The 144179-nt window shown below is 48.3% G+C and overlaps 2 protein-coding genes across 2 annotated transcripts; both read right to left on the bottom strand.

Moving 5' to 3' along the window:
* Positions 1-870: 870 nt before the first annotated feature.
* Positions 871-36688, bottom strand: MEGF8 (multiple EGF like domains 8). The gene is made up of 43 exons (XM_073655852.1): positions 36607-36688; positions 32051-32264; positions 31684-31847; positions 31227-31436; positions 30906-31086; positions 29405-29493; positions 28784-28997; positions 27634-27814; positions 27295-27443; positions 26958-27083; positions 25842-25996; positions 25656-25763; positions 25433-25583; positions 25187-25350; positions 24540-24734; positions 23231-23431; positions 22579-22806; positions 22382-22500; positions 17307-17438; positions 16578-16691; positions 16262-16504; positions 15988-16172; positions 15700-15910; positions 15191-15389; positions 14964-15099; positions 14645-14859; positions 13244-13354; positions 12708-12826; positions 12426-12630; positions 12144-12315; positions 11894-12057; positions 10799-10943; positions 10424-10655; positions 10145-10274; positions 9510-9720; positions 9214-9428; positions 8460-8667; positions 8209-8374; positions 7323-7515; positions 5865-6035; positions 5650-5780; positions 5295-5421; positions 871-3987 (listed from the first exon to the last, which is right to left on the bottom strand). The coding sequence occupies exons 2-43, from the start codon at positions 32235-32237 to the stop codon at positions 2752-2754; spliced, it is 8193 nt and encodes a 2730-aa protein (XP_073511953.1). The 5' UTR covers positions 32238-32264; positions 36607-36688; the 3' UTR covers positions 871-2751.
* Positions 36689-55070: 18382 nt separating this feature from the next.
* TMEM145 (transmembrane protein 145) lies at positions 55071-114808 on the bottom strand. The gene is made up of 15 exons (XM_073655853.1): positions 114480-114808; positions 71265-71339; positions 69410-69487; positions 69244-69330; positions 67377-67478; positions 67175-67259; positions 66726-66797; positions 65879-65947; positions 65608-65688; positions 63113-63191; positions 62804-62897; positions 61084-61256; positions 60241-60361; positions 59520-59711; positions 55071-59340 (listed from the first exon to the last, which is right to left on the bottom strand). Exons 1-15 carry the CDS (start codon positions 114576-114578, stop codon positions 59104-59106), a joined length of 1644 nt encoding a protein of 547 aa, XP_073511954.1. The 5' UTR covers positions 114579-114808; the 3' UTR covers positions 55071-59103.
* Positions 114809-144179: the final 29371 nt, after the last annotated feature.

The following is a 144179-nucleotide window of genomic DNA, read 5'->3' on the forward strand; positions in this document are numbered from 1 at the left end:
TACTTGAAATACATATCGGGTTCGCCTTACTTTAGAAAGCCACTGAACGGAAACTCTTTGAAAATTCCTCAAAATCTTAAAACTCCTCAAAAACTTGAGTTTCTGCTCCGGAAACTCTGCAAAAAGATTCCAAGTGCACATACCCTTTGGAGGAGTTTTTGGTTTCCTGGAGCAATTTTTAAGACTTTTTCCAACATTTTTGAAGATTTTTTTTTTCATCTGAAGTGTTTTTTTTTTTTGCAGTCTTCTAATTAGACAGAGCCTAATTTAGAGCAGTTTCCCATCAGGAGCTGCATCAGAGTCAAGTGCATTTTTTTTCCATACCAGATGTTTTTCAAAACCTGAACCAGAAGAAAAACGGTCAAAATACTGAACATCTGAAGACTTTTAGGTTCTTTCGCATGTGTCCCGACGTCTTGTAAGTCACAGGTCAGTCGAGTGCAGCCCTTCTCAAGTCCACAATTTACAGATCTGTTGAAAACCTATTGGTTTATGTTTAATGGATCCCTTGTGAGCTCATTAAATTAGGTTTGTTAAGTGATGCTGTGCCTCATGAACTCAGCGGTCCCACATCTGCTGCTGATCGCTCCCGACCTGGATCATAGGAGACTGGCTCCCACTAGTGGACATTTGTGAACAGTGCAATTAAACACAACTTGCATGCTGACAATGAATGGAAACATCCTTATTTACCCAGGGGTTGCAAAAACTTGTCCTGATCTATGTGCAAATGTCTGATCACCGTATGAATTATGTGTCATGGGGGGCACAGGAGAGACTGAGATCAGCACTGGCACCATTTTGCTGCCCCGGCAGCAGAAGTCAAATATACACATTTATTATTTTTTTTTTAATCGAGACAAGTTATGAAATCATTTTTCCTTTATTGTGGTGAATCACAGAGATAATCAGTTTATGAGCCAAACATTTAGTATTCTGTCAAAACCTACAGGACTTAAAGAGGTATTCAAGTGTCCAAAAATTGTCATCAAGTGTCCAAAAATTATCACCCATCCACTGGATTAGAGAATTTCTGGTGGTAGATAGCAGTTTCTTAAAATAGCTAGCCCACATATGAATCTGCCACTGAGTGAAGATCCCAGTGCACTGAGTCCCTCATAGCCCTGAAAGCTGAGATTTGTAATAAACACTGATATTACTCGGCACCCCGAGTGTGTGATATGGGTGGAGAGAGTATCACAGTTGTATGTCGTTTTAATGCGAACCTGCAAAAAAGCTGCCCTCATCCCCTACAACAAGGTGAACCTGCTTCTGATGCACATACCAGTCTATTATGCCCAGGAACTGTCTCGATTTTCATGCTCTGTAACTTGTCGTCCACTCTTTTTGAGTGGTCTGTTCCTCTTCATTAGCATTCGGCATGTTCTATAGGTGCAGGGTCTTCCCTTCACTGCTCCCACCATTGTCCAGTGGCTTACCAACCCTGAACTGAAAGATTGACATTTTTACGCCTGTGTGTAGTTTTTCAGACAGAGAAGCAGAGGCAAAGACAGTCCCCCTACTTCCTGTAGAGAGTCAAAGACACACTAACTTCCGGTAGAGTCAAAGCCCCGCCCACTTCCTGTAGAGAGACAATGACATCGCCACTTCCGGTAGAGACAAAGACACACCTCCAGTTCCGGTAGAGAGTTAAAGAACTGCCCCCACTTCCTGTAGAGAAAGACCTGCCCCAATTCCTGTAGAGCGACGAAGCCCAACCCCTACTTCCTGTACAGATGAAGACCTGCCTACACTTTCTGTAGAAATATAACGCTCCGCCCACTTGCTGTAGACTGACAAAGCCCTGCCCCATTTCCTGTAGAGTGGCAAAGCCCCACCACACTTCCTGTAGAGAGGCCTGACCCACTTCCTGCAGAGCAACAAAGCCCAGTCACCACCTCCTGTCCAGACATAGCTCCGCCCCACTTCCTATAAAATGTCAAAGCCCCACCCCACTTCATGTAGAGAATCAAAGCCCCGCCCCACTTCCTGTAGAGAATCAACACCCCACCCCACTTCCTGGAGACAAAGCCCAGCCCCACTTCCTGGAGAGACAAAGCCCAGCCCCACTTCCTGTATTCAGTCTCGGTCTTTCTGCTGTCTGATACAGATCACACATGGCAATAAGCAGTGGACAGCCATTCACACGGAATAGAGACACTTAGCGGCTGGCAGGATCCTCAGAGGCGGGACGACATATACGTTAGTCACCCCCCCCCCCGTATACAGAGCCCAACGTACCCGTGTATGGGGGAGATCGGGTTGAAGTGTGTTTCCTATCGAGTGTGGCCAGCCCTTGACTTTATGCACTTGTCGATAACATCCCAACCAACAAATGTTTGCTCTTTTGCTTCGACCCTCCTGACATGACGGCGAGGCGCGAGACTGATTATGGACACACTTATTGTTCTTTGCTCTGTAGTTCTTGCTGAGATTAATACTTTCCCATGCACAGCTGCCTATGTACAGGCCGTGTACTTGCATGAGCGCTGGAATTAGTGTATTGCTGTGCAACCCTCGGATTAGACCGCGAGAGCCGGAAAGCCGTGGAACACTGCCCGTCATAGTAGTGTAGGAAAAAATTAAATAATTGCACTAAACCCATCGTAAGTATCGTCCCACATATGGTGACACTAGCCAACGTCACCTTAGTGTTGTACCCGGATGAGAACATCCAGTACTGGCCAAAGTCTGCATTTTATACCAGTTTTGGGTTTTGCCCCGTTGTCTCTTTGGGTTGACCCCATTCCTTTAAAGTGACATGCTTGTAAGGTTCTCGTGGCTGAGAAGTCCCTTCCTGGAGCTGCTGACAACATGGCTGGGCCCGCAGTACTCCTGGAGGTTATGGCGTAAAGTCACAAGGGCAGAACCTAGACAGGCTCTATTGGGGGCTTGGGCGCCACCAGGTAGCTGCAAAAGTAAAGTGACCACACCGGCCATGCCATCATCTGTTGGCTCCAGGGTGATGGGCCCAACCCGGAAGTTGGAGTACGTGTACCCCAAAAGTTGGGACAAGAAAGGGTCCGAATGCCGCAACAAGGGCGGCTGCGGTGCGGACGGATCGTAGGACTTTAACCTGGGCTTGGAGCGGTGGTGATGATGATGGTGGTGGTGGTGATGATGAGGAGGAGGAAGTGACGGTAATACCGGTCCTCCGGGATGGCACCCAACGATCTCTACGTCGGGGTGGAAATAGACCGTCAGTTTAGCGAACGGTCTGCTGGCCATTTTACTCATTTCTTGAAGGTGGCGCCGCTGTTCCCTGCGCACATCCAGCCATTGCTTCACTTTCCAGAGCAGCACGCAGGCCGAGAGGAAGAGGAAGAAGCAGCTGAAGAAAACGGAAAAAAAGACAAAGAGGTCGATGTGCGCCTGGTCCTGACGGAAGAAGAGCAAGCCTTGAGACTCGGCAGATCCGCCGCTCGCATTGCCCAGAAGCAGCAGATAAAAGCGGCTGTTTTTCAGGGTGTGCAGCTCGTGGGGGTAAGTGATGACCACCCGGTCTCGGACCCCCCGAACAATCAGGACTGTCTGTTGGTTGCGGACTGTAATGTAGGTGATCAGACCTTTGGGACGTTCCTCGCGAAGCCAAGAGGATTTACTGACGGCAATCCACGCGCTGTCGTTAGCCAGGCCTGCAGTGAGGGGCTCAGGGCCTCCTGATGCTTCGCCGTCAGCTATTCGGACGGAGTGGACCCCTGTTATTAGGTTGACGTTGACGGCAAAGGTCTCCGGGGAGGTGGAGACGAAGACGTCCACACAGCCAAACGTCACATCCACGGTGACTCTGATGTCCACGTTGGTAAACTTGGGCTGCACCCCGAAAAAGACGCTGCGGCCGTAGGGCAGGTTCTGGATGTTGGGCTCGTGGAAGCAGTTACTCTGGGAAGTTGGATCAAAGCAGTATTCCTGCTCTACAGTCATGAGGCGGTAACACTGCCGGCCGTTCACCGGATTCCCATGGAAGGAGTCCTTACACTTGGCACACTGCAAGACACATAACAAGAAGAACCAGATATATATCGGAGAAAGTGTAAAGGACACCGCTAAGGAAACCTTCTGTATGTAAATTATGAGGCTCCGCAGCAGCTGATATGTATCATGAGGTTCTGCAGCAGCTGAGGTGTATTATGAGATTCTGCAGAAGCTGAGGTGTACTATGAGGCTCTGCAGCAGCTGAGGTGTATCATGAGATTTCCGCAGCAGCTGAGGTGTATCATGAGGCTCTGCAGCAGCTGAGGTGTATTATGAGGTTCTGCAGCAGCTGTGGTGTATTATGAGGTTCTGCAGCAGCTGATATGTATCATGAGGTTCTGCAGCAGCTGAGGTGTATTGAGATTCTGCAGAAGCTGAGGTGTATTATGAGGCTCAGCAGCAGCTGAGGTGTATCATGAGATTTCCGCAGCAGCTGAGGTGTATCATGAGGCTCTGCAGCAGCTGAGGTGTATCATGAGGCTCTGCAGCAGCTGAGGTGTATCATGAGGCTCTGCAGCAGCTGAGGTGTATTATGAGGTTCTGCAGCAGCTGAGGTGTACTATGATGTTCTGCAGCAGCTGTAGTGTATTATGACGTTCTACAGCAGCTGAGGTGTATTGAGGTTCTGCAGCAGCTGAGGTGTATTATGACGTTCTGCAGCAGCTGAGGTGTATTATGAGGTTCTGCAGCAGCTGAGGTGCATTATGAGGTTCTGCAGCAGCTGAGGTGCATTATGAGGTTCTGCAGCAGCTGAGGTGCATTATGAGGTTCTGCAGCAGCTGAGGTGCATTATGAGGTTCTGCAGCAGCTGAGGTGTATTATGAGGCTCTGCAGCAGCTGAGGTGTATTATGAGGCTCTGCAGCAGCTGAGGTGTATTATGAGGTTCTGCAGCAGCTGAGGTGTATTATGAGGTTCTGCAGCAGTTGAGGTGCATTATGACGTTCTGCAGCAGCTGAGGTGTATTATGAGGTTCTGCAGCAGCTGAGGTGTATTATGAGGTTCTGCAGCAGCTGGAGTGTATTATGAGGTTCTGCAGCAGCTGAGGTGTATTATGAGGTTCTGCAGCAGCTGAGGTGTATTATGAGGTTCTGCAGCAGCTGAGGTGTATTATGAGGTTCTGCAGCAGCTGGGGTGTATTATGAGGTTCTGCAGCAGCTGGGGTGTATTATGAGGTTCTGCAGCAGCTGGGGTGTATTATGAGGTTCTGCAGCAGCTGAGGTGTATTATGAGGTTCTGCAGCAGCCGAGGTGTATTATGAGGTTCTGCAGCAGCCGAGGTGTATTATGAGGTTCTGCAGCAGCCTGTAGTGTCCCAGTACCTGGTACTTGTAGCAGTCCTTCTTGTCCGCGCTGTTCTGACAGTTCTGGGTCTCGGTGTTGTTACTGCAGGGGCAGTTGGTTCCGTCCAGCTCGTTGCAGGTGTCAGCGTGACCATTACACTGACATCTGTGGAAGATATAAGGCGAGAGGGAGCCGCAGGGTGAGAAAAAGGGGTCAGAGAATGCAAAGCCATAAAGAAGACAGGAGCGGATCCCCCATTACACCACATAGGAAAGAGCTGTGATAGGAACTGGTTATACTGGAGCACAGGTCATTTCTGGAGATGTAGTGCTACCATCTAGTGGCAACAAAGTGCAATAACAGAATTGCAAACAAGGCACAGTTCACACTCACTTGGTGCAGCGCTTGTCCAGTAAGAAGTACCCAGGCAGACACCCCTCGCACTTGTCCCCCAGGCTGTTATTCTGACAGTTCACGCACAGGGCGGTGTCCTCGGTGGGGCCCTGACTCACCCAGGTCGGGATCTGCAGGCACAAGGGACACAGACATCAGTCCAGGAGATCTAACGTGAGAAACATTTACATAGGACTGCCTGTATGCACACCCACCTTGTCGGGGTCCAGGGAATACTTGTCCGGTTCCTTCAGGGTTTTCTCATACTCCTCCATGGTCATACACACCTCGCTGTTCCCACGGCAGAAGTCCAGACAGGGGCGACAGTTACCGCCATTTATAGCCGATCCCACAAAAAGCGGCTTACACTTCTCACAGTGCTCCCCCTAGAGGTCAGAGACAAGAGAAGCGCAGGGAGGACGATGAGCCAATACACAGAACAGCCCGACCATGTGCTCAGGACGGGATCCAGAGGAGACCCCCAGTGTAGCCTTTCTGACCTGCCCTCACATCACCCCCGGGGACAAGTGATCCAGTGCGCAGAGGAGACCCCCCATGATGCCCTTCAGACCTGCCTTCACATCACCCCCCATGGACAAGTGATTTAGTACAAAGAGACCCCCCCTTCCCCCGCAATGCCCTTCTGACTTAACCTCACATCACCCCCAGAGACAGGCGATCCACTGCGGCAGAGGAAACCCCCAGCGATGCCCTTCTGACCTGCCCTCACATCACCCCCAGAGACAGGCGATCCACTGTGGCAGAGGAGACCCCCAGCGATGCCCTTCAGACCTGCCCTCACATCAGCCCCAGAGACAGGCGATCCACTGCGGTAGAGGAGACCCCCAGCGATGCCCTTCAGACCTGCCCTCACATCAGCCCCAGAGACAGGCGATCCACTGCGGCAGAGGAGACCCCCAGCGATGCCCTTCAGACCTGCCCTCACATCACCCCCAGAGACAGGCGATCCACTGTGGCAGAGGAGACCCCCAGCGATGCCCTTCAGACCTGCCCTCACATCACCCCCAGAGACAGGCGATCCACTGCGGCAGAGGAGACCCCCAGCGATGCCCTTCAGACCTGCCCTCAAATCACCCCGAGACAGGCGATCCACTGCGGCAGAAGAGACCCCCAGCGATGCCCTTCTGACCTGCCCTCACATCACCCCCAGAGACAGGCGATCCACTGCGGCAGAAGAGACCCCCAGCGATGCCCTTCAGACCTGCCCTCACATCACCTCCAGGGACATGTGAGCCCTGCTTCTTCTGTACAGCTATTCTGAGACTTATGGTGCCCAAAAGTATCAGTGATGTGCACTTATTCATAGGTTATGCTGGGACTTGTAGTAGTGTTGCAGTTATTCACAGGTTATCAGACTTATAGCACCTTTTTGATGCAGCATGCATTTATATATGTTTGCATTGCTGGGACTTGTGGTACCTCAGTGCTGCAATGTGCATTGATTCATTTCTAGGCCAGTCTGGGCCTGGGCTGCCATATTTAGTGTCACAGGAGAGGTTTTGTGACATTTGGTGCTACTACTGGGTATTATTTTTGCTGCACGGTGATATTTGCCGGCAGCAGTATGGAAGCTTCACAGTAGTAAGCTGCATTAATATTAGACACCGAGTTGAAAATACAATGAAATAGTCCTGAGGGTATAATAAACTTACCATAGTGTTATTGTGGCACCGCACACACACATCCTCCGCCCCGAGTCCCTCGCAGTCACTGTGCTTGTTACAGCGGCAGGCCACGGAGCAGTTCTCCCCCACGTAACCAAAGTCACAGCGGCAGCTGTTGGGCTCCACGCAGGTTCCGTTAACACAGCCATGTTCACACACAGGGTGACACAGACCTGTAACGCTGGAGAGAGAAGAGAATGAGTATGAATACAATTGGAGTTAAATATTTTGTTAAAATCCCTGAGCTCCTGCGATTCAGCCGCTCTTTTCCATTTTGTTCTACGTAGCTCCTATGCAGAGATATTCACATTTCTTCTGGAGCGCAGTATGTGAAATCTCTGCTTATACCACAATTGGGAGTTTCTTCAGACTCTTCTCTCGGGGCGTGTGCTTTCACCCGTCCCTCCAACACACTGCCAATCACTACTCGGCAGCGCCTGAGACTGCTAAGCTGTGATTGGCAGAGTCTGGGAGAAAGGGGGCACACGCCCACAGAAAAGTTTGAAGAAACTCTCAGGTGTGCACAAGCAGAGATTTCACATGCTGCGCTTCAAAAGAAACAAATGTGAATATCTCTGCAATGGAGCGATGTACAACAAAATGGAAAAAAGTGGCAAAATGAGGAGAGCTCGGGGATTCCTACAAGGTATTTAACTCATCTTTTTGAGCAAGTGTCAGACAGGTTCTCTTACACTGCCCAACAAAAAGTTTTGACATGTCAACTTTTAATTGGTGGCGATCTGGGTGATCTCACTGAAACAAGCGCTTTCCTCCAATACTGAAGAGGGGCTCTAGTTTCTTTTAAAACAATGTTCTTGGAGGAAAAGAGTCAGTCTGGTATTTTATCCTCACACAGTATTGCCGGAGCTCTTACTTGTGCAGGGTGTATCCTTTTTTGCACGTGCACTTGAACCCGTGCAGCAGGTCACTACAGTTCTGTGTTTCGTTGCAGTCGTGATGTTGGTTCAGACATTCGTTTTCAGGGGGGCAGGACATAAAGGCCCAGTGAGACTCCAAGGAACTGCACTGCTCCCCCAAACCTGTGTCCAACAAGCAGCATTATACAATGCACCATCACAAGTCCACAGGGTCTGAAAGATTACAGCTAGCCCGGGTATTGCTTACCATGAGTGGGTCCACCGAGTCCTCCTTCAAGACATCTCCCTTCCCCGTTGCCTCCTCGCCTGGCGCACCAGCCACAGCGGGGGTGCTGGATGCAGGCGGCGCAATGAGTGTGACGGGAACAAGAGGGCGAGCAATTCTCTGCTCCACTCAGGACCCTGCCGCAGGCACCAGCAGCACATCGCATGGGCAGGAACGTGGGGCTCATGCACTACAGAGGAGGACAAAGATTAGTCACCAAATAACACATTCCTCAAAGTGTCCAATACTGACTGTACAGGATCAGTAATGTAATGTATGTACACAGTGACTGCACCAGCAGAATAGTGAGTGCAGCTCTGGAGTATAATACAGGATGTAACTCAGAATCAGTAATGTAATGTATGTACACAGTGACTGCACCAGCAGAATAGTGAGTGCAGCTCTGGAGTATAATACAGGATGTAACTCAGGATCAGTACAGGATCAGTAATGTAATGTATGTATACAGTTACTGCACCAGCAGAATAGTGAGTGCAGCTCTGGAGTATAATACAGGATGTAACTCAGGATCAGTAATGTAATGTATGTACACAGTGACTGCACCAGCAGAATAGTGAGTGCAGCTCTGGGGTATAATACAGGATGTAACTCAGGATCAGTAATGTAATGTATGTACACAGTGACTGCACCAGCAGAATAGTGAGTGCAGCTCTGACTATCAATATAACCAGTAAATTTCTGGATTTATTTTGACTATTCTGCAGCAATGACTTACCTGCTTTAATGCGATGCTCCACACACACTGCTGCCATCCACCGTCGGCCCCCTTAGAGCTGAGACACTCGTGGCAGGTGCTGTGGTTGTAACATGGAGTGGGACATGGAAGTGGCGGAGAAGACTCCACCGGCATCGGAGACACATTAAGCAGCGAGTGGCTGAAGCAAGTCCAGTCGTAGGTGGGCTGCACACTCAGGATCCGACGGGTCTCACCTAGGAGGGAGAGGAGCGAGATTAGCAGGAGAGATTGGACCGGGTGAAGGGGGCAGGAATAGACGAGCCGCTCGCTGGCACCTGTTCGTTTAAACTGTCGGGTCCACATGCACTTCCCGGAGGCGATGCACTTGTGGCAATCAGACGCCTCGCACGAGATCTCAGAGCAGTTGCTGGCCAGGAATATCTCCCGCTGGTTGATCCGACAGTCGTTTTCTGAAGTGCAGCTCCCATCACTGCCGATACAGGCGCCCTCCGGACAGTTCGTACACCACTTACAGCGCGGGGCACCCTGAGAGAGGACAAGGAGATCGGATGAATGGCCTGAAATACACTGCCGCTAAATGCACTTGGGAAAATCATCAAGATCCGCTGCTGGCAGCTCCTGTGCAATCGCCGACCAATGACGTTCCGAATATGCTCGATGGGAGCATGTTTAAACTATGCAGGCTGCTCACAGTAGTATGAGCAACATGCAACCTCCTGTTATCGTGTTGACCAGCATCTCCGGACTTGTTTCCGTAATTGGTCGAAAATTACAGAAGGAGCTGCCAGCAGAGGATTTTGATGATTAGCCCAAATGTCCCAAAAGGCTGTAAGTGCAAGGATTAAAACAAATCCTCAAAAAACAGGCAGCACTCCACCCCTGATTCCAAAACAGGAAAGTAAATGCTTTATTGGCCCATGTGAACAGGTGGCAACTATGCCGTCCTCACCATGCTCAGCTGCGCACTCATGGAGCGCGGGTGCTGTGCCAGACACTCGCTGCACGTCTTCAGTCTCCTGCACTCATCTGCAGATCTCGGCAATGGGAAGCAAGAGGAAAAAGTCTGGGAGCAACTGCGCCTGCAAAAAAAAAAAAGTCCCAGAGAGAGAAGTATTACTATAAGAAGGGCCGAAGTGGGGGGGGGGACGGGGTCAGCGGCGGCAGTCGGGGGAAGCAGCAGGCTCGTGTTGTTCATCTATTAGCTCCGGCACCGCGCTCGCCATCTTACCTTTCTGCGATGTCGGCTGACATGCAGCTGTACTGGCACCAAACGCAACTGCCGGAGCTCTGATTGCAGGAGGACGGAGAGCTGAACAGCATGCAGGGGTCCGAAGGTACAGACAACGTCACCATGCGGCCCAGGGCCACACCGTTAAACCCTCCTGAGATGTAGAGCTGTCCACCCACCACGGCCACGGCGTGTCCTATTGACTCGTTCATCGGGATGCCCAATATGAGATCTAAGGAAAGGAGAAGATATCAGGAAATGAGAGATCACAGACTTACAACGCTGGGCAATCGAGCCGTACAGAGTGATTGACAGCTGCATAATGGAAGCTACGGACCCCGACATGGTAAAGCACAACCCTCGTCCCCTCCTTACCCGTCCTGTTAGGCCTTATCCAGGCATTGCAATGAATCTGGTAGAAGAGAACCTGGTTACTGTACTCCCGGTGCTCGGTGCGACCTCCCACTACAATCATCGTGTCCTTTAACACAGCAGCGACGTGGAAGAAATGGGACAGGGGCTGACAAAAAATAAAAGGAGAAAATGCATGAGTCCTCTCGGTTTACTATATGAATCACTGACAGAAGCAGCCACAAGACGACCAGCTCCGTCGACCACGAGACCCACAGGTGAGAGCGACGTTCGGGTGTTGTCATTAAATCCACAGAAATATCTGCGAGTTGTGCATCCGATCCGCATGAGGATTAGCCGCCGCACAGTCCTGTAGTATTGTAACGTTACCACTTTCCATGGAGTAGAAAAAAAAGGCCCCAAAAAATTTTCTGATGTGCGCGATCAGGATGGCAAAATTCCTATTATATATATATATATATATATATATATATATATATATATATAGACACACACACATCTCTGATTGTCTAGAGCACTGGGGGACTTCTGCCTACATCCCTGGTGTTCAGGGCATTGGAGGACTACTGCTTATATCCCTGGTGGAATAGGGTAATGGAGGGCTGCTGCTTACATCCCAGGTGGGCTAGGGCACTGGAAGGCTACTGCCCACATCCCTGGCAATCTAAGGCACTGGAGGGCTACACCCTAACATCACTGGTGGTCTAGATCACTGGTGGGCTGCTGCTTACATCCCTGATGGTCTAGGAAACTGGAGGGCTACATAATAAATCCCTGATGGTCTAGGGCTACTGCCTACACCCCTGGTGGTCTAGGGCACTAAAGATGTTACATTGGTGCAAAAATTGGATAGCAGATCTATCTAACTGAAAAGCCACTCAGTTCTCGTTACGACGCTCTGCCTCATCATCTCAGGGGTCTCCTGGGCTTGAACTCAATTTCTCCAGTTACTCTTCGACCGGTAAGGATTTCCCTCCATTGTTGGATCACAGGGACGGTCATGTGCCGACTAGATTTTCATCAGCTTCTCTCACTGTGCGGGTGGACACAGGAGGTCGTGTGGGGGGACATAGGAGGCCGTGCGGTCTCTGGCAGTACCTTTCGTCCCTGAGAGGGGGCGAGCAAGCTCCAAGTCAGGTTGGGGTAGTAGAGGCTGTACAGCTCTGGGGAAGGGGTCACGGCCTCCACGTGGAATCGATGGCCGCCAAAGACATAAAAGGCGTCAGTGGCCTCGTGGTACACGGTTGAATGACCGTACAGACCTGCAATAGACGGATAAATAAGAGGGGTCATTTACAGTTTTCCAATAAAGTCCCATAACAATATAAAGGATGGCCACCGAACTGACCGGTGGGCGGCGTGCCGGTGTGATGCCCCACGTTCCAGATTTCCAGGTCAATGTTATATTCCAGCACCCGATTATTGAATCCGGTCTCGGGCGAATATCCACCAATCAGCATTAGCGAGGATCCGCGACGTGGGGTGAGGGTGTGGCCAGCGACGGACGGCAGGACGGGATCCTGAGGGAAAGAAACCAAGATGTCCTCATTACAGATCAACAATCACTCTACGACCTCTGGGACCTGCACTGAATGTAGGTGCCCCCATCGCCTAGACGCCGCGCTCTCACCAGCTCCTTCCTCCACTGTAGGGTAGTGAGGTTTAACACCCAGAAGTCACTGAAGGCCCCGTAGTTTGTGAGGCCGCCCATGATATACATGGCATTGCGGAGGGGATTGTAAGCAGCGGCGTGGAAGTAACGAGGACTCGGCCCGGGACCCCCGCCCTCGGTCCCCGCTAACATCTGGGTCCAGCGGCGCTCGGAGATGGAGTACCTTCAGGAAAAGAGACATCAGATGGCGTCTGCAGAACAGGTGCAGAGCAATGCGGTACACAACAACCGGAAGGTTACCTGTAGACACTACCCAGCACGCCATCTCTTAAAGACAGACCCCCGAACATCCAGAGGGTGTTATCCGGTCCCTCCACCATGGTGTGACCCAGCCGGTGTAAGAAGCGACTCGCTGTATCCTGAGAACACAATGTGTTATCAATGCAGGGTACAAAAGACTGGGGATCAGATTTTCTTAAAGGGTTTCTGGTTTTGAAGAAAACAAACAAACAAAAAAAAAAAAGAGCTTTAGCCACCCTCCCCAGGTTCAGAGCTGAGTCTCTGCCTCTGCTCCCAGTGTCTGCAGCCAATCAGTGAGCTTAGCAGCTCTGGGCGACTCGCGCAGAGTCACTGCACTGATTGTCTGCAGCACTGTAGACAATAGCAGAAAATGGAGCAGTGGTGAACACTCAGTGCCAGATCCAGGGAGGGTGAGTAAAGCACCATTTCTTTGTTAGTTGTTTTTTTTTAAACAAACTGCAGCCAGGAAAGAGGTGTTTTCTGACACGGGAAAGATACTTTCAATGTAAGATTTAAATGGGGAAAAAATGGCTTACCGCTGTGAGCTGGGGGTCCATGAGACTTTCCCACACGATCCTCCCAGAATCCAAGCGAACAGAACAGTCTTCTCCAGCATAACCGGGAGAACAAAAGCAAGCGCCGAGCGTCTGTATAAAAAGACAAAGGTGTTGTTTATGTAAAAGGTCGCTAACTCTATAAACAGGCGAGATACGGGCCTGGCGTTGGGAGCTCGCTGCCACAGACCTGGCCACGGAGCTTGCCGGCACAGACCCGGCCCAGGGCAATCGCCGCCACAGACCCGGCCCAGGGCAATCGCCGCCACAGACCCGGCCCAGGGCAATCGCCGCCACAGACCCGGCCCAGGGCAATCGCCGCCACAGACCCGGCCCAGGGAGCTCGCCGCCACAGACCCGGCCCAGGGAGCTCGCCGCCACAGACCCGGCCCAGGGAGATCGCCGCCACAGACCCGGCCCAGGGAGATCGCCGCCACAGACCCGGCCCAGGGCGATCGCCGCCACAGACCCGGCCCAGGGCGATCGCCGCTACAGACCCGGCCCAGGGCGATCGCCGCCACAGACCCGGCCCAGGGCGATCGCCGCCACAGACCCGGCCCAGGGCGATCGCCGCCACAGACCCGGCCCAGGGCGATCGCCGCCACAGACCCGGCCCAGGGCGATCGCCGCCACAGACCCGGCCCAGGGCGATCGCCGCCACAGACCCGGCCCAGGGAGCTCGCCGCCACAGACCCGGCCCAGGGAGCTCGCCGCCACAGACCCGGCCCAGGGCAATCGCCGCCACAGAACCGGCCCAGGGCAATCGCCGCCACAGAACCGGCCCAGGACAATCGCCGCCACAGAAACTGCTATACGCGCTCGCCACCACAGACACTGCTGAATGTGCTCGCTGCCACTCGGCCCAGCGCACTCGCTGCCACAGATGCGATTGAGTGTGCTCATTCACATCCTATTAATTTGCTAAGCGACAGCCAACACGTTTGTTGGTTATCCACTGTTTAATAGCCTGTTTACACAGGATGACCGATCTGTAATAATAGATGGCTGAGTGCTGATAGGCTGCCAATGTTCTTAGCAGCACAAATCCTATTTATGCAGGTCAATGCGCTGCCGAGGACGACGATCTTCTTGTGCAGATCGAAGGATCATTTTGGGAATTCTGCTCCTTCGTCCAGATCGCTCCTGACTTCACTCCGAGTACGTATAGGGTGGCACGGATTGCCATGATAAGGCTGTACCATCTCAGACATTTATACACAAGCTATACCATAGATGTTTGAGAACGGAGCAGTCTTTGGCTGTGAGCAGCTCAACATAGGTGTGGGATCCCAGCGGTTCCAAAAATGTTACGTGTACAAATAATCCCTTTAATGCTTAAATACACTGAGGGTGTCAGCATGAAGGGCCGGAGGGGGTCGTCACCTGTTTGCAGAAACCCTTCTCTTCCTCCACGGAGCAGTTTCGGGGACACACATTGCGCAGGCAGGACGGACCAGACAGAGGACTTCTACAGACGCAGCTCTGACCTCGGCACACCTTGTTGGGTCCACACGGCGGATGACATTCGTGCACTTTGTACGTGGCATTAAAACCACTTGGTTCGGTGTTGTTTGCTTCATAATATACGACGAGAACACCTAATCAAATACAGAACAGCAAAACTATTAGACGTGCTCCAGGGTGGGCATTTACCGAGGCCTTGGCTATGGGACCCCCTCTACATGGTAGTAGTCACAGTTACCCGTTGTCGCCTCCACTGTAAGTGGTGCTTCTCCCCGACCTCGTCCACAAAACGCTCCCAACAAGCTGCGATCGGACTGCAGGAGTCCGGTGTCCAGGAATGCAGGAATCCCATCGAAAACGTAGACATAACTGTGCTAAAGATGAGAAGAATGTGACCGGCAGACGATAAAGAAAGAGACATAAGTGTACCCAGCGTGATGAGGAAGAAGGAGAACCGTGGCTCACCGTGCACGGGATGTTGAAGTCCGGCTGCAGACTGAGGCTGAGCCGTGGGCAATTGGCTTCGGGGTGGCACGGCTCTGTGTGAGAAGACACGCTCAGCATCCACAGACAGTAGGAACCTCCGGGGGAGCCGAGTGCGGAGGACGTCACCTTGGAAAGCAGCTGCCGACCCTGGCACTCCAGGTAACACGTGCCGCCATTTCTAGGAAAACAAATTCGGATTAATTGGACTCGGTCCCATCTGGCAAAGAAAAGCAATAGGCTGTTGTGACCACACAGCTTATAATCTTTATCAGCCAGACGTTTAGATTTGTTAATCCAAGAAAAATACACTATTGTGTTTCTGTTGACTTGTAAATGTATATGTATTTCTGCGGCTGGGGAAGGTCAGACCAGTATTTGTATAACCCTGATTGTTGTCTTCTATTGCTCTGTGGAACAATGAATGTTTGCTAAATATGTTGATTAACCATTGTGTGGACCCTGTGGCTTGTTGACTCACAGCTGCGTACCTGGGATCCCCGTAATACCCAGGGCCACATTTGTCGCAGTGTTCTCCCTGCGTGTTGTCCGTGCAGTAGCATATGCCCGTTTCGCGGTTGCAGTAGCCCATGTCAGGCGTCCCGTGTTTGTTGCAGGCGCATTCCTGGCACCCGGGCTTCTGGGTGGCACTTCCATAGCTGCCAGGTTTGCACTCCTGGCACCGAGCGCCTTGAGTCCAATCTGGAAAAGAGAAAAAGTAAAATTCCCCTACGGAAATGTGACAGACACGGCACTGTGCCAAACGGGTCACCTCTTACCCTGGCAGGAATCGCATATGCCAGGCCCTTGGGTGCAGGTGCTGTGGAAATTGCAGGCACAGTCCACGCTGCACTCCACTCCGCTCTCTATGACGCTGGTCTGGTTGGATGTCCACCCGAGGTCACACAGGCAGGAGTAGGACGGGGGCCCACTGCACGATCCGTGGGAGCATTCATTAAAACATCTACAAGTGTGCAAAAAAAAAAAAATGCATCATTAGCTAAATTTAAAAAATAATAATCATACAGGATGATACTATGGAGTCGAGCTCACGTCTGATTGCAGTGGGTGACTCCGTCTCCTGTGTATCCGCGGTCACAGTGGCACTCGTAGGAGTCCGGCGTGTTCCTGCAGGTGGCATCTTTGTGGCAAGTGGCCATTCCCAGTCTACACTCATCGACATCCGGACAGGAGTCGTAGGACCACTCGGCAGGTTCGGCTACGAGCCCAGAGAAGGACAATTCACGAGAGCAGGTGGTATTGCCCCGGACCCCTGAATAATCACCGGAGAAGCACCTGGACAGAAACCGATCGTGTCAGGAGCTGAGCAGAAGCTGGGGGTGTTTCACATCTATGGGTGCCGACTCACCTTCCCATCGTTGGGTTGTCGATGTTTCCGCACCAGCCGCACTCGAAATTCTGCAAACACTCCCGACAGGTGTTAAACCTGGAGCAATCCATGCACTGAGGCACCGAGTGAACGCTGGATGGACAAGAGGGAAGAAAAGGGGCAATTATGAGCGGCACGAATGGCCCCTGTATATAAACCCGATTTAAAGGATACGCTAAAAAATAATTTTCAGTAAAAGTGGTCAATCTTTAAAACTACTATAGTGGACCTGTGTTATTCCAGTATTTGAGGGAATTTCCTGGTATCGGAGTCCCCATCCTGCCAGCTGCAAATATTCAACCTTTCTATCATACATATAGATCATGGCTGCAGTCCATGATTCTATGTGACAGTTTTTAAATATTCACTTCTGTTTCCTACAGGAACCACTAAAGAATGTAAGAAGCATACATATCTAGCTTCGCCTATACAGGCTTCCTCAGGGGGCCATAACTATACACCCTGAAGAAGCCTGTATAGGCGAAGCTAGTTGGGGGATCTATATGTGTGCTTTTTATGCTTTTAATGAAAATTAATAAAAGTTATTTTTTAGCATATCCCTTAAATAGGGTCTATTTACCCTCGGGGTAATATGTTGTTTAGAATTTTTCGTCCCTAAAGGGGTGCTCACACTCTGCTGTATTATTTATATAAACCCGAGCACGGATATCACATAAAGGGTGATGAGCAAATGCCTGGGCCACTCACCTGTCGTACCAGTCTCGACAGTCACCATAAGGATACTTGGCGAGGTACGCGGCAAAATAGAAGCAGCTGCCCGTAGACTGGCACCAGGCGCAGTGACTGGAGTTAGACAGGCATTCGGAGCAGGTCTTACGCCTAGAAGTAGAGCGTAAAAACACACTGTTAAATAAATCCTCCTGGCGTAGACACCTGCAAAGCTTAAAAGGGTTAAGTGGTTCCCAAATGCATTAAACGTGCCCTCCCTTTGTCCAACACCGGCACTCCGGTCTCTGTTTTGGTTGCATTGGTCAAGTCGACAGTGTGCATCACCACTGACTGTGGCAATGACTGGCTGCAGCGGTGATGTGAGCTCTCGACGTGACGTCATAGCTGCAGCCAAAACTGCTTTTTTAATTATTTTAAAGCATTTGGGGACTACTTTCCTTGAAGTTGAAAACCCCTTTAAATTAATTATGACCATTGCTCGCCGAGCTTTGCCATTTTTGTAACTTCCATTAGTTTCTATGGGAGTTATGGAATCAAGGCAGCCCGGCTTCCCCATTTGACCGTATCTGGCCACAGCAAATAGACAGGTACTCCTATTTTACCTGGTGCGGACAGACAGTATGGGGCGCCTGTGCCAGAACACAATATACGCCGTCTTTGCTACGATCCCTCTTATGCTATGTCTATAGAAAAGTAAAAATGTTCTGAATATTGGAGGAAGGTGGATGAGGAAAAGATAAAAAGGAAAAAAAAATGGCCAAGTCTCTAAGGGGTTTAACCCCTTTACAACCCAAGGTGGTTTGCACGTTAATGACCAGGCCAATTTTTACAATTCTGACCACTGTCACTTTATGAGGTAATTACTCTGGAACGCTTCAACGGATCCCCCTGATTCTGAGATTGTTTTTTCGTGACATATTGTACTTCATGATTGTGGTAAAATTTCTTCGATATCACTTGCGTTTATTTGTGAAAAAAAAGGAAATTTTGCGAAAATTTTGCAATTTTCAAACTTTGAATTTTCATGCCCTTAAATCAGAGAGATATGTCACACAAAAGAGTTAATAAATAACATTTCCCACATGTCTACTTTACATCAGCACAATTTTGGAACCAAGATTTTTTTTTTATTGGGGAGCTATAAGGGTTAAAAGTTGACCATTTTTCCAACAAAATTTACAAAACCATTTTTTTAGGGACCACAGCACATTTGAAGTGATTTTGAGGGGTCTTTATGACAGAAAATACCCAAAAGTGACACCATTCTAAAAACTGCACCCCTCAAGATGCTCAAAACCACATTCAAGAAGTTTATTAACCCTTCAGGTGCTTCACAGGAATTTTTGGAATGTGGAAGAAAAAAATTAACATTTAACTTTTTTCACAAAAATGTTATTTTAGACCCAATTTTTTTTATTTTCGCAGGGGTAACAGTAAAAAATGGACCCCAAAATTTGTTGTGCAATTTCTCCTGAGTAAGCAGATACCCCATATGTGGGGGAAAACCATAGTTTGGGCGCACGGCAGGGCTCGGAAGGGAAGGAGCGCCATTTGACTTTTTGAATGTAAAATTTGCTTGAATAATTAGCGGACGCCAGGTTGCATTTGGGGAGCCCCTGATGTGCCTAAACAGTGGAAACCCCCCACAAGTGACACCATTTTGGAAACTAGACCCCTCAGGTAACTTATCTGGATGTGTGGTGAGCACCTTGAACCTCCAAGGTGCTTCACAGAAGTTTATAACATTGAGCCATACAAATAAAATTTTCACATTTTTCCCACAAAAATGTTTTTCAGCCCCCACTTTTGCATTTTCATAAGGGTAACAGAAGAAATTGCACTATGCAGTTTGTTGTGCAATTTCTCCTGAGTTAGCAGATACCCCATATGTGGGGGAAAACAACTGTTTGGGCGCGTGGCAGGGTTCGGAAGGGAAGGAGCGCCATTTGACTTTTTGATTGTAAAATTTGCTTGAATAATTAGCGGATGTGCCCCTGATGTGCCTAAACAGTGGAAACCCCCAACAAGTTACACCATTTTGGAAACTAGACCCCTCAGGGAACTTATCTAGATGTGTGGTGAGCACCTTGAACCCCCAAGTCCTTTACAGAAGTTTGTAACATGGAGCCGTGAAAATAAAAATAATCAAACTTTTTCCACAAAAATGATGTTTTAGCCCCAATTTTTTTATTTTCACAAGGGTAAGAGGAGAAAATGGACCCCAAAAACTTTTGTGCAATTTTTCCTGAGTACGCCAATACCCCATATGTGGGGAAAATACAGTGTTTGGGCGCACGGCAGAGTTCAGAAGGGAAGGAGCACTGTGTGACTTTTTGAACGCAAAATCGGCTGGAATCGAGAGCGGACGCCATGTCGCGTTTGGAGAGCCCCTGATGTGCCTAAACAGTGGAAACCCCCCACAAGTGACCCCATTTTGGAAACTGCACCCCTCAAGGATTTTTTCAAGGGGTATAGTGAACATTTTGAACCCAGAGTTACGACACAGAATTTGATGACATTAGGTCATCATATTGAATAAGTTGTCATTACTCTTGAGCGCAAGTGCTCACTACTTGAGTTTGCATCGGGTGCTCAGGTATGCACCATGTATCACGGGTGCTCGAGTGAAATGCTCGAGTCCCCGCCCGCATGTTTCACGGTTATTAGACACCCCAAAAAACCATGAAGGGATCGCTCGTGCATGGCAGGCAATCCCTGCGAGTTTTTTTTGGCCGCGAAGCATATGGGCGGAGACTCGAGCACCCGCGATACTCAGTGCATACCCGAGCACCCAATGCAAACTCAAGTAGCGAGCACTTGCGTTCAACACTAGTTGCCATATCGTCATCATTTTTTTTTTCAAAAGTAAAAAAAAAAAAAAACCCCAACCCTAACATTAGCACAACCCCAACCCCAGCCCTAGCGTTTATTTTTTACGCCGTTCCTCGTGCGGTATAAGTGATTAGACGACTTTATTCTTCGGGTCGGTGTGATTACAGCGATACCAGAATCATATCGGGTTTTTATGACTGACAGCTGTCACACACTAAAAGACACATTTTGTAAAATCTAGTTTTAGCATCGCTATAGTTTGAGAGCTATAATTTTTCCAGATTTTGGCAGACAGTCATGTGACGGCTCGTTTTTTGGGGGATGAGTTGACGTTGTTATTGGAGCCATTTTCATGCACGTGACATTTTTTGATAGCTTTCTATTCCAGCTTTTGGGAGGCAGAATAAACAAAAACCAACAATTCAGGAATTGTTTTTTTTATTCTACTCCGCGTGTGGCAAAATTGATAAGGTAGCTTTATTCTTCGGGTCAGTACGTTTACAGCGGTACCACATTTATATCGTTTTTCTATGTTTTGCACTTTTACACAATAAAAGCTATTTTATAGAAAAAATTATTTTTTTGCATCGCTTTATTCTGAGAGCTATAACTTTTTGATTTTTCGGCTGATGGAGCTGTATGGCGGCTTGTTTTTTGCGGGACAAGATGACGTTTTCAGCGGTACCATTTTTATTTATATTCTTCTTTTTGATCGCGTGTTATTTAATTTTTTGTTTGGCGGTATGATAAAGCATTGTTTTTTGCTTCGTTTTTTTTTTTTTTTTTTTACCGTGTTCACTGAAGGGGTTAACTAGTGGAACAGTTTTATAGGTCAGGTCGTTATGGACGCGGAGATACCAAATATGTGTACTTTTATTGTTTGTTTGGTTTTTTTCATAATAATATTTATTGATGGGTACATTATATTTTTAATTTTAGTGGATTATTTTTTTTTTTTTTATATTTTTACAATTTTTTTTTTTTTCACTTTCTGAGAGTTTTTTTACTTTGTCCCACTATGGGACTTTCACTTTTTTTTATTCTGATCGCCTGCATAGCATAGGGATGGAGCACCATCCCTGTGCTATGCAGGCAGTCAGCGCTGCACAGTGATAAGATTGTTTGGTCATGCACTGCGCATGACCAAACAATCTTCCTGCTGTCTGGTGACCCGGATGTTGTCATGACGACATCGGGAAGCTGCGGCAGACCGCGCTGGAGGCCGGAAGAGGAGGCGAGTATGCCGATCACCTCCCCTTAGCCACCGCAATGCTGCGATCGACTTCGATCGCAGCATTGCGGGGGTTAATGTGCCGGGAGCGCTGCGGGACCGCTCCCTGCACATAGCTGATTGTCAGCTGTGACAATCAGCTGACACCCGGTGGCGATCGCGCCCACACAGCCTGTGTGCGCGCGCGATCGCGAAGATGTACAAATTCGGGTCAGGCTCTTAAAGCCCAGGGCACAGACGTGTATTAGTACGTCATGGGCTTTAAAGGGGTTAAAAGGAGTTGTCCCATAAAGACGAGCCCTTTTCAAATGCCCATAAACAAAACATGGACACCTTATGGGAGGGGTCTGCCCTTGGGACCTCCCCTTAGGAGCCATTGCCCAACAGAGTAATTATGTGCCTGGTGGTTGATCATATGATCGTCATAATGGTTTCATTTGAAAGAGAGGTTCTTCTAGTAAAACGATTACCTTAAAGGAGGATCTGTCACCAGGACATAAGTGACCTGTTTCTGCTCTTATTTTCTTCCCGCTGTTCCCCTGATTATTCCGTTTTTTGTAAATCCGCCATATGGTTCCAGAGATATTTATTTAGTGCTAATTTTTAGTCTTTACAAGGAGGCGTGGCTCACATGGTTATTATGCAGACTGGATAAAGACACGCCCCCGAGGATCCTATTAGCTCCACCCCCTCGTAAAGACCATGAAACGTAGCACTAAATAAAAAAAGGCCATATCTCTGGAACAGTATGTCGGATTTACACGAATTAAAAAACTGAATACTTAGGGGAAAAGCAGGAATAAAATAAGAGCAAAAACTAATCACCCATGATGGGATTTTCCATTTATAACGTGATGGTATATCTTTGTAATATACCATCACTTTATGATCCCAGCATGAAGGGGCTCCAGCGTTGTGTTCATTGTCTGCACAATGGTGCAAAAGAAAAAAGTATATGGATCTAGAGTTGGGACCTGAGCTTATCCTCTTTTAGTATGTTTTCTTGGATGAATATTTAGAGAACCCTTACTGATGACAGGCCCGAGGACAGTCCTTGGCTGAACGTATAGAGCCGTTCACGCGCCCTCTTCGGCTACACAGCGAGTCCCCCTTCTTATTGCTGTGCACTTGCCACTCGCAGTACTGGTCCTAGAAGGAAACAATATATTGGCATCACCCCGTAATTTGCCTGCTGGCTCACCCTGGCAGCACTGGGCTATCACTCACCTCGCTGCAGGCTTCGCAGTCCCGGTATTCCTCGCACAGCTGACAATTTCCCGGTGAGAGGATTAAGGGGATATCATGGCAGAACTTGGCCCATTCGCTTCCTAGTCGGTGGTGACAGCTTCGAGTCTTAGAGCACCAGCCGCAGCTCTGATCGGCAAGGCAGGCCAGACAGGACGTGTAGTAGCAATTCTCAGACCGATGGGGCTCCAAAAAAAGGAAGGAGATCTCCTGCGCAGCAAAAGGAGAAGAGGAGCACAAAGTGGAAATGTAAAGTATGGTGCATGATGTTACAGGTAACAGGCCACCGGAAAAGCTGGAGGCAAAGTAGTCAACGCTCTCCTAGTGTTTTGGGATCGCGTTGGCCAATTTTGGCATATCCCAGTCATACGGGACAGTCCCGGTTTTCCAAACTGATGCTAAGATCTACCACCACTCTGATGGAGGTCAGGAATAAAGGGGGCGCAGAAATGCTGTAGCATGTTTTTCCCCGGATCACTGCGGTCAGCCTAATTGCACACTCCAAAAAACAGGGACGTAGGTGTTAATTTTTAGGATCAGTGAGGGTCTCCGAAGAGGGACATCAGATCATGAACCTCAGTTCATGACCTGAGGTCCCTCTTAGGAGACCGTCACCACCAGCCTAATCACTTACACTGCCGCCATGTACACCGGTGCGGTCCCACGTCAGGCTGAGCTCGCTCGTATGTCCGATGCCCGTGTTGTTGAGAAACCCTTCAATCTGCACGGCGTAGCGGCTTCCCCGATCTGCGTTAGGAAATAACCGCTCCCCGCTATTCCGCTGCAGAGACCGCCGCTCCTTATCCTGGTGCACAAACCAGCGTCCCACCTCCTCCTGCCGAGAGCAAACAAGCCCAGGAGACATAAGCAAAGAACATTTTTAGTGTATGCAGCTCCTATGCAGACAGACGCTGTGTAGTCTCGATAAAGGAAGGAGACAGCGTCCAAAATCAGGTGAAAAAAAATTCAAGGCTCCATTCATATTGCTATAGATGCAACGTTTCGATCAGCCATAGGTCTTTTTCAAGTACAAGACCTATGGCTGGTTGAAACGTTGCATCTATGGCAGAATAAATGGAGCTTTTAAGTTTTTTTTCACTGATTTTCCTTTCTTTATTGAGGTTTTTCTCCAAGTGGACTCCTTGGCCAAGGACTTTTGTGGGTGTGTCAATACTTTGACCTTGGTGCCCTTCTACGAGTGTCCATAATTGGAGTGCTGCGAGCCACCTTCATTTTAATGCGACCATGTGTAGTCCACACGTTACTCCGCTCTCTGCTCGCTCTCCTTACAGGCAGATGGAGGAGATAACATGTAACCTGTGGACCGGAATACATGGAAGGTTCGACTATCATCTGTAACCGGAGGGATACATAGATCTGCATAGGAGCTGTGCACACAAAAATCACAGGATATTTTTCACCAAGAAAAGAAAGTAATTTATCAAATGCAAACTCAGTATTTCACTACTTAATAATAAATTAATATAATTATATAATATGGTAAAGATAATAAAATATATAATATTAATATAATAATTGTAAAATATAATAAAATGTTAAAGAATTAAACAATATATTAAAATTAAATATAATACAAAAAAATTACATAATTAAGATATAAAATATATTATTAAATAACAAATATATTAAATACATTTAAATTAATAATAAATCATGAAATAAATCAGTAGATAATATATAATTAAATAATAATAATATATAATAAATTAAAAAAATAAATCATTAAATAATATATTATTAAATAATAAAATAATAATAGGTTTGTGTCAGCATTTTCTGAGATCTATAACTTTTCTATTTTCTCATCGATGGAGACTTTTTATTGGTATTTTTTATTGCACTTTTTGGAGGGGAGGTGGGGAGCAGTGTCGGGAAAAAAATGGCAATTCTGTAAACTCAGTATTTCATTACTTAATTCTTACCAGAGGGTAGATGGTCCCTGGGTACCGCCCAAGTCGGGCCACGACATAAAACCGCTGGATGCGAGCCCATATAGAGACACGTTCCGGTGGAGAGTTTTGGCTCAGCATGGGGTATATGAAACCTTTATACACCAGAGACACGTCCATCTCCGTGCTGGGGCTCAGGGTGATGGTCGTACTACGCACAATGGACACCTGAGGAACAGAAGGTTGAAAAATTAGAAATTTAGAATTTGATGCAAATTTTCTGTGCATGTGTTCATTTATTTACTTTAGGAGAAATGTAAAAAAAAATGACAAAGCAAAGAGTAAAGTGATGGCATATCACTTAAAGGGTGCGTTAACCTTTTTTTTTTTTTTTTTTTTTACTTAAATGCATGTACTTTTGGCTAAAAATCATTTTTGGAATTGGGTTTCATTAAAAATTTGCCTTTGTACATCCTCTATGTTGCACTGCAAATTACTGGCTGCAGAATGAGTTAACTGAGAATCTGTCAGTGAGATCGGTATGACTGATTGACGTGTAGTTAGTAACATCTCTTATTTCTGAGCTGAATTAGGACCACAAGACAGTAAACTTCAAGCCGGTGCAACATTTTTAATTGCAAAAATGACTTTTAGCCAAAAATACTGAAATGGAAACGTACCCGGTCTGGTTGGGACTCATTTCGCGGCTGCTGATAGGTGATCAGGTGAAGACCAGGAAGAAAATTGTTGGTCCGACAGCCATCCAGAGACGTGATGAAGGTGTTCTGGCTGCCCCACCAGCCGTACGTTCCCGAGATCTGCCCGACCCGACAGGCGGAGCGATCTGGAGGCAGAGGATACAAATGAGTTAATGAAAAAAAACAGGAACAATCCAGGGATGTAAAAAGATATAAAAGACCCCGCACCAGAGACGGCCATGCAAGTCTCGTTCTGGACGCACCACCCAAAGGTGCGGGGGATGTGAGCCGAGGTGGTCAGGTTGCTGCTGAACACCAGGCAGGACTGGCAGTCGGAGAGGAGGCGCGCCAGTCCTAGGCAGCTCTTGTCGGGGCATTGCTAAAAAAAAACCAAAGCAAAATAAATAAAGATAAAGCATTTTGAGGGCGCTGGATCTGTGACCACACGTACGATTTTATTAGCCTGAGGGGTCTGGCAGCTTGTGTGACACCACGTGCACTCAGGATCCTTGGAGCAGATGGCCTCATCGGTGTACATGGAGCAGTAGTCCAAGTGGTACTGCAACAGGGGGCACAAACATGTCATATAGGCACTACGGGCGAAGACAACAAGGCTGACCCTCCTCGGGATACTCACATCCTGCACGGGGGGCTGGTACACGGACACCGGCACCTTATAGGCCAGGAGGTCTCCACGTGGCGTACCGCTGTACCCTCCGGCCACGAGCAACACTCCACCTTTCATGACAGCTGCTACATGGGAGTAGCGGCCACCGCTCACCGTCTGCGGCCCTACAAGAGAAAAAAAAAAAACACAATTCCACTATTAATTTTTGGATGTTGGACGCTGTTGAATTTGCAGTTAAAAAATTATATATATATATATATATATATATATATATATATATATATATATATATATATATATATATATATTTATTTATTTTTTTTGGTGGCTAAGAAAAAAAACTGAAATTTGTATTAACAAATATATAATAACAACAATAATAAATAATTAATAAATTTATATAATAATTATATAACAATAACAAGTATATTAATATAATAATTATATGATATATAATACACAATACCAATAAAATAATAAATATAAAATATTAATAAAATTATATTATATAAAATATATTTACTAATACAAAATATTAATACAAAGTAGTAATAATTTAGTATTAAATACAAAATATATTAAATTTAAATTAAATAAAATTAATAATACAATTTATAATATTAAATTATATATTAAATATACATAGTAATAAAAGATTAATATTAAAAAATATTAATTGATAAAATTTATTAAATATATAAAATATTATATAATATTGAATACAAATAAAATATAAAATAATAATAATAATACTATTTATATATGTAATATTTTGCGTAATACAATACTAAATAATAAAAAAATATATAATATTACATAATAACATAATATTAAATATTAATAATAGCTTGGCATCGGTATTTTCTGAGACCTGTTACTTTTCTAATGGCTACTGATTGCTCCCCCTAAATTGCGACATGAGGATGAGTGATGGGTGAGTATACAGGCAACTTAACCATATAAGTGCTACCGTCAGTGACTGACAGCAGCACATGCACAGGAGCGCAATGAGGTTTAATCCGTCTTCGGTTAGCTCCCCCTAGTGGTGGCAGCAATAAGCTCCATATCTTCGTCTCTATGGGATGTGACGGCATCGCTGTAGAAGCAATTGCCGGGTATACGCACCGTGATGAGGAGGCATAATCTGGCTCAGAGTATTGCTGGGGATCCACTGGTGACAGCCAAGATGGTAGAAGAATATTTCTTGGTCGTAGCATTTCTCTTCCTGGTAGTGAATGTGCAGGTTGCCTCCTGCAAACACAAAAAGCGATGGGATGAATAATACAGGATGCCGATAATCCCAAAATAACATTTGACCTGCACAGAGGGAGCTAAAAGGAACTTTGTCCTGTCAGTGGGGGTCCCAAAGCTCAGACCATAACCAATCCCTACATAAGACTGCAGAGAGAAATGTGCATTTTATATATCTATACAACGGAGAGAATAAACCGGGGAGGCGCACCGTATATCACCATATAGTTTCCTATGATGGCAGCGCTATGAAAGGCTCTCTCACGAGGACCCCCGCGGTTCCCCTCACGGGGCTTCAGTGTAGTCCAGTAATTTAAGTCCACATGAAACAGATCTGTAGTGTTCACACGTATACTGAACCTGGGGAGGGAAAGACATTCAGTGCTGTATGACAAAGGTAAGTAAAAAAAGCAACGCAAAGAATATTATATAGTAGATGTAATAGAAGACTGACCGCCGAGACCCCTCCTAATACGCACATCTCGGTCATAGATTTTCCCGCACAGCGGTGCTCTTGTCCGCTTTCAATTAAAAGATGAGTGGCTCTTACCGTGCTGTGGACGGCCGGTGTCCACCGTACACCAACAGAGATCGGGACGCAGCATGAAACACCATGGAATGGCCAGCGGCTGCAGGGGGCTTCCCTCCAGCGGGCAGCACTTCCTCCCATTCCCACGAGTGAAGGTTAAAACGGTACATCTTAGAGGAAAAAACATCCCGAGACGTGCGTCCTGAGAAAAAAAATATTTAATGGAAAAAAAAACTGAAACAAAACTGTAAGGTTTTGGATTTGAGACTTTGGAGCAAATATAAAGTATATTGCATGACTAATACTGTATTATACTCCAGAGCTGCACTCACTATTCTGCTGGTGGAGTCACTGTATACATACATTACATTACTGATCCTGTACTGATCCTGAGTTACATCCTGTATTATACTCCAGAGCTGCACTCACTATTCTGCTGGTGCAGTCACTGTGTACATACATTACATTACTGATCCTGCGTTACATCCTGTATTATACTCCAGAGCTGTACTCACTATTCTGCTGGTGGAGTCACTGTGTACATATATTACATTACTGATCTTGTACTGATCCTGAGTTACATCCTGTATTATACCCCAGAGCTGCACTCACTATTCTGCTGGTGCAGTCACTGTGTACATACATTACATTACTGATCCTGTACTGATCCTGAGTTACATCCTGTATTATACTCCAGAGCTGCACTCACTATTCTGCTGGTGCAGTCACTGTGTACATACATTACATTACTGATCCTGAGTTACATCCTGTATTATACTCCAGAGCTGCACTCACTATTCTGCTGGTGCAGTCACTGTGTACATACATTACATTACTGATCCTGTACTGATCCTGAGTTACATCCTGTATTATACTCCAGAGCTGCACTCACTATTCTGCTGGTGCAGTCACTGTGTACATACATTACATTACTGATCTTGAGTTACATTCTGTATTATACCCCAGAGCTGCACTCACTAATTAGTAATCCGGTCTTACACAAAAAAAACTGAATAGCTCCATATAATTCAAACTAAGCTGTTGGGCTTATCTGACAATAATAAACGGCAGAATAGCAAGTGCAGCTCTGAAGTACAAAGAAAGTAACTAAAGGAAAATGAGGCATATTGATTGTTAGTAGAACATTTATAAGTAATGGACACAGACTTACCCCCAAACACATACAACCAGTTATCCACGGTGGCAGCAGCATGATTAGCCAGTGGAGGGGGGTGCAGGGTGCTGTACGGGCTCAAGTCCACCCAGCGCTCTTCCAGGGGTAGGAAAACCCAGGTATCATTAGTCAGTCTCCCACCAGGTAGCTCCCCCCCAAATAAAACCAAGGTCCCATTCCAATCCACTGCTACGTGTGAATGCCGAGCAGCCTGCGGGAAACGGGGACTCAAGATTAGGGAAGGGGTGAAGGTCACATTATCACCGATCTGAGTAAGGCTTCTACTACTTTAGCTTGATTGATGTCCTCGAGGCCTGGACGCGTCATCAGCGACTGGAGCTAGCTCCGATTGCTGCTGTTATACGTAGGTGCTTGCTGTAGAAACACAGCCAGCACTTGATCCTACTCCCTACACCCGTACCAACAAGCAACATAAGTGTACGTCATAAATAAGGAAGGGTTTAATATCAGATAAGAATGCATTCAAATAAGCTATTCTGGCATGAATTTTCCAAGTAAGTACATCAGCCTCATCAGTCCATTTAATAATGTACGTGGTTTATATTGCTGGTGAAAGATCTATTTTAATGAACCATCACGTGGCTAATAAAGACGTACCGGACTAGGAATAAAGTTTTTTCTCTCCCATGTATTTGACGTAAAGTTGTAAATGGTCATGTCCTGAAGAGCGGAATTCAGATCCAGACCTAAGTAGAAAAAAAAGTGACGCCACTAACATTAGTACTGGTAGATGAGCGAATCCATTCACAGGACCGTGGTCCAGTGACCGCTGCATGGGACCCTGCAAACCGCCTCCTACCTGATGACCCGCCTCCTACCCACCGACCTGCCTTTTACCACCTCCTATTTGCAGACTCGCCTCCTACCAGCCGACCCGCCTACCAGCCAACCTGCTTTTACCCGCCTCCTATCAGCCGACCAGCCTTTTACCCACCTTCTACCAGTCTCCTACCAGCCGACCTGCCTCCACACGCCTCCTACCAGCTGTCCCACCTACCAACCAACTCGCCTCCTAGCAGCTGACCTGCTTTTACCGCCTCCTACCATCGGACTCGCCTCCTACCAGCCTTTTACCCACCTCCTATCAGTCTCTTATCTGCGGACCCGCCTCCTCTCTGCCGACCCAGCTCCTACCTGCCAACCAGCTTTTACCCGCCTCCTACCAGCTGACCCGCCTACCAGCCAACTCGCCTCCTACCAGCTGACCCGCTTTTGCAAGCCTCCTACCAGCCAACCCGCCTACAGCCAACTCGCCTCCAAAAAGCTGACCCGCTTTTACCCGCCGACCCATCTCCTAACTTCCGACTTGCCTCCTACCAGCCGATCCGCTTTTACCCGCCTCCTACCAGCAGAGCCGCCTACAGCCAACTCGCCTCCAAAAAGTTGACCCGCTTTTATAAGCCGACCCGTCTCCTACCTTCCAACTCGCCTCCTATCAGCCAACTTGCCTCCTAGCAGCTGACCCGCTTTTACCCGCCTCCTAACGGTCTCCTATCTGCGGACTAGCCTCCTCTCCGCCGACCCACCTCCTACCAGCTTACCCGCCTACCAGCCAACGCCAACTTGCCTCCTACCAGCCGACACGCTTTTGCACGCCTCCTATCAGAGAACCCGCCTCCTACCAGCCGACCAGCCTTTTACCCACCTCCTACCAGGTAACTCGCCTCCTAGCAGCTGACTCGCTTTTACCCGCCGACCCGCCTCCTAGCAGCTGACCCGCTTTTACCCGTCTCCTATCAGCCGACCAGCCTTTACCCACCACCTATCAGTCTCCTATCGGCGGACCTGCCTCCTCTCTGCCGACCCACTTCCTACCTGCCGACTCGCTTTTACCCTCCTCATACCAGCTGAACCATCTGGCAGCTCTTCTGAATAGCCGGTGTGGTGCAACGACGTGTGTGTGTGTTACACGGAAGCAATGACGTTGTGTCAGCCAGGCTAATCAAAAGAGGAACTGATGTTGCCGCCCACCATGGTTCAGTGGCCACGGACTGCTAAATGTGGCCACTGGGCCATGGCCCTGAGAATCGATTCCCTCATCTCTAATCAACACCCACCATCATCCCTAACAGAGAAACTTCAAAACTATTCTCCTCACCTCCAAAAATATAAAGCGCATTGGACGGGGAGAGAAAGGCTCCGGCAGCCGCGGTGCGGGGTGTAAAGGACGGATCCTGACTGCTCACGTTGTACCACATCCCGGAGCCCTGGTTGTCAGTCAGTGATAAGTCACAACGTTCCCCGATGTATCCAGGAAAACAGATGCAGCGCTGAGTTTCCTGAAAGAGAGGGAATAACACGGACACCTATATAGTAAAAACTACAATTCCCAGCATGCCCCGACAACCAGGACATCCTGGGAGAAGTAGTTTCCCAACAGCACGAGAGCTATGGTCCCATATAAATTTCTCCATGGTACCTGGTTACACGTTCCGTGGTGCACATGGCAGTACGTGCTACAATCCGGGATCTGACATCCGACTCCGCTCCACCCAGGGTCGCAGTCACACTCGCTGTTTTCCTGACATATTCCATGTCCAGAACAACCTTGCGGGCACAAGGAGAAACTATACGTGGCATTAAACCCCAGCAGGTTGTAATTGGCATCGCTGAAGAGATGAAGGAGCATCTGCAAGAAACAAGGTTGCAAGAGAAACTTTGCAAGGAAATTCACCCACAGCCGAATAAGATGTAAGACGCAAGAATTTTAGCATATAAGCAAGTGGTTGCGTGCAGGAAAAAAAGAAGAAATAATCTACAGGATTGGGCATAATGAATCTCAATATGCCTGATCCTTTATTCCTAAATTGGAGCCAGAAGTGATGACAGCAGTCAATACCCAACACATCGTATGGGAGAGATAGTCACACACATACCTTTCCAGAAGTGGCCTCCAGGGTCGGGGGCAAGCTGCTTCCACTCAGGCTGGCCAGCAGGCGGTCGCCGTACGAGTCTCCATCGTAGACGAACAGGTAGTCGTAGGTGCATTCTGTGTCCATAAAGAGGAATCGCAGCAGCACACGGTAATGGCTGTTCGGGGCTACAAGTAAGAACAAGAATAAAGGCTGAATGGTAGAAAACCCCGAACGTGCTCACCACCATGTGAGGCCCAGGTCACACCATGGAGAGCACTGCTGTGTGCCGCCAGCCGGAGACTGTGTGCCACCAGCCGGGAGGAAAGCAGCACATGAACCTCCGAGGAAGAGATGATCCGAGCTGTTATATATGGATGCCTCTTCTCACCTTCTATCAGCCATTCACAGTTGCCGTTCACAGAATAGTTTCCTGGCCCATCACTGACAAATCCCGGCAGACTGCGGAGCACTGTGCGATGCCCCTTACAATCGCCGGATGTAGCAATGCCTGCCTGACATAATATCAGGAGGAAGAGGTGCCAGTCGTATGCCCAGAAGCCGGCAGGGGCGCCCATTACTGCCCAACATTCCTGGGAGGGAACCTGTAATCAAGAAAAGAATAATAAAATGATGAAAACGCACATAGATTATATTACTGATCATGTATTATACCCCAGAGCTGCACTCACTATTCTGCTGGCTGTGATCATTTGCATTTCCAGTCTCCTGCAGAATAGTGATTTTACCAGCAGAATAGTGAGTGCAGCTCTGGAGTATAATACAGGATGTAACTCAGGATCAGCACAGGATCAGTAATGTAATGTATGTACACAGTGACTGCACCAGCAGAATAGTGAGTGCAGCTCTGGAGTATAATACAGGATGTAACTCAGGATCAGCACAGGATCAGTAATGTAATGTATGTACACAGTGACTGCACCAGCAGAATAGTGAGTGCAGCTCTGGAGTATAATACAGGATGTAACTCAGGATCAGTAATGTAATGTATGTACACAGTGACTGCACCAGCAGAATAGTGAGTGCAGATCTGGAGTATAATACAGGATGTAACTCAGGATCAGTAATGTAATGTATGTACACATTGACTGCACCTGCAGAATAGTGAGTGCAGCTCTGGAGTATAATACAGGATGTAACTCAGGATAAGTACAGCTTTGCACATATTAATAAATATACACTTTAATAAGTATAATAATATACACAAAGTAAAATCCTTTTAACATAGTAACTAATTCACAACACAAGCCGAGTGTAATGATCTGTGTCTTAGATGGAAATTAATTATTTACAGATTCATAAGAAGTCACATCATAACAAGTCATCTCCAAGAGGAAGCGGCAATGACTGGTACATGGTGCCAGCCGCTACACCCCACAGGAGTGCAAGGAACAACACAGCAACTCAATGCTTCATCAAGGCCTCACAGAACCGGGGCTACGGGTACAAACCTCACCAGAGGCGACAGAGTTAAAGGGGTATTCGCATCATCACTAGGATATACAGTACAGACCAAAAGTTTGGACACACCTTCTCATTTAAAGATTTTTCTGTATTTTCATGACTTTGAAAATTGTACATTCACACTGAAGGCATCAAAACTATGAATTAACACATGTGGAATTATATACTTACCAAAAAAGTGTGAAACAACTGAAAATATGTCTTATATTCTAGGTTCTTCAAAGTAGCCACCTTTTGCTTTGATGACTACTTTGTACACTCTTTGGCATTCTCTTGATGAGCTTCAAGAGGTAGTCACCGGAAATGGTTTTCACTTCACAGGTGTGCCCTGTCAGGTTTAATAAGTGGGATTTCTTGCCTTATAAATGGGGTTGGGACCATCAGTTGTGTTGTGCAGAAGTCTGGTGGATACACAGCTGATAGTCCTACTGAATAGATTGTTAGAATTTGTATTATGGCAAGAAAAAAGCAGCTAAGTAAAGAAAAACGAGTGGCCATCATTACTTTAAGAAATGAAGGTCAGTCAGTGCGAAAAAGTGGGAAAACTTTGAAAGTGTCCCCAAGTGCATTTGCAAAAACCATCAAGCGCTACAAAGAAACTGGCTCACATGAGGACCGCCCCAGGAAAGGAAGACCAAGAGTCACCTCTGCTTCTGAGGATAAGTTTATCCGAGTCACCAGCAGCTCAGATTAGAGACCAGGTCAATGCCACACAGAGTTCTAGCAGCAGACACATCTCTACAACAACTGTTAAGAGGAGACTTTGTGCAGCAGGCCTTCATGGTAAAATAGCTGCTAGGAAACCACTGCTAAGGACAGGCAACAAGCAGAAGAGACTTGTTTGGGCTAAAGAACACAAGGAATGGACATTAGACCAGTGGAAATCTGTGCTTTGGTCTGATGAGTCCAAACAGGAGATCTTTGGTTCCAACCATCGTGTCTTTGTGCGACGCAGAAAAGGTGAACGGATGGACTCTACATGCCTGGTTCCCACCGTGAAGCATGGAGGAGGAGGAGTGATGGTGCTTTGCTGGTGACACTGTTGGGGATTTATTCAAAATTGAAGGCATAGTGAACCAGCATGGCTACCACAGCATCTTGCAGCGGCATGCTATTCCATCCGGTTTGCGTTTAGTTGAACCATCATTTATTTTTCAACAGGACAATGACCCCAAACACACCTCCAGGCTGTGTAAGGGCTATTTGACCAAGAAGAAGAGTGATGATGGGGTGCTACGCCAGATGACCTGGCCTCCACAGTCACCAGACCTCAACCCAATCTAGATGGTTTGGGGTGAGCTGGACCGCAGAGTGAAGGCAAAAGGGCCAACAAGTGCTAAGCATCTCTGGGAACTCCTTCAAGATTGTTGGAAGACCATTTCCGGTGACTAACTCTTGAAGCTCATCAAGAGAATGCCAAGAGTATGCAAAGCAGTCATCAAAGCAAAAGGTGGCTACTTTGAAGAATCTAGAATATTAGATATAATTTCAGTTGTTTCACACTTTTGTGTTAAGTATATAATTCCACATGTGTTAATTCATAGTTTTGATGCCTTCAGTGTGAATGTACAATTTTCATAGTCATGAAAATACAGAAAAATCTTTAAATGAGAAGGTGTGTCCAAACTTTAGGTCTGTTCTGTACATGCCAGCTATTGCTTTACAGGGATCTCCATCGATACTAGAGAATGAAGGGTGAATGTAATGTTCTTCTCCTGCAGGGCGGCCCCCTGTCCAAGCACCAGTAGCGCCGCCATTCAAAGAATTGTAGTTTTTGCTGCAGATTTCATCCTCCATAGCCGACATAAAATCTGCACCAGGGGTTAATTTCCAAGTGGATTTTTTCACATGAGTGATTTTTAAGCCTGGTGATGACATGGAGAAGAATCAGATCCACCTTTTCTGGTACTGTTATGGGTTGTGGATTTTTGGACAGAAAATCTGCTGTGCATCTGCACCTGTGTGAACATGGTCTAAAAGTCCTAAAACTACCCTCGCTATGGAGGGGACGTAGAGCGTGCTGACGTGACAGCCTGGTCCCGGCATTGATCCGTAGATATATATTTCACCGGCACTGCAGATACAAGCTCATCAATAATCTAACAGCTTAACCGAGTGAGTCTGCCCTGTAGGGTCTGTCATCACTGTTGGAGAGCAGCACTTGCCAGAGATCTTCAGCGTTTTTTTTGTTTTATCGACAGGTTGGGGGGTCTCAGGTCCCAGATCCCCATTAATCAAAAACTTCTGACTCGCCAGTATGACATATTAAAAGTTTTCTGAAAGTACAGTTACTCTTTAACTTATTAGGTTTAAAGTGCGGCCGAACAAGCTGATTTTGGCAACCATCTAATGGCGGCGTCACGTGTCTGCTCCAATGGTAGATTTTAGGGGGGACAAGTAAGAACAGGAAGTTTCAAGGTGAAAGGTACTTAAGGTGTTTGGTCACCTTCAGCTTCATAGTTTCACATTTAATAGAAACATCAGTCACCAGGGCCACGGATACTTTATAAGGGGCCTTTGGAGCTATCATCCCTTTATAAGGGGGCTGCAGGACTATTCTTATTTTATAAGGAGGCACCGGAGCTATCATTACTTTATAAGGGGGCATCGGGTCTATTATTATTTTATAAGGGCACACCGGGAATATTATTTCTTTATAAGGGGGCACCGGGTCTATTACTATTTTATAAGTGCACACGGGGAATATTATTATTTTATAAGGGGGCTCCGGGAATATTATTATTTTATAAGGGGGCACCGGGTCTATTATTATTTTATAAGGGGGCACCGGGTCTATTATTATTTTATAAGGGGGCACCGGGAATATTATTTCTTTATAAGGGCACACCGGGAATATTATTTCTTTATAAGGGCACACCGGGAATATTATTTCTTTATAAGGCGGCATCAGGACTATTATTATTTTATAGGGGGAACCAGGTCTATTATTTTATAAGGGTGCACAGGGAATATTATGATTTTATTAAGGGGGTACACAGAGAATTTAGCCTTCAAACTGGAACAGGGGGCTGGAGTGAGAAAGGTTGTGGACCCCAGCTGGAGATCCTTGCCCCGCTTTAGTAAATTCCACACTGCCGGGGGAGGGGTGTAAATTAGTGCAAATACCAATGGACGGCGTTGTCCATGGCAACCAAAAAGGTAACGATGAGAAAAGCACAAAATGCAAATTATGCCTTATACACTACAAATTCCAGCATGCCCAGCCAGCCTGAGCATGCAATAAAATTAAGATCAACAACAAAGAATATACAGTGCCATAGGGTGCAGTGTTCTGCAAGGCTTGCTGGTATTTATGGTCCTTCCACATCTGGAGAGTCACTGACCAAGCCTGCTGTACAAATGCACGGGGATAATCCTAAATGCACTAAATCTGACTGCACAAAAATCCCTGAAAAATGACGAAAAGCATCATGAAAACAACAGCCAGCAGCGTGCACTCACCTCCTGCGCCTCAGTCCGCTATCTGCAGCTGTGCTCACCTGTGAACCGGAAGCAAAACTCGCTGGGGAAAGGAGGAGGTCAGGGAGACAGGAAGCTGGAGCAGCGGACACGCCCACTCCATGGAAACCGTGACGTCACGCAATATATACAGAGTGCGCGCTTCGTGAAAGAGCGTTCAGTCGCCTCAGGAGGAGTCCCGCAGGTCGCTATTCTCTGTATCACCGCTCTAATCCGTCTTCCTCGATTCGTATCTGTGTACCCATTATAATATTGCCACAAACTGTCTTTTAAAACCAGTTTTACCAGTAATGACCTGCCTGATATGCTCGGTTGCTATGGAGAGTATAAGAGTTTTTGCCTTTTGCGAGTCTTCACCCTATTACGTGAGTCTTCACACTAGGTCACAAGTCTACGCCCTATTATGCGGGTCTTCCCCATATTATGCGGGTCTTCCCCATATTATGTGGGTCTTCGCCCTATTACGCAGGTCTTCACCTTATTTCACGAGTCTTCACCCTATTATGCGGGTCTTCACTTCACCCTATTACGCGGGTCTTCACTTCACCCTATTACGCAGGTCTTCTCCCTATTACTCGGGTCTTCACCCTGGTACGCGGGTCTTCACCCTGGTACTCGAGTCTTCACCCTGTTACGCGGGTCTTCACCCCGTTAGGGTATGTGCCCACGTAGCGTTTTACAAGCGTATATGCTGCGGAATTTCCGCAGCATAAACGCTTCAAAAACGCATGGTAATCCGCCCCCCATAGTCCTCAATGACAAGCCGCACTGTCAATGCCCATGCTGCGGATTTTTCCGCAGCGTTTATGCTGCGCTCAAAAATCCGCAGCATGTCCATTAATTTTGCAGACACGCAGCGTAATCGCCGCCATTGACTTGCATTGAGACGCATATAATCTGTGTCAGTACATTTGTACTCACGGATTATATGCGTTTCAATGTGCGGATGGTACACAAGTCTGGAGGAGAGGAGACTCTCCTCCAGACCTGGGTACCATAGAAACTGTAAAAAAAAAGAATTTAAAATCAAAAATAAAGTTTATACTCACCTTCCAATGTCCTCCCGGTGTTATCTCTGCCGCGTCCGCTCTCTTGCATTGCTCCCGCTGTTGTGAAGGACCTGCCATGACGTCACAGAGTCATGTGACCCATCACATGGCTCAATGACGTCACCGCAGGTCCTTCACACCACCGCGAGCCGCCCAACACACCGGACGTGGCGGAGAGAACACCGGGAGGACACCGGAATGTGAGTATAAACTTTTTTATTTTATTCTTTTTTTTTTAACTAACTTGGTCACACTACTATAAATCCATGCCGGTTGCATGGATTTATATACACTGTGTTCCAAATTATTATGCAAATAATATTTTCTCAGATTTTCCCAAATTACCTATATGAATTGCAGTCATTGTAATTTTCCAATCAAATAACTATTAGAGTAGAATTGAAAGTTTTTTGTACAAACTGCCTATGATAACAGTATATTTTTAAAAAAATAAAAAACTCAAACTGCACTCAAAATGCATGTTCCAAATTATTATGCACAGCAGAGTTTTCAACCTTTTCATTTTAATAAAGAACAAAAAAATGGTCATTTTTGAAATTATAAGCATTAGCAGGTTATTACAAACTGAAATCAAATAGTTTTCAACTCAAAACTTTATTCTAGGTGATGTTACATTTGCACATAGGACCGCTTGTTCGAAAGGAGCTTCTGAACTCTCTCGTCCATTGAATTTGTCAGGTTTTGGATGGTTTCTGCTTCAATTGTTTTGCATGAGGACAGAATACCCTCCCAGAGCAGTTGCTTAGATGTGAACTGCCTCCCGCCATCATAGACACTCCTTTTGATGATGCTCCAGAGGTTCTCAAGGGGGTTGAGGTCAGGGGAGCATGGGTGCCACACCATAAGTTTGTTCCCTTTTATGCCCATAGCAGCCAGAGATGCAGATGTGTTATGTGCAGCATGAGACGGGGCATTATCATGCATGAAAATGATCTTTCTGTGGAATGCACGGTTCTTCTTCTTGAACCATGGAAGGAAGTGCTGTTTGAGAAACTCAACATACATTATGGAGTTCATCTTTACCCCTTCAGGGATCCTAAAAGGGCCGACAATCTCTCTCCCCATGATTCCAGCCCAAAACATTACTCCACCTCCTCCTTGTTAGCGCCGTAGCCGTGTTTGCATGGGGTGTCCATCAACCAGCCATCCTCCACTCCATCCATCTGGACCATCGAGATCATTTTCATGCATGATAATGCACCGTCTCATGCTGCACATAACACATCTGCATCTCTGGCTGCTATGGGCATAACAGGGGACAAACTTATGGTGTGGCACCCATGCTCCCCTGACCTCAACCCCATTGAGAACCTCTGGAGCATCATCAAAAGGAGTGTCTATGATGGCGGGAGGCAGTTCACATCTAAGCAACAGCTCTGGGAGGGTATTCTGTCCTCATGCAAAACAATTAAAGCAGAAACCATCCAAAACCTGACAAATTCAATGGACGAGAGAGTTCAGAAGCTCCTTTCGAACAAGGGGTCCTATGTGCAAATGTTACATCACCTAGAATAAAGTTTTGAGTTGAAAACTGTTTGATTTCAGTTTGTAATAACCTGCTAATGCTTATAATTTCAAAAATGACCATTTTTTTGTTCTTTATTAAAATGAAAAGGTTGAAAACTCTGCTGTGCATAATAATTTGGAACATGCATTTTGAGTGCAGTTTGAGTTTTTTATTTTTTTAAAAATATAGTTATCATAGGCAGTTTGTACAAAAACCTTTCAATTGTACTCTAATAGTTATTTGACTGGAAAATTACAATGACTGCAATTCATATAGGTAATTTGGGAAAATCTGAGAAAATATTATTTGCATAATAATTTGGAACACAGTGTAGTGTGAACAAGTTGTCAAGCACTTTTCCAAGTGATGCTAAAATTGCTTGGAAAAGCGCTTGATAACCCGCATGCAGAAATGCATGCAAAGACGCTTTACAAACGCTTCTACCTGGCGGGAAAAACGCATGTAGAATCCGCATGCGTTTTTCCTGCCAGGGAGAAGCGTAAAAAATATGCAGCATTTCTGCATCGTGGGCACATAGCCTTACGCGGGTCTTCACCCTGTTACGCGGGTCTTCACCCTGTTACGCGGGTCTTCACCCTGGTACGCGAGTCTTCACCCTGTTACGCGGGTCTTCACCCTGTTACGCGGGTCTTCACCCTGTTACGCGAGTCTTCACCCTGTTTTGTGAGTCTTTTTTTCCCTATTTCGCAAGTCTTAAGACGGCAGTAGGCTTGAGATTCTTCGTCAGCAAATCAAATTTACCATCGTATTATATGACTTGGAGAATTTTCTGGAACGGGTTGTGGAAAATTACAGGGTTATTTAAACTCTTCCCATAATAGGACGTTAATTAACATCCCGAAAGGTGGTCTGCAAGGGTGGAGGGGTCAAATACCGGCAATATTATGGAGCTGTTAACTTTTTAAACACCAATATCAATCTGCCGGGTGCATTTTAATAGGCCTCACACCAGTTCCCATCACCCACCCTTCCTCTCGTGATGTGATCACGGGGGACTCATGAGTTGGTATGACAGCTGCGGGTCTATCGATCCCTGTTGCTGACATCTCAGGCCTCCATTGAAGGTTTTCTCTATGTACTGTGGTATATAGCACAAGTGATCAAATGATCAGAAATGCTACTAAAAAACAATGTAAATATTCAAATCACCCCTCTTTTCCCTTATGAACCCCTTCACCACCTTGCAATTTTCCATTTTCGTTTTTTGCTCTCCTTCCCAGAGCCATAACTTTTTTATTTTTCTGTCAATATAGCCGTATCAGGGCTTGTTTGTTTGTGGGATGTCTGGTACTTTTGAATGACACCATTGATTTTGCCATATAGTGTACTGGAAAACGGGAAAAAATGCAAAAAAAAGTGCAATTCCACAATATATATATTTTTTTACCATGTTCACCAAATGCTAAAACTGACCAGACATTTTGATTCTCCAGGTCAATACAAGTGCACAGATACCAAACATGTACAGGTTCTTTTTTTGAAGCTGTGACCGTGTGATCGCCTGTGCTACATATAGCAGGGCTGCAGCATAAATCACGATCTATGAATGCTGGCCTCAGGCTGGCGTTCATAGGAGATTTACAATGACAGGCACGGGGATCTTCTGCGCTGCAGACCCCCAGCTGCCATGGCTACCCATCGGTGCCCCACGATCACATAGCCCGCATCAAATGCAGGGAGATGACCTTGGACGCACCTATACTTCTAAGGTCATAAAGGGTGTTAAGTATAAAGGAAAGAATAAACATATTTGGTATCGCCGTGTTCGTAAAAGTCCGCTCTATTAAAATCTAGATTTTATTAACCTGATCGGTAAATGCTGTAAAAAGAAAGACAATTACAGGTTTTTTTAGTCACTCACCTCTCTGAGAAAAAAATGCAAAAATAGTCAATCAAAGCATCTTATCTACATGAAATTTGTTTCAATAAAAACTTCAGCTCAGTGCACAAAAAATAAAAAATCCTCACTCAGCCCCATCAACAGAAACATAAAAACATTACGGGTCTCGAAAAATGGTAACACAAAGCACAAATCGGACATGGTGCATTGTAAACTCCCTTGACAACTGGAGGAGGAATTGGGAGGCCCCCATACACATTAATAATAATCTTTATTTATATAGCGCCAACATATTCCGCAGCACTTTACAATTCAGAAGTTCGTATACAACAGTCATAAGTAAGAAAGTTAAATACATTAAAGCAAAAATAATGACAACCCTGCTCGTAAAAGCTTACAATCTACAATGAGATGGGGGTGACACAAAGTACAGGTGCTTATTTATAGTGATGGTCCAGCCATCTTGAGGGAATGGGGAATAGATAAAGGTTGCATGAGCTCATCACCAGCCAATATTTGTAGTTGTTTTAGTTGCGGTGGAGAATTATGTTCAGAGAAATAGTGAATGGGCTATATATAAAAATGACCAGTTAGGGAAAGTGATAAAGCCCTAAACAGATGTGTTTTTCGGGAGCGCCTTAAACTGTGTAAGTTGTGGTTCATCCTAATTTCTTGGGGTAGAGCATTCCAAAGAATAGGTGCAGCTCGGGAGAAGTCTTGGAGCCGGGAGTGGGAGGTACAGATTAGTGCAGATGTTAGTCAAAAGTTGCTTACGGCGCGTAGAGAACGGGTAGGCCGATAAGCAGAAATGAGGGAGGAGATGTAGGAGGGTGCCGCACCGTGGAGAGCTTTGTGGGTAAGAACAAGCAACTTAAATTGAATCCTTTAATGTATGGGCAGTCAGTGCAATAACTGGCACAGAGCGGACGCGTCCGAGTAATAATTAGCCAGATAGATGACCCTGGCTGCTGCATTAAGGATGGACTGGAGAGGTGAAAGTCGAGTGAGGGGGAGGCCAATTAATAGAGAATTACAGTAGTCATAGCGGTAATGGATCAGGGCAACAGTGAGGGTTTTTGTTGTTTCCAAGGTGAGAAATGGGTGGATTCTAGAGATATTCTTTAGGTGCAAGCAACAAGAGCGAGCAAGAGATTGTATATAGGAGGTGAAGGAAAGATTGGTGTCAAACACAACACCCGAAAGCGCACATGCTGGCTCGGTGTTATTGTAGTGCCACACACGGAGAGGGAAATGTCAGATTTAGGGAGGTAAGTAGACGGTGGGAGCAGAAGAAGTTCAGTTTTGGAAAGGTTGAGTTTCAGATAGAGAGCTGACATTATGTTGGAAACTGCGGACAGACAGTCACTGGTGTTCTGTAGTACAGCGGGGGTAAGGTCAGGGGATGAAGTGTAAAGTTGTGTGTCATCAGCATAAAGATGGTATTGAAAGCCAAATTTGCTGATGGTCTGTCCAATTAAGGCCGTGTAGAGACAGAAGAGAAGAGGGCCAAGGGTTGACCCCTGAGGATCCAAATAGTGAGAGGAAGAGGGGAAGGAGTGGAGCCAACAAACGATACACTGAAGAAGCGGTCAGAAAGATAGGAGGAGAACCAGGAGAGAGCAGTGACCTTTATGCCAATTGAGTGGAGCATAGAGAGAAGGAGATGGTGGTCAACAGTGTCGAAAGCTGCAGAAAGGTGAAGAAGAATGGGCAGAGAGTAGTCACAGTTACGTTTTGCTGTCAAAAGGTCAATGGTCACTTTGATGAGTGCAGTTTCTGTAGAATGTAGGGAGCAGAAGCCAGACTGTGATGGGTCTAGAAGAGAGTGAGTGGAGAGGTAACAGTTAAGGTGGGAGTAGACCATACTCTCCAAGAGTTTAGAGATGAAGGGGAGATTGGAGACAGGTCTGTAGTTATTTGTGGACCATGGGTCAAGAGAGGGTCATTTAATAATGGAATAATAATAGCGTGTTTGAAAGAGGAGGGGAAGATACCAGAAGAGAGGGACAGATTGAAGATTGAGTAGTGATGACTGGAGAGAGAGACTGAAGTAGGTGTGAGGGAATGGGGTCAATAGTGCATGTAGTAGGAAAAGAGGAGCCTAGAGATTTCTTCTGTGACTGGGTCAAATGTGGAGAGTGTGCCAGAGGAGATGTGGGGAGGGATGGGAGTCACGGCACTTGGTGACTGAGAGCTGATTTCCTGACTGATATTTTCTATTTTCTCTGTGAAGTAGGAGGCCAAATCATCAGCCCAAATGTCCATTATAGGGTCCTGCGCTTTAGGACGCAGGAGGGAGTGAAAGGTGTCGAAGATTTTTTTGGGGGTTGTTGGATAGTGAGGAGATCAGGGTGGTGAAATAGGTCTGTTTGGCTAGGTGAAGGGCAGAGTTATAGGTTCTTAACATAAATTTATAGTGGATAAAGTTTTCTGGTGTGCGAGTTTTCCTCCATAGGCATTCGGCACTCCTAGAACATCGCTGGAGAAATCGAGTTTGTGGTGTGAGCCAGGGCTGTTTTACTCTGTGTTTGGAGATTCTGAGGGTGAGGGGCTCTACTTGGTCCAGGGTGCTTCTGAGAGTGTCATTGTGATATACAGCCAGATCACAACAGGAGAAAGAGGAAATTGGGGACAGTGATTAGTGTAGGGAGTCTGTAAGTGTATGAGGGTTGATGGCTTGCAGATCTCTGAATGTGTGATAGGTAGGAGTGTGCTGGGGTGAGGATTTGTGAACATGAAGGAGAGAATGTTGTGGTCAGAGAGGGGAAGAGGTGAGTTATCTAGACTGTTGGACGATGTTAGACCAATAAGAATGGGGCCTTTAGCAATTGATCCCCCCCCCAAAAAAAAAACCCCACAGTTTTCTATGTATTATACAGATGTCAGTCCGTGGAATACAAAATATATTGTAGGACCATTATGCACAAGATGTATAAATCTTAGGCTGGATTTATGCCACACTTATTCCCGGGTGATTTTCCATTTTTGCACTTTCGTTTTTCCTCCCCTTCTTCCAAGAGCCATAATTTTTTAATTTGTTCATTGACATAGCCGTATGAGGGCTTTTTTTTGCAGGACAAGTTGTAGCTTTGAGTGAAATCATTCATTTTACCATTCAATGTACTGAAATACTGGAAATATTCCAATTTGGATGAAATGGTGAAAGGAAATGCAATTCCTTCATTGTTTTTTCGGTTTTGTTTTTACGCCGTTCATTGCATGGTAAAAAAAAGACCCGTCAGTATGATTCTCCAGGTTAGTCCAATTGTGGTGACACCAAACTTTTTTTATTATTTCAATAATGAACAAAATTCAGAAGTATTATCCCCTTGACGACATATTAGGTACATTTACGTCATATGTCGTGTCCCTGACTTTGATGCGGGCTCGCAAGTTCGAGTTTGCATATTTCCCGAGGGATGATGGCTGTATTATTCAGCCATCATGTGCTTTTAAGAGCTGCTAGTGGAGCAGAGCTCAATCTCTGACAAGGACAGTTAACACGCTCCGGCAGGGGTATGTGTCATTCTAGGCGCTCATCGGTACGCCTGTGCCGTGATCGTGGGGTGCCAGTGGGTTGCCTTGACAGCCTGGGGTCTGCTGAAGACCTTCGTGCTTGTCACGATGATTCTCCTGTGAAAGCCGGCTTGTAACTAGCATTCATAGAAGATAATCATGAGATTTCACTATACATAGTAGTGCTGATGTACTGCTATATACAGCACCAGCGCTCACACGATCGCAGCTTCAGGTACCCTAAGCCAGGGTTCCCCAACTCCAGTCCTCAAGGGCCAGCAACAGATCATGTTTTCAGGATTTCCTTAGTATTGCACAGGTGATGGAATTATTGCCTGTGCAGGTGATGGAATTATCACCTGTAAAATACTAAGGAAATCCTGAAAACATGACCTGTTGGTGGGCCTTGAGGACTGGAGTTGGGGAACCCTGCCCTAAACTATTAAAACAGTAAAAAGCGGAATAAAAAGTTTTTAAAAATAAGAAAAAAACACAAAAGTTCAAATCACCCCCCTTTTGCCTCATTAAAAATAAAATAAAAAAATACACATATTTGGTATCACTGCATTCATAAAATTCCGATCTATCAAAGTATAAAGTAAATCAATCCAATCAATAAATGGCATAGCGAGAAAAAAAGTAAAAACGCCAGAATTATGTTTTTTGATCGCCGCAACATTGCAATAAAATGTAATATGAGGCGATTAAAACATTGTATCTAATAAGCCCTCACACAGTCTCATATTCCGAAAAATGAAAACGTTACGGGTCTTTGAAAAATGGCAACACAAGCAAAGCTTTTTTTTTTGTTTTGTTTTTTACAAATATCTGAATTTTTTTACACCACTTAAATAAAAAAAAGTATACGTTTGCCATGTGCATAATCATACTGAAACATATTGCCGGGTCAGTTTTACCGTATAGTGAACATGGTAAATAAAAACGAAAAAAAACAATTATGGAATTGCACTTTTATTGCAATCTCAACACACTTGGAATTCTTTGCTTGCTTTCTAGCGCATCACATGATAAAATGAATGGTGTCGTTCAAAAGTACAACTCAGCCCGCCAAAAAAAAAGCCCTCATACGGCCATATTGACGGAAAAATAAAAAAGTTATGGCTCTTGGAAGAAGGGGAGGAAAAAAATGGAAAATCACCCGGGGATGAAGGGGTTAAAAAAAACCTCCCAAGACTTGTCACATTTTTATTTTTCCATCGATTGAGATGCGTGAGGGATTTTTTTTTGTGGCGCAAGCTGATGGTTTTATTGATGCTAAATACCAAATGTTTATTTTTATAATTATTCTTAAGGATGAAAACAGTGATTTAAATTTTTTTTATGTATTTTTTAAAAAAAATGTAACTTATTTTTTTTAGTTCCCTTAGTTATGGATTATTGTTCTATATACTGCAAAACCGCATCACTGGAGTATTTAAAGAGGTTGTCCACTACTTTAGCATTGATAGCCTATCCTTAGGATGGGTCATCAATGTCTGATCAGTCGGTGTTTGATACCCGGCACCCCCGCTGATCAGCTATTATCGGTGTCGGCGGCGTTGGCTGGAACTACTCACTTGCAGAGCTGCTCCTTCTTCTGGTAGTAGCCGTGGCTGGGTACTGCACATCCGCCTCCTATTCAAATCAATGCTAAAGTAGTGGACAACCTCTTTAGCCCCTTTACCCCCGAGGGTGGTTTGCACATTAATGACCGGGCCAATTTTTATAGTTCTGACCACTGTCACTTTATGGGGTAATTACTCTGGAAAGCTTCAACGGATCCCACTGATTCTGAGATTTTTTTTTCGTGACATATTGTACTTCATGATTGTGGTAAAATTTATTAGATATCACTTGCGTTTATTTGTGAAAAAATTGGAAATTTGGCGAAAACTTCGCAATTTTAAAAATTTGAACATGCTCTTAAATCAGAGACATATTTCACACAAAATAGTTAATAAATAACATTTCTCACATGTCTACTTTACATCAGCACAATTTTGGAACCACATTTTTTTTTTGTTAGGAAGTTATAAGCGTTAACAGTTGACCAGCGATTTCTCATTTTTCCAACAAAATTTACAAAACCATTTTTTTAGGGACCACATCACATTTGAAGTGATTTTGAGGGGCCTTTATGACAGAAAATACCCAAAAGTGACACCAATCTAAAAACTGCACCCCTCAAGATGCTCAAAATCACATTCAAGAAGTTTATTAACCCTTCAGGTGCTTCTCAGGAATTTTTGGAATGTGGAAAAAAAAAATGAACATTTTACTTTTTTCATAAAAAATGTTAATTTAGACCCCAATTTTTTTATTTTCGCAAGGGTGTCAGGAAAAAATGGACTACAAAATTTGTTGTGCAATTCCTTCTGAGCACACCGATACCCCATATGTGGGGGAAAACCACTGTTTGGGCGCACGGCAGGGTTCGGAAGGGAAGGAGCGCCATTTGACTTTTTGAATGTAAAATTTGCTTGAATAATTAGTGAACGCCATGTTGCGTTTGGAGAGCCCCTGATGTGCCTAAACAGTGGAAACCCCCCACAAGTGACACCATTTTGGAAACTAGACCCCTCAGGGAACTTATCTAGCTCGACTTCGATCGACTTTGATCGCAGCATTTCGGAGGTTAATGTGCTGGGAGCGGTGCAGGGCTGCTCCTGGCACATAGCATCGGGTGTCAGCTGTGACAATCAGCAGACACACAGCGGCAATCACTCCGCACCGCTTGTGTGCGGGCGCGATCACATTGTGCTTAATAGTATGCATCTGGTGCAATTGGCCCAGGTCAGTAAGACTCACTATTACTGACAATGTCGGAAAGGAGTTAATGAAAATGGAGGTTTCCTATGAAGCCCAGCCCATATCTGAGCTTTACAGGAGTACCAAGATGGCAGCCATGGGAGTCTTCACGACTGGCGCTGCCATGGTAACCCGTTAGAACACAGCAATTGCAGTGTAGAGTCTGATGGAAGCTGGTGTACACACGCATCGGCATCCGCTGTATTACATGATGCTGTCAGAAATTGGCAGCAGCATCTAAATGGGTAACAGCAGCAATTGGAGCTTTACTTATCAGCCGCTACTGTTAGAGACAGGTACTGGGGATGTAACACAGCTAGCATTTGCCGCATGTGTAGGAGCCTCGGCTATTGTGCCCTCTCTACATATGCGGATAAACAGAAAAATAAAACTTTTGTAGCCCCCTTTTAAAAATGGATGGAGCAGAAGTGCTCAATCAGACAGAACTTTTCAGAGCCCTATTTTCGGAATCGATGGGTGTCCCATTAGTGAGATTCCCAGTGATCTGGAAGTTACAATATCTTATCTTGGTGCAAACACTTTAAAAGTAATTCCCCAAATAGAAAGTTATACCCTATCCAACAGAATAGGGTATAAGTTACTGATTGCTGGAGGTCTGACTGTGATCAACAAACGACAATGAACCCGAGACCGGGAGCTCTAGGGTAGCTGTTGGCTGAAAGCTTATCTCATGTGTATGGTCACCTACAATTTTCAATGTCTAAAAATGTGAGTTTTAGTCCATTTGCCACAATGTGTTTAGAGGGCTCCCAGATGTTCACTGCCCAAGTAGAGCCCAAAATCTGAGTGCCACTTGATATAGGATGGCTGGGTATATTCTAGTATAAGGTATAAACTAAATCTGAGTACATTTCTAGCTCTATCTTCTGGCTCAGACGGAATGTGACCACTGCAAAGCATCATTGGCCACTGATTAGGAGCAGTGGTCACCTGATGCCCTCTATCAGAAGAAAAAGTAACACAGAGGTCCAGTAGGTGTTTTCTTTTATATTAGGAACACAATGGGCCAATTTTTAAGTTAATCAAAAGGTGTTGACAACTTTTTTAAGAACTTTTAGAATGAAGGCTGTAATACACACGCCCGGGCTGAGCGGCGTGTGCGTGTGATTCCACTGGACCGTGCCGGAGAGTGAATGCCTGGAGGGGCGTAACTAGGTATTCACCCGATCCGACCAGGGTCGCACGACGGCATACGACGCCAGTGCACCCAGGAGGAACCGAGCAGAGGGACCAGGTGCTACTCCAGGACAGACCCCGGACACGGCTGTTGACCCACACAGGGGAATACAGGAACAGACTGGTTAGGCTGGCGCACAGACTGGTGGGTATAGGCAGGCACGACAGGTATGCAGGCAGGCGGGTATGCAGGCAGGGGGGTACAGGCAAGCACAGCTAGAGTGCAGACAGGGAGGCACTAGCAGGTAGGAACACAGGCGGGATAGGACCCAGTACACACTGGGACTCAGGAACAATACAGGCAGAGGGGTACAGGCAAGCACAGCTAGAGTGCAGACAGGGAGGCACTAGCAGGTAGGGACACTGGCGGGATAGGACCCAGTACAAACTGGGACTCAGGAACAGAACCACAGATGTGGCGGACAAACACAGCAGAGTGAGGCCGCCCAGAGAGGTGAGCGAGAACAGGGCAGGACAAGACCGCCTGGAGCGGTGAGCAAGAGTAGTGCAGGACAAGGCCGCCAGGAGCTGTGAGCAAAGGGTCAGAGCTGAGCGAGACTGCCGGAGCAGTGAGCAAGAGTAAAGCAGGACGAGACCGCCTGGAGCGGTGAGCAAGAGTGGAGCAAGACTGCCGGAGCAGTGAGCAAAAGGATAAGAGCGGAGCGAGACTGCCGGAGCAGTGAGCAAAAGGGTCAGAGCGGAGCAAGGCTGCCGGAGCAGCGAGCAAAGGAGTCAGAGCAGGCTAGAACCGCCGGAGCGGTAAGCAAAGGAGTCAGAGCAGGCTAGAACCGCCGGAGCGGTGAGCAAAGGAGTCAGAGCAGGCTAGAACCGCCGGAGCGGTGAGCAAAGGAGTCAGAGCAGGCTAGAACCGCCGGAGCGGTGAGCAAAGGAGTCAGAGCAGGCTAGAACCGCCGGAGCGGTGAGCAAAGGAGTCAGAGCAGGCTAGAGCCGCCGGAGCGGTGAGCAAAGGAGTCAGAGCAGGCTAGAACCGCCGGAGCGGTGAGCAAAGGAGTCAGAGCAGGCTAGAACCGCCGGAGCGGTGAGCAAAGGAGTCAGAGCAGGCTAGAACCGCCGGAGCGGTGAGCAAAGGAGTCAGAGCAGGCTAGAACCGCCGGAGCGGTGAGCAAAGGAGTCAGAGCAGGCTAGAACCGCCGGAGCGGTGAGCAAAGGAGTCAGAGCAGGCTAGAACCGCCGGAGCGGTGAGCAAAGGAGTAAAGCAGGCAAGGCTGAGCAGGGGGGACAGGGCTCTGTTCACACGGAACAGAGAGGAAGGGAAAGGCAGAGCCAGATACCCACAGGGTACTTGCAGTGAAGTAGCGAGTGGACCACAAACTCACAAACGGGAGTACAGAGACAACAAGCAGGAGTTAGGTACGAGTTCAGACTCTGCAGAAAAAGGAAGGGAACGGACATAGAGGCAAAACAGGTAAAGGATAGGAGAGAGTTCAGACTGGAACTGAGTGTACGGAGGAGACCGACACTGCAGCGGAATACAGGAGCGGGTCTGGGAATACGGCCCCCAGAGAGGCAGGACGAACAGGCAAGGAGCGTGTTCTGACAGGACAGACAAGATACAGGAGCGGGTCTAGGTAATCGGCCCCTAGAAGGCAGGAGGAACAGGCTAGGAGCGTGTTCAGACAGGCCTGGAAATACAGCCTCCAGGATAGGCAGACAAGAGAACACAGAACGGGACCTGGCACCTTCAGAGTGCAAGCACACACTGAATGAAACACTATGCTCAGGCAGGGATTGATTGGAGCAGCTGGGTTATATACCAGGTGACAGACAGCAATAGGCTGAGGACGCACAAGGGGTGTGACCCACAGCAGGTACAAAAAGCAGGAAGTGATCGGGCGCCGCCCTTAAGCAGCAGAAACAGACACAAACAGACAGCATGGAGGGAAGCCAGAGAGACATTCTGGACTGGAGATCAAGTGCGCGCTCTTGCACAGTGGGAGATGGACCACCATGCAAGGGCGCCGTCAGGTATGTTACAGTACCCCCCCCCTTACGCCCCCTCTTCTTCAGGCCTGCCAGAATCTTCCGCAGGGAATTCGAGGGCCAATCCTTCACTTCAAGGAGATCACTCCCACTGTCCACAGGAAAAACTGGTCTCATCTGGTTAGCGAGGATGCTACCTCCTATCCAGCCATCCTCAGCAACAGACGAAACGGGTGGAGTACCAGGAACAGCACACAAGGAAGTCTCTCTCCACATATTTTCAGGTGGCACCCCAGAGGGTACAGGAGACAACTGGAAGTCCTCCACCGGGTTGGAGGGGAGCAGAGACTTGGGGGGTAAACTCTGCTTCGAGGTACATCTTGTCAAGCTCACAGGAAGAAATAGACGGGTTATCAGGTACAGGATGAGGAAAAATCACTGTCTCTTTGTTATCTGGTGGTACCCCGGAGGATTCAGGAAACAACTGGAGGTCCTCCGCCGGGTCAGAAGAGTGCAGAGGCTCGGAGAAAACATCTGCTTCAGAGTACACTAGGTCGGACTCACTGGACGAAGCGAGCGAGGTATCAGGTACAGAGTATAGGAGAGTCTCTGTCCTTTCGCTACCAGGTAGCACCCCGAAGGGTTCTGGAGACAACTGGAGGTCCTCCGCCTGGTCGGAGGGGTGTAGAGACTCATGGGTAACCTCTGCTTCAGAGTACACTAGGTTGGACTCACTGGACGAAGCGAGCGAGGTATCAGGTACAGAGTATAGGAGAGTCTCTGTCCTTTCGCTACCAGGTAGCACCCCGAAGAGTTCTGGAGACAACTGGAGGTCCTCCGCCTGGTCGGAGGGGTGTAGAGACTCAGGGGTAACTACCACCTTGGGGTACCCATTGTCAGGCTCACAGGACGGAGCGGACAAAGTATCGAGTACCAGGTGTAGAGAAGTCTCCATTTGTCATCGAGTGGTATCCCGGAGGATTCAGGAGGCAACTGGGGGTCCTCCGCCAGGTAGTAGAGGTGCACAGACTCTGAGGTAATCACAGCTTCGGAGCATCCTTGGACATGCACACCGGTTAAAGTGGGTGAAGCATCTGATGCCGGGTGCAGGAAGTTCTCCTGTGTGGAGTCTGGATGGGCAGTAGTCTCTTCGGGCAGGAGAACTGGTGCGCTACCCACGCACATTACCCGTTGGGGCTTCTCCGGGATACAGGGAGATGAAGCTTCAGTCGGGACTTCAAGGTTGGGGTCAGGAGGTCTCAGGGAGGACAGACCCTAGCGTGACGGCTTGCCTCTACGTCTAGCACGTCTGGACTGCCTCTTGAGGTTGGGAGAAGTATTCCGGAGAGTGTAGTCACCCTGTGAGGATTCTGGGTGGGCAGTAGTCTCATTGGGCTGGAGGACTATTGCGCTACCCACACACATTACCCATCGGGGCTGCTCCGGGATACTGGGAAGTGAAGCTTCAGCAGGAGCCTCCGAGTTAGGATCATCGAAGACCATTAGAAAGGCCACCAGGAAGGCCATTATGTCTAGGACGATAGGATCCTGTGCGTCCCATAGGGGAATGATCCAATTCAAGGCATCACCCGCTAGGTAAGACATCATGAATCCCACCTTAACCCGATCTGTGGGAAAACATAGAGGGTAGAACTTGAAGTGTAGCATGCATTGCTCCACAAATGCACGACTCTGTCTTGGATCCCCATAGTAACGTGGCGGATCCGCAGGAACGAGAGCTGATAGATCCATCTGGACGGGTGCGTAATTCGCCTGGAACTCAGCTAAGGAAAAAAAAAATTATTTATTTTTAATGCACGTATTCGCTGGAAAACATCTCAGAGAGCGAAGGCCGTGGGGCTCAACGGGAACCATGGCCTGAGCATGCTGTAATGCACACGCCCGGGCTGAGCGGCGTGTGCGTGTGATTCCACTGGACCGTGCCGGAGAGTGAATGCCTGGAGGGGCGTAACTAGGTATTCACCTGATCCGACCAGGGTCGCACGACGGCATACGACGCCAGTGCACCCAGGAGGAACCGAGCAGAGGGACCAGGTGCTACTCCAGGACAGACCCCGGACACGGCTGTTGACCCACACAGGGGAATACAGGAACAGGCTGGTTAGGCTGGCGCACAGACTGGTGGGTATAGGCAGGCACGACAGGTATGCAGGCAGGCGGGTATGCAGGCAGGGGGGTACAGGCAAGCACAGCTAGAGTGCAGACAGGGAGGCACTAGCAGGTAGGAACACAGGCGGGATAGGACCCAGTACACACTGGGACTCAGGAACAATACAGGCAGAGGGGTACAGGCAAGCACAGCTAGAGTGCAGACAGGGAGGCACTAGCAGGTAGGGACACTGGCGGGATAGGACCCAGTACAAACTGGGACTCAGGAACAGAACCACAGATGTGGCGGACAAACACAGCAGAGTGAGGCCGCCCAGAGAGGTGAGCGAGAACAGGGCAGGACAAGACCGCCTGGAGCGGTGAGCAAGAGTAGAGCAGGACAAGGCCGCCAGGAGCGGTGAGCAAAGGGTCAGAGCTGAGCGAGACTGCCGGAGCAGTGAGCAAGAGTAAAGCAGGACGAGACCGCCTGGAGCGGTGAGCAAGAGTGGAGCAAGACTGCCGGAGCAGTGAGCAAAAGGATAAGAGCGGAGCGAGACTGCCGGAGCAGTGAGCAAAAGGGTCAGAGCGGAGCAAGGCTGCCGGAGCAGCGAGCAAAGGAGTCAAAGCAGGCTAGAACCGCCGGAGCGGTAAGCAAAGGAGTCAGAGCAGGCTAGAACCGCCGGAGCGGTGAGCAAAGGAGTCAGAGCAGGCTAGAACCGCCGGAGCGGTGAGCAAAGGAGTCAGAGCAGGCTAGAACCGCCGGAGCGGTGAGCAAAGGAGTCAGAGCAGGCTAGAACCGCCGGAGCGGTGAGCAAAGGAGTCAGAGCAGGCTAGAACCGCCGGAGCGGTGAGCAAAGGAGTCAGAGCAGGCTAGAGCCGCCGGAGCGGTGAGCAAAGGAGTCAGAGCAGGCTAAAGCCGCCGGAGCGGTGAGCAAAGGAGTCAGAGCAGGCTAGAACCGCCGGAGCGGTGAGCAAAGGAGTCAGAGCAGGCTAGAACCGCCGGAGCGGTGAGCAAAGGAGTCAGAGCAGGCTAGAACCGCCGGAGCGGTGAGCAAAGGAGTAAAGCAGGCAAGGCTGAGCAGGGGGGACAGGGCTCTGTTCACACGGAACAGAGAGGAAGGGAAAGGCAGAGCCAGATACCCACAGGGTACTTGCAGTGAAGTAGCGAGTGGACCACAAACGGGAGTACAGAGACAACAAGCAGGAGTTAGGTACGAGTTCAGACTCTGCAGAAAAAGGAAGGGAACGGACATAGAGGCAAAACAGGTAAAGGATAGGAGAGAGTTCAGACTGGAACTGAGTGTACGGAGGAGACCGACACTGCAGCGGAATACAGGAGCGTGTCTGGGAATACGGCCCCCAGAGAGGCAGGACGAACAGGCAAGGAGCGTGTTCAGACAGGACAGACAAGATACAGGAGCGGGTCTAGGTAATCGGCCCCTAGAAGGCAGGAGGAACAGGCTAGGAGCGTGTTCAGACAGGCCTGGAAATACAGCCTCCAGGATAGGCAGACAAGAGAACACAGAATGGGACCTGGCACCTTCAGAGTGCAAGCACACACTGAATGAAACACTATGCTCAGGCAGGGATTGATTGGAGCAGCTGGGTTATATACCAGGTGACAGACAGCAATAGGCTGAGGACGCACAAGGGGTGTGACCCACAGCAGGTACAAAAAGCAGGAAGTGATCGGGCGCCGCCCTTAAGCAGCAGAAACAGACACAAACAGACAGCATGGAGGGAAGCCAGAGAGACATTCTGGACTGGAGATCAAGTGCGCGCTCTTGCACAGTGGGAGATGGACCACCATGCAAGGGCGCCGCCAGGTATGTTACAAAGGCTAAGCGGAGTACGCAGGTGCCTAGCGCGTCTTTGAGATGGGTGCAATTTATGTATTTTCAAATTTAGAATAAAATTCTCCAATCAATATATATTATTTATCCTTCCAAAAATCTTGCTTTTGGCGTCCAGAAAGCATCCCCATCTCCGCTGAAGAGCCTTTCTGCTTCAGTTATATAAAAGAAAATAATAACAGACCATTTGAATATAAAAATGAAATTTATTTTGCAAGTCATTTAACACCTTTGTCATTCTGTGTGCAGTATGTATGGATAGGTTCTGCCAGAGCGAAATATAACTTTTCTTTTTAAGAATAGCATTGCAAAGACAACAAGTTACCGTTCTAGCAGCAAAATATGGGGCAAAGAAGACCTGTCACAGATACTGTAATATAAGTAATAAAGGCAGAAACCTTTTAGACTGAGCTGAATCATCCATTCAGTAAAGTCAAGTGATGTAATTTATGCATTTTTTTAAGTTATGACCAAATTCTGTATAGCTGACACCTTGAACAGGCCAAAATATGTGTATCTGTTTTTTTCTGCAGGCTAAAAGTGACAGAGAAAGACAATCTTCACTGGTAACTAAGCAGGGTCTCGTTTTAGTGTTTTTTTTGTTACCCATGCATTGGCTAGCATGCCATCTATACAGTTATCCCAAGAAATTCACTTGGTATTACTTATATATACAGATTGTGCATTGACAACTAGACCATCTGTAACACTGCAGTAAAAATGTAATACAATCTCGTTGCTTTTGGCTGTTTTGTTTCACTATAAAAATAAGCAAAAAATCAGATATTATGCATTGGAAATGGCTAGAAATCATGCCTCAGAACACTTTGTAACAGAGTATCTAATAATACCCCCAGTGCTATGCCAATACCTTACTTATATGTGCTCTATAAACTGCTATTCAGTATACGCCTGAAATTTTTACTACATCAACCCATTTGTACATCTGGAAAAAAAAACAGTCTAGCGAAAAACATTCAATATTGAAATATTCAATGAGCTAATCATAGTTGAATAAAATTGCAATAAAGAACAAAAATAAAAAAGGAATCAAGAAAAGGCAAGAAAAGTGTGAATTTAGATATGGAAACCAAAAGTAGTTTGACGTCAACATACACAAATTATCTTAACTAAAATGGGGAGGTTAAAAACACAGGATAGAAAAAGAATAGGAAAGAATGCAAAACTGGACAGAAGGAATGTAGAGATACAAAAAAGAAAAAAAAAGATACAAACATTTATAGACAGAAATGAAAGGAAAAATTACTGGACAAGAAATGACTGGGAAAGAAGGCAAAACTGAAGAGAGAACGAATGGAGAAATGCAAGAAATTAAAGTTAGAATGGAAAGATAAAGAACATTGAAGAAGAGCAGATTGAGAAAGAATACAAGAACGAAGACAGAAGGAATGAAGAGTTGCAAGAAATAACAACACACAGAATAACACAGAGAAGAGGAGTTTAAACAAACAGAATAGGACGTGATCAAAAAAATGAATGAAACAACTGCTGATGAAGGAACATAAAATGGAAAGTATACAACATAACAGAAGGAAGACAGAATAATAGTCAAGGAAAACCAGAGAATGAAGAGCTAGTGGAAATGCCACATCAAATGAAAAATGTCTCATGAAATGAAAATAAAAAAACAATATAGCAAACACATTCAATATTACAGTATACAATGAGCTAACCATAGTTGAATAAAATTGCAATAAAGAGCAAAAAAGAAAGCAGAATTAAGAAAAGGTAACAACCAAAGGTAGTTTGATGTCAAAATACACAAAGTAGCAGACCTAAAATGGCAAGGTTAAAAACACTGGATAGGAAAAGAATGGGAAAGAATACAAAACTGGACAAAAGAAATTTAAAGATACAAATAAAATACTCAAACATCTACAGACAGAATCAAGAAAAATAATACTGGACAAAAACTACCTGGTAAGGCAAAACTGAACACAGAACGAACAGAGAGGTGCAAGAAAAGAAAGTAGAAATGGAAAGATAAAGAACATTGAATTAGAGCAGATTGGGAAGAATGCAAGACTGAAGACAGAAGGAATGAAGAGTTTGTAAGAAATAGAATAGAACACGATAAGAAAATGAATGAAACAAGTGCTGATGCAGGAATATAAAATGGAAAGTATACAAGATAACAGAAGGAAGACAGAACAATAGTCACGGAAAACCAGAGAATGAAGAGATATTGGAAATGTCAGATGAAATGAAGAGAAGCGGAACTTGAACTAGAAAAAAATAGATAAGCGTTGAGGAAAAAAGAGGAAAAAAAAACAGTCTAGCAAAAACATTGAATATTGAAATATACAATGAGCTAACCATAGTTGAATAAAACTGCAATAAAGAGCAAAAATAAAAGCAGAATTAAAAGGAAACAACTCTAAAACTAATTAAGTGTGAATTCAGATATGGAAACCAAAAGTAGTTTGATGTCAACATAGACAAAGTATCTTACCTAAAATAGGAAGGTTAAAAACACTGGATAGGAACAAAATGGAAAAGAATGCAAAACTGGACAGAAGGAATGTAGAGATACAAATAAAAGATATAAACATCTATAGACAGAATGACGAAAAAAATACTGGAAAAAAAAGAATGGCAAAGAAGGTAAAATTGAAGATAGAACGAATGTAGAGATGCAAGAAACAAAACTAGGAATGGAAAGATAAAGAACATCGGAGAAGAGCAGATTGGGAAAGGATGCAAGACTGAAGATAGAAGAAATGAAGAGTTGAAAGAAATAACACAGAATGAGGACTGTGGACAAACGGAATAGGGCATGATAAAAAAATGAAATAAACTGTTGATACAGAAACAAAATGGAAAGTATAGAAGGGAACAGAAGGAAAACAAAGATAACAAGAGTCACAGAAAACCAGAGAATGAAGAGATATTGGAAATGACACATGCAATTACGAGACGTGAAACTAGAAAAAAATAGATAAGCGTTGAAGAAAAAAAACAGTCTAGCAAAAACATTCAATATTGAAATATACAATGAGCTAACCATAATGGAATAAAATTGCAATAAAGAGCAAAAATAAAACAGCATTAAGAAAAGGCAACAACTCTAAAAGGAATGAACTAAGTGTGAATTCAAAGGTAGTTTGACGTCAACATACACAGAGTAGTTAACCTTAAATGGAGGGGTTAAAAACACTGGATAGAAACAGAATGGGAAAGAATGCAAAACTGGACAGAAGAAATGTAGAGATACAAAAAAAGATACGAACATCTATAGACAGAATGATGAAAAAAGTACTGAAAAGGTAAAGAAGGCATACCTGAAGAAATAACGAATGGAGAGATGCAAGAAACAAAACTAGGAATGGAATGATAAAGAACATTGGAGAAGAGCAGACTGGGAAAGGATGCAAGACAGAAGACAGAAGAAATGAAGAGTTGAAAGAAATAACACAAAGAATAACACAGGTAAGGAGGAGTGTGGACAAACAGAATAGGACATGATCAAAGAAAATGAATGAAACAACTGCTGATACAGAAACATAAAATGGAAAGTATACCAGATATCAAAAGGAAGATAAAACAAAAAAGAGTCACAGAAAACCAGAGAATGAAGAAATATTGGAAAGGACACATGAAATGAAGAGAAGCGAAACTAGAACCAGAAAAAAACTAGATGAGCATTGAGAGATAAAAACACAGATGAAACCACCAAAACGCAGACTGAAATAGAGAAGCTTGAATAGAAAAAAGCAAAAAGAAATTTAGCACAAGGCATTGAAATGGAAATGTAGATAAGAGAGTAAATGATTATAAAAAAAAGAACTGCGATGGACAGTTTGAGGTAATTATAAGCTAATGGAATGAAGAGATGGAGCAATCCAGAAAGATGGTCTAGACAGAGAAGTGATAAATCAGTCCCGAAGTGATGGCTACGTTAGGATGGAATGAAGATGTTAATTGTACGATTTTTAGAAAGAGTAATTGGAGAATCTACCTAGAGATCCACTGATGATCTAGAAGACAACTGAACAATGGAATGTACACAGATAGAATGGAAACAACCAGGAAACCACAAACACATACTCAGAAAAGGAAAATTTCGAGACTGTAGACAATAATAAGACATGAAATAGAACTGAGAGAACCAGAAAACTGCATGCAATAACACACAGAGAATGACAGTTGGCAAACAGCTATAATGCGAGGGTATTAAATGGAAGAATATGTAAACTGAAAACTAGAAACACAAAACAAATTCGGTAAAAATTAATAAAAGACATTACAGACGGGATTCCGGAAATCTAAAACACTGTTCATGTGAGAGACGATAGCCGAGGCAGAGGCACATATCAACATACGTAGGCACATAACTATTTTTTGTCCTGTATATCTATGTACATGCACACACCAACATACATAAAGAAGTATGAAAATATATACACATGGATATGTCATTATAAACACATTTATACACACTCAGATAAACTAACAAGTTGAGCACGCACTCACACACTTTCATCCTATGGTTCCTGGCTCAGGAAATTATTCCTATGAAACTACTTTTTACGGCTCAGTAAGTTCGCTATGGCCCATCCTAACTAGGACTGCAGGTTCTCTTTCCAGTGATGGGGTCTACATTGGCTGAGGGCCCGCTGAGCGTATACTAAAGTATTCAGGGAATCCATTCTGCTGATGAATTTGAGGGGCGTGAAGTTGTTGGAGTCCCCCGAGTTGTGTCTCTCCAACTGGCACTTTCTGGTTTCCAGGAGCTCCATTTAGTGACGGAGGGGTGATAACGTGATGAGGATCGGATGTCAGCTGGGAATAGCACTGACCCAGGGTCACTGGATACTGAACTGGTTTATTGATCTGAGCGGGCAAAACAAGAAAAAGTATTTGTCAATATGTCATACTCATATCATGTCATGATTATTGTGCTTGATTTACATCAAATCGGAAAACTGATAATGTTCTGTAAAAAATATATACCAAAGCCCAGAAAATCTTCCAGAACATGGTGCAATCGAATGCAATATCCTAACACTCACCGCTCCGGTGTTGCCATTGCTGCTTGGAATAGAGAATAGCTCAGTGACATTTGGAACGGAGTCACTGATGAAAGTGACATTTCCGTACACATGATGGGGGAACTTCTCTGTGCTCTGCTCCATGATGCCAATCTGCGAGGTGCGCACGTGGTACGGGAAGTTTTTATTGGCTGCAGACGGCCTCGTGATTATCTAAATGTAAGAAACGGAACGTGATAAATTCATAGTGAACCAAGTAGGTAAAACAGTGAATATGTCACATCTTATAGTCCAATCACCAAGGACCGTCAGAGAGCAGAAGATGAGAATATTTTTAGAAAAAAAAAGTTCTCTGTGGCAAAAAGTGACAGCTCGTACCTGCAAAAAACAAGTCCTCACACAGCTCTATCGACAGAAAATAAAAGTGCCATGGATCTCGGGATGCATCGATACAAGTCAAATATTGTTGTTAAAAAAAGTGCAAAAGTACAATTACATTTGTGAGAACGACTACTCACCAGGAAAATGGCATGTGCATAAAAGTAGACTGACATCTGTGAGAACGACTACTCACCAGGAAAACGGCACGTGCATAAAAGTAGACTGACATCTGTGAGAACGACTACTCACCAGGAAAACGGCATGTGCATAAAAGTAGACTGACATCTGTGAGAACGACTACTCACCAGGAAAATGGCATGTACATAAAAGAAGACTTACATCTGTGAGAACGACTACTCACCAGGAAAACGGCATGTGCATATAGGTGTATTCCCAGCTGGATCCCATTTACGATCTTTTCACGAGCCCATTTAGGGATTCCAAAATTAGCAATCAGAGCCATGACAGGCACAGCGAAGAACCTGAGAAGAGAGGCACGGAAGGCGTTCAAACATAGATAGAAATTTTGGAACCCAGCTTGCGTAGTGCTGTTATAACTGGACCCGAAAATGAAGAATCACAAGATTTACCCTACTGCCTGGCAGGGAAATCCTAAACCACATTCCAAGACCTTCACCGGACCCATCCTATAGACTGATATCATTACCAGCCAATCAAGTTAAGCCATTTTTTTAGGCTAAAGCTGGCAATACATTTACACAGCGGGACCAGCCGACAAGCTAACTGTTGGATCCAGGAAGCAGCTAAATTACAGGAGCCATTTTTTAGCAATTTTACAGAGGCCACTTTGTCACAGTCACCCAGGCTTCATACTAACATATAACCCCCGCGCTATCCTTCCTTCTCTTTCTGAGGCTCCTCACTTTACAATGAGTTCAGTGTCTCTCCTGATTTATGTCCATTGGTAAACGCTATAAGATAATTTAATATATAAACCTGTATTTCCAATGTATTTAGTAAGTAATGCTATTTTTAGCTGTATTTTGCCCACATATGGAGTCTAAGGGGTAACGTTTCTCCTTGTGGAGAGTGACAAGCCAAGCCTGGCATGTCAGAATGAGGAGACTTATAAGTCATGTATGCTCTCCTTGGAAATTAAATATGCAAATTGACTACATATGGGTATCTCTCGCAACAGATGTATTGTACAGGTTCAACCAGTGCAGAGGCTGCCGATACCTACCAGAGTGTATAGGCTGCAAAGAAGGGGACGTAGAAAGCCTGCTTCTCAGGGAAATGCTTTAGTGTCACCAAGACGGCATAACAGAACCATATGTAGGCAAGAAACTGGAGGGCAATGTTCCCATAACCTGCCGGAGACTCGTACGTGTACAGGACCTGAGCTGGATCAAAAAACTGTGAAGACAAAAGTGGTCCAATATATTATTGCGACATTATTTAGCAATACCATGGTACAATAAACATATATACTGTAGGTTTGGAGAAATGCTGGAAAGTAAGAATGTTTCAAAAATAGAAGTGTTATCAGTTTATTTTTATCAATTAACAAAACGCAAAGTGAATGAAGAAAAGAGAAATCTAAATCAATATTTGGTGACTGCCCTTCGCCTTCATCACTTCTACTCAGTATTCGTACACAGTTTTTGAAGGAACTCGGCAGTAGGTTTTTCCAAACATCTTGGAGAACTAACCACAGACCTTCTGTGTATGAGCTTGTGCAAATCCTTCATGTGATCCCAGATAGACTGGATGATGTGAGATCAGGGCTCTATGGGGGCCAGATCATCACGTCCAAAACTCCTCATTCTTCATGACATTGACTGGATGTTTGGGGTCATTGTTCTGCTACAGAATAAATTTGTAGCCAATCAGACACCTCCCAGATGGTATTACATGATGGATAAGTATCTGCCTGTATTTCTCAGCCTTGAGGACACCACTAATCCTGACCAAACCCCCCCCAAAATTTGCTGAAATTCAATCCCATACTTGCAGGAGCCTCCACCATGCTTCACTGTTGCTGTAGATCCTCATTATTGTGCCACTTTCCAGCCCTTCAGTGACAAACTGCGTTCTGTAACAGCCAAATATTTAATCAGTCCTGAGCACCTACTGCCATTTTTCCGCACCCCAGTTCCTATGTTTTAGCGCATAGTTAAGTCGCTTGGCCTTGTTTCCATGTCGAAGGTTTGGCTTTTCACTGCAATTTTTCCATTTCTGGTCAACCTTCTCCGAACAGTAGATGGGTGTAGCTGGGTCCTACTGGTTTCTGACAGTTCTGAGCTGATGGTACTGCTGGACATCTTCCGCTATTGAAAGGAAGTAACATGATGTTTTTCATCAACTGCACAAAGTTTCCTTGGCCACCCACTTTGTCTATAGTCCTTGCTGATGCAGATTTCTTTGTGTTTTTTCAAAAGAGTTTGTGAACAGCTTGAAACTCTAATCTGCATTGAAAACTTTTCCTGGAACATACCTTGCTGATGCAGTATAACTACCTTGAGTCTTGTTGCTGTGCTCAGCCTTGCCATGGTATATGAAGTTTGACAAGAAACTGTTTTCCACATCCTCACCTTTGTAGCAGAGTTTGTCTGTTCCTCACCCAGTTTTAAGTTTCCTACACAGCTGTTTCTGTTATTTGCTGTATTTCGACCTACATATTAAATTGATGGTTATCACCTGACTATAATCCTAGAAAATCCTTGACTTTGTGCCAGTGTACCTAGAAGAATCGATGCTGTTTTGAAGCCAGTGGGTGGTCACACCAAATATTGATTTCTGTGCGTCATGCAAAAATGGTGACGTTGTGGCAGGCCGGAGGAGCAAGTAAGGAGGCAGCCACGGACTACTGATGCTCCTGTTGGACCAGGGTCCTGTTCACCTCTAATATATGCTGTATTTATTCAGTTACTATAGGACTCTTGGCTGATGACGTTTATTACCTGTGCCTCGTGTATGAACAGCACCGTGTGGGTCACCGTGTATAGCGTCATGTATACAGACAACTTGATGGAGCCCAGATGACTGATGCGTCCTCTGCAATAACAAAACAAATGTTATTTTTTTACTATTTTTTCATTAGCCGCACCTTTTTGAGTAGTTTTTGCAGCTCTGGTAGGGAGGCGCTGGCATATTCATATTTAATTTTGTATTACCCAATGTAAGGTTTGTCAATATTTTACTACATTTGCTAACTAACCACCAGGGGGCGCATGATTTGAGATTTCCCATGTTCCTGGGAGCCTCCTCACCTTGTCACTGTGAAGCCTTTCCCCAGCAGAATCAGCATTAGCAAAAAGATGAGGAAACTGGCGGAAAACAGCAGCTTGGCTGCAACAGAGAAACGCAAGTGAGTCCATCCGCGTAGACCTTACATGAGACCTTACACCACCGTGTACAACTCTGTAGTAATTAGTTATGGGGTGTGCTGATATGTAACACCCCGAGAAGTTAAAAACTCTCTTGTCATTCAATCTTAATGAGCTCACTGATAGATTCACAGTCAACTCTTTCGGCAGCCAGTGCCACTCAAAGGCCTTTAAAAGGTAAAAAGGGCAAAATTTTTAAAGAAACCCAACAGCAAAAATGATTCTTAGCCCCAAATGCATGCATTTAAGTAAAAAAACAAATGTCACCAAAGATGGACAACCCCTTTAAAGAAAAATTTAACCTAATGTTTCATAGTAGTTGGTGGGGTACACCTGCTAATACCCCTTTAAATAAAGACTATCATCAAGTTCCTTCTTTTTGTAAAAGAAAGTAAATCGAAAATGATCATGTTTCGCACTCTACCTTTACATAAAGGTATTAAAAAGGATGTCACCTTAAAATTCTGTAAAGGTCACTTACTGTTCGTTAAAAAGGTGAAGACTAGTGATGAGCGAGCACTAAGATGCTCGGGTGCTCGAAGCTCGGGTCGAGCACATTGGAATACTCGGGTGCTCGACCCGAGCAACGAGCCCGATGTAAGTCTATGGGAAACTCAAGCATTTTTCTGGCGGTCCCCCCCGGCGGTCTGCAGAAGGTCAAAAATTGCCCAAATCGATGGGAACAGTGATCAATTAAACGTCAGGCAGGCAGAATATATAGGCAGACAGGCAGGCAGGGTATATAGGAGGGTGCATGTAAAACATATCAGGGCACTTGGAACACCCTCCGATTTTCATGCACCCGTCTCTTTAAAAAAGCCGCCGGCAATTCAGCAACGGCATAAACAGTACCCGACAATTTACAACAGAAAGAATAGAGCATCACACATAGATTAGATAGATAGAAACATGTCAGTCACATATATAAGAAGTACAGTGACAGTGTTGCTTACTGTACTTGTCATTTAGTGTTAAAATAAAGGATTTATTAAAAAATAAATTGGCGTGGGGTTCCCTGTAATTTTATTCTCTAGCGGAGGTTAAGCAGACGGCAGGGGCAGATGTTTGAAGCCTGGGAAGGGGGTAATACCCACGGAGCTTCCCAGGCTACTAATATCAGCCCCCAGCTGAATACCTAGCCTTTACTAGCTATTAAAATGGGGGACCCCCCCAAAAAAAATGACGTGGGGTCCCTCCTATTTTAATAGCTAGCAATTAATAACCCAGGAAGGGTGCCATGATTATTGGGCCCCTCCCAGGCTAGAAACACCAGCCGCCAGCCGCCCCAGAAATGGCGCATCCATAGGATGCGCCAACTCTGGCACTTAGCCTCGCTCTTCCCACTGCCCTGTAGCGGTGGCAGTGGGGTAATAGGGCTGGGGTTGATGTCAGCTTATAATGCCTCCGCTAGAGACTAAAATTACGGGAAACCCCACGCCAATTTTTTTTTAATAAATCCTTTATTTTAACACTAAATGACAAGTACAGTAAGCAACACTGTCACTGTACTTATTATATATGTGACTGACATGTTTCTATCTATCTAATCTATGTGTGATTCTCTATTCTTTCTGTTCTAAATTGTCGGGTATCGGTGTATGGCGCTGATGAATTGCCGGCTTTTCATATTTCACTGTGAACACTGTTCCCATCGATTTGGGCAATCACTGTAATGCCACAACCACCATGGCTGTGGCATTACAGTGAGTGGCAGACAATCCCTGCATGATTGGTGCTCTAAATAGCGCCAGACATGCAGGACGGGGACCCGAGCTCCCGTCAGAGCATCGCGCAAGTACTCGGCGAGCTCCTAGCATCTCGAGTACCGAGCAGTGGCGAGCATACATCACTAGTGAAGACGGTATAGAGATATCTCATTCCTATGCCGAGATATAACAGTTTGAATTTACAGGCCGAGAACCTGTGGCTGCACTACTGAGACATGCTAATGTTTTTTTTGTGTCAGTGCAAATGTCTTCATATACACTCCCATAACTGATAATTTGTAAATATTGACATATTTTTCTCCATGGCAACATTGTATATTGTACACAGGTTGATATCTGATATCTCTCAGTAGTGCAGCCTCAAGCCTCAGGGCCTTTAACTTCAATCGATCATATCTCAACTTAGAAAAAAGATATTGGGAAACGTTTTTCACATTTTTGATGTACAATAACAGACCTTTTATACTGATGATATATGGTACTTTTTTGTTGTTGGCGGGATTCCCTAAAATTAGGACCATTGCTTTAATAGCATCTATAAGTTTAGGATATACCATAAAAGTGTAATTTAAAGGGATCGGTCCAGTGATTCAACCCGATTACACATCGTCTTAGGCAAAACATTAAAAGTAAAAAAATCACCATACAAACCTAGTACTTTAATACTGGGGCTCCCCACTCCATCCTGTGCATATTGCCCCCAGTATATACAGAAGAAGACTAGGCTGAGCACTAGGAGAAAAAATGATGTTAGCAATATTATTCTACTACATAACGTAGACAGACTTACCATTACATGATCTTACACTATACCATCCCTTCTATAGTCATATACAATATATAGGTACACCTATAGCGCCAAGAGGCATATAGGATACGACACAAGTGTGAAGCCCGCGTCTAAAAAAGATATGTAACTCACCTTCTACTCCAGCCGCGGCCATAAACATCTTGTATGTGGTGTGCAGAAGCTGCCGTCCTCGTAGTATATCTGGAGAGATAAAATAATCTCAATGGGTTGTCCACCTTATGGGACTTTTTTATGTAACTGTATGTAATTTGGCCTAGAAATCATTTTTGCAATTGGGTTTCATTAAAAATTTTGTACCGTTCGACTTCTACAGCCTCTGCATTGCATTGTCAATTGCTGGCTGCAGAATGAGTTAACTGAGAATCCATCAGTGAGCTAATTTTCAGGGTCCAATGAGAAAGATTGTAACTCTTTTATGTCTTTTTTTTAGCTCCTCTCAGCTGATTTATGACCACAGACCACATGAAAGTTGAAAGTTTGAATAAAACCCAATTGCAAAAGTGATTTTTAGCCCCAAATACATGCATTTAAATAAAAAAAATGGTTACAAAGAGGGGCAACCCCTTTATTACTTGTGCTTACATAATCACTAGGATGTTTAATGTCGTAAAATGCACCCAAAACTCTAATTTATGATCACATACAGCAGCTGAAATAGATGCAGTATGGCTGCTTTGTTCAACACCAGCACTTTTCGCTGCATGACACTGCACTTCTTTCAGTATAAATAAACTGCTAGTAGTACACACTCTGGCCAGCAGGTGGCGATGCTTTTGTATGTTTTAGCAGGATATAACTGGGATCACAAGTGTAAAAAAAAAAAACTTCAACAAATTCTTTTTTGGGTCTTTTCCCATAATGTTTGAGTCTTAAATTTGTAGTTATGGTAAGAATGGGGATGATTTAGCATTTAGACATCTACCCTTTAAATCCACAACGCAGCATACAATATACTTACAGCCAAAATAACAGGACAGGAAAAGGATGATGGTGAAGATCAGAAGGAAGGTGATATCAGTCTCCAAGATCCCTACATAAAATAATCAATGACAGCATTATTAGTTACAAACTGTTGCAGTAACCCCCAGCTAACAAATAACTGTCCTTACATATATACTGTGGCAAGATTGGTCGCTTTTAATTCCAAACACTAAGTTTATTCCCTTTTACTGAGAGATTCTGTACTTTTCATGGCATCCGACTGAAAAGGACATTTGTGTAGAGCACTGTGATGACACTCAGCCAATCAGATTCTGTGGGTGTGGTCTCAGTAAGAGATGATAGGCTGGGCAGAAGAATTCTCAATGCTCCACTCAGAAGTCCTTTTCAGTTGAATGCCACTGATATATAGGATCTGCACCAAATCAGCCCCATTTCGACATTACAAAAAAAAATTAGTATACTGACCGAACTCATCCGCCGAGAAGTGCCTGGTCCAAAACGATTTGCCATTTGTAAGGGTCATCTCGTATTCTAACTGCAGACCATCGCCCTACAGAAAGGGACAGCGTCAGAGACGTCATATATCATAGCCAATACCGGAAACGTAAAAAGGTAAAATCCAAAAAGTAGACCCTTTGCTTTGCCGCTAAACCCTCGCTCTTCTCACCCCACACTTGCTCAGCGCTATGTACCACCATCGCTCGCGGACCGATCGGAAGCTTCTCCCACTGTTGCAGCTCAGGTAGCTCTGTCCGGCTTCCTTTATCACCTGTGAGCAAAGGGTTCAAGATCAGAAAAAGTATCTTCGCTAACTGGAGCAGGTCAAATAAGAAGGTTATAAGGGGGAAGGAACTGATATTTGGAGGAGTCCTCTACCCAAATGTAAACCTGTCGACACAAGGAGTACAAATACAGTCCAAAGTCATAGGCTTTCTATTGAATCCATTCTGAACTCCGTACGCTTGCTCGGGCATGCTTCTGCCTCCCGAGCTGCGCACTTCTCAGCAATCAGTGGGAGTCTCAGGAGATTGAAGTGTTCTAAGAAAAAAACTTTAAAAATCCTAGTTTTAGGTAAATTTTAATCTCGTTTTTTTAATTTTCGTTTTTTTCCCCTTTTTCCAAAAGCCATAACTTTTTTTTATTTTTCCATGGATATTACATTTGTATACATTTTTAAATGATTAAAAAAATTGGATACTTGTAAAATAAAAAAAATTGGTTTGTGTTGCTTATAAGGTCGAAGGAAGCACCATCACTGGTGCCTGCATGACGAGCTTGAAGTTTATATTATTTTTCTGGAGTGCATACAACATATTTATTGCTTATTATTAGTGCATTTTTTTAAATGGCATTTCATTTTTTCTTCTTCTTTACTGTGTTTACCATTTGCTTTACTTAATTATATATCTTGATAGATTGGATTTTTACAGATGCAGCGATACCAAATATGTTTATTTTATTGTTATAATTTTTGTTTCTTTTTTTTCAGATTTTTTTATTATTATTTTAATGAAAGAAATCATGGTGTGATTTTATTTATTTTTTTTTTTCATTTTTTATTTAAACTTTTTTTTTTTTTAGTTCCATTAGGGGACTTGAAATGTAAAGCGCTGCAGAATACGTTGGCACTATAGAAATAAAAATTATTATTACGGAACCTGTGATTGTTTTATCGCTTGTTTTAAGAGTATATTGTAGTATATAGGTAGTATATAGAGAAAATTATATTCCCCTTTGAAGGTCATCCACAGATTGGGCTTCACAAAAGGACGAAGATGGTAGCCATGGGGGTCTTTAGGAGGCCCCTGGATGGCCTGACAAGCCATGGGACCCCTGCGATTGATCATGGCATTCAAATGGATAAACTGCAGCGATCGGAGCAAACTCCAGTCACTGCAGTTACATGCAGATGCCGGCTGTGTAACACAGCTCCTGAGCCCCCTCTAGACAGGAGGAACCTTTATCGGATGTACTATTATATCTTATTTCGGGAAGGCATTTATCACCATACAAATGAAAAGTTCTACAACTTTGTAATATACTTTCTGCTTCATTTCTTCACCATTTGCAAGAGATGGCTTCAGTTGTATCCAGTCTAGGCAATGCTCTGTGAGCTAAATAAACAAGTATTCCCGGTAGTTTGCTAATGGGTAATGTTTCACCTTGTGGAGAGTGACAAGCCAAGCCTAGCATGTCAGGGTGAGGAGACTTATAAGCCATGCATGCTCCTCTGTTAGTTTTCTACAATTTTTCAGCCTGGAGTCCAGTCTGTTTAGCTCACAGAGCATTGTCTAGACTGGATACTTCTCAGGACTACAAATTTACAGGTTTGTTGGCTCTGAGTGTAAATAAAAGTGTTAGTAGTCACTGGCAGCGAGCACAGATCTATAAATCTTGGAAACCCCTAGGCACAAGACAGTGGAGGGACAAGAGGTTTGGGAGAACTTACCCCAAGTCTTCCCTCTCACGTAAGAACCCTAGAGAATTTAGGTGAAGTCCAGGAGATATGGAGAAGAAAAGCGCGAAGAGCTCACCTGACAGCCGGACCAGACGTACTGTGTGGTCAGGTTAATGACTTGGTTGTTCTCCGGTCGGATAACAGACTCTTTCATCAGACAGTCCTGAGAGGGAGAAGTCCCGTCATCACTACAAAATACAACCAACAGATACACCCCGAGACACCACCCAGCTCCAACTGACCTTGTTCCCCTTCTTGTACACGGCCGGCCATTGGGATGGGTCATCAAAATACAGCAGGATGTTTTGGCAGCATTTAGCCTGTGGAGAGGAAGCAAATCCTTGTTACAGTTGTGCCGTTCCCTATCGTGAAAAATTCTATTTTGACCGTTTCCAAGAAAAGCTGTGAAACAACCCATGTAGCCATTAGTAGACTCAGTTTTCACCCCGATGTTCCACATCCATGGAATCACCAAAAACAATGTCTTGACAGCAGGACTGATGAAGAGGACTGCATGCTGCAGGAACGAGCAGAGGGAAGTAGAGTCCATTACCAAAGATTTGGCCATCAATGGTCTCTCTGATCCACTCAACAGGTCACTCTTGGTTTGGTATAGCAGTTTTTTTCTGTGTAAGCTATGTAAAAACACAATTCCCTGAGGAAACAGAGGCGAAACGTGCAATGGAATGTGGAGTGGAGGAGCCCATTACTCATCATCACTCATTAATTTACTATAGATGACTCTTAAGATTTATTATGGATGGTGGTCAAATCATTGGTAATTGTGTATAGTGGTCCTATTACTCCTCTATAGGTGCATGTATTTGTACAGTAGGTAATTCCTTCAGTTATACTGGTCGGTATTTATTTAGGGGTTCTTGTCTTAAATCTGTAATAATTTAGAGGTTCTGGTCAGGAGTCCCTAGTATTTATTTAGGGGTGCGGTCTGCAATCTGTATTTATATAGGGGGGCTGGTTCAGGGATCTGTATTTATTAAGGGGGTCTGATCTGGGGATGTGTATATTTAAGATGTTTTATCTGGGCTCTGTATTTTACTACTCTGATCTTGGTTCTGTATTTGTTTACTGGTCTGGTTTGGGGGTCTGTATTACTTTAGTTGGTCTGGTCTGTATTAGTTTAGGGTATCTGAATTGGGGTCTGCATTTATTTGCCAGTCTAGTCTGTAGTCTATAATTAATTAGAGGGGTTTCGGATTTATATTTATTTAGGAGGTCTGGTCTGAGGTCTGTGATAATTATCTACTGGAACTGATCTAGGGTCAGTGTATACTTAGGAAATCTTATCTGGGGTCTGTATTTATTTAGGGGGGCTGGTCTGGGGTCTGTAGTATCCACCTACAGATCTAGCCTGGGGTTTGTAGTTGTTTAGGGAGTCTGGTTTGGGGGTCTGTATTTATTTAGGAGGTCTGGTCTGTAATTATCTATGGGGACTGATCTTGGGTCAGTGTTTACTTAGGAAATCTGATCTGGGGTTTGTATTTATTTAGGGGGGCTGGTCTGGGGTCTGTATTTATTTAGGGGGGCTGGTCTGGGGTCTTTATTTATTTAGGAGGGCTGGACTGGAGTCTGTAGTATCCAACTATGGATCTAGTCTGGGATGTGTAGTTGTTTAGGGAGTCTGGTTTAGGGTCTGTATTTATTTAGGGGGTCTGTAATTATCTACGTAGGTCTGATATAGGATCAGTATTTATTTAGAAGATCTGATCTGGTCTGTATTTATTTAGAGGCTCTGGTCTGAGGTCTGTGGATTTAGTCTGTGGTCTGTAGTTGTTTACAGCACCCGGATTGGGGTCTGTATTTATTTTGGGGGTCTGGTCTGAGGTCTGTAGTATTTGTTTAGGGATCTACTGTGGGGACTGTATTTATTTAGGTAATCTGGTCTGAGGTTTGTATATGTGTGGGACCTGGTCTGGGGTCTTCATAGGATCTTGTCTGGGGTCTGTATTTATTTTGGGGTCATTAATGGACTGTTTTATATAAATGGGACGCTTATATGTAAACAATTTTGCTAAACATTTATTTCTTGGCATATCCGTCAATGATCCACCCCTCGTAGCCGACTTTATGGCTACTCACCTCCGGATACTTAAATCTAAACTCGAGGCGTCCGAAATCTGATAGGAAGCAGAATCGTGTGAGGAAGACCCAGTCCTGCGAGAGAAGAGAGAATATAAAACGTCAGCAAAATGCGAAAGACAGACTTAGACCGTCTTCCTTCCCAACGTCTAGCCCAAAGAATAGTAGGTAATGGGTTGCCTTGAGTTTCTGTTCCCTTTATTGTGTCTGCACCACAGGATGGAGGTTTGTAACCCACCGGTGTTATCCACAAGGGTTGTCCCCCAGCGTCCTGTAAGCCCTATGCTTGGCCATTTCATTCAATAAAGAACAATCAACATACCAAAATGGAATGACTAAAACCTACAGATCGGCACATAAAAAAAACAAGTCATCTATGGAAAATGAAAAAAGTTTTGGGTCTTGAAAAATGGTGACACGAACCAAATTTTTTTTTTTTTACAAACATCAGAATTTTTTAAGCCATTAAAATAAACCATTTTAAAAAAAAACAGGTTTCATATCGTTGTAATCGTACTGAAATAGAGAATAATTTTTTACAGCACAATGAAAACAAAACCCAAACAACAATAGTAGAATTACATTTTTTTTTCATCATCTCATCTCACTAGGAATTTTTTTCCCCGATTTTCAGTACCCTATATGGTGAGATGAATGGTGTCAATCAAAGCTACAACTCAGCCCACAAAAAAAACAAGTTGAAGGAAAAATAATACATTTATGGCTCTTGGAAGAAAAAAATGAAAGTGTAAAAACAAAAAATTGTCCTTAAAGGGGGCCCGTCATTAGGTCAAAAGTGTCCAGTTTTGTTCTTATTTTATTCTCGCTGATCCCATGATTGTTCCTTTTTTTGTTTGACTTAAATTTGCCATGTGGTTCCAGAGTTATGGGCCTTTTTATTTAGTGTTCACTTTTAGAGCCTTTCTAAGGGGGCGGTGCTCGCAGGGTAATTATGCAGAGCAGCCTGAAGACATGCCCCCGAGGATCATGTGAGCCACGCCCCCTTAGTAAAGACTAAAAAATCTGTAGTAAATAAAAAGGCCTATATCTCTGGAACCGTATGGCGGATTAAAAAAAAATAAAAAATGGAATACACAGGGGAGAAGTGGAAATAAAATATGAGGAAACACTGGCCACTTTTGACTTGGTGACAGATCCTCTTTTAAAGGGTGCACAATATATGCCATCCATGACAAGCAGCTAATGACCACCACATCAGAAGACTCTATTCGCTCCTGTAGGAAAAAAGAGAGACTTAAGATCAAGTCAACATCTATTGGGACCCCATGGTCTCTTGTGGGTGAAGGAGATGATTACTATTTCCTATTTGCTGAAATTTACTGTAATCACTTCCTAAAAGAGTGAAGGTAGCATTGTACATGGGAAAGGGGTACCAGCCAAGACCAACTCAAATAATGTTCATGGTTTTGGAGCCCTCTAGGAATCTCATCTTCAGGTGATCCCATACTTTTGGCAGTGTGGTATATGTTTTCCTTGATAAATAGAAACAAACAACCTATTTGGATTCAGATATGTTAATATTCGCTTCGCATTTCTCTAGAAAGCTCTGCAGTAAGGCAGACAAAAGAGTCATTCACCGCGCGCCTGCAGAAAATCCTCCTCCACCTCTTGCCTTTCTGTCCCTCTACGTTGTAAAGTTGTCGTCTGTAATCCTGCCCCGAGGACACCGCGTCCCTTTATTAAACCAACCGCCATAAGTATATAAGTAGTAAGGAGCCCCTTTTTTTTGATATTTGGGAGACCATGATCTAAACAACAGTTGCTAGGAAACTAGTTCTGGCTCGGTGGTTTCTATGACAACCATGATGTAAAGACTGGGAAAGATCCCAAAAAGAATGGTGAGAAAAAAAAAAAGAGAGAATGCGGAAAGCAGAACAAGTAGGACGATATACAGTACAGACCAAAAGTTTGGACACACCTTCTCATTTAAAGATTTTTCTGTATTTTCATGACTATGAAAATTGTACATTCACACTGAAGGCATCAAAACTATGAATTAACACATGTGGAATTATATACTTAACAAAAAAGTGTGAAACAACTGAAAATATGTCTTATATTCTAGGTTCTTCAAAGTAGCCACCTTTTGCTTTGATGACTGCTTTGGCATTCTCTTGATGAGCTTCAAGAGGTAGTCACCGGAAATGGTCTTCCAACAATCTTGAAGGAGTTCCCAGAGATGCTTAGCACTTGTTGGCCCTTTTGCCTTCACTCTGCGGTCCAGCTCACCCCAAACCATCTCGATTGGGTTCAGGTCTGGTGACTGTGGAGGCCAGGTCATCTGGCGTAGCACCCCATCACTCTCCTTCTTGATCAAATAGCTCTTACACAACCTGGAGGTGTGTTTGGGGTCATTGTCCTGTTGAAAAATAAATGATGGTCCAACTAAACGCAAACTGGATGGAATAGCATGCCGCTGCAAGATGCTGTGGTAGCCATGCTGGTTCAGTATGCCTTCAATTTTGAATAAATCCCCAACAGTGTCACCAGCAAAGCACCCCCACACCATCACACCTCTTCCTCCATGCTTTACGGTGGGAACCAGGCATGTAGAGTCCATCCGTTCACCTTTTCTGCGTCGCACAAAGACACGGTGGTTGGAACCAAAGATCTCAAATTTGGACTCATCAGACCCAAGCACAGATTTCCACTGGTCTAATGTCTATTCCTTGTGTTCTTTAGCCCAAACCAGTCTCTTCTGCTTGTTGCCTGTCCTTAGCAGTGGTTTCCTAGCAGCTATTTTACCATGAAGGCCTGCTGCACAAAGTATCCTCTTAACAGTTGAAGAGATGTGTCTGCTGCTAGAACTCTGTGTGGCATTGACCTGGTCTCTAATCTGAGCTGCTGTTAACCTGCGATTTCTGAGGCTGGTGACTCGGATAAACTTATCCTCAGAAGCAGAGGTGACTCTTGGTCTTCCTTTCCTGGGGCGGTCCTCATGTGAGCCAGTTTCTTTGTAGCGCTTGATGGTTTTTGCAACTGCACTTGGGGACACTTTCAAAGTTTTCCCAATTTTTCGCACTGACTGACCTTCATTTCTTAAAGTAATGATGGCCACTCGTTTTTCTTTACTTAGCTGCTTTTTTCTTGCCATAATACAAATTCTAACAGTCTATTCAGTAGGACTATCAGCTGTGTATCCACCAGACTTCTGCACAACACAACTGATGGTCCCAACCCCATTTATAAGGCAAGAAATCCTACTTATTAAACCTGACAGGGCACACCTGTGAAGTGAAAACCATTTCGGGTGATTACCTCTTGAAGCTCATCAAGAGAATGGCAAGAGTGTGCAAAGCAGTCATCAAAGCAAAAAGTGGCTACTTTGAAGAACCTAGAATATAAGACATATTTTCAGTTGTTTCACACTTTTTTGTTAAGTATATAATTCCACATGTGTTTTAGTCATAGCTTTGATGCCTTCAGTGTGAATGTACAATTTTCATAGTCATGAAAATACAGAAAAATCTTTAAATGAGAAGGTGTGTCCAAACTTTTGGTCTGTACTGTAGGTTGTGGTGGATCTACAAGTCCCAACATACTAATGCCAAAATAAAGGCCAAAGCATCATGGGGAAACATTTACACTAGATATCCCTTTTAGGACCATTTTAGTATATACATAAGGTGAACATGTTTAAAAATGGTTGTGTGGCACCAACAGGTAGAATTTGGCTCCCTCCACAACACCACAAAATGCAAAGCCTTCTACTGGTTACTTGTTTCGCTCGGGTACAGTGTCAAGTCTTCTTAGGTTGCTAGGTACTGGACAGTTCCTCTCGTCCTTCTCATGGTTTCTGCCATGGCTCAGGCAAGGGGATGTTAAGGAGAATCATCCTGGTAATTGTGGTGCATATCATTCCTATGTGTCATCATTGACTACTCTGCTGGCTCCTGATTCTGGTCTCGGCCTAGGTTCGGACCACACTCCTGCCTTGTCCTTTAGGTTGTCTCGATGGTTCTTGTTGTCTGACTCTTGGTTCTGATATTTGACTACGTCTTTGACTACGCTCTTGTCTTGTCCTCTGGACTTTCACATCCAGGCCACATTCCTTGGCGACGTTTCTGGCAATGCCGCCAATGCTTGTCTATTCTGGGGACCTCTGTAGCAACCTCTATACCTCCCAGATGGGGTTAACAGTGGGAAACAAGTAGAGGTGAGCAAATTAATTTGCAAGACCCAGGTCCAGCGGCCAAGTTGGTGACCCTTAGAACCACCTCCTATCTGCTGGCAGTGGTGGCTCTTCTTGGAATCAACATCAATTGTGTATGACATTGTGCCAGGGCGGCTAATCAAAAGAGGACCCGGGAATGTCGGAAGGTAGGAAGCGGTTCTCAGGGCTCCTGCCACAAAATACAGACCTGGCCACAGGACCAGGGTACTGCGACTTTATTTGCTTATCTCTAGTATCAAAGGAATCCTCAGGGACTCGAAACTCAGTACATGAAAATTGACCGAACTCACTGATTTCAGTCGACCAACTAATGTGTAAAGGGCCTCCCAAATGTCACCCAACAGATAACTTTCTCACTAGTGGTTCCTATTAAGTAGGGGTGCCTGCATGATTTAAGGCGTAGTCAGACGGCTGTATAAATTGGACATAGATCGTAACAGTGCTTGGACTAGCCGGCAGCTCTCCCGACCCGAGAGTGACAGCTGCATAGAAATACCTAAAGCTCTCATGCTCGGGTTGGGAGAGCTACCGGCTAGTCCAAGCATTGCGTTCCAATTCCGGTCCAATTTATGTGGCCGTCTGACTGTCCCCTTAGGCTCACCCATCATGGAATCGATGGTAGCTGTTTTTATGGTCTGGACTAAAGGTCCTCACGATTGCTTGACCCGGTTCCTCGCTCATGGACAAGGCAGGGAAAATGGATTCCAGAACAGATACATCTACGATTATAATACTCTTCATCATTATCCTCTATGGTCTTTTTCTAGTAAGTCATACTTGTGATTTTAGTCAACAAGGTCAAGAATAATGTGACTTCATGTAGTAAACTTTTTCTGACACGTCGGCAAAAAATGCCGCAACATTGTCTAATCCATACAACGCTCTCTATTCATCCTGCTAAAGCTCTCTATTCATTTATTGTATATCTGACAATATATAGGAAATAAATATCACAGCTTCTCCAGGCAAACAATGGCTTGACCACTGTGCCGCTATGAATCACGGGACATTTGTGATATGGAAAAGAGAACAAAGGTTGTAGCTTAATTGGGTGAAAAAAACATATAGGCTGTCAAGACAGAGCGGCAGACGTGTGTGGCGTCCTTTATGTAAGTTATGAAGGTACCTGTGGTTATTGATGTTGGAGGTGCACATCGTGATTGCTGCGAATTTCATCTAAGAGCCTAAGGTTTGCATTTATGATCAAATGGCAAAAATAAAGGAACCTGATGTCAAGGCACAGGGCAGACTACCTTCAGGTAAGGTTCGAGAGGACATCACTAACAAATCATATATTAGCTTGTCTCTGACCACCTTAGGAAATATTCAGGATGAAGTTTCGCAAAAGACCAAAGATTCTTAACTAGCAATGAACATGAGCAGCAAAGTAATGTTCATGCCCGGTGATGGACACAGACAGCAGGCTCATGGTTATGTTAGGTGATGGACATAAAAGCTGGGTCATGGTTAAGTTATGTGATGGACACAGACAGCTGGGTCATGATTAGGTTAGGTGATGGACATAAACAGCTGGGTCATGGTTAAGTTATGTGATGGACACAGACAGATGGGTCATGGTTATGTTAGGTGATGGACATAAAAGCTTGGTCATGGTTAAGTTAGGTGATGGACATAAACAGCTGGGCCATGGTTAGGTTAGGTGATGGACATAAACAGCTGGGCCATGGTTATGTTAGGTGATGGACATAAACAGCTGGGTCATCGTTAAGTTAGGTGATGGACATAAAAGCTTGGTCATGGTTAAGTTAGGTGATGGACACAGACAGCTGGGCCATGGTTAGGTTAGGTGATGGACATAAACAGCTGGGCCATGGTTATGTTAGGTGATGGACATAAACAGCTGGGCCATGGTTAGGTTAGGTGATGGACATAAACAGCTGGGTCATCGTTAAGTTAGGTGATGGACATAAAAGCTTGGTCATGGTTAAGTTAGGTGATGGACACAGACAGCTGGGCCATGGTTAGGTTAGGTGATGGACATAAACAGCTGGGCCATGGTTATGTTAGGTGATTGACATAAACAGCTGGGCCATGGTTAGGTTAGGTGATGGACATAAACAGCTGGGTCATGGTTAAGTTAGGTGATGGACATAAAAGCTGGGTCATGGTTATGTTAGGTGATGGATATAAAAGTTGGGTCATGGTTAGGTTAGGTGATGGACATAAACAGCTGGGTCATGGTTATGTTAGGTGATGGACATAAACAGCTGGGTCATGGTTATGTTAGGTGATGGACATAAACAGCTGGGCCATGGTTTTGTTCGGTGATGGGCATAGGCAGCTGGATCATGGTTATGTTTGGTGATGTGTATAGACAGCTGAACTATGTTTATGATAGGCAATGGACATAGACAGTTGGGCCATGGTCATATTAGGAGATGGACATAGACATCTGGATGATAATTATGTTAGGAGATGGGCATAGACAGATGGATCATGGTTATGTTAGGTGATGGGCAATACAGCTGGGCCATGGTTATTTTAGGTGATGGGCATGGACAGCTGGACAACGGTCATGTTAGGTGGTGGGCATAGACAGTTGGGCCATGGTCATATTAGAAAATGGACATAAACATGTGGATGATAGTCATATTAGGAGATGCGAAAAGAAAAGAAAGGGCGCATGTGTAGACTCACAGGGCTATTTAAATAATTTAAAAAGTGCCAGTACACTGACCTGTGATGGTTGTGTATGTCTACACAACCAAGATTAAGCGTGTGATTAATGAGGCTCCGGGTCACCTCTATTTGTAGTACCGTCCTGTCGGTGTTTGCCTCGCAACTCCGTGCTCCTCAAGTGGTCACACGATCCTGCTGGACCGGATACCACGTCACCGCAGGTCCTCAGTAGTTTAACCCGGTGGCTGGATAACCGCAGGTCCTCACACATCCAAATATGCCCAGCTGCTCCTGCCGCTTTGGCTCCGTATGGAGATATTTAACAAGTAAACAATGGGCAGCGGTCTCAGGGAGCGCCAAAGGAATACTGGAAAATTTAATAGATGGCAACCGACTTTTATTCTTCCTCCAATACCACTGCCACAACGCGTTTCAACGGTCTAAGGACCCCACCTGATGAAGACGGCTTAGACCGTTGAAACGCGTTGTGGCAGTGGTATTGGAGGAAGAATAAAAGTCGGTTGCCATCTATTAAATTTTCCAGTATTCCTTTGGCGCTCCCTGAGACCGCTGCACCATTGTTTACATATTAGGAGATGGGCATAGACAGCTGAATCATGGTTATGTTAGGTGATGGGCAATACAGCTGGGCAATGGTTATTTTAGTTTAGACCTCTGTGCACAGACCATAATGTTCGGACTGGCCGCAGGGCTCCCAACCCAACGAGGTTGTCAAGTATGAGTCACAAGACCGGTAGCCAGTCCGTACATGACAGTAGAGTGATGGACTCTAGATGGACTGTGTTTCACAGATGTCTGAATTCGATCTTAATCTGAACAATGTTGTCCAATTGTTGTTCTTTTATCATGGTGAGAGTTTTTGGTATTGGCTTTTTTTCTTTTACTAAACCTTTTGTACTATATGAATGATTCTTTTCAATTTTATTGTTCGGCATCGTGAATTTTTATTTTAGTTCTGAATTATATAGTAATGAAAGAGTGAAGTAATCTGCTGCATGATTGCTCTCAGGCATGTAGTTTGCCTCTGGAAAAGGGAATTAAAATACATTCATACTCCATACATTGTATTCGCCTGTTAAAAATTTATACAGCCCAAACTAGAGAGTGAGAGTGCTTTTCTTTTTCTCTTTTTGCATTTTTAATTTCCTATTTTTACTGTGTGCAAATCCTTTATTGCATCTGAATAGACTTTGCGAGACAATAGATAAATATTTTATACAGCACTTATGCTATTCCACTTCAATATAATATACCAATTCTAGGAAAAAAAAAACAGGTAACGTAAAGGCGCATTTACATGGACCGATTTCGAACAGTCAATAAGCACCAATATCATTGGTCTCCATATAGCCTTGTGTTGTCGGCAGCACACACCATAAACATCGATCGGATCACCCGATTAACAAGCGTTTTTAAGATTGGTTCAGGCAGCAGCCCACCGCCTGAGTATTCAGGAAGTATAGCACCCTGCTAAAATGTACTTATCCAGGAGTCAGCCTCATATTACTTTTGAGTTAGCTTCAGCTAGGTTTCTAATTATCTTCCCATCTACTCCTGTCTTCAATTCTGCATCCAGCTACTACTTCCAAGTTCAGTCCAGCCATTCCTGTTGCTATTGCACTCTCAGCTCTGCTGTGTTAATTTGTTGTTCTAACAAGCCCATCTCAGCTTATTTTGATGCTGTCCTCATTTGTTATTTTTGTTATTGCATCTGTGCAAGTTTTCCCATATTTATCTGCTATTTCTGTTTGTAACCACATCACTGCAAACAAGTTACCAGTTTGCCTATACTTTCTGCTATTCCTGTGTGTAACTGCATATCTACAGGAAAGATAGCAGTTTACCTATACATCTCTGCTATTCCTGTGTGTAACCGCTGTAAACAAGTTACCAATTTGCCTGTATATCATTATAATTATTGTGGTGTAAGGCAGCGCTAGTCATCATCCTGGGGGATACTCGCTGCGCCGGGTCAATTAACGCACACCAGCCACGTTTCTCAATATTTCACAGTTCAGCAGTTTATTAATCTTCATAAACTGCTTGTCACACAGTCCAACTTAGTGGCTCACCGGCATATTACACATATAACATCCAGGAGCCCTTTAAATAGCAGACAGGCCCTCTTGGCTCCAGTTACATCCCTCAGCAAAGGCACTTATATTAATGTCCACATCAATATCCACATCAAGCAGTGTTTTACCTTTGAGGGGTTGTAGCTGCTTCAGTCCGCTTTGTCCCGCCACCCCTGTGGCTCTAAGGCTTACCAAACGTGGTCTCCAGCCCTTATCCCGTCCAAGGCCACTGGCATCTCTCACACACACAGATCCAGGCTCTGCCTTCCAGGACGCTTATTTTAGTAAGCCTCTGGCCCTCCAAGGCTTACTGGCATCGCTTATACCCAAGGGATCCAGGCTTCACCTTCCAGGAGTCCACCAGGCCTCTCACTCTCACGGTGTCCACATGGGAACAGGCCTCATGCCTTTCACCCCGCTGTCTTAAAACTACCAGGGTTTTTATATCCATCCAGTACACACACACAGGACCTGAGCTGATGTCACAGTCATGTGACCAGTCACCTGAGGGGGAGGAAATAGCATAAACACACATACTGGATCATTACAGCAATGCCGCTGCACCACATATTCCCCCCCTCTGTTCAAACTTGTGGGGTTGAACACATAATATACACAAACAGTTTATAACCCACAGTTCACACAGAGACCATTTACTGGACAATTGCGCTGCTCAGCCCCTGGAACATTAGTCAACGACATTAGCCCATTCCTTAGGGACCTACCATCTGTCATTGTCACTGACTTCATTAGGTCACATTTCCGGGTCGTAAACTTGTCAGACCTCTCCGGCTCCCAGCGGTCAGTCGTAACCTTGTCAGAGCTCCCCCACTCCCAGCGGTCAGTCAAAACCCTGTCAGGCCTCCCCCGCTGCCAGCGGTCAATACAGCAGTGCGACTCACATGCCCTGGTATCTAAGGTCCGGTTCGACTCCGTACTGTCCCGTCCTCTATTGGGTCGTATGTATGGGTCGCTCAAACCTGAGTTACTGGAGGTCTCACTACCTCTAAACCCACGCCCACTATTCTCAGGACATCTTGAAAGGTCCCTAACTTCAGCTGTAGCTGTTCTGTTATCTAGGGGGCCCTTTCCCTGTCTGGTCTCACAATTTCTAGACGGCTGACATCTTCTGCAGCTCAGATGATGCTGTCTATCCACTCGCAGTCTAGCGAGATTCAGCTGTTCTACCTCTCGCAGGTAGGTCACTCGGTACTCCATCAGCATACGTATATATGCTAGATTTTCTTCCTTTCCTACAGCGGAGAATGACACCATGCAGTCTTCATCTGGTATCCAGTCCTGACGATCACGTGGACTGCTTACTTTCATCACGCCAGATTTCTTTACCATCATTTGCATGGCTTGGCCATTTCTCCCAAGGAGCTTTCTCACCAGAACATGAGGCACCAGGATGACCTCTTACCGCAGACTGTGAGCCTTTCTCATCAGCTCCAGTTGTCTAGCGGCTTGCTCCGTCTTCAACCGGAGAAACCGCTTTGTGCGAATACATCGCCAGTGTATGTAGCTTAGGATCGCCACCCTCTTCACTGTGACTTTGGTCGTGGACAGAACCACCAGCTGTTTAGCTTCTGAGGTCGAGTACACCTTACAGGCTCCCACGGCCTTCTTAAACTCCTCATGCACGGACTCACTGGTGCATTCTTCCCTCAAATCCTCGGGTACATCTACGAGGCACTTGTACAGAGACGTTTCGGTCTCACCAGTGGTTTCCAGACGATCAACCAGCTCACGAATTTTCGTCTTGACCGCTTCCACTTCATATTTATCTTCTGTTACCATACTCTTAGCTCTCCTCAGGTCCACCTTCTCATAGTATAAGGGAGCGAGTGCAACTTGTTTGCCCTCTTCTTTCTCCAAGGAGGCCTCGTTCACTGAGTGATACTTTGTCAGGCGAGTTTTGAGCGCTAGAACTTCTTCTTCTAGCTCAGCTACTCGCCTCTCAGCAGCCCATCTCTGAAGCTCTTCCTGCTTCAACTGCTCCTTTAATAGTAGAGTTCTCTCAGACCTCTCTGTCTCCAATGCGCCCACTCGGCTCTCAACAGCCAGTCTCTCAAGCTTCTCTTGCTTCCAACGGGCTTGTAGCGACTCCTTGAGCTCCTTGATCTCGGCTCCTACATCCACCGAATCATCCGAGCTCACATCACTCGAGGAGGTAACTGCTTCATACCTCCCATCACCAGCGGCCAACTCCTGGCCCTGGTCTGTGGCTTCTCCGATGGACTCCTCCATCTTTTCCCGCTCAGCTTCCATCTTGCTGAGCCTTTCCTTAAGGCACGTCTCTGCCCTCTGGAGATCACAGAACGTCTGCAGCTCCTTCACCTGAGCTTCCAGACCTAAGGTCTTGCTGCGGAGATCACCATTTTCACCACGGGTGTCTTGAAGAGTGGTCTCAACCACTTGGCGCATGTGCTCTGCATCCGCCTTATCCTCCTCTAGTTTTTCCTTAACCTTGAGGAGATCATCATACTCTCTCTGAATTCGTGGAGGTTCCTTACTGAGGTCACCACACTCCTTCTTGGAGTCACCCAGCTCCCGGTTGAACTGTTTGCGCAGTCGTTCTAGGTTTTGTTCACGCCCAGAAACTCCATCCTGCCGCGCCTCCTTCTCAAGCTTCAACTGCAAAACCTCCTCCTTGATTTTGCGGCGGTCCTCCTTAACATCCTGGAACATTTCCTTCCATTGGTTAACTTCCTCGTTGCTTTCTTCCAGTTTTCGCTGCAAGTTCCTTACAACCTGGTTTATTTTCTGCCGTTCAGACTCCAGGCTCAGCTGGTCAGAGGACACGTTCTCGAGGATTTCCCTTCGTTGCTGCCCGTCACTCTGATACTGCTGCCTGATAGGCTCCAGCTCTTGGTCACGACTGGCCGCCTCCTCTTCCAGGGCTGTCCGATCCTTCTGACTCGGCACTGTATCGGAGGTTGCTACAGGCAACGTCATCTCCTCTTCTGCCTCGGAAGGAGGATCCACCCTTGAAACAAGGGCACACAGCATTACATTTTGTTTATTTTCTTTTTCAGCGAAGACTACAGGAGCAACCTTTTTGTGGCCCTTGAGCCGTCTACGAGATGGGGACTTTCTCACCCCGTCTAGCCACTCCTGACTGTCCTCTCCTTCTACTTTTGTAGTGTCACCGTCAGCTACGGGGTCTGTATCACTCCCCATGGTGTTGTGGACTAACAGGTCACCTCCCACTTTGATGTCACCCCCTTCTACTGGTGCTACCCCATTATCAACGGTCACATTGTCATTTTTGGAGGTACCAACCCACCACCAGTAACAATTTTCAGTTTTCTACACTCTACGCTCTTGTGAAAATCCGCCCCTTTTTAGACTCCGCCCCCTTTTTAACAACCACCTCGGCAGGGTAATTTTTACAAGAAAAATTAACAGTAGTCTTAGGACTCAGTTCACCACAGCTCTTACCACCTCCCCGGGCACTCTGGGACAATGCTGGTGCCCCCGGAGGGTTCATAGAATGGTCCACTGCCACCATTCTATATGGTGCCCACAGCTCCTGCAGTTCCTGCACCATGTCCTGTAAAAGTTTCTCAAATACCTGCTGTGAGTCCTGTCGCTGTTTCTCAAATGCCTGCTGTGAGCCCTGTCGCTGTTTCTCAAATACCTGCTGTGAGTTCTGTCGCTGTTTCTCAAATGCCTGCTGCTGCGACTCCACCCGGCATTTCAAATGCTCAACAGCTTCAGACTCATTTGCTGCTCCTTTTTAGACTCCGCCCCCTTTTTAACAACCACCTCGGCAGGGTAATTTTTACAAGAAAAATTAACAGTAGTCTTAGGACTCAGTTCACCACAGCTCTTACCACCTCCCCGGGCACTCTGGGACAATGCTGGTGCCCCCGGAGGGTTCATAGAATGGTCCACTGCCACCATTCTATATGGTGCCCACAGCTCCTGCAGTTCCTGCACCATGTCCTGTAAAAGTTTCTCAAATACCTGCTGTGAGTCCTGTCGCTGTTTCTCAAATGCCTGCTGTGAGCCCTGTCGCTGTTTCTCAAATACCTGCTGTGAGTTCTGTCGCTGTTTCTCAAATGCCTGCTGCTGCGACTCCACCAGGCATTTCAAATGCTCAACAGCTTCAGACTCATTTGCTGCTCCTTTCACAGCCATCTTTATCAGCTCCTGCAATTCTTCAGGCCACTCCATTATGCCGAAGAGCGATTGCACACGGTCATCTAACTCCTTCTCCCTTCCGTCTGGAGATACTGCACCATTCATGGCCATTGCGGTACACACTAGACACGTTACACCGCTCTCCCCGAAAATTTTCGTGTCCCCGCCGAGCCACAGCAAAACCGGATTTGAGTGCGACGACAACCTTCGCAACCCCGCCGAGTTGCAGCCAGATGCTTTAAACTTCGTGAGCCCCGCCGAGCCACAGCAAACCAGGTTTGAGTGCGACGCCAATCTTCGCAATCCCGCCGAGTTGCAGCCAGATGCTTTACCACACTCGTCGACCTGTGCCGTTGCCCCTAGAAACGAGGCTGCAGTTGCCTCTAGCAACCGGACTGCAGTTGCCTCTAGCAACCGGACTGCAGTCGCCCCTAGCAACCGGACTGCAGTTGCCCGCATTCTCCACCACATGCAAGGCAGCGCTAGTCATCATCCTGGGGGATACTCGCTGCGCCGGGTCAATTAACGCACACCAGCCACGTTTCTCAATATTTCACAGTTCAGCAGTTTATTAATCTTCATAAACTGCTTGTCACACAGTCCAATTTAGTGGCTCACCGGCATATTACACATATAACATCCAGGAGCCCTTTAAACAGCAGACAGGCCCTCTTGGCTCCAGTTACATCCCTCAGCAAAGGCACTTATATTAATGTTCACATCAATGTCCACATCAAGCAGTGTTTTACCTTTGAGGGGTTGTAGCTGCTTCAGTCCGCTTTGTCCCACCACCCCTGTGGCTCTAAGGCTTACCAAACGTGGTCTCCAGCCCTTATCCCGTCCAAGGCCACTGGCATCTCTCACACACACAGATCCAGGCTCTGCCTTCCAGGACGCTTATTTTAGTAAGCCTCTGGCCCTCCAAGGCTTACTGGCATCGCTTATACCTAAGGGATCCAGGCTTCACCTTCCAGGAGTCCACCAGGCCTCTCACTCTCACGGTGTCCACACGGGAACAGGCCTCATGCCTTTCACCCCGCTGTCTTAAAACTACCAGGGTTTTTATATCCATCCAGTACACACACAAAGGACCTGAGCTGATCTCACAGTCATGTGACCAGTCACCTGAGGGGGAGGAAATAGCATAAACACATACTGGATCATTACAGCAATGCCGCTGCACCACAGTGGGTACATGCACTTCTGCACAGGGCCGTGGAGTCAGTTAAGCCAAACCTTCGACTCCGACTCCTCAATTTCCATGACAGTGACTCCAACTCCAACTCAGACTGCACGACTCCGACTCCCTCATACATGGCTCATGTTTAAGTGATAAATTTACACTAGGACACATTTTTCTCAGCTAAAAGTCTAGACCCTTAGATCAGGAATAGGACAGACATTTATAGGACATTTCATAACTTTCCCAAATTCTTATGAAAAAATATTCCCCACAAACTGCATTGAACTACTGTACCCAATTTATTATATATTTTAGGAGTCGGAGTCAGTCCATTTTATACTGACTCCAACTCCGACAGCACCAAAATTGGCACCGACTCCGACTTCACAGCCCTGCTTCCGCAAGTAAGATACCAATATGCCTATACATGTCTGCTGTTCATGGTCAATCCGCACATCGGGTTCAGCTGCATCTAGTGCTTCCAGCTCTGCTTGCCAATCTTCTGTCCTGGATATCCTTGCTGTACTGGTCCTCGCTGACCTCCGTGCCATCTAGCATGTCTAGCTAAGCTGCATCATTGCCTCCAGTCCGTGCTACTCAACCTGATCTACATCTTAGAGAATTGGCCTTAGCAGTTGAGCCCATAACATTTACACTTACCTATTTTTCCTGCTTCTGAAAAATCAATTTCAAGACCTGATTGCTCACTTGTATCTTTATATATCCCAACTATGGATGGGTGCCACTGGTACCAGTATGCTCTTCCCATGGATAACAGACAATTGACATTAAGTTCTTTATAATTTATCCTACATCTGTTCCCACTCATTGCAGCGTTAGAACAAAAACACGTAGAGAAATGAATTATGTATTTTATATATGTGCCGTATGAATGCATTCTGAGCCTTTCTAAAGCCATTGTGGGTGGCACAACACTTTCAGTGTTGAACAAGTGTACTAAAATCTACGATGGAAGAGTTACAAGAGCTGTGACTGACGACGCTCGATTCTAAAATTGAAATCTTTTGATCCCTGTAGTGAATCGTCACAGAAGTCACCAAAGCCTTGAGGCTTTCATTTAAAGTACTGCCAGGATCTTATATGCATGGATAATTTGTAAACGGGAGACGATCAGAAATAGATATGTAAATGTATGACTGGAAAAAGGCAAAATGCAGACACTAAGTGATACTAATGGCAATTTAAAGGGACGATAAAACAGACACCATATGATAGAATCTTTGTGCACTCGTCTCTGCTGAGTACATGAAACCAAAGTCTTTTATTGCTTTTTCTCGGTAGGATCCATTCCGGGTTTTGGAAAAATAAAAAAGCATCAAACAAGGCACCTGATTCACGCTGTGCTCTCTAGACCTAAAAATCTATAGAAAATCAAAGTACTTTTTCAATCTGACATGAAAAAAATTGGAAACGTGGAAACCACATACCCTTTTAAGCACATCAATGTGCCAAGAAAGTTGTAATGTCGTCTATATATCTGTAAAACTTGGAGCCTAAAGACACTTTGAGGAATTAGGAATATTCCTAAAATGTCCTAATTCTGAACATCAGCTCATATTTCTATCAAAAAAATCCAAAACTATCATCTAGGAATTGAAGCTCAAGGGAGACAATTTTCATATTCCTGGTGCATTCTGGAAAGAGTGAAGAGTGGCCACGAGTCTGAAGATCTTTGGGTGTAGCTGGATCGAGCTGCTTGAAGGAAATCATCAAACCAGGAATTGAAGCTAGAGGGAGCAGGGGTTGGAAACGATGACCCTGGAGGTCCCTTCCAACTCTAACATTCTATGATTATGATATAAAGTTCAGCCGGTATTTCATATGGCCCACCGGTTTCGACTTTACTTGTACTTGGCATATTGCTGGATTTGTGAGTATTTCTACTGGTCTGTGTCTCAAACAATTTTATGTAGACCATATCGTGATATCACTTGGGATTGTTTTCGAAATTCAAGCAATTTTTGTAGGAAAAGCAGCTCTGGAGCATGAAATTCTACCCTGCCAAGAATAATAGAGAGGTGCTCCTCGTTAGTTTAATGGCAGAGATAGATGAATCTATCGAATTGCAGAATTGAGGACAACTGGCTGTACTGGACAGGGGAAACTTATGATCTACCAATTCCTTTCGTAACTGTAATTGACAGAATTTGACCAGAATTTTGGGGACTGCGTACATATTGTATGACATCTCCATGTTACAAGATTCCTACAAGAGTAAAGGTTTCGGTTGTGGCCAATTTATTCCATTAAGCTTCTCTTTTACTCTTTCTTCTTGTTTTGGTGTCATTTTTGTCGTGACATTGGTGCCCTGAGAATTTCGATATAATAGTCTGCGTGAATGTAGAAACAACGGATGAATCTAACGAGAAAAGGTTATCCAATTTCAAAGACAGAGTGCAGCCATTCCAATTACATTATAAGCTCTGCCCCATTTCTCCTGGCTCTATATGTGAATTTTACTGCATTTATCACGAGTGACATTCAATTGCTGTATGCCAGGGTTTGTGAAATAGTAATATACGGCACCGCAAAGCTTAGGTGCTCCAAGTATCTATAAAAAGTAAGGGAGGATTTTATAGGGAGGAAGACAGGAGGAAGAAACTGATGGAGGGAAAAATAGGGATGAATGGATGGACAGAAAGTTCTCTACAAGGATGAATGAAAGGATCATTGCATGGTATTGGCAGTTGCATTGACGGATGGAGGTATGGCTATAGGGCCAAACAGAAACGACAGAATGCATGGACGGAAGTATGGAGAGATGCATAGAGGATTGTGGATGGATGAAGGTATCAAAAGGGGGACGCACGAGGATTGAATGCATGGACGGAGGTATGGAGAGATGCATAGAGGATTGCGGATGGATGAAGGTATCAATAGGGGGACGCACGAGGATTGAATGCATGGATGGAGGTATGGAGAGATGCATAGAGGATTGCGGATGGATGAAGGTATCAATTGGGGGACGCACGAGGATTGAATGCATGGATAGAGGTATGGAGAGATGCATAGAGGATTGTGGATGGATGAAGGTATCAATAGGGGGACGGACGAGGATTGAATGCATGGACGGAGGTATGGAGAGATACATAGAGGATTGTGGATGGATGAAGGTATCAATAGGGGGACAGACGAGGATTGAATGCATGGACGGAGGTATGGAGAGATGCATAGAGGATTGCGGATGGATGAAGGTATCAATAGGGGGACGCACGAGGATTGAATGCATGGATGGAGGTATGGAGAGATGCATAGAGGATTGTGGATGGATGAAGGTATCAATAGGGGGACGGACGAGGATTGAATGCATGGATGGAGGTATGGAGAGATGCATAGAGGATTGTGGATGGATGAAGGTATCAATAGGGGGACGGACAAGGATTAAATGCATGGACGGAGGTATAGAGAGATGCATAGAGGATTGCGGATGAATGAAGGTATCAATAGGGGGAAGCACGAGGATTGAATGCATGGATGGAGGTATGGAGAGATGCATAGAGGATTGTGGATGGATGAAGGTATCAATAGGGGAACGGTCGAGGATTGAATGCATGGACGGAGGTATGGAGAGATACATAGAGGATTGTGGATGGATGAAGGTATCAATAGGGGGACGCACGAGGATTGAATGCATGGATGGAGGTATGGAGAGATGCATAGAGGATTGTGGATGGATGAAGGTATCAATAGGGGGACGCACGAGGATTGAATGCATGGATGGAGGTATGGAGAGATGCATAGAGGATTGTGGATGGATGAAGGTATCAATAGGGGGATGGACGAGGATTGAATGCATGGATGGAGGTATGGAGAGATGCATAGAGGATTGTGGATGGATGAAGGTATCAATAGGGGGACGGACGAGGATTGAATGCATGGACGGAGGTATGGAGAGATGCATAGAGGATTGTGGATGGATGAAGGTATCAATAGGGGGACGGACGAGGATTGAATGCATGGATGGAGGTATGGAGAGATGCACAGAGGATTGCGGATGGATGAAGGTATCAATAGGGGGACGGACGAGGATTGAATGTATGGATGGAGGTATGGAGAGATGCACAGAGGATTGCAGATGGATGAAGGCATCAATAGGGGGACGGACGAGGATTGAATGCATGTATGGAAGTATGGAGAGATGCACAGAGGATTGCGGATGGATGAAGGCATCAATAGGGGGACAGACGAGGATTGAATGCATGTATGAAGGTATGGAGAGATGCAGAGGATTGCGGATGGATGAAGGCATTAATAGGGGGATGGACGGGAAGGACTGAATGCATGTATGGAGCTATGGAGAGAAGCTCACTGGATTGTGATTGGATGAAGGTATCAATAGGGGGACAGACAGGAAGGGCTGGGTATGTGGATGGAGATATAACTACAGGAATGGGCAGGAAGGATCAGTTGCAAAGATGGATGAATATATGGAAGTATTGATACAGAGAATGACCAAACAATGGAAGAATTTTTACATCGATGGAGGTCTTGGCAGTTGCATGGACGGAAGGTAGTCAGGATAAAGTGATCAACAGGAATATTGGCGGTATGGATGGAGATATTAGTAGCTGCATCAATACCTTGTTTCCCTGAATATAAGCCCTAGCATGATTTTACATGATTTTTGGCATATGCTTGAAATAAAAGCCCTACTCCAAAAATAAGCTCTAGTTACAGTCAGGGTCTGCGTTAGATGGGGGGAGGCAAACTGGGCAATTTCTCAGGGCCCCCACTCTCTTAGGGGCTACCAACGTTTTTATTCTGAGGTTAAGACTGCTGAAAGACCATTGGTGACATCATGGCTATGTGAGCATGATCTCAACAAAAGTCCTTTAACTGCAGGGGCCTAGAGGAACTGAAGATGAAACAGGATGATATGTACTGTATGTGCAGTGTGTGTGTGTACAAACAGTACAGACCAAAAGTTTGGACACACCTTCTCATTTAAAGATTTTTCTGTATTTTCATGACTATGAAAATTGTACATTCACACTGAAGGCATCAAAACTATGAATTAACACATGTGGAATTATATACTTAATAAAAAAGTGTGACACAACTGAAAATATGTCTTATATTCTAGGTTCTTCAAAGTAGCCACCTTTTGCTTTGATGATTGCTTTGCACACTCTTGGCATTCTCTTGATGAGCTTCAAGAGGTAGTCACCGGAGATGGTTTTCACTTCACAGGTGTGCCCTGTCAGGTTTAATAAGTGGGATTTCTTGCCTTATAAATGGGGTTGGGACCATCAGTTGTGTTGTGCAGAAGTCTGGTGGATACACAGCTGATAGTCCTACTGAATAGACTGTTAGAATTTGTATTATGGCAAGAAAAAAGCAGCTAAGTAAAGAAAAACGAGTGGCCTTCATTACTTTAACCCCTTCAGGACCCAGCCTATTTTGACCCTAAAGACCTTGGCATTTTTGTCAATTCTGACCAGTGTCCCTTTACGAAGTAAAAACTCTGGAACACTTCAACGGATCCTAGCGATTCTGAGATTGTTTTTTCGTGACATATTGGGCTTCATGTTAGTATTAAATTTAGGTCGATAATATTTGCGTTTATTTGTGAAAAAATCAAAAATATGGGAAAAATTTTGAAAATTTTGCAATTTTCAAATTTTGAATTTTTATTCTGCTAAACTAGAGAGTGATGTGACACAAAATAGTTAATAAATAACATTTCCCACATGTCTACTTTACATCAGCACAATTTTTGAAAAAAAAAAAATTTTTGGTAGGAAGTTAGAAGGGTTCAAAGTTCATCAGCAAATTTTCTTTTTTCCAGCAAAATTTGCAAAGCCATTTTTTTTAGTGACCACATCACATTTGAAGTCCCTTTGAGGGGTGTACATGACAGAAAACACCCAAAAGTGACACCATTCCAAAAACTGCACCCCTCAAGCTACTCAAAACTACATTCAAGAAGATTATTAACCCTTCAGGTGCATCACAGGAACTAAAGCCACATGGAAGAAAAAAATGAACATTTTTATTTTTCTAACAAAAATTTTCTTTTAGCCTAAATTTTTTAATTTTCACATGGGTAACAGGATAAAATGCATCCTAAAATTTGTTGGTCAATTTCTCCTTAGTACACTGATACCTCATATGTGGTCATAAACCACTGTTTGGGCACACGGCAGGGCTCAGAAGGGAAGGAGCGCCATTTTACTTTTTGAATGGAAAATTAGCTCCAAAAGTCAAATTGCGCTCCTTCTCTTCTGAGCCCTGTCATGTGCCCAAACAGTGGTTTACGACCACATATGAGGTATCAGTGTACTCAGGAGAAATTGACCAATACATTTTAGGATGCATTTTATCCTGTTACCCATGTGAAAATTAAAAAATTTAGGCTAAAAGAAAATTTTTGTGAAAAAAAAAGTACTTTTTTGTTTTCACAGATCATTTTGTGAAGCACCTGGGGGTTCCAAGTGCTCACTATGCATCTAGATAGGTGCCTTGGGGGGTCTAGTTTCCAAAGTGGGGTCACTTGTGGGGGAGCTCCACTGTTTAGGCACATTAGGGGCTCTCCAAACGCAACATGGTGTCCGCTAACAATTTGAGCCGATTTTCCATTCAATTTGTTAGCGGACACCATGTCGCGTTTGGAGAGCCGCTGTGTGGCCAAACATTGGAGCTCCCCCACAAGTGACCCCATTTTGGAAACTAGACCCCCCAAGGCACCTATCTAGATGCACAGTGAGCACTTGGAACCCCCAGGTCATTCACAAATTAATCCGTAAAAATAAAAAAGTGTTTTTTTTTCCACTTTTTCATTTTTATGAATCAATTTGTGAAGCACCTGGGGGTTCCAAGTGCTCACTATGCATCTAGATAGGTGCCTTGGGGGGTCTAGTTTCCAAAATGGGGTCACTTGTGGGGGAGCTCCAATGTTTGGGCACACAGCGGCTCTCCAAAAGCAACATGGTGTCCGCTAACAAATTGTCGGCTCAAATTGTTAGAAGACACCATGTTGCGTTTGGAGAGCCGCTGTGTGGCCAAACATTGGAGCTCCCCCACAAGTGACCCCATTTTGGAAACTAGACCCCCCAAGGCACCTATCTAGATGCATAGTGAGCACTTGGAACCCCCAGGTCCTTCACAAATTAATCCGTAAAAATAAAAAAGTGTTTTTTTTTCCACTTTTTCATTTTTATGAATCAATTTGTGAAGCACCTGGGGGTTCCAAGTGCTCACTATGCATCTAGATAGGTGCCTTGGGGGGTCTAGTTTCCAAAATGGGGTCACTTGTTGGGGAGCTCCAATGTTTGGGCACACAGCGGCTCTCCAAAAGCAACATGGTGTCCGCTAACAAATTGTTGGCTCAAATTGTTAGAAGACACCATGTTGCGTTTGGAGAGCCGCTGTGTGGCCAAACATTGGAGCTCCCCCACAAGTGACCCCATTTTGGAAACTAGACCCCCCAAGGCACCTATCTAGATGCATAGTGAGCACTTGGAACCCCCAGGTCCTTCACAAATTAATCCGTAAAAATAAAAAAGTGTTTTTTTTTCCACTTTTTCATTTTTATGAATCAATTTGTGAAGCACCTGGGGGTTTCAAGTGCTCACTATGCATCTAGATAGGTGCCTTGGGGGGTCTAGTTTCCAAAATGGGGTCACTTGTTGGGGAGCTCCAATGTTTGGGCACACAGGGACTCTCCAAACGCAACATGGTTCCAATTTGTTAGTGGACACCATTGTGTAGTGTATGTCAGGTTGGTGTGCGGTGTGGTATATTGTAGTGTATACACCACACACACACACACACACTACAACACACACACCAACCTGACATAGCCTACTAAGCTGAGTACGCCCTAGACTGGGATGAGTGGGACGGGCGGGACATTTTGTGTGCTGTGTGCGTGTGTAAAAAAAAAAAATCGAAACTTTATTATAGTGTGAGTGTACGTGTGTGTGTGTGTGTGCTTGGTGTAACCTTCTGCAGTCACGTGTGGGGGCTGTCAGGCGTAGGGGGCTGTCAGGCGTAGGGGGCTGTCAGGCGTAGGGGGCTGTCAGGCGTAGGGGGGCTGTCAGGCGTAGGGGGGCTGTCAGGCGTACGGGGGCTGTCAGGTGTACGGGGGCTGTCAGGCGTACGGGGCTGTCAGGCGTAGGGGGGGGGCTGAAGAGATGGAGGAGCCAGCAGCTGCAGCAAGGGGGGTGATCACTGGGGCAGGAGCCGGCAGTAGCAAGGGGGGTGATCACTGGGGCAGGAGCCGGCAGCAGCAAGGGGGGTGATCACTGGGGCAGGAGCCGGCAGCAGCAAGGGGGGTGATCACTGGGTTTGCGGGGGGGGGGGATGATCACTGGGATGGGGGGGTGCACACTGGGGATGGGGAGTGAACACTGGGGACAGGGGGGGTGAACACTGGGGGGGTGAACACTGGGGTCAGGGGGGGTGAACACTGGGGACAGGGGGGTGAACACTGGGGACAGGGGGGGTGAACACTGGGGACAGGGGGGGTGAACACTGGGGACAGGGGGGGTGAACACTGGGGACAGGGGGGGTGAACACTGGGGGAGGGGTGATTATTGGGAGGTGGGGGGTGATATCACTGGGACTGGGGGATGGTGGGTTTGATCACAGGAGCAGGGCATTTACACTGAGCCTGCTGCTGCTGTGATCACAGTCCACCGGCTGTCAGAAGGAGAGCAGCAGCCGGTGGATGAAGACGTGGGAGAGGGAGCAGAGGGAGCGGAGGTCGGGGTGCAGGTATGAAAGTGGAGGGGGGGTCGGGGGTGGAGGGGGGGGCAGGGTGGAGTGGAGGGGGGGTCGGGGGGGAGCGGGGGCAATACTACCTGATGCAGATCAGCGGCGGCAGCAGGCGATCAGCGGCGGCAGCAGGCGATCCACGGGGGGGCAGCTGCAGAGGGTCCACGGGGGGGCAGCAGCAGAGGGTCCACAGGAGGCAGCAGCAGAGGGTCCACAACGGCCGGCACCCGATCCATGGACGGGCAGTTGCGGCCATCATTAAAAACTCCCTCCACATCTGATTGTGGCTAGTATCCATGTGACGCTAGCCCCCCAATCAGATCTGGGGGGAGGGGGGGACAGAGGTGACACTCCCCCCAGCCAATGGCTGATGCTGTAAGCATCAGGCCATGCCCAGATTTAAATATTACACCAATTTTCATTGGTGAAATATTTAATTCATACCGATTGGCAGTTTCATTAAAAGTGAAAATGAAACAGCCAATCGGAGGGGTCCCAGGCACGGGGGGGTTAATCCACCCCCCGGGGGGTCGACTTCAGGATGTCCAGTTGCAGTAGCAACTGTGACACCTGAGCGACCCCGCTCGCAGGCGCTGCAGGGGGTCTTTCCCTCCATGTCACAGACGCTGTGACATGGGTCGGGAACGAACTGTTTTCCATGTCACAAACGGTGTGACACGGGTCGGGAAGGGGTTAAGAAATGAAGGTCAGTCAGTGCGAAAAATTGGGAAAACTTTGAAAGTGTCCCCAAGTGCAGTTGCAAAAACCATCAAGCGCTACAAAGAAACTGGCTCACATGAGGACCGCCCCAGGAAAGGAAGACCAAGAGTCACCTCTGCTTCTGAGGATAAGTTTATCCGAGTCACCAGCCTCAGAAATCGCAGGTTAACAGCAGCTCAGATTAGAGACCAGGTCAATGCCACACAGAGTTCTAGCAGCAGACACATCTCTTCAACTGTTAAGAGGAGACTTTGTGCAGCAGGCCTTCATGGTAAAATAGCTGCTAGGAAAGCACTGCTAAGGACAGGCAACAAGCAGAAGAGACTGGTTTGGGCTAAAGAACACAAGGAATGGACATTAGACCAGTGGAAATCTGTGCTTTGGTCTGATGAGTCCAAATTTGAGATCTTTGGTTCCAACCCCTGTGTCTTTGTGTGACGCAGAAAAGGTGAACGGATGGACTCTACATGCCTGGTTCCCACCGTAAAGCATGGAGGAAGAGGTGTGATGGTGTGGGGGTGCTTTGCTGGTGATTCTGTTGGGGATTTATTCAAAATTGAAGACATTCTGAACCAGCATGGCTACCACAGCATCTTGCAGCGGCATGCTATTCCATCCGGTTTGCGCTTAGTTGGACCATCATTTATTTTTCAACAGGACAATGACCCCAAACACACCTCCAGGCTGTGTAAGGGCTATCTGACCAAGAAGGAGAGTGATGGGGTGCTACGCCAGATGACCTGGCCTCCACAGTCACCAGACCTGAACCCAATCGAGATGGTTTGGGGTGAGCTGGACCGCAGAGTGAAGGCAAAAGGGCCAACAAGTGCTAAGCATCTCTGGGAACTCCTTCAAGATTGTTGGAAGACCATTTCCGGTGACTACCTCTTGAAGCTCATCAAGAGAATGCCAAGAGTGTGCAAAGCAGTCATCAAAGCAAAAGGTGGCTACTTTGAAGAACCTAGAATATAAGACATATTTTCAGTTGTTTCACACTTTTTTGTTAAGTATATAATTCCACATGTGTTAATTCATAGTTTTGATGCCTTCAGTGTGAATGTACAATTTTAAAAGTCATGAAAATACAGAAAAATCTTTAAATGAGAAGGTGTGTCCAAACTTTTGGTCTGTACTGTATGTATGTGCAGTGTTTGTATATACATGTGTACAGTATGTGCAATGTGTGTATATACATGTGTATGTGCAGTGTGTGTGTATATACATGTACATGTGGAGTGTGTGTGTGTATATATACATGTGTATGTGCAGTGTGTGTATATACATGTGTACACTATGTGGAGTGTGTGTATATACATGTGATACATGTATATGTGCAGTGTATATTCATGTACATGCGCAGTGTATGTGTGATGACATGATTATATTTGAATAAATGTTGATTCTTTTTGTCAAGAATAAATGTGGATTGTTGTTCATGGAAAAAAATAAGACATTCCCTGAAAATAGGCCCTAACCCATATTTCGGAACAAAATATTAATAAAAGACCCCATATTGTTATCGGGGAAACATGGCAGTTGTGGATGGATGAGTGAATGGATGGATGGAGAAGCCAACAAATAAATTGACATGAAGGATTGCATACATGGATGGAGGTATAGATAAAAAAATAAGAAGTAAAGATCAGTTGCACAGATAGATGGAATTGTACATAGACAGATAATTATAATGACTAGATGGATGGAAGCATCGAAAGATGATGACCGTGTGGATAGACATAGATAAACATTGACTACGCGGAGGCATAGAAGAATGGCGAATGATGGCTTGGAATGGTAGATTGATAGACAATAAGTAGGCCATTACTAGATCACATTACAACAGAAGGTATATTGACGATGTCTTTTTTCCATCTTGCGGAACACTGCCTTAAATTTCCCACAAAATCTAAAGCAGTTGCATATACTTAGGTTGCTCCAAACTTTCAGTTCACTATTTGCACACGCAAACGTATATATACAGATATGATGCAAGCATTCCAGTATACCCGTCAGCAGCTCCTGCTTTTGCACGTAGTCTTCACTATGCATCTCAGATTACGCGCTGTCTACCAAGCAGATGGTGTGTCCTAATTAACTGTTGATCATCAACAATCCGCCACCTCATAAATAAATAAGAGGTCTCTTAACAGCATCTGTAATCCGTCCAGCACGGCTCAGCGCAAGCTAGCTCCGAAAGCTCGAATGAAAATGTCTAAAGAGAAAAAGCAAAATGTTTCTCTGGCTGAAAATCTGCAAAAACCCAGAAACTATAAATTTATATTATGTAAAATTAGACATCTTTATTATTGGTCCTTGAGATTTTCTGATACGCGTGCGACCCAATTTTTGACCCTCTAAAGTAGACTTGAGTAATAGAATTGTGGAGGATTTTCTAATGATGGCTGTGGAGGTATGAACTACAAGTTTACGTTAAGTTATGGTGGCATGAATAAAAAGAAGTTTGGGGCAGTATGAACAAAGTATAAATTAGTATGGCGACACCGAGAAGAAATGACACATTCCCAGCTTGACTGGGACATTAGTCAGTGTGACAACCTCAAAGTGAAGCACAGCCAAGAAACCTAATTAAGAAAACCTTATCTGCAAAAAATAGAAGGCAAATTAGGATGTGCAATGTTTATCAGGGTTTAGACAATGAGCATAATATTAATTACCAATTGTCTATTTAACATGCAGTAACGAGTGCCCGGGTGCTGAGAAATGATAAGACCTGGCATCCAGACGAGTCCCTCGATAATAACGTGATAGCAGACAGCATCACATCAAACTAATAATACTACATTACAACTGTTTTACTAGCAGACATCTATGTGCGGGTGGCAGATGCCTTCGTCCAAGAAGAAAGAATTAATTTATCCTAATAGCAGAGAATTTGCCCATGTTTCTATAATTAATGGCATATCCCTTGACAAAGCCTGAGGCGAAACGCTTATTACTTTGTGTTATCTCCTGTGAACTTTTTCAATATGCTACCGGAATGTTGAAAGTTTAATAAATTACTACTGTTTATGTAACTACACAAATTTTGTCTGTTCCTGTACTTGGTTCACATAGAATATTTCATGGTGGACTATTTTGTAGGTGTATTTATTCTGCCAGGGCACATATCTGTATTACTACCTTATAGCTACAACTCAATCATTTCTATTCCAGAATCCCTGTCCTCAATCCAAGTCTGAAAAAGGGTCCAAATGAAAAAAAAACCTGTTGTATCGCAACAGACACATACAGCAATGTGGATCCTTAAGGTCTCAAAAGAGTTGGCCCTGAAATAGGCAACAGAGTCTTGGGTTACCTTCAATTCTTCATTTTCCTCGGCCTAGTACAAGGGTATGGACTTTCCCAGTCATCTGCCCAAGTTGTTGATTCATGGGGCGTAATCTTATTAGGTGGGACGGTATCTTGGTCACAGGTAATGCAATGCACTAGTCTAATATGGAAGTACAAGCTTTGGATAGTGTGGACCTCTAAATCTGGAGCTCCACATCCTTCAGGTTCTTCTTCAGAGCCTGGAACAACACTGGGCAAAGGTAGGTATGTGATACAGATCCTGTTGTCATCTATGGGTACAAACAATCGGAGATCCATCAGAGGTAAATTAATAAAGATAATCAAGACCCTGGTCCAGCGGCCAAATCGGCAGTCCATGGTCAGCAGACCTCCTCCTCCCTACTGGCATCCCCATAACTTCTTACTAGGACCAGTGTGACGGCGTGCATGTTTCGCTCTACAAATCAGATCAGATGGTAGGAGGTTTGCGTTGCTCTGAACCGGTGACCCAAGACTGTCGACATGGCCACTGGAAATCTTTTGGATAATTTCTACAAATGAAGATCTACAATCCTCATCTTGCAAACACACAGGGAACACGTTTCAATCCCGTAAAGGGGTCTTCTTCAGGCATAAAAATATGAATTCTATATAAAATGGAGATGGGGAATTCTTTGACCCCACTGTAGTAATAATAGTGGTAAGAGACAGTAGACTTCAGTAAGATCAGGGCAAGTAGAAAAGAGACAAACTGTCATCAGAAGTCTTCATCCTTACATACTAATCTAATGACTCGTCTTCCCAGACGTAGAATTGGCATTGGGCAAGTATGTAAAAATATTATCACAAGCCACAAAGTAATCTAGAACCTTTACCCCTTTGTCGTGGACAGAAGAGAGTCATTGGAGAACAAAGATGCCTCCTATCAAGACGAGTCAACCTTGGATATGGACTTCTCGAACTTTGGGGTCATCTACAATGGATGGACTCGCTAAGTTCCGGATTGATCGATAAACTCTATGTAAATGCATGGAATGGATAGAAGATGATAGGTGCTCACTATTATTGCGCGAAAGTGTTCGGATAAGGTGTCATCTGAGCATGTTCGCGCAACACTAGTGCTCACGAGTCAAGATGCAAATTTTACCTGTTGGCTGAGACTAATGGAGAGGATAGAGCGGCACTGACAAATACAATGTTATTTACCCCGATGGGACAGTTTATACATTTGGAGAACAAAGATGCCTCCTATCAAGACGAGTCAACCTTGGACATGGACTTCTCGAACCTTGGGGTCATCTACAATGAATGGACTCGCTAAGTTCCGGATTGATCGATAAACTCTATGTAAATACATGGAATGGATAGAAGATGATAGGTGGTCGCTATTGTTGCTCGAAAGTGTTCGGATAAGGTGTTATTCGAGCATGTTCGCGCAATACTAGTGCTCACGAGTCAAGATGCAACTTTTACCTGTTGGCTGAGACTAATGGAGGATAGAGCGGCACTGACTAATACAATGCTAATTACCCCGATGGGACCGTTTATACATTATCAACTGACTTGTTGCAAAACGCTTTTATGTCCTCGGAATCCTAAACTGATATTAAGCTGCGCGGAAGAAGCCGCGAGTAAAATGTCATAAACATTTGCTTTGTACTGTGTTATCGCCACCACCGACCAATGTGACATTTACTTGTTTTCTCCTCTTTTTCGTTGACTTACTTCCAAGAAAAAAAAAAAATCCTGGTAATAATATAGACTTAGCCTCCTATAAGATGGTATTTTTAGTAAGAGAGGTGTGACTATAACATCTTGGGAGCACTTTTGTTTGAACTTTTTTTTTTTTTACACTATTTTTTAGCCTGACTTGAACATGCGATCGTATGATTATGATCGCTTACATTAAAAAAAATCTGTCAGCAGTTGTTTGTTTTGTAATCTGAAAGCAGCATGATGTAGGGTGAGAGAGCCTGATTCCAGAGATGTGTCACTTATTAGGCCGTCTGTGGTTATTTCAATGCAATCAGTGTTTTATCACCATAGGACTAGCTGTCTTGTGCCTTCTAGTCCTCCTGTTTTGTCTAACTCCGCAACCATCACTGAGTAACAGCTTTCAGCCAATCAGTGTTGTGGGCGGGGTTATACAGGGCTCAGCATTCTGAGCTTTGCTAGATCTGCAGAAGAGAAAACAGGGATTCTACCACAACAGCTACACCCAGTAAACTAAGTGATATATCACTGGAATCACGGTCTCAGACCCTACATAATTCTACTGTCAGATTACATAAAAACAGCCCTGGTGACACAGGAGTTTCACTGTCTGATAAAGGGGTCCAGGCTATCAGTCCGGCACACAGCACAAGTCACCCATAAAAAGGCACATTTTCAGGAAGAAGGGTCCCTTGTGGCCACTAAAAACAGTGAGAATTACTTGTAAATTGGAATCCTTGAGCGGTTTATGAGTTAAAGCGGCCTGACTACCTCTTAAAGAACTGCAGGGCGGCCATATTAGTTATTATATGTAAATAAGGGAAACACTTAAAGGGATAATCCCGTCTTCATAAAATGGGTATTGTTAGATAGAGCTTGTAAATACAAGCAATTTTGCAATTTACTGCTTCTAAAAAATTTTAGCTGTTTTTGAGATATTAACACTTTTGTTTTGTGTACAGTTCGTTGCCTTGGAGACCGACCACCGCTGCTAGAAAGAAGAACGTGCTTGTAAGTCCTGTTGGGCTTGTAAGCACTGTTTTCAACTTGGCCATGATCCCTGGAGCACACTGTTACCTCCTAATCCCGGCCAGCTTCAGCACAGAGCTTACAAACCAGACAGCAGCGGTGGTCGGTCTCCTAGGCAATGAAATGTAAAGAAAAGAAAAGTGTTAATATCTTAAGAACGGCTGCAAACATAAATAAACAGCAAATTGCGAAAGTACTTGTCCTTACAAGCTCTATCCGACAACACTCATCTATAAAATTGGGAAAAAAACACTTTAATTGACTCCATTTGATCACATTAACTGAAAATTGCATCTAAGACTTAAAAAATGGAGCTCCCCTTTTAGACAGAGCATCCCTTTAATTATCTGCAAATTCAAGGGCAGACCCAGATAAGAAGTCTTTTCATGGTGTCTGGGCATCAGATCTCTTCAAAGACACGCACAGCTGACTTGTATATATGGATATGTATATTTATGATTACTTTAGACTTTGATTTGGGCGAGCATCGACTTCGGGCTGTTTCATTCATCATCGTCTTCTGACATACTTTATTAACAGGAGCTGATAAAGACGGAGCTCCCTCCCGGGAGATGTTTGATGTCTGCACTGCATCATTTGAGCCATTCCTTATACCTGGGCTACGTCAGTCTTCGAGGGATCGTCAACAAACTCTCTCGGTCCCTTGTGATCCATCAAGAAGGAGGCGTCATGTCGTCTACTCAAAGGCTTCTAAGAAATAACACATCTGCATCCTGAAGATATCAGGCGCTCTTAAAGGAAATTACAAACGCATAGTATTTCTATACTGGACGCAACTGAAGATTTACACACGGAGATGTATTGGCCAGATGGACTGAGAGCAATCAAAGATGACCCCATTCTTCAGCTAGATGTTGGTCCTAAATGGGACAACTCTTTAAAAGGTTCCCTGAAGGACAAATCTTCCTAGCTTGCCTGAATTCATTCCTTACTTCAGTATAATTAAAGGGGCTTTCCAGTTTACAACCTATCCACCAGATAGGTGGTCATTTTTTAATCAAAATTGTTTTCCAAAACTTGGACTTTCGTCCCTCTTTCTCCCCTGGAAGCAAAACTGAAACCAAGAGGAGTTCAATGAAGCTCTTAGTGGCAAATGTGCAACCAACCGATCCATTTAACTGACTCTTGCACCAAAGGAAAAACCTGGAGAGAACATGGGAAAACCACAGCTCGGAGAAATTTATTGAGCCCAGTGCCATAGAGTGACCGGGAGCATATGGATCCAACTGCTCTGTTCAACACCTTCTGGCTTTGGTCTTACGCCAAGGAGAAAACCAGGAGATGACGGGAAACCTGCAGATAGGAGGAGTTTAATGGAGTGGTTTGTTGTGCAAATGTCCTGTCACAAAATACTAAGCCGTCTTGCATCAAAGGGAAAACCCAGCCAGAAGTTGGAAGCTTAATTGCGCATGCGCTCAGTGCCATTGTTGGATGATGGAGTGACATTGCACAACCAACTGCTCCATTTAGTTCCTCTTGGCCAAGGTCTTGTGCCAAGGAGAAATCTAGCAGAGAACAGAAGAAAACTGCAACCAGGAGAAGTTGAATGAAGAGCTTAATTTTGCATGTGCTAAGTGCCATAAGGCTTGACAGGGCGCATGCGCAACCAACTACTCCATTCAGGTTCTCTTCACCGTGGTCTTGCACCAAGGGCAAACTCAGGAGAGAACATGGTAGAACCTCAGTCTGGAGAAGTTGACTGGAGAGCTTAATTGCGCATGCACTCAGTGCCATTGATGGATGATGGAGTGACAAGGCGCCATGCACAACCAACTGCTCCATTCAGCTCCTCTTGGCCATGGTCTTATGTAAAAGGGAAATCTAGGAGAAAACCACAGCCAGGAGAAGTTGAAAGATCAGCTTAATTGTGCATGTGCAAAGTGCCATAATCATATGTTGGCATAACAGGGCACATGTGCAACCAACTACTCCATTAGGGTTCTCTTGGCTTTGGTCTTGCGCGGAGGGGAAATCCAGGAGACAACATGGTAAAATCTTGACCAGGACAAATTGAATGGAGAGCTTAATTGCGCATGCGCTCAGTGCTATGGAGTAATAAAGGAGTGGCAGGCATCATGCACAATCAACTGCTCCAGTCCACTCCTCCAGGCATTGGTATTGTGCCATGAGAAAAACCAGGAGAAGCCAATGTTGAATGGAGTGGTTGGTCATGCAAGCGCCCTGCCGCTAAAATCTGAAGTCAACCAAAGATAGCCAAGCTCCATGCATTCACAGATTTAGAATAGAATGGTATGGAGCATATGCAACTAACTGGTCAATTCAACTTTTCCTGGTTGAGGTCTTGTGCAAGGAGAAAATGTTCTAGAGATCAGAGGAGATTCTAGTGGTGGGACACACAAGGATCTAGTAGATGAGGGCAAGAGATGAAATGAATGTCAAGTCGCTGACGGCAGGAATAAACTGCGGAATATTCTCCATAACAACCTTCCTTTTCAAGGACATCAACACTCTGGAAAATATTTCATCGCTTTAGAAAGCAAATGTTTATGGAGCATCACTCTGCCTGTCAGTTCATGAAAGCCGACCACACATTTTCTCCGTTCCTTTATGCGGGAGGTTTCAACCACTTCTACATTTCTGCTAGACATCGCCTGAATTACATGTAACCTGAACGGACAAAGCAAGAAGCTGGATCTCTACGGAGCGAGTCAGGATCACATTGCATTGTGATGGGCTGAAGTTCTAAAAGGTGAGAAGACAATCTGATCCATTCACGTCCATAATTCAGGACATGATTAGCGGGAGTGATTAATGAACCTATATTAATGCAACTCCTGATTGAAGCCACTTCAGCTATTATATTTGGGAATGGTTGGAAACATATGAGACAGAATCGAATAGAGGAGGAGACACCAAAATCAGGAAAATACAAATGTAAGCCTAGAAGAAAATATGGTAGGCACTGATCAATCCTGGAAGGTGCTCAGAGGAAGGATCCAGGTGAACGTTGGCCACTTATGGTGCTGTGGATTCTTGCCTTCTGCAGATCTCCCAATGAAAGGAAATTTAATTTTCAGTATTCTGAGTGTCGTGGTTTGTTATCCTAAATTAATCATGTCAGTCCTGCTTCCTATGGCCAATCATAGAGAAAGCTTACGAGTCCTGCTTTCTCCACCCACTCATACAGAAAGCCTGTGAGTCGTGCTTCCTCCACTCACCCATAAATAAAGTTTGTGAGTCCTGCTTCCTCTACACACTCATAGAGAAAGCCTACGAGTCCTGATTTCTCCACCAACTCATACAGACTGTGAGTCCTGCTTCCTCCACCCACTCATACAGAAAGCCTGTGAGTCGTGCTTCCTCCACCCACTCATAAATAAAATCTGAGTCCTGCTTCCTCCATCCACTCATAGAGAAAGCAAAGCCTGTGAGTCCTGCTTCCTCCACCCACTCATACACAAAGCCTGTGAGTCCTGATTCCTCCACCCACTGACAGAGAATACCTGTGAGTCCTGCTTCCTCCACCCACTCACTCATGGAGAAAACCTGTGAGTCCTATATTTCCCACCCACTGATAGGGAAAGCCTGTAAGTTCTGCTTTTCCCACAAACTCATAAAGAATAGCCTGTGAGTCCTATTTCTCACCCACTCATAGTTAAAGCCTGTGAGTCCTGCTTCTCTCACCCACTCATAGATAAAACCTGTGAGTCCTGCTTCTCTCACCCACTCATGTAGAAAACCTATGAGTTCTGCTTCTCTCACCCACTCATAGAGAAAGTCTGTGAGTCCTGCATTTCCCACTCACTCATACAGAAAAGCCTGTGAGTCCCTTTTCTCCTACCCACTCATAGAGAAAGCATGTGAGTCCTGCTTCTCTCACCCACTCATAGATAAAGCCTGCGAGTCCTGCTTCTATCACCCACTCATGTAGAAAACCTATGAGTTCTGCTTCTCTCACCCACTCAGAGAAAGTCTGTGAGTCCTGCATTTCCCACTCACTCATACAGAAAAGCCTGTGAGTCCTTTTTCTCCCGCCCACTCATAGATAAAGCCTGTGAGTCCTGCTTCTCTCACCCACTCATAGATAAAGTCTGTGAGTCCTGCTTCTCTCACCCACTCATAAAGCCTGTGAGACCTGCTTCTCTCAACCACTCATGTAGAAAACCTATGAGTTCTGCTTCTCTCACCCACTCATAGAGAAAGCCTGTGAGTCCTGCATTTCCCACTCACTCATACAGAAAAGCCTGTGAGTCCTTTTTCTCCTACCCACTCATAGAGAAAGCATGTGAGTCCTGCTTCTCTCATTCACTCAGAGATAAAGCCTGTGAGTCCTCCTTTTCCCACCCACTCATAGATAAAGTCTGTGAGTCCTTCTTCTCTCACCCACTTATAGAGAAAGCCTGTGAGTCCTGCTTCTCTCACCCACTCATAGATAAAGCCCGTGCGTCCTCCTTTTCCCACCCACTCATAGATAAAGCCTGTGAGTCCTGCTTCTCTCACCCACTTATAGAGAAAGCCTGTGAGTCCTGCTTCTCTCACCCACTTATAGAGAAAGCCTGTGAGTCCTGCTTTTTTCACCTACTCATGTAGAAAACCTAAGAATTCTTCTTCTCTCACCCAGAGATAAAGCCTGTGAGTCCTGATTCTCTCAGCCATTCATAGATCAAGCCTGTGAGTCCTGCCTGCTTCTCTCACCCACTCATGTACAAAGCCTGCGAGTCCGGCTTTTCTCACCCACTCATGTAGAAAGCCTGTGAGTCCTGCTTCTCTCACCCACTCATGTAGAAAGCCTGTGAGTCCTGCTTTACTCACCCACTCATGTACAAAGCCTGTGAGTCCTGCTTTTCTCACCCACTCATGTAGAAAGCATGTGAGTCCTGCTTCTCTCACCCACTCATGTAGAAAGCCTGTGAGTCCTCCTTCTTTCACCCACTCATAGGTCTTTTTAACAGAAAGAGCATCACTGAAGTGTTGTCTCCTGTGTCCGGTTTTAAAGCTCAGCTTCTAGTAAGTTGCTCTGAGTTGCAAAATTTAAAAAAGTGTTGGAATTCCAAAAAAATTCAAAACTTTATTCCAACCCCTTTTATAAAGACTATCATGATGGTCCTATGTTTACTCAGCATCATTGTGAATATTGCCATCAGTGGTATAAGTATTAGGGTGATATTAGTGATACGAGGCTCTATGGGTACAGCTGCGATAACCTGCACATTTCTGCAGCATATTACGCCGTCCATTGAAAGGCGAAAATTAATATTAAAGCAATTTCGTCTTTTAAGCATTGAGGTCTCTGATTTTTCTCCCTCCTCCACAAAAAAACCCACCTTGTGGCCGCGAGTCACTCAATGTGCAGTATAATTACACAGACGTCATGTTCTTCCCATCCGCTTATAGGATTATTAAATGGTAAAAACCTGATTTAAAGGGGAATGCCGCTTTTCATCATAGTCTGACCTATCACATTGTGATAAGATGGAGCCCCCAGAAACAATGATGGCACCGCTAGGTAATGAGCTCATAGTCTGAAGTTACATGATCTCATCCTGAGTAACGGAATGTGTCATAGCCCAGAGAAGCATTAACAACTTCACAGGCTTCAGAGCTAAAATCTCCCAGCATTCCTTGCTGGCAAATCAAGTGCAAGTTGGCCAACAGTGTAAATTTCACACATGGCACCCTCCAGGAATCTGATTAGGAAAGTATTTCCGCACTTTAGAATGAAAAACCGTCATCTCCTTCCACTCTTTGTCATGTTCCTCCAGTTCTGTACAATTTTTGCAGCGTGGTGGGGGCATTACCCGGCTGAATTAGGCACTGTCAATTCTCACTTCCGGGAATGGGGTTGCTGGTCTGTACAATGTTAGGTGGATGTTGCATGCACATGATGCCAGGAGCTAAGGTTTCCAGCAGAACATCGCCCAATCACATGGCCTCCGCCGTCTTCTTCCACCAGTGGATCCTCCTGCCTTCCATGATTGTCCGTCCTTGGGCCAATCTGGGCACTAACAATTTGTTAACAAATTGTTGACACAAGACCTGCCATAACCAAGAGCACCCCACAACACTTGCCGTATGCTGGGAGCACACCACAAGACCTGCCGTATACCGGGAACACCCCACAAGACCTGCCGTATACCGGGAACACCCCACAAGACCTGCCGTATACTGGAAGCACCCCACAAGACCTGCTGTATACCGGGAACACCCCACAAGACCTGCCGTATACCGGGAACACCCCACAAGACCGGCTGTATACCGGGAACACCCCACAAGTCCTGCCGTATATCGGGAACACCCCACAAGACCTGCCGTATACCGGGAACACACCACAAGACCTGCCGTATACCGGGAACACCCCACAAGACCTGCCATATGCCGGGGGCACACCACAAGACCTGCCGTATACCGAGAACACCCCACAAGACCTGCCGTATACCGGGAACACCCCACAAGACCGGCCGTATACCGGGAACACCCCACAAGACCTGCCGTATACCGGGAACACCCCACAAGACCGGCTGTATACCGGGAACACCCCACAAGTCCTGCCGTATACCGGGAACACCCCACAAGACCTGCCATATACCGGGAACACACCACACACAAGACCTGCAGTATACTGGGAACACCCCACAAGACTTGCCGTATACCGGGAACTCACCACAAGACCTGCAGTATACTGGGAACACCCCACAAGACTTGCCGTATACCGGGAACAGCCCACAGGACCTGCCGTATGCCGGGAACACCCCATAAAACCTTCCATATACTGGGAACACACCACAAGACCTGCCATATACCGGGAATACACCACAAGACCTGCCATATACCGGGAACACACCACAAGACCAGCCATATACCAGGAACACCCCACAAGACCTGCCATATACCAGGAGCACCCCACAAGACCTGCCATATACCGGGAACACCCCACAAGACCTGCTGTATACCGGGAACACACCACAAGTCCTGCCATATACCAGGAGCACACCACAAGACCTGCCATATACCGGCAGCATCCCACAAGACCTGACATATACCGGGAACACCCTACAAGACCTGCCGTATACCAGGAACACCCTACAAGACCTGCTGTATACCAGTAACACCCTACAAGACCTGCTATATACCAGGAGCATCCCATAAGACCTGCCGTATACCGGTAACATCCCACACCTGCCATATACCGGGGACACCCCACAAGACCTGCCATATACCAGTAACACCCCACAAGACCTGCTATATACCAGGAGCATCCCATAAGACCTGCCATATACAGGGAACACCCCACAAGACCTGCCGTATACCGGGTACCTCCCAAAAGAACCGCCGTATATCGGAAACACTCCACAAGACTTGCCGTATACCGGGAACACCCTACAAGACCTGCTGTATATTAGGAACACCCCACAAGACCTGCCATGTACCAGGAACACTCTACAAGACCTGCCGTATACCGGGACCACCCCACAAGACCTTCTGTATACCAGGAACACCCCACACGACCTGCCGTATAATAGGAACACCCTACAAGACCTGCCGTATACCAGGAACACCCCACAAGACCTGCCGTATACCAAGAACACCCCGCAAGACCTGCCGTATACCGGGAACACCCCACAAGACCTACTGTATACCAGGAACACCCCACAAGACCTGCCATATACCAGTAACACCCCACAAGACCTGCTATATACCAGGAGCATCCCATAAGACCTGCCATATACAGGGAACACCCCACAAGACCTGCCGTATACCGGGTACCTCCCAAAAGAACCGCCGTATATCGGAAACACTCCACAAGACTTGCCGTATACCGGGAACACCCTACAAGACCTGCTGTATATTAGGAACACCCCACAAGACCTGCCATGTACCAGGAACACTCTACAAGACCTGCCGTATACCGGGACCACCCCACAAGACCTTCTGTATACCAGGAACACCCCACACGACCTGCCGTATAATAGGAACACCCTACAAGACCTGCCGCATACCAGGAACACCCCACAAGACCTGCCGTATACCAAGAACACCCCGCAAGACCTGCCGTATACCGGGAACACCCCACAAGACCTACTGTATACCAGGAACACCCCACAAGACATGCCGTATACCGGGAACACCCCAAAAGACCTGCTACAATAGTGTGAAAAAGTGTTTGACCCCTTCCTGATTTCTTATTGTTTTGCATGTTTGGCACTTAAATGTTTCAAAACAAATTTAAATATTAGACATAGATAACACAAGTAACCACAAAATGCAGTTTTTAAATGAAGGCGTTTATTATTAAGGGAAAAATAAATCCAAACCTACAGGGCCCTGTGTGAAAAAGTGATTGCGCCCTCCATTAAAACATAAATTAACTGCGGTTTATCACATCTTTGGGAAGAGGAGTTCATTTTCCCTAGCCACACACAGGCCTGATTACTGACACACGTGTTCTCAATCAAGAAATCACTTAAATAGGACCTGGCTGACAAAGTGAAGTAGACCAAAAGATCCTCAAAAGCTAGACATCATGCTGCGATCCAAAGAATTTCAGGAACAAATGAGAAACAAAGTAATTGAGATCTATCAGTCTGGAAAAGGTTAAAAAGCCATTTCTAAAGCTTTGGGACTCCAGCGAACCACAGTGAAAGGAATTATCTACAAATGGTGAAAACATGGAACAGTGGTGAACCTTCCCAGGAGTGGCCGGCCGTCAAAAATGACCCCTAGAGCGCAGCGACGACTCATTCAAGAGGTCACAATAGACCCCACAACAACATCCAATGAACTGCAAGCCTCACTTGCCTCAGTTAAGGTCAGTGTACATGACTCCATCATAAGAAAGAGGCTGAGCAAAAATGGCAGCATGGCAGAATTCCAAGACGAAAACCACTGCTGAGCAAAACGAACATAAAGGCTCGTCTCAGTTTTGCCAGAAACATCTTGATGATCACCAAGACTTTTGAGAGAATACTCTGTGGACTGACGAGACAAAAGTTTAACCTTTTCTTTTGGAAGGTGTATGTCCCATTACATCTGGCATAGAAGTAACACAGCATTTTAGAAAAGGAACATCATACCAACAGTAAAATATGGTGGTGGTAGTGTTATGGTCTGGGGCTGTTTTGCTGCTTCAGGACCCGGAAGACTTGCTGTGGTAAATGGAACCATGAATTCTGCTGTCTACTAAAAATTCCTGAAGGAGAATGTCCGGCCATCTGTTCATGACCTCAAGCTAATGTGCACTTGGGTGATACAGCAGGACAATGATCCAAAACACACCAGCAAGTCCACCTCTGAATGGCTTAAAAAAAACAATATTAAGACTTTCGAGTGGCCTAGTCAAAGTCCTGACCTTAATCCGATTGAGATGCTTAAAAGGGCGGTTCATGCTTGGAAACCCTCCAATGTGGCCGAATTACAACAATTTTGCAAAGATGAGCAGCCAAAATTCCTCCAGAGCGTTGTAAAGATTAATTGCCAGTTATCACAAATGCTTGATTGCAGTTATTGCTGCTAAGGGCCCAACCAGTTATTAGGTTTAGGGGGCAATCACTTTTTCGCACAGGGCCCTGTAGGTTTGGATTTCTTTTTCCCTTAATGATAAAGACCTTCATTTAAAAACTGCATTTTGTGGTTACTTTCTTTGTCTAATATTTAAATTAGTTTTGTGGTCTGAAACATTTAAGTGACAAACATGCTAAAGAATAAGAAATCAGTAAGGGGGCAAACACTTTTTCACACCACTGTATACACCTGTTATTTTGGAGATACTAGTATCCAGTCACCTAGAAATCACAATTTGGTCGTTCAGGTCCTTACAGTCGCACATTTTTTCTGCTTTCAAAACATCAACTTCAAGACCTGACTGTTCACCTCCTGATAATATATCTCACCCCCGGGGAAAATGTTCTGGCTGATGGGTGTAGATAATATGTCATCTCACCCTTTGTCGGCATCTGATGCCGATCAGCAGTTGTCAGACTCCGTCCTTAGAGGCAGATTAATTGATTAATCAGTTACTAATGTTAAAGGCACAGCACAGAAATCAATGCAATGTGAATGCAATCAGCAGTAATGCCGGGCAGAAGCGCCTCCATTGTTCAGCTGAGGCCGACGTGTGGGTGAGAGTCGGGCCGCGGCATATGGAAGAGGAATGAGCGCTTTCAATGGGATTTTGCTGCCCGTCTTTCAGACAGCGCCTTTCTGACTGCATTGTGCAGATAATCCATTGATTTGTAATGCTTTATTTCCCCTGCGGAGGCGCTGCAGGGAAGCTTTAAAGCAGAGCTCTACTCTTCTATCTTCAGGCTCCTTTTCCTCCCTGCTTTCTGGTTGCAGAGGCGGTGTGCTCCTGATGATTGACAGTTTGGACCAGCATTATAGTCTAATGCTCTCCCATGCTGCTAGAATAGGTAGCTAGGAACAGAGCAGGACCACTGAGGCGCTCGCTCCTTATCTAGGTAACCGTCCACTCTGAGACTGCGGCGGTGGCCGGTAACCGAGGCAATGAACAGTAATTTATAGGATTAAAAATCCCTTCGTTCTTGAGAACAAATAGGATTTTTAATAAGAGGGAAATTGTTTTTTTTTGCACGATTTTTTTGCAGTTTTAACCATTTAAAAACTTGAGACAACCCCCTTTAAGCATAGCTGATTGCCAGGTGTTGAAGCAGATGAACAATCCCTGCAAAATTGCACTGGGGTATAAAATTTTGCATGAGGCTGGGGATATAACAAGGCCCGCAGGGGATATAACAAGGCCCGCAGGGTACCGCTGCCACAATCGCAAGTAATGACAGTGAATTAGGTAAGGCAAAAATGCAGCAGAGCTGAAATTCTGCTGACGGTCGCCGTACGGTCACAGCGCGGAAGTCTGTGCTTTTGCCGAACCTTCATGCATTTTTTCCTTTGACTTCTATGGAGAATATATGCACCTAAACATTTATCCAAAAAAAGGAGAAATTCATAAAGCATAGCAGTATAAATACACCAAGATGTATTGGTGTATCTCTATGGAGCACAGAACAAAGAAGAGATCTTCTAGAATCAGCAACAAACAATGTAGTAAATATGTACAAAAATGTATCAAATATGTATCAGTCTGGTGTAAACATTGTACAATTACAGCAAACTTTAGGCTTTAGACCTGCGCTGGTTTTTAGCCTCTGTTTTCCATTCAGTGAAGCAAGCAGAGCTCCTGATATTCAAATTGGTGAATAATTGAAAAGCAAAAAGTATAAGAAAGTTGCAGAATTATCACAATCATCCCAAAAGTACAACTTATTGCCAATGCACAGGATTGGGTCACACATGTCTGATTGCTCGCTAGGACCCCCCAACGATCACAAAAACAGGGGTCCTCTGCTGCCTATATTGAATGGAGCACTGCTCGAGCGTGCACGCTGCGGATCCATTCACTGTCTGAGGGACTAACAGCAGAGTACGGAGAATGAAAGGCGCAGCAGCAAGCTGTTTATGTGGTCACTGGCGGTCCTGGAGAGGGATCAGGACCATGCCACCAATCCTGCGGTGAGGTATATTTTCAGGGCAACCCCTTTAAGCTTTATTTACGAAAATCTAGAATACCCCTTTAAATATCCAAAAATAAGTCCAGCACCGATCCTCCATAGAATTATAAGGACACAAACAAGCAGGTCGAGCGACAGTCACCAAGTTTGGGGAGCAGAACGTAAAGTAGTTCTAATAGCAAATACAGAGACCACAACATCAATATTGTGTGCTCTTACATGGGACTGCAGGTAACCCTCCTGCATCACTGCACACCGATGGGTGGTCAACGTGCACCTGGCATAGGACGAGGGTAAGAAGAAAGTCCCGTCACAACTTCTTACATGTGTGGATAGATATATGGATAGATAATAGATAGATAGATAGATAATAGATAGATAGATAGATAGATAGATAATAGATAGATAGATAATAGATAGATAGATAATAGATAGATAGATAATAGATAGATATATAGATAGATAATAGATAATAGATAGATAGATAATAGATAGATAATAGATAGATGATAGATAGATAATAGATAGATAATAGATAGATAGATAATAGATAGATAATAGATAATAGATAGATAGATGATAGATAGATGATAGATAGATAGATAATAGATAGATAGATAATAGATAGATAATAGATAGATAGATAATAGATAGATAGATAATAGATAGATAATAGATAGATAGATAGATAGATAATAGATAGATAGATAATAGATAGATAGATAGATAATAGATAGATAGATAGATAGAATAGATAGGATAGATAGATAATAGATAGATAGATAGATAGATAGATAGATAGGATAGATAGATAATAGATAGATAGATAGATAATAGATAGATAGATAGATAATAGATAGATAGATAGATAGATAGATAATAGATAGATAGTAGATAGATAATAGATAGATAGATAATAGATAGATAGATAATAGATAGATATATAGATAGATAATAGATAATAGATAGATAGATAATAGATAGATAATAGATGATAGATAGATAATAGATAGATAATAGATAGATGATAGATAGATAATAGATAGATAATAGATAATAGATAGATAGATGATAGATAGATGATAGATAGATAGATAATAGATAGATAGATAATAGATAGATAATAGATAGATAATAGATAGATAGATAATAGATAGATAATAGATAGATAGATAGATAATAGATAGATAGATAGATAGATAGAATAGATAGGATAGATAGATAATAGATAGATAGATAGATAGGATAGATAGATAATAGATAGATAGATAGATAATAGATAGATAGATAGATAGATAATAGATAGATAGATAATAGACAGATAATAGATAGATAGATAGATAGATAATAGATAGATAGATAATAGATAGATAATAGATGATAGATAGATAGATAGATAATAGATAGATAATAGATAGATGATAGATAGATGATAGATAGATAATAGATAGATAATAGATAGATGATAGATAGATAATAGATGATAGATAGATGATAGATAGATGATAGATAGATAGTTGATAGATAGATAGATAGATAATAGATAGGTGATAGATAGATAATAGATAGATGATAGATAATAGACAGATAATAGATAGATGATAGATAGATAGATAGATAAATAGATAGATGATAGATAATAGACAGATAATAGATAGATAATAGATGATAGATAATAGATGATAATAGATAGATAATAGATAGATGATAGATAGATATAGACAGATATAGATAGATGATAGATAGATGATAGATAGATAATAGATAGATGATAGATAGATATAGACAGATATAGATAGATATAGATAGATGATAGATAATAGATATAGATGTATATAGATAGGTGATATGTAGATAGATGACATATGACAGGTGCTGGAGTGTACAGCTCTCTCCTCTCCCGTTGGCCCCGTACACACAGATACACGGACACGGCTATTTCTCCCCGGTTCTTACCTCCTTGGTGCTCAGGTTTCCCCGCACATATTTGGCCGCACAGAACCGCAGGGATCCGAGGAGCAGCAGGAGCAGCCCGGGGCCCGCTGGGGGCCCCATTACCGGCCGGGGCTGAGCCTCCGGGACACTGCAGCTCCGGGCGGTACAAGGACGAGGGCGAGAAGTGCGCGACACCGCGGAGAGACGGCGCCGGATCCGGTCACTGCTGCTGTGGAGCCGGACTGCAGGAGCCCCCGCCTGTATCACCGGGAAGAGAGGCGGCACCGGGGGAACGGAGCAGAGCGCAGGCACAGGACACGGGGGCGAGCACTGCGGAGACACGGGATACGGGGGGGCTCCGTGTACAGCAGAGCGGGGTCCTGTGTGCGGGGAGGAGGGTGAAGGGGCTAGAGGGGCACAAAGCATCGGGGTGCAGGAGATCAGGGTGCACAGACGATCAGGGTGCACAGGGGATCAGGGTGCACAGAGGATCAGGGTGCACAGGGGATCAGGGTGCACAGAGGATCAGGGTGCAGAGAGGATCAGGGTGCACAGGGGATCAGGGTGCACAGGGGATGAGGGTGCACAGAGGATCAGGGTGCAGAGAGGATCAGGGTGCACAGGGGATCAGGGTGCACAGAGGATCAGGGTGCACAGGGGATCAGGGTGCACAGAGGATCAGGGTGCACAGGGGATCAGGGTGCAGAGAGGATCAGGGTACAGAGAGGATCAGGGTGCAGAGAGGATCAGGGTGCAGAGAGGATCAGGGTGCACAGGGGATCGGGGTGCACAGGGGATCGGGGTGCACAGAGGATCGGGGTGCACAGGGGATCGGGGTGCACAGAGGATCGGGGTGCACAGGGGATCGGGGTGCACAGGGGATCGGGGTGCACAGAGGATCGGGGTGCACAGGGGATCGGGGTGCACAGGGGATCAGGGTGCACAGAGGATCAGGGTGCACAGGGGATCAGGGTGCACAGAGGATCAGGGTGCACAGGGGATCAGGGTGCACAGAGGATCAGGGTGCACAGGGGATCAGGGTGCACAGAGGATCAGGGTGCACAGGGGATCAGGGTGCATAGGGGATCAGGGTGCACAGGGGATCAGGGTGCATAGAGGATCAGGGTGCAGAGAGGATCAGGGTGCAGAGAGGATCAGGGTGCAGAGAGGATCAGGGTGCACAGGGGATCGGGGTGCACAGGGGATCGGGGTGCACAGGGGATCGGGGTGCACAGAGGATCGGGGTGCACAGGGGATCGGGGTGCACAGAGGATCGGGGTGCACAGGGGATCGGGGTGCACAGGGGATCGGGGTGCACAGAGGATCGGGGTGCACAGGGGATCGGGGTGCACAGGGGATCAGGGTGCACAGAGGATCAGGGTGCACAGGGGATCAGGGTGCACAGAGGATCAGGGTGCACAGGGGATCAGGGTGCACAGAGGATCAGGGTGCACAGGGGATCAGGGTGCACAGAGGATCAGGGTGCACAGGGGATCAGGGTGCATAGGGGATCAGGGTGCACAGGGGATCAGGGTGCATAGAGGATCAGGGTGCAGAGAGGATCAGGGTGCAGAGAGGATCAGGGTGCAGAGAGGATCAGGGTGCACAGGGGATCGGGGTGCACAGGGGATCGGGGTGCACAGAGGATCGGGGTGCACAGGGGATCGGGGTGCACAGAGGATCGGGGTGCACAGGGGATCGGGGTGCACAGGGGATCGGGGTGCACAGAGGATCGGGGTGCACAGGGGATCGGGGTGCACAGGGGATCAGGGTGCACAGAGGATCAGGGTGCACAGGGGATCAGGGTGCACAGAGGATCAGGGTGCACAGAGGATCAGGGTGCACAGGGGATCAGGGTGCACAGAGGATCAGGGTGCATAGGGGATCAGGGTGCACAGAGGATCAGGGTGCACAGGGGATCAGGGTGCACAGAGGATCAGGGTGCACAGAGGATCAGGGTGCACACAGGATCAGGGTGCACAGAGGATCAGGGTGCAGAGAGGATCAGGGTGCACAGGGGATCAGGGTGCACAGAGGATCAGGGTGCACAGAGGATCAGGGTGCACAGGGGATCAGGGTGCACAGAGGATCAGGGTGCACAGAGGATCAGGGTGCAGAGAGGATCAGGGTGCACAGGGGATCAGGGTGCACAGAGGATCAGGGTGCACAGAGGATCAGGGTGCAGAGAGGATCAGGGTGCACAGGGGATCAGGGTGCACAGGGGATGAGGGTGCACAGAGGATCAGGGTGCACAGGGGATCAGGGTGCACAGAGGATCAGGGTGCACAGGGGATCAGGGTGCACAGAGGATCAGGGTGCACAGGGGATCAGGGTGCATAGGGGATCAGGGTGCACAGGGGATCAGGGTGCAGAGAGGATCAGGGTGCAGAGAGGATCAGGGTGCACAGGGGATCAGGGTGCACAGGGGATCGGGGTGCACAGAGGATCGGGGTGCACAGGGGATCGGGGTGCACAGGGGATCGGGGTGCACAGGGGATCGGGGTGCACAGGGGATCGGGGTGCACAGAGGATCGGGGTGCACAGGGGATCGGGGTGCACAGGGGATCAGGGTGCACAGGAGATCAGGGTGCACAGGGGATCAGGGTGCACAGAGGATCAGGGTGCACAGGGGATCAGGGTGCACAGAGGATCAGGGTGCACAGGGGATCAGGGTGCACAGAGGATCAGGGTGCACAGGGGATCAGGGTGCACAGAGGATCAGGGTGCACAGAGGATCAGGGTGCACAGGGGATCAGGGTGCACAGAGGATCAGGGTGCACAGAGGATCAGGGTGCACAGGGGATCAGGGTGCACAGAGGATCAGGGTGCACAGAGGATCAGGGTGCACAGGGGGTCAGGGTGCACAGAGGATCAGGGTGCACAGGGGATGAGGGTGCACAGAGGATCAGGGTGCACAGAGGATCAGGGTGGACAGGGGATCAGGGTGCACAGGGGATGAGGGTGCACAGGGAATTAGGGTGCTCAGAGGATCACGGTGCACAGAGGATCAGGGTGCACAGAGGATCAGGGTGCACAGAGAATCAGGGTGCACAGAGGATCAGGGTGCACAGGGGATGAGGGTGCACAAAGGATCAGGGTGCACAGGGGATCAGGATGCACAGAGGATAAGGGTGCACAGGGGATCAGGGTGCACAGAGAATCAGGGTGCACAGGGGATCAGGGTGCACAGAGGATCAGGGTGCACAGGGGATCAGGGTGCACAGAGGATCAGGGTGCACAGAGGATCAGGGTGCACAGGGGATCAGGGTGCACAGAGGATCAGGGTGCACAGAGGATCAGGGTGCACAGGGGATCAGGGTGCACAGAGGATCAGGGTGCACAGAGGATCAGGGTGCACAGGGGATCAGGGTGCACAGAGGATCAGGGTTCACAGAGGATCAGGGTGCACAGGGGGTCAGGGTGCACAGAGGATCAGGGTGCACAGGGGATGAGGGTGCACAGAGGATCAGGGTGCACAGAGGATCAGGGTGCACAGGGGATCAGGGTGCACAGGGGATGAGGGTGCACAGGGAATTAGGGTGCTCAGAGGATCACGGTGCACAGAGGATCAGGGTGCACAGAGGATCAGGGTGCACAGAGAATCAGGGTGCACAGAGGATCAGGGTGCACAGGGGATGAGGGTGCACAAAGGATCAGGGTGCACAGGGGATCAGGATGCACAGAGGATAAGGGTGCACAGGGGAACAGGGTGCACAGGGGATCAGGGTGCACAGAGAATCAGGGGATCAGGGTGCACAGGGGATCAGGGTGCACAGAGAATCAGGGTGCACAGGGGATCAGGGTGCACAGGGGATCAGGGTGCACAGAGGATCAGGGTGCACAGGGGATCAGGGTGCACAGGGGATGAGGGTGCACAGGGAATTAGGGTGCTCAGAGGATCACGGTGCACAGAGGATCAGGGTGCACAGAGGATCAGGGTGCACAGAGAATCAGGGTGCACAGAGGATCAGGGTGCACAGGGGATGAGGGTGCACAAAGGATCAGGGTGCACAGGGGATCAGGATGCACAGAGGATAAGGGTGCACAGGGGAACAGGGTGCACAGGGGATCAGGGTGCACAGAGAATCAGGGTGCACAGGGGATCAGGGTGCACAGGGGATCAGGGTGCACAGAGGATCAGGGTGCACAGGGGATCAGGGTGCACAGAGGATCAGGGTGCAGAGAGGATCAGGGTGCACAGGGGATCAGGGTGCACAGGGGATGAGGGTGCACAGAGGATCAGGGTGCAGAGAGGATCAGGGTGCACAGGGGATCAGGGTGCACAGAGGATCAGGGTGCACAGGGGATCAGGGTGCACAGAGGATCAGGGTGCACAGGGGATCAGGGTGCAGAGAGGATCAGGGTACAGAGAGGATCAGGGTGCAGAGAGGATCAGGGTGCAGAGAGGATCAGGGTGCACAGGGGATCGGGGTGCACAGGGGATCGGGGTGCACAGAGGATCGGGGTGCACAGGGGATCGGGGTGCACAGAGGATCGGGGTGCACAGGGGATCGGGGTGCACAGGGGATCGGGGTGCACAGAGGATCGGGGTGCACAGGGGATCGGGGTGCACAGGGGATCAGGGTGCACAGAGGATCAGGGTGCACAGGGGATCAGGGTGCACAGAGGATCAGGGTGCACAGGGGATCAGGGTGCACAGAGGATCAGGGTGCACAGGGGATCAGGGTGCACAGAGGATCAGGGTGCACAGGGGATCAGGGTGCATAGGGGATCAGGGTGCACAGGGGATCAGGGTGCATAGAGGATCAGGGTGCAGAGAGGATCAGGGTGCAGAGAGGATCAGGGTGCAGAGAGGATCAGGGTGCACAGGGGATCGGGGTGCACAGGGGATCGGGGTGCACAGGGGATCGGGGTGCACAGAGGATCGGGGTGCACAGGGGATCGGGGTGCACAGAGGATCGGGGTGCACAGGGGATCGGGGTGCACAGGGGATCGGGGTGCACAGAGGATCGGGGTGCACAGGGGATCGGGGTGCACAGGGGATCAGGGTGCACAGAGGATCAGGGTGCACAGGGGATCAGGGTGCACAGAGGATCAGGGTGCACAGGGGATCAGGGTGCACAGAGGATCAGGGTGCACAGGGGATCAGGGTGCACAGAGGATCAGGGTGCACAGGGGATCAGGGTGCATAGGGGATCAGGGTGCACAGGGGATCAGGGTGCATAGAGGATCAGGGTGCAGAGAGGATCAGGGTGCAGAGAGGATCAGGGTGCAGAGAGGATCAGGGTGCACAGGGGATCGGGGTGCACAGGGGATCGGGGTGCACAGAGGATCGGGGTGCACAGGGGATCGGGGTGCACAGAGGATCGGGGTGCACAGGGGATCGGGGTGCACAGGGGATCGGGGTGCACAGAGGATCGGGGTGCACAGGGGATCGGGGTGCACAGGGGATCAGGGTGCACAGAGGATCAGGGTGCACAGGGGATCAGGGTGCACAGAGGATCAGGGTGCACAGAGGATCAGGGTGCACAGGGGATCAGGGTGCACAGAGGATCAGGGTGCATAGGGGATCAGGGTGCACAGAGGATCAGGGTGCACAGGGGATCAGGGTGCACAGAGGATCAGGGTGCACAGAGGATCAGGGTGCACACAGGATCAGGGTGCACAGAGGATCAGGGTGCAGAGAGGATCAGGGTGCACAGGGGATCAGGGTGCACAGAGGATCAGGGTGCACAGAGGATCAGGGTGCACAGGGGATCAGGGTGCACAGAGGATCAGGGTGCACAGAGGATCAGGGTGCAGAGAGGATCAGGGTGCACAGGGGATCAGGGTGCACAGAGGATCAGGGTGCACAGAGGATCAGGGTGCAGAGAGGATCAGGGTGCACAGGGGATCAGGGTGCACAGGGGATGAGGGTGCACAGAGGATCAGGGTGCACAGGGGATCAGGGTGCACAGAGGATCAGGGTGCACAGGGGATCAGGGTGCACAGAGGATCAGGGTGCACAGGGGATCAGGGTGCATAGGGGATCAGGGTGCACAGGGGATCAGGGTGCAGAGAGGATCAGGGTGCAGAGAGGATCAGGGTGCACAGGGGATCAGGGTGCACAGGGGATCGGGGTGCACAGAGGATCGGGGTGCACAGGGGATCGGGGTGCACAGGGGATCGGGGTGCACAGGGGATCGGGGTGCACAGGGGATCGGGGTGCACAGAGGATCGGGGTGCACAGGGGATCGGGGTGCACAGGGGATCAGGGTGCACAGGAGATCAGGGTGCACAGGGGATCAGGGTGCACAGAGGATCAGGGTGCACAGGGGATCAGGGTGCACAGAGGATCAGGGTGCACAGGGGATCAGGGTGCACAGAGGATCAGGGTGCACAGGGGATCAGGGTGCACAGAGGATCAGGGTGCACAGAGGATCAGGGTGCACAGGGGATCAGGGTGCACAGAGGATCAGGGTGCACAGAGGATCAGGGTGCACAGGGGATCAGGGTGCACAGAGGATCAGGGTGCACAGAGGATCAGGGTGCACAGGGGGTCAGGGTGCACAGAGGATCAGGGTGCACAGGGGATGAGGGTGCACAGAGGATCAGGGTGCACAGAGGATCAGGGTGGACAGGGGATCAGGGTGCACAGGGGATGAGGGTGCACAGGGAATTAGGGTGCTCAGAGGATCACGGTGCACAGAGGATCAGGGTGCACAGAGGATCAGGGTGCACAGAGAATCAGGGTGCACAGAGGATCAGGGTGCACAGGGGATGAGGGTGCACAAAGGATCAGGGTGCACAGGGGATCAGGATGCACAGAGGATAAGGGTGCACAGGGGATCAGGGTGCACAGAGAATCAGGGTGCACAGGGGATCAGGGTGCACAGAGGATCAGGGTGCACAGGGGATCAGGGTGCACAGAGGATCAGGGTGCACAGAGGATCAGGGTGCACAGGGGATCAGGGTGCACAGAGGATCAGGGTGCACAGAGGATCAGGGTGCACAGGGGATCAGGGTGCACAGAGGATCAGGGTGCACAGAGGATCAGGGTGCACAGGGGATCAGGGTGCACAGAGGATCAGGGTTCACAGAGGATCAGGGTGCACAGGGGGTCAGGGTGCACAGAGGATCAGGGTGCACAGGGGATGAGGGTGCACAGAGGATCAGGGTGCACAGAGGATCAGGGTGCACAGGGGATCAGGGTGCACAGGGGATGAGGGTGCACAGGGAATTAGGGTGCTCAGAGGATCACGGTGCACAGAGGATCAGGGTGCACAGAGGATCAGGGTGCACAGAGAATCAGGGTGCACAGAGGATCAGGGTGCACAGGGGATGAGGGTGCACAAAGGATCAGGGTGCACAGGGGATCAGGATGCACAGAGGATAAGGGTGCACAGGGGAACAGGGTGCACAGGGGATCAGGGTGCACAGAGAATCAGGGTGCACAGGGGATCAGGGTGCACAGGGGATCAGGGTGCACAGAGAATCAGGGTGCACAGGGGATCAGGGTGCACAGGGGATCAGGGTGCACAGAGGATCAGGGTGCACAGGGGATCAGGGTGCACAGGGGATGAGGGTGCACAGGGAATTAGGGTGCTCAGAGGATCACGGTGCACAGAGGATCAGGGTGCACAGAGGATCAGGGTGCACAGAGAATCAGGGTGCACAGAGGATCAGGGTGCACAGGGGATGAGGGTGCACAAAGGATCAGGGTGCACAGGGGATCAGGATGCACAGAGGATAAGGGTGCACAGGGGAACAGGGTGCACAGGGGATCAGGGTGCACAGAGAATCAGGGTGCACAGGGGATCAGGGTGCACAGGGGATCAGGGTGCACAGAGAATCAGGGTGCACAGGGGATCAGGGTGCACAGGGGATCAGGGTGCACAGAGGATCAGGGTGCACAGGGGATCAGGGTGCACAGAGGATCAGGGTGCACAGGGGATCAGGGTGCACAGAGGATCAGGGTGCACAGGGGATCAGGGTGCACAGAGGATCAGGGTGCAGAGAGGATCAGGGTGCACAGGGGATCAGGGTGCACAGGGGATGAGGGTGCACAGAGGATCAGGGTGCAGAGAGGATCAGGGTGCACAGGGGATCAGGGTGCACAGAGGATCAGGGTGCACAGGGGATCAGGGTGCACAGAGGATCAGGGTGCACAGGGGATCAGGGTGCAGAGAGGATCAGGGTACAGAGAGGATCAGGGTGCAGAGAGGATCAGGGTGCAGAGAGGATCGGGGTGCACAGGGGATCGGGGTGCACAGGGGATCGGGGTGCACAGAGGATCGGGGTGCACAGGGGATCGGGGTGCACAGAGGATCGGGGTGCACAGGGGATCGGGGTGCACAGGGGATCGGGGTGCACAGAGGATCGGGGTGCACAGGGGATCGGGGTGCACAGGGGATCGGGGTGCACAGGGGATCAGGGTGCACAGAGGATCAGGGTGCACAGGGGATCAGGGTGCACAGAGGATCAGGGTGCACAGGGGATCAGGGTGCACAGAGGATCAGGGTGCACAGGGGATCAGGGTGCACAGGGGATCAGGGTGCACAGAGGATCAGGGTACACAGAGGATCAGGGTGCACACAGGATCAGGGTGCACAGGGGATCAGGGTGCACAGAGGATCAGGGTGCACAGAGGATCAGGGTGCAGAGAGGATCAGGGTGCACAGGGGATCAGGGTGCACAGAGGATCAGGGTGCACAGGGGATCAGGGTGCACAGAGGATCAGTGTGCACAGAGGATCAGGGTGCACAGGGGATCAGGGTGCACAGAGGATCAGGGTGCACAGAGGATCAGGGTGCAGAGAGGATCAGGGTGCACAGGGGATCAGGGTGCACAGAGGATCAGGGTGCAGAGAGGATCAGGGTGCACAGGGGATCAGGGTGCACAGAGGATCAGGGTGCAGAGAGGATCAGGGTGCACAGGGGATCAGGGTGCACAGGGGATCAGGGTGCACAGGGGATGGGGGTGCACAGAGGATCAGGGTGCAGAGAGGATCAGGGTGCACAGGGGATCAGGGTGCACAGAGGATCAGGGTGCACAGGGGATCAGGGTGCACAGAGGATCAGGGTGCACAGAGGATCAGGGTGCACAGGGGATCAGGGTGCACAGAGGATCAGGGTGCAGAGAGGATCAGGGTGCACAGGGGATCAGGGTGCACAGGGGATGAGGGTGCACAGAGGATCAGGGTGCAGAGAGGATCAGGGTGCACAGGGGATCAGGGTGCACAGAGGATCAGGGTGCACAGGGGATCAGGGTGCACAGGGGATCAGGGTGCACAGAGGATCAGGGTGCACAGGGGATCAGGGTGCACAGAGGACCAGGGTGCACAGGGGATCAGGGTGCATAGGGGATCAGGGTGCACAGGGGATCAGGGTGCATAGAGGATCAGGGTGCAGAGAGGATCAGGGTGCAGAGAGGATCAGGGTGCAGAGAGGATCAGGGTGCACAGGGGATCGGGGTGCACAGGGGATCGGGGTGCACAGAGGATCGGGGTGCACAGGGGATCGGGGTGCACAGAGGATCGGGGTGCACAGGGGATCGGGGTGCACAGAGGATCGGGGTGCACAGAGGATCGGGGTGCACAGGGGATCGGGGTGCACAGGGGATCAGGGTGCACAGAGGATCAGGGTGCACAGGGGATCAGGGTGCACAGAGGATCAGGGTGCACAGAGGATCAGGGTGCACAGGGGATCAGGGTGCACAGGGGATCAGGGTGCACAGAGGATCAGGGTGCACAGGGGATCAGGGTGCACAGGGGATCAGGGTGCACAGAGGATCAGGGTGCACAGAGGATCAGGGTGCACAGGGGATCAGGGTGCACAGGGGATCAGGGTGCACAGAGGATCAGGGTGCACAGAGGATCAGGGTGCAGAGAGGATCAGGGTGCACAGGGGATCAGGGTGCACAGGGGATCAGGGTGCACAGGGGATGAGGGTGCACAGAGGATCAGGGTGCACAGAGGATCAGGGTGCACAGAGGATCAGGGTGCACAGGGGATCAGGGTGCACAGGGGATCAGGGTGCACAGGGGATGAGGGTGCACAGAGGATCAGGGTGCACAGGGGATCAGGGTGCACAGAGGATCAGGGTGCACAGGGGATCAGGGTGCACAGAGGATCAGGGTGCACAGGGGATCAGGGTGCATAGGGGATCAGGGTGCACAGGGGATCAGGGTGCACAGAGGATCAGGGTGCAGAGAGGATCAGGGTGCAGAGAGGATCAGGGTGCACAGGGGATCAGGGTGCACAGGGGATCGGGGTGCACAGAGGATCGGGGTGCACAGGGGATCGGGGTGCACAGAGGATCGGGGTGCACAGGGGATCGGGGTGCACAGGGGATCGGGGTGCACAGAGGATCGGGGTGCACAGGGGATCGGGGTGCACAGGGGATCAGGGTGCACAGGAGATCAGGGTGCACAGGGGATCAGGGTGCACAGAGGATCAGGGTGCACAGGGGATCAGGGTGCACAGAGGATCAGGGTGCACGGGGGATCAGGGTGCACAGAGGATCAGGGTGCACAGGGGATCAGGGTGCACAGAGGATCAGGGTGCACAGAGGATCAGGGTGCACAGGGGATCAGGGTGCACAGAGGATCAGGGTGCACAGAGGATCAGGGTGCACAGGGGATCAGGGTGCACAGAGGATCAGGGTGCACAGAGGATCAGGGTGCACAGGGGGTCAGGGTGCACAGAGGATCAGGGTGCACAGGGGATGAGGGTGCACAGAGGATCAGGGTGCACAGAGGATCAGGGTGCACAGGGGATCAGGGTGCACAGGGGATGAGGGTGCACAGGGAATTAGGGTGCTCAGAGGATCACGGTGCACAGAGGATCAGGGTGCACAGAGGATCAGGGTGCACAGAGAATCAGGGTGCACAGAGGATCAGGGTGCACAGGGGATGAGGGTGCACAAAGGATCAGGGTGCACAGGGGATCAGGATGCACAGAGGATAAGGGTGCACAGGGGAACAGGGTGCACAGGGGATCAGGGTGCACAGAGAATCAGGGTGCACAGGGGATCAGGGTGCACAGAGGATCAGGGTGCACAGGGGATCAGGGTGCACAGAGGATCAGGGTGCACAGAGGATCAGGGTGCACAGGGGATCAGGGTGCACAGAGGATCAGGGTGCACAGGGGATCAGGGTGCACAGAGGATCAGGGTGCACAGAGGATCAGGGTGCACAGGGGATCAGGGTGCACAGAGGATCAGGGTGCACAGAGGATCAGGGTGCACAGGGGGTCAGGGTGCACAGAGGATCAGGGTGCACAGGGGATGAGGGTGCACAGAGGATCAGGGTGCACAGAGGATCAGGGTGCACAGGGGATCAGAGTGCACAGGGGATGAGGGTGCACAGGGAATTAGGGTGCTCAGAGGATCACGGTGCACAGAGGATCAGGGTGCACAGAGGATCAGGGTGCACAGGGGATGAGGGTGCACAAAGGATCAGGGTGCACAGGGGATCAGGATGCACAGAGGATAAGGGTGCACAGGGGAACAGGGTGCACAGGGGATCAGGGTGCACAGAGAATCAGGGTGCACAGGGGATCAGGGTGCACAGGGGATCAGGGTGCACAGAGAATCAGGGTGCACAGGGGATCAGGGTGCACAGGGGATCAGGGTGCACAGAGGATCAGGGTGCACAGGGGATCAGGGTGCACAGAGGATCAGGGTGCACAGGGGATCAGGGTGCACAGAGGATCAGGGTGCACAGGGGATCAGGGTGCATAGGGGATCAGGGTGCACAGGGGATCAGGGTGCACAGAGGATCAGGGTGCAGAGAGGATCAGGGTGCAGAGAGGATCAGGGTGCACAGGGGATCAGGGTGCACAGGGGATCGGGGTGCACAGAGGATCGGGGTGCACAGGGGATCGGGGTGCACAGAGGATCGGGGTGCACAGGGGATCGGGGTGCACAGGGGATCGGGGTGCACAGAGGATCGGGGTGCACAGGGGATCGGGGTGCACAGGGGATCAGGGTGCACAGGAGATCAGGGTGCACAGGGGATCAGGGTGCACAGAGGATCAGGGTGCACAGGGGATCAGGGTGCACAGAGGATCAGGGTGCACAGGGGATCAGGGTGCACAGAGGATCAGGGTGCACAGGGGATCAGGGTGCACAGAGGATCAGGGTGCACAGAGGATCAGGGTGCACAGGGGATCAGGGTGCACAGAGGATCAGGGTGCACAGAGGATCAGGGTGCACAGGGGATCAGGGTGCACAGAGGATCAGGGTGCACAGAGGATCAGGGTGCACAGGGGGTCAGGGTGCACAGAGGATCAGGGTGCACAGGGGATGAGGGTGCACAGAGGATCAGGGTGCACAGAGGATCAGGGTGCACAGGGGATCAGGGTGCACAGGGGATGAGGGTGCACAGGGAATTAGGGTGCTCAGAGGATCACGGTGCACAGAGGATCAGGGTGCACAGAGGATCAGGGTGCACAGAGAATCAGGGTGCACAGAGGATCAGGGTGCACAGGGGATGAGGGTGCACAAAGGATCAGGGTGCACAGGGGATCAGGATGCACAGAGGATAAGGGTGCACAGGGGAACAGGGTGCACAGGGGATCAGGGTGCACAGAGAATCAGGGTGCACAGGGGATCAGGGTGCACAGGGGATCAGGGTGCACAGAGAATCAGGGTGCACAGGGGATCAGGGTGCACAGAGGATCAGAGTGCACAGGGGATCAGGGTGCACAGGGGATTAGGGTGAACAGAGGATCAGGGTGCACAGGGGATCAGGGTGCACAGGGGATCAGGGTGCACAGAGGATAAGGGTGCACAGGGGAACAGGGTGCACAGGGGATCAGGGTGCACAGAGAATCAGGGTGCACAGGGGATCAGGGTGCACAGGGGATCAGGGTGCACAGAGAATCAGGGTGCACAGGGGATCAGGGTGCACAGGGGATCAGGGTGCACAGAGGATCAGGGTGCACAGGGGATCAGGGTGCACAGAGGATCAGGGTGCACAGGGAATGAGGGTGCACAGAGGATCAGGGTGCACAGGGGATCAGGGTGCACAGGGGATCAGGGTGCACAGAGGATCAGGGTGCACAGGGGATCAGGGTGCATAGGGGATCAGGGTGCACAGGGGATCAGGGTGCAGAGAGGATCAGGGTGCATAGAGGATCAGGGTGCACAGAGGATCAGGGTGCACAGGGGATCAGGGTGCACAGAGGATCAGGGTGCACAGGGGATCAGGGTGCATAGGGGATCAGGGTGCAGAGGGGATCAGGGTGCACAGAGGATCAGGGTGCAGAGAGGATCAGGGTGCAGAGAGGATCAGGGTGCACAGGGGATCAGGGTGCACAGGGGATCGGGGTGCACAGGGGATCGGGGTGCACAGAGGATCGGGGTGCACAGGGGATCGGGGTGCACAGAGGATCGGGGTGCACAGGGGATCGGGGTGCACAGGGGATCGGGGTGCACAGAGGATCGGGGTGCACAGGGGATCGGGGTGCACAGGGGATCGGGGTGCACAGGAGATCAGGGTGCACAGGGGATCAGGGTGCACAGAGGATCAGGGTGCACAGGGGATCAGGGTGCACAGAGGATCAGGGTGCACAGGGGATCAGGGTGCACAGAGGATCAGGGTGCACAGGGGATCAGGGTGCACAGAGGATCAGGGTGCACAGAGGATCAGGGTGCACAGGGGATCAGGGTGCACAGAGGATCAGGGTGCACAGAGGATCAGGGTGCACAGGGGATCAGGGTGCACAGAGGATCAGGGTGCACAGAGGATCAGGGTGCACAGGGGGTCAGGGTGCACAGAGGATCAGGGTGCACAGGGGATGAGGGTGCACAGAGGATCAGGGTGCACAGAGGATCAGGGTGCACAGGGGATCAGGGTGCACAGGGGATGAGGGTGCACAGGGAATGAGGGTGCTCAGAGGATCACGGTGCACAGAGGATCAGGGTGCACAGAGGATCAGGGTGCACAGAGAATCAGGGTGCACAGAGGATCAGGGTGCACAGGGGATGAGGGTGCACAAAGGATCAGGGTGCACAGGGGATCAGGATGCACAGAGGATAAGGGTGCACAGGGGAACAGGGTGCACAGGGGATCAGGGTGCACAGAGAATCAGGGTGCACAGGGGATCAGGGTGCACAGAGGATCAGGGTGCACAGGGGATCAGGGTGCACAGAGGATCAGGGTGCACAGAGGATCAGGGTGCACAGGGGATCAGGGTGCACAGAGGATCAGGGTGCACAGAGGATCAGGGTGCACAGGGGATCAGGGTGCACAGAGGATCAGGGTGCACAGAGGATCAGGGTGCACAGGGGATCAGGGTGCACAGAGGATCAGGGTGCACAGAGGATCAGGGTGCACAGGGGGTCAGGGTGCACAGAGGATCAGGGTGCACAGGGGATGAGGGTGCACAGAGGATCAGGGTGCACAGAGGATCAGGGTGCACAGGGGATCAGGGTGCACAGGGGATGAGGGTGCACAGGGAATTAGGGTGCTCAGAGGATCACGGTGCACAGAGGATCAGGGTGCACAGAGGATCAGGGTGCACAGAGAATCAGGGTGCACAGAGGATCAGGGTGCACAGGGGATGAGGGTGCACAAAGGATCAGGGTGCACAGGGGATCAGGATGCACAGAGGATAAGGGTGCACAGGGGAACAGGGTGCACAGGGGATCAGGGTGCACAGAGAATCAGGGTGCACAGGGGATCAGGGTGCACAGGGGATCAGGGTGCACAGAGAATCAGGGTGCACAGGGGATCAGGGTGCACAGGGGATCAGGGTGCACAGAGGATCAGGGTGCACAGGGGATCAGGGTGCACAGAGGATCAGGGTGCACAGGGGATCAGGGTGCACAGAGGATCAGGGTGCACAGGGGATCAGGGTGCATAGGGGATCAGGGTGCACAGGGGATCAGGGTGCACAGAGGATCAGGGTGCAGAGAGGATCAGGGTGCAGAGAGGATCAGGGTGCACAGGGGATCAGGGTGCACAGGGGATCGGGGTGCACAGGGGATCGGGGTGCACAGAGGATCGGGGTGCACAGGGGATCGGGGTGCACAGAGGATCGGGGTGCACAGGGGATCGGGGTGCACAGGGGATCGGGGTGCACAGAGGATCGGGGTGCACAGGGGATCGGGGTGCACAGGGGATCGGGGTGCACAGGAGATCAGGGTGCACAGGGGATCAGGGTGCACAGAGGATCAGGGTGCACAGGGGATCAGGGTGCACAGAGGATCAGGGTGCACAGGGGATCAGGGTGCACAGAGGATCAGGGTGCACAGGGGATCAGGGTGCACAGAGGATCAGGGTGCACAGAGGATCAGGGTGCACAGGGGATCAGGGTGCACAGAGGATCAGGGTGCACAGAGGATCAGGGTGCACAGGGGATCAGGGTGCACAGAGGATCAGGGTGCACAGAGGATCAGGGTGCACAGGGGGTCAGGGTGCACAGAGGATCAGGGTGCACAGGGGATGAGGGTGCACAGAGGATCAGGGTGCACAGAGGATCAGGGTGCACAGGGGATCAGGGTGCACAGGAGATGAGGGTGCACAGGGAATTAGGGTGCTCAGAGGATCACGGTGCACAGAGGATCAGGGTGCACAGAGGATCAGGGTGCACAGAGAATCAGGGTGCACAGAGGATCAGGGTGCACAGGGGATGAGGGTGCACAAAGGATCAGGGTGCACAGGGGATCAGGATGCACAGAGGATAAGGGTGCACAGGGGAACAGGGTGCACAGGGGATCAGGGTGCACAGAGAATCAGGGTGCACAGGGGATCAGGGTGCACAGGGGATCAGGGTGCACAGAGAATCAGGGTGCACAGGGGATCAGGGTGCACAGAGGATCAGGGTGCACAGGGGATCAGGGTGCACAGGGGATTAGGGTGAACAGAGGATCAGGGTGCACAGGGGATCAGGGTGCACAGGGGATCAGGGTGCACAGAGGATAAGGGTGCACAGGGGAACAGGGTGCACAGGGGATCAGGGTGCACAGAGAATCAGGGTGCACAGGGGATCAGGGTGCACAGGGGATCAGGGTGCACAGAGAATCAGGGTGCACAGGGGATCAGGGTGCACAGGGGATCAGGGTGCACAGAGGATCAGGGTGCACAGGGGATCAGGGTGCACAGAGGATCAGGGTGCAAAGGGAATGAGGGTGCACAGAGGATCAGGGTGCACAGGGGATCAGGGTGCACAGGGGATCAGGGTGCACAGAGGATCAGGGTGCACAGGGGATCAGGGTGCATAGGGGATCAGGGTGCACAGGGGATCAGGGTGCAGAGAGGATCAGGGTGCATAGAGGATCAGGGTGCACAGAGGATCAGGGTGCACAGGGGATCGGGGTGCACAGGGGATCGGGGTGCACAGGGGATCGGGGTGCACAGGGGATCAGGGTGCACAGAGGATCAGGGTGCACAGGGGATCAGGGTGCACAGAGGATCAGGGTGCACAGAGGATCAGGGTGCACAGGGGATCAGGGTGCACAGAGGATCAGGGTGCACAGGGGATCAGGGTGCACAGGGGATCAGGGTGCACAGAGAATCAGGGTGCACAGGGGATCAGGGTGCACAGAGAATCAGGGTGCACAGGGGATCAGGGTGCACAGGGGATCAGGGTGCACAGAGGATCAGGGTGCACAGGGGATCAGGGTGCACAGAGGATCAGGGTGCACAGGGGATCAGGGTGCACAGGGAATGAGGGTGCACAGAGGATCAGGGGATCAGGGTGCACAGAGGATCAGGGTGCACAGAGGATCAGGGTGCACAGGGGATCAGGGTGCACAGGGGATCGGGGTGCACAGAGGATCAGGGTGCACAGGGAATCAGGGTGCACAGGGGATGACGGTGCACAGAGGATCAGGGTGCACAGGGGATCAGGGTGCACAGAGGATCAGGGTGCACAGAGGATCAGGGTGCACAGGGGATCAGGGTGCACAGGGGATCAGGGTGCACAGAGGATCAGGGTGCACAGAGGATCAGGGTGCATATGGGATCAGGGTGCACAGGGAATGAGGGTGCACAGAGGATCAGGGTGCACAGGGGATCAGCGTGCAAAGGGGATCAGGGTGCACAGAGGATCAGGGTGCACAGGGGATCAGGGTGCACAGAGGATCAGGGTGCACAGAGGATCAGGATGCACAGAGGATCAGTGTGCACAGGGGATCAGGGTGCAGAGAGGATCAGGATGCACAGGGGATCAGTGTGCACAGGGGATCAGTGTGCAGAGAGGATCAGGATGCACAGGGGATCAGCGTGCACAGGGGATCAGTGTGCAGAGAGGATCAGGGTGCACAGGGGATCAGGGTGCACAGAGGATCAGGGTGCACAGAGGATCAGGGTGCACAGGGGATCAGGGTGCACAGGGGATCAGGATGCACAGGGGATCAGGGTGCACAGAGGATCAGGGTGCACAGGGGATCAGGGTGCACAGAGGATCAGGGTGCACAAGGGATGAGGGTGCACAGAGGATCAGGGTGCACAGAGGATCAGGGTGCACAGGGGATCAGGGTGCACAGGGGATGAGGGTGCACAGGGAATTAGGGTGCTCAGAGGATCACGGTGCACAGAGGATCAGGGTGCACAGAGGATCAGGGTGCACAGAGAATCAGGGTGCACAGAGGATCAGGGTGCACAAGGGATGAGGGTGCACAAAGGATCAGGGTGCACAGGGGATCAGGATGCACAGAGGATAAGGGTGCACAGGGGAACAGGGTGCACAGGGGATCAGGGTGCACAGAGAATCAGGGTGCACAGGGGATCAGGGTGCACAGGGGATCAGGGTGCACAGAGAATCAGGGTGCACAGGGGATCAGGGTGCACAGGGGATCAGGGTGCACAGAGGATCAGGGTGCACAGGGGATCACGGTGCACAGGGGATCAGGGTGCACAGGGGATCAGGGCGCACAGGGGATGAGGGTGAACAGAGGATCAGGGGATCAGGGTGCACAGGGGATCAGGGTGCACAGAGGATAAGGGTGCACAGGGGAACAGGGTGCACAGGGGATCAGGGTGCACAGAGAATCAGGGTGCACAGGGGATCAGGGTGCACAGGGGATCAGGGTGCACAGAGGATCAGGGTGCACAGGGGATCAGGGTGCACAGGGGATCAGGGTGCACAGAGGATCAGGGTGCACAGGGAATGAGGGTGCACAGAAGATCAGGGTGCACAGAGGATCAGGGTGCACAGGGGATCAGGGTGCACAGAGGATCAGGGTGCACAGGGGATCAGGGTGCATAGGGGATCAGGGTGCACAGGGGATCAGGGTGCACAGAGGATCAGGGTGCAGAGAGGATCAGGGTGCAGAGAGGATCAGGGTGCACAGAGGATCAGGGTGCACAGAGGATCAGGGTGCAGAGAGGATCAGGGGATCGGGGTGCACAGGGGATCGGGGTGCACAGAGGATCAGGGTGCACAGAGGATCGGGGTGCACAGGGGATCGGGGTGCACAGGGGATCGGGGTGCACAGAGGATCGGGGTGCACAGGGGATCAGGGTGCACAGAGGATCAGGGTGCACAGAGGATCAGGGTGCACAGGGGATCAGGGTGCACAGGGGATCAGGGTGCACAGAGGATCAGGGTGCACAGAGGATCAGGGTGCACAGGGGATCAGGGTGCACAGAGGATCAGGGTGCACAGAGGATCAGGGTGCACAGGGGATCAGGGTGCACAGAGGATCAGGGTGCACAGAGGATCAGGGGATCAGGGTGCACAGAGGATCAGGGTGCACAGAGGATCAGGGTGCACAGGGGATCAGGGTGCACAGAGGATCAGGGTGCACAGGGGATCAGGGTGCACAGAGGATCAGGGTGCACAGAGGATCAGGGTGCACAGGGGGTCAGGGTGCACAGAGGATCAGGGTGCACAGGGGATGAGGGTGCACAGAGGATCAGGGTGCACAGAGGATCAGGGTGCACAGAGGATCAGGGTGCACAGGGAATTAGGGTGCTCAGAGGATCACGGTGCACAGAGGATCAGGGTGCACAGAGGATCAGGGTGCACAGAGCATCAGGGTGCACAGAGGATCAGGGTGCACAGGGGATGAGGGTGCACAAAGGATCAGGGTGCACAGGGGATCAGGATGCACAGAGGATAAGGGTGCACAGGGGAACAGGGTGCACAGGGAATCAGGGTGCACAGAGAATCAGGGTGCACAGGGGATCAGGGTGCACAGGGGATCAGGGTGCACAGAGAATCAGGGTGCACAGGGGATCAGGGTGCACAGAGAATCAGGGTGCACAGGGGATCAGGGTGCACAGGGGATCAGGGTGCACAGAGGATCAGGGTGCACAGGGGATCAGGGTGCACAGGGGATCAGGGTGCACAGAGGATCAGGGTGCACAGGGGATCAGGGTGCACAGGGAATGAGGGTGCACAGGGGATCAGGGTGCACAGAGGATCAGGGTGCACAGAGGATCAGGGTGCACAGGGGATCAGGGTGCACAGGGGATCGGGGTGCACAGAGGATCAGGGTGCACAGGGGATGACGGTGCACAGAGGATCAGGGTGCACAGAGGATCAGGGTGCACAGGGGATCAGGGTGCACAGAGGATCAGGGTGCACAGAGGATCAGGGTGCACAGGGGATCAGGGTGCACAGGGGATCAGGGTGCACAGAGGATCAGGGTGCACAGAGGATCAGGGTGCATATGGGATCAGGGTGCACAGGGAATGAGGGTGCACAGAGGATCAGGGTGCACAGGGGATCAGCGTGCACAGGGGATCAGGGTGCACAGAGGATCAGGGTGCACAGGGGATCAGGGTGCACAGAGGATCAGGGTGCACAGAGGATCAGGATGCACAGAGGATCAGTGTGCACAGGGGATCAGGGTGCAGAGAGGATCAGGATGCACAGGGGATCAGTGTGCACAGGGGATCAGTGTGCAGAGAGGATCAGGATGCACAGGGGATCAGTGTGCACAGGGGATCAGTGTGCAGAGAGGATCAGGGTGCACAGGGGATCAGGGTGCACAGAGGATCAGGGTGCACAGAAGATCAGGGTGCACAGGGGATCAGGGTGCACAGGGGATCAGGATGCACAGAGGATCAGGGTGCACAGGGGATCAGGGTGCACAGAGGATCAGGGTGCACAAGGGATGAGGGTGCACAGAGGATCAGGGTGCACAGAGGATCAGGGTGCACAGGGGATCAGGGTGCACAGGGGATGAGGGTGCACAGGGAATTAGGGTGCTCAGAGGATCACGGTGCACAGAGGATCAGGGTGCACAGAGGATCAGGGTGCACAGAGAATCAGGGTGCACAGAGGATCAGGGTGCACAAGGGATGAGGGTGCACAAAGGATCAGGGTGCACAGGGGATCAGGATGCACAGAGGATAAGGGTGCACAGGGGAACAGGGTGCACAGGGGATCAGGGTGCACAGAGAATCAGGGTGCACAGGGGATCAGGGTGCACAGGGGATCAGGGTGCACAGAGAATCAGGGTGCACAGGGGATCAGGGTGCACAGGGGATCAGGGTGCACAGAGGATCAGGGTGCACAGGGGATCACGGTGCACAGGGGATCAGGGTGCACAGGGGATCAGGGCGCACAGGGGATGAGGGTGAACAGAGGATCAGGGTGCACAGGGGATCAGGGTGCACAGGGGATCAGGGTGCACAGAGGATAAGGGTGCACAGGGGAACAGGGTGCACAGGGGATCAGGGTGCACAGAGAATCAGGGTGCACAGGGGATCAGGGTGCACAGGGGATCAGGGTGCACAGAGGATCAGGGTGCACATTGGATCAGGGTGCACAGGGGATCAGGGTGCACAGAGCATCAGGGTGCACAGGGAATGAGGGTGCACAGAGGATCAGGGTGCACAGAGGATCAGGGTGCACAGGGGATCAGGGTGCACAGAGGATCAGGGTGCACAGGGGATCAGGGTGCATAGGGGATCAGGGTGCACAGGGGATCAGGGTGCACAGAGGATCAGGGTGCAGAGAGGATCAGGGTGCAGAGAGGATCAGGGTGCACAGAGGATCAGGGTGCACAGAGGATCAGGGTGCAGAGAGGATCAGGGTGCACAGGGGATCGGGGTGCACAGGGGATCGGGGTGCACAGGGGATCGGGGTGCACAGAGGATCGGGGTGCACAGAGGATCGGGGTGCACAGGGGATCAGGGTGCACAGGGGATCAGGGTGCACAGAGGATCAGGGTGCACAGGGGATCAGGGTGCACAGAGGATCAGGGTGCACAGAGGATCAGGGTGCACAGGGGATCAGGGTGCACAGAGGATCAGGGTGCTCAGGGGATCAGGTTGCACAGAGGATCAGGGTGCACAGAGGATCAGGGTGCACAGGGGATCAGGGTGCACAGAGGATCAGGGTGCACAGAGGATCAGGGTGCACAGGGGATCAGGGTGCACAGAGGATCAGGGTGCACAGAGGATCAGGGGATCAGGGTGCACAGAGGATCAGGGTGCACAGAGGATCAGGGTGCACAGGGGATCAGGGTGCACAGAGGATCAGGGTGCACAGGGGATCAGGGTGCACAGAGGATCAGGGTGCACAGAGGATCAGGGTGCACAGGGGGTCAGGGTGCACAGAGGATCAGGGTGCACAGGGGATGAGGGTGCACAGAGGATCAGGGTGCACAGAGGATCAGGGTGCACAGGGGATGAGGGTGCACAGGGAATTAGGGTGCTCAGAGGATCACGGTGCACAGAGAATCAGGGTGCAGAGAGGATCAGGGTGCACAGAGCATCAGGGTGCACAGAGGATCAGGGTACACAGGGGATGAGGGTGCACAAAGGATCAGGGTGCACAGGGGATCAGGATGCACAGAGGATAAGGGTGCACAGGGGAACAGGGTGCACAGGGGATCAGGGTGCACAGAGAATCAGGGTGCACAGGGGATCAGGGTGCACAGAGAATCAGGGTGCACAGGGGATCAGGGTGCACAGGGGATCAGGGTGCACAGAGGATCAGGGTGCACAGGGGATCACGGTGCACAGGGGATCAGGGTGCACAGGGGATTAGGGCGCACAGGGGATGAGGGTGAACAGAGGATCAGGGTGCACAGGGGATCAGGGTGCACAGGGGATCAGGGTGCACAGAGGATAAGGGTTCACAGGGGAACAGGGTGCACAGGGGATCAGGGTGCACAGAGGATCAGGGTGCACAGGGGATCAGGGTGCACAGGGGATCAGGGTGCACAGAGGATCAGGGTGCACAGGGGATCAGGGTGCACAGGGGATCAGGGTGCACAGAGCATCAGGGTGCACAGGGAATGAGGGTGCACAGAGGATCAGGGTGCACAGAGGATCAGGGTGCACAGGGGATCAGGGTGCACAGAGGATCAGGGTGCACAGGGGATCAGGGTGCACAGGGGATCAGGGTGCACAGGGGATCAGGGTGCACAGAGGATCAGGGTGCAGAGAGGATCAGGGTGCACAGAGGATCAGGGTGCACAGAGGATCAGGGTGCAGAGAGGATCAGGGTGCACAGGGGATCGGGGTGCACAGGGGATCGGGGTGCACAGAGGATCGGGGTGCACAGAGGATCGGGGTGCACAGGGGATCGGGGTGCACAGGGGATCAGGGTGCACAGAGGATCAGGGTGCACAGGGGATCAGGGTGCACAGAGGATCAGGGTGCACAGAGGATCAGGGTGCACAGGGGATCAGGGTGCACAGAGGATCAGGGTGCTCAGGGGATCAGGGTGCACAGAGGATCAGGGTGCACAGAGGATCAGGGTGCACAGGGGATCAGGGTGCACAGAGGATCAGGGTGCACAGAGGATCAGGGTGCACAGGGGATCAGGGTGCACAGAGGATCAGGGTGCACAGAGGATCAGGGTGCACAGAGGATCAGGGTGCACAGGGGATCAGGGTGCACAGAGGATCAGGGTGCACAGGGGATCAGGGTGCACAGAGGATCAGGGTGCACAGAGGATCAGGGTGCACAGGGGGTCAGGGTGCACAGAGGATCAGGGTGCACAGGGGATGAGGGTGCACAGAGGATCAGGGTGCACAGAGGATCAGGGTGCACAGGGGATGAGGGTGCACAGGGAATTAGGGTGCTCAGAGGATCACGGTGCACAGAGAATCAGGGTGCACAGAGGATCAGGGTGCACAGAGCATCAGGGTGCACAGAGGATCAGGGTGCACAGGGGATGAGGGTGCACAAAGGATCAGGGTGCACAGGGGATCAGGATGCACAGAGGATAAGGGTGCACAGGGGAACAGGGGATCAGGGTGCACAGAGAATCAGGGTGCACAGGGGATCAGGGTGCACAGGGGATCAGGGTGCACAGAGAATCAGGGTGCACAGGGGATCAGGGTGCACAGGGGATCAGGGTGCACAGAGGATCAGGGTGCACAGGGGATCAGGGTGCACAGAGGATCAGGGTGCACAGGGGATCAGGGTGCACACGGAATGAGGGTGCAGAGAGGATCAGGGTGCACAGAGGATCAGGGTGCACAGGGGATCAGGGTGCACAGCGGATCAGGGTGCACAGAGGATCAGGGTGCACAGGGGATCAGGGTGCACAGAGGATCAGGGTGCACAGGGAATCAGGGTGCACAGGGGATGACGGTGCACAGAGGATCAGGGTGCACAGAGGATCAGGGTGCACAGGGGATCAGGGTGCACAGAGGATCAGGGTGCACAGAGGATCAGGGTGCACAGAGGATCAGGGTGCACAGAGGATCAGGGTGCATATGGGATCAGGGTGCACAGGGAATGAGGGTGCACAGAGGATCAGGGTGCACAGGGGATCAGCGTGCACAGGGGATCAGGGTGCACAGAGGATCAGGGTGCACAGGGGATCAGGGTGCACAGAGGATCAGGGTGCACAGGGGATCAGGGTGCACAGGGGATCAGGGTGCACAGGGGATCAGGGTGCACAGAGGATCAGGGTGCACAGAGGATCAGGGTGCAGAGAGGATCAGGATGCACAGAGGATCAGGATGCACAGAGGATCAGTGTGCACAGGGGATCAGGGTGCAGAGAGGATCAGGATGCACAGGGGATCAGTGTGCACAGGGGATCAGTGTGCAGAGAGGATCAGGGTGCACAGGGGATCAGTGTGCAGAGAGGATCAGGGTGCACAGGGGATCAGGGTGCAGAGAGGATCAGGGTGCACAGAGGATCAGGGTGCACAGGGGATCAGGGTGCACAGGGGATCAGGATGCACAGGGGATCAGGGTGCACAGAGGATCAGGGTGCACAGAGGATCAGGGTGCACAGAGGATCAAGGTGCACAGAGGATCAGGGTGCACAGGGGATGAGGGTGCACAGAGGATCAGGGTGCACAGAGGATCAGGGTGCACAGGGGATCAGGGTGCACAGAGGATCAGGGTGCACAGGGGATCAGGGTGCACAGAGGATCAGGGTGCACAGGGGGTCAGGGTGCACAGGGGGTCAGGGTGCACAGGGGATGAGGGTGCACAGAGGATCAGGGTGCACAGAGGATCAGGGTGCACAGGGGATGAGGGTGCACAAAGGATCAGGGTGCACAGGGGATCAGGATGCACAGAGGATAAGGGTGCACAGGGGAACAGGGTGCACAGGGGATCAGGGTGCACAGAGAATCAGGGTGCACAGGGGATCAGGGTGCACAGGGGATCAGGGTGCACAGAGAATCAGGGTGCACAGGGGATCAGGGTGCACAGGGGATCAGGGTGCACAGAGGATCAGGGTGCACAGGGGATCAGGGTGCACAGGGGATCAGGGTGCACAGAGGATCAGGGTGCACAGGGGATCAGGGTGCACAGGGAATGAGGGTGCACAGAGGATCAGGGGATCAGGGTGCACAGAGGATCAGGGTGCACAGAGGATCAGGGTGCACAGGGGATCAGGGTGCACAGGGGATCGGGGTGCACAGAGGATCAGGGTGCACAGGGAATCAGGGTGCACAGGGGATGACGGTGCACAGAGGATCAGGGTGCACAGAGGATCAGGGTGCACAGGGGATCAGGGTGCACAGAGGATCAGGGTGCACAGAGGATCAGGGTGCACAGGGGATCAGGGTGCACAGGGGATCAGGGTGCACAGAGGATCAGGGTGCACAGAGGATCAGGGTGCATATGGGATCAGGGTGCACAGGGAATGAGGGTGCACAGAGGATCAGGGTGCACAGGGGATCAGCGTGCACAGGGGATCAGGGTGCACAGAGGATCAGGGGATCAGGGTGCACAGAGGATCAGGGTGCACAGAGGATCAGGATGCACAGAGGATCAGTGTGCACAGGGGATCAGGGTGCAGAGAGGATCAGGATGCACAGGGGATCAGTGTGCACAGGGGATCAGTGTGCAGAGAGGATCAGGATGCACAGGGGATCAGTGTGCACAGGGGATCAGTGTGCAGAGAGGATCAGGGTGCACAGGGGATCAGGGTGCACAGAGGATCAGGGTGCACAGAGGATCAGGGTGCACAGGGGATCAGAGTGCACAGGGGATTAGGATGCACAGGGGATCAGGGTGCACAGAGGATCAGGGTGCACAGGGGATCAGGGTGCACAGAGGATCAGGGTGCACAAGGGATGAGGGTGCACAGAGGATCAGGGTGCACAGAGGATCAGGGTGCACAGGGGATCAGGGTGCACAGGGGATGAGGGTGCACAGGGAATTAGGGTGCTCAGAGGATCACGGTGCACAGAGGATCAGGGTGCACAGAGGATCAGGGTGCACAGAGAATCAGGGTGCACAGAGGATCAGGGTGCACAAGGGATGAGGGTGCACAAAGGATCAGGGTGCACAGGGGATCAGGATGCACAGAGGATAAGGGTGCACAGGGGAACAGGGTGCACAGGGGATCAGGGTGCACAGAGAATCAGGGTGCACAGGGGATCAGGGTGCACAGAGGATCAGGGTGCACAGGGGATCAGGGTGCACAGGGGATCAGGGTGCACAGAGGATCAGGGTGCACAGGGAATGAGGGTGCACAGAGGATCAGGGTGCACAGAGGATCAGGGTGCACAGGGGATCATGGTGCACAGAGGATCAGGGTGCACAGGGGATCAGGGTGCATAGGGGATCAGGGTGCACAGGGGATCAGGGTGCACAGAGGATCAGGGTGCAGAGAGGATCAGGGTGCAGAGAGGATCAGGGTGCACAGAGGATAAGGGTGCACAGAGGATCGGGGTGCACAGGGGATCGGGGTGCACAGGGGATCGGGGTGCACAGAGGATCGGGGTGCACAGGGGATCGGGGTGCACAGAGGATCGGGGTGCACAGGGGATCAGGGTGCACAGGGGATCAGGGTGCACAGAGGATCAGGGTGCACAGGGGATCAGGGTGCACAGAGGATCAGGGTGCACAGAGGATCAGGGTGCACAGGGGATCAGGGTGCACAGAGGATCAGGGTGCACAGAGGATCAGGGTGCACAGGGGATCAGGGTGCACAGAGGATCAGGGTGCACAGAGGATCAGGGTGCACAGGGGATCAGGGTGCACAGGGGATCAGGGTGCACAGAGGATCAGGGTGCACAGAGGATCAGGGTGCACAGGGGATCAGGGTGCACAGAGGATCAGGGTGCACAGGGGATCAGGGTGCACAGAGGATCAGGGTGCACAGAGGATCAGGGTGCACAGGGGGTCAGGGTGCACAGAGGATCAGCGTGCACAGGGGATGAGGGTGCACAGAGGATCAGGGTGCACAGAGGATCAGGGTGCACAGGGGATGAGGATGCACAGGGAATTAGGGTGCTCAGAGGATCACGGTGCACAGAGGATCAGGGTGCACAGAGGATCAGGGTGCACAGAGCATCAGGGTGCACAGAGGATCAGGGTGCACAGGGGATGAGGGTGCACAAAGGATCAGGGTGCACAGGGGATCAGGATGCACAGAGGATAAGGGTGCACAGGGGAACAGGGTGCACAGGGGATCAGGGTGCACAGAGAATCAGGGTGCACAGGGGATCAGGGTGCACAGGGGATCAGGGTGCACATAGAATCAGGGTGCACAGGGGATCAGGGTGCACAGGGGATCAGGGTGCACAGAGGATCAGGGTGCACAGGGGATCAGGGTGCACAGAGGATCAGGGTGCACAGGGGATCAGGGTGCACAGGGAATGAGGGTGCACAGAGGATCAGGGTGCACAGAGGATCAGGGTGCACAGGGGATCAGGGTGCACAGGGGATCAGGGTGCACAGAGGATCAGGGTGCACAGAGGATCAGGGTGCACAGAGGATCAGGGTGCACAGGGAATCAGGGTGCACAGGGGATGACGGTGCACAGAGGATCAGGGTGCACAGAGGATCAGGGTGCACAGGGGATCAGGGTGCACAGAGGATCAGGGTGCACAGAGGATCAGGGTGCACAGGGGATCAGGGTGCACAGGGGATCAGGGTGCACAGAGGATCAGGGTGCACAGAGGATCAGGGTGCATATGGGATCAGGGTGCACAGGGAATGAGGGTGCACAGAGGATCAGGGTGCACAGGGGATCAGCGTGCACAGGGGATCAGGGTGCACAGAGGATCAGGGTGCACAGGGGATCAGGGTGCACAGAGGATCAGGGTGCACAGGGGATCAGGGTGCACAGGGGATCAGGGTGCACAGGGGATCAGGGTGCACAGAGGATCAGGGTGCACAGAGGATCAGGGTGCACAGAGGATCAGGGTGCAGAGAAGATCAGGATGCACAGAGGATCAGTGTGCACAGGGGATCAGGGTGCAGAGAGGATCAGGATGCACAGGGGATCAGTGTGCACAGGGGATCAGTGTGCAGAGAGGATCAGGGTGCACAGGGGATCAGTGTGCAGAGAGGATCAGGGTGCACAGGGGATCAGGGTGCAGAGAGGATCAGGGTGCACAGAGGATCAGGGTGCACAGGGGATCATGGTGCACAGGGGATCAGGATGCACAGGGGATCAGGGTGCACAGAGGATCAGGGTGCTCAGGGGATCAGGGTGCACAGAGGATCAGGGTGCACAGGGGATGAGGGTGCACAGAGGATCAGGGTGCACAGAGGATCAGGGTGCACAGGGGATCAGGGTGCACAGGGGATGAGGGTGCACAGGGAATTAGGGTGCTCAGAGGATCAGGGTGCACAGGGGATCAGGGTGCACAGAGGATCAGGGTGCACAGGGGATGAGGGTGCTCAAAGGATCAGGGTGCACAGGGGATCAGGGTGCACAGAGGATAAGGGTGCACAGGGGAACAGGGTGCACAGGGGATCAGGGTGCACAGAGAATCAGGGTGCACAGGGGATCAGGGTGCACAGGGGATCAGGGTGCACAGAGGATCAGGGTGCACAGGGGATCAGGGTGCACAGGGGATCAGGGTGCACAGAGAATCAGGCTGCACAGGGGATCAGGGTGCACAGGGGATCAGGGTGCACAGAGGATCAGGGTGCACAGAGGATCAGGGTGCACAGGGGATCAGGGTGCACAGAGAATCAGGGTGCACAGGGGATCGGGGTGCACAGAGGATCAGGGTGCACAGAGAATCAGGGTGCACAGGGGATGACGGTGCACAGAGGATCAGGGTGCACAGAGGATCAGGCTGCACAGGGGATCAGGGTGCACAGAGGATCAGGGTGCACAGAGGATCAGGGTGCACAGGGGATCAGGGTGCACAGGGGATCAGGGTGCACAGAGGATCAGGGTGCATATGGGATCAGGGTGCACAGGGAATGAGGGTGCACAGAGGATCAGGGTGCACAGGGGATCAGCGTGCACAGGGGATCAGGGTGCACAGAGGATCAGGGTGCACAGGGGATCAGGGTGCACAGAGGATCAGGGTGCACAGGGGATCAGGGTGCACAGAGGATCAGGGTGCACAGGGGATCAGGGTGCACAGAGGATCAGGGTGCACAGGGGATCAGGGTGCACAGAGGATCAGGGTGCAGAGAGGATCAGGATGCACAGAGGATCAGTGTGCACAGGGGATCAGGGTGCAGAGAGGATCAGGATGCACAGGGGATCAGTGTGTACAGGGGATCAGTGTGCAGAGAGGATCAGGATGCACAGGGGATCAGTGTGCACAGGGGATCGATGTGCAGAGAGGATCAGGGTGCACAGGGGATCAGGGTGCAGAGAGGATCAGGGTGCACAGAGGATCAGGGTGCACAGGGGATCAGGATGCACAGGGGATCAGGGTGCACAGAGGATCAGGGTGCACAGAGGATCAGGGTGCACAGGGGATCAGGGTGCACAGAGGATCAGGGGATCAGAGTGCACAGAGAATCAGGGTGCACAGAGGATCAGGGTGCACAGGGGATCAGGGTGCACAGGGAATCAGGGTGCACAGGGAATCAGGGTGCACAGAGGATCAGGGTGCACAGAGAATCAGGGTGCACAGAGGATCAGGGTGCACAGGGGATCAGGGTGCACAGGGGATCAGGGTGCACAGGGAATCAGGGTGCACAGAGGATCAGGGTGCACAGAGAATCAGGGTGCACAGAGGATTGGGGTGCACAGAGGATCAGGATGCACAGGGGTCAGGATGTACAGAGAATCAGGGTGCACAGAGGATCAGGGTGCACAGGGGATGAGGGTGCACAGAGGATCAGGGTGCACAGAGGATCAGGGTGCACAGGGGATCAGGGTGCACAGGTGATGAGGGTGCACAGGGAATTAGGGTGCTCAGAGGATCAGGGTGCACAGGGGATGAGGGTGCACAGAGGATCAGGGTGCACAGATAATCAGGGTGCACAGAGGATCAGGGTGCACAGGGGATGAGGGTGAACAGAGGATCAGGGTGCACAGGGGATCAGGGTGCACAGAGGATAAGGGTGCACAGGGGAACAGGGTGCACAGGGGATCAGGGTGCACAGGGGATCAGGGTGCACAGAGAATCGGTGCACAGGGGATCAGGGTGCACAGGGGATCAGGGTGCACAGAGGATCAGGGTGCACAGGG

Source organism: Phyllobates terribilis, unplaced genomic scaffold (genome assembly GCF_046119375.1).
Source record: "Phyllobates terribilis strain yellow unplaced genomic scaffold, ASM4611937v1 Scaffold_12__6_contigs__length_324123572, whole genome shotgun sequence".
Lineage (NCBI taxonomy): Eukaryota > Metazoa > Chordata > Amphibia > Anura > Dendrobatidae > Phyllobates > Phyllobates terribilis.

Excerpts from the sequence above, each read along its gene's own strand:
- MEGF8 (XM_073655852.1), bottom strand. The coding sequence starts at position 32,237 with ATGGGCGCCCCTGCCGGCTTCTGGGCATACGACTGGCACCTCTTCCTC. Across the intron at positions 16,173-16,261 it reads GTCACCCACTGCAATCAGAC|ATGTTTTAATGAATGCTCCC; the intron begins GTGAGCTCGACT and ends GCACACTTGTAG. Across the intron at positions 9,429-9,509 it reads CCGACAGTTTAAACGAACAG|GTGAGACCCGTCGGATCCTG; the intron begins GTGCCAGCGAGC and ends TCTCCCTCCTAG.
- TMEM145 (XM_073655853.1), bottom strand. The coding sequence starts at position 114,578 with ATGGGGCCCCCAGCGGGCCCCGGGCTGCTCCTGCTGCTCCTCGGATCC. Across the intron at positions 69,488-71,264 it reads TTAGATTTAAGTATCCGGAG|GCTAAATGCTGCCAAAACAT; the intron begins GTGAGTAGCCAT and ends TCCTCTCCACAG. Across the intron at positions 60,362-61,083 it reads TTTGCAGCCTATACACTCTG|GTTCTTCGCTGTGCCTGTCA; the intron begins GTAGGTATCGGC and ends CTCTCTTCTCAG.